This window comes from Echeneis naucrates, chromosome 24 (genome assembly GCF_900963305.1).
Source record: "Echeneis naucrates chromosome 24, fEcheNa1.1, whole genome shotgun sequence".
NCBI classification, from domain to species: domain Eukaryota; kingdom Metazoa; phylum Chordata; class Actinopteri; order Carangiformes; family Echeneidae; genus Echeneis; species Echeneis naucrates.
In genome coordinates this window covers 9,682,639-9,788,682 of record NC_042534.1, presented here as the reverse complement: position 1 = coordinate 9,788,682, position 106,044 = coordinate 9,682,639, and the positions used below count along the sequence as shown (strand labels likewise).

Sequence of the window (106,044 nt, the reverse complement as noted above, 5' to 3'; positions counted from 1 at the left end):
CCCAATGAACGGAGGGACAAATGTCCACGTCTGACTTCCGGTCAGCCGACCTCAAAGTTTTTAAAAGTTTTTCCAGCTCCGCCTTTTTCTTTTCCACCAACCTCCGTGTGATGAAGGCCAAGGAGAGCCATGTAAGTTTCTGGAGAGTCCAGTTTGTCCCCGTTTCCATCACCGAGTGTAGGACAACGTTAGCCTGAAGTTAGCTGCTGTTGCTATTAGCTTCTCAGCTGTGGACCGTCACAGCGATGCTAGCACGAGCTAATGGTTGTTTTTTATTTTGATGAGGTTTTTTTTTTTGTTTGTTTGTTGGAATTGGTGTGAATAAGTGCCATTCACTGTTATATTAAGACTATTCGAAATAATGTATTCATAACTCCACAGAAGAAATAATTTTTGCAGCAAAAACCCGCAAATCAATAATGAAATGTTAAGAGCTGTGTAGCTAACTGCTTTTAAAGGGAGCGCTTTTGCTTCTTTGTATTACACTGTGAACTCTGTATGTTTTTAATTTTCCAGATAACAATCACACCACAATTACTTTTTAACCTGACTTTAATTGTAGCTAAGCTTCTTGTCAAGCTTTTAATGCAACAATTCTACTGCATTAATTAGCCATGTGTTGTCTTTTGCTGTGTTTTTTTTTTTCAATAGATTAAGTGAAATGTTTGCTTTGCTTTTAGTAATTTGAACATTTGTCATTCATTCAGGAGACCAAATCTTCTGGTCAACAGGCAGCTCGACAAACTAAGACGACAGCAAAGGAAGAAGTTTTCACGAGCATCACCAGGTAGGTGACACACATCTCACCTCCTGTAAACCCATAGGAAAAATGTGTTGCTCATCTGTAGCACAGTCTCATCTCTTGAGATCAGTTTGATCTTCTCATACTCGTATCGTTCTTTGATCATTTGTTTCTGAGTTACTTCTCCTAAAGGTCCCTTAGGAGCAAGAGATAAGCTAAAAAGAGACAAGACATCATTGAGACAAAGGAGCTTGAGTTGAGAAAACCATTTGAGCAATATTTGAGAAATGGGATAAACAGATGAGATCTCATGATTGTATGTGCATGATCTCAATTATGTCTTGGTTATTTTGAAGAAGAATTAAAGAGATCAGCATGAGACAAATCTGAGAAGTATGAGCCTAAAAAAAGATCTTACCATGGTGTGTCCAATGTCTGTTCCATGTCTTGATTATTTCTCTTAAATGTCTGACTGAAGCTATATATAAAAATTATATCTGAACCATGTTTGAATTATAGTTATAGTTAGAGTTATAGTTGGCATCATAAACACAGTCAGTGTAGTTCAAGGGCTCTCAAAGTTCTTGAAACTCAATGAAGGGAATTTGCAGGTGCAGGGCAAAAAACACACACCCACAGCAATATTTATCACTGTTGCATAGTTTTAAAAAACAATTTATAAAATAATTATACTGTTAATTTAAATTATGTTAAATTATTATTTTTTTTTATGCCAGAAGAGGTTGTAGTTTATTGCAACCTGTAATTTATTGCAGATTACATTTATTTGATTATAAAAAGTTGCAGTTTGTATTAATTACGGTGTGTAAAATGAACTGCAATAGATTTTGAAAACAAAACATTTGTCTGCATATTGGGGGGTGGGGTGCTAAAGTTTTCTCATCAACCAAAGGGGGACCAAGCAGAAAAAGTTTGGGAACCACTGGTATAGTTAATGATGGCAGGCTTTTCATTTAGCCAGTTGACACCTTTGATTCATTCTACATTCACTCTGTAGTGGATATATATTCCAAACTTATAGCTGACTGGTTCACTATCACAGCTGTTGACTGTGTCCATCCTCCTGCACTGTAAAAAAAAAATAGTAAAAAGTATGGCAGCATAATTCTAACAATCATTATTTTATATAAACATTATTTGATCATAATTAAAAGTGACTAACCAATATATATAAATACCTTTACCAAGGGTCTATTTTACACAAAGATTATTTGACAGTAATGCAATTATCCAATCTCAAATCTAATATATTACTTTTCCCATTAATGAATGAGGCTTACAACATATAAACTTTACTTGACAGTTATTGCAACTGTCTACAGTTATTCCCGATTAAATCTACAGACATGTTGCATTAATGTATGGTGTTGTGAATGTGCAAAAACCAGAAAGTTTATATAAATTACCTTGATGTCAACTTCTTTTATATTCATTAAATCTACACATTTTCTGCTGACATTTTACAGTATTGTCTAATCCATTCAATACAGATCCCCATATGAGATGTGTAAGATTTCTGAACGTAAATAACCATGATGTATCATAAAATTACCTTTTACCGCTTGCTTTACAAAGTAATTCACTATTTGTACAGTGTTATCTTTAAAGTTTCAGAATTTATAAACCAATAAACTGCCATATCCAATTATAATGTGGATATGAAGCTGATTAACCCAATAAGAGCTCAAACAATACTTTGCTAGAATGTCATTTCTTATTTCTTGTTGACAGAACAGATATCAAATGGAAGCAAAAATTGTTTTGTACATTGTATTAGTACAATGTCTTGAATGTTGCATTATTGTAAAAGGGGAACTACAGCTATTCATACATGTTAGTCCAATGGTCTAAGATGGTTCAAGTTGTAAGTGAACATGAACAAATCTCTCCCAAATCCATAAATAATTTTTCTAAAATTCAAATTTGAGATGTCATCTGATAATTTCTGTATCTTTTCCAAAACAATGAATTGAGAAAGATGTGATAGATGAGACTGAGAGTGTATGGGTACATTTTCTGTTTCAGAAATGAAAGGCTACTAGGGCTGTAGCCAACCAAAGAAAATCTCTGTCGAGTGAAATCGTACATAATCTTTAACTAATCAATTCGTCACAGTGTCACAGTGTCAGAGGCAAATTGGTTGCCGTTTTAAACACATTTCAGCGATCGTTTGCTGCTGTCAATGAACAGTCTCCAATCTTTGGGTTCATACTGTGGCACTCCAAGCTTGTGCAGAAGTTGAGCAATATCTGTACAATACACCAAGTCCTTCGACTGGGAGCTGCGAGCACTGTCAGAGATTAGGTTCTATTCCTTCAATCTGGATGCCAATAGCTCGGCAGAGGACTTTGACAAGCTGAGATCATGAACTAGATCTTTTAGCTCCTCTTGGGAAAAAGGATGTGCTGATTCAAGATAAGATACTTGAGGCTGCTTCGGTTCTTTCTGTTGATCCCAGTCACATCCATAGCGCAGAAGTAGCAGTCAGTGACATGGTTTGCTGGCTACCTCCAAACCATGGGAATTCCAAACTTCAGACAACTCTTCTTCCCTTTGCTCCACTGACGCAGATACTCGATGCATGACTTGCATATGTGTGGTACCCAACCTTTATCCTGGTCACCAAGTTTAATACCAAAATAAGCATGGTAAGGACGCTTTATGAAACTTGTGACTAGATTCCTGTTAGGAACAATGGTGTATTCACCGCAGATGTAGCAGAGTACATCAGGCTTATTTTTTCAAGATCTTCTAGTCGAAGCCATTTCATTCACTTGTAATATAAAAAAAAACATGTCCAGTCATAAGTTGGCACACAGAAAATCTTCAGAATTTGTTTATTGCAAAAAACATGGTACATGTAAACAAAAATGTTAAAAAATAAAGATGTTCAGAAAGTTGACCTGACTGAGTAAAACCAGTGTGATTTTTGGATTCAGCACATCTGGAACAAATACACACACACCTGCAGAGACAGAGTAGGATTACCTTACTCACATGCACTGTAGTTACAGTGTCACAGAGGATGGCATATATTAAACAGCAAGTAAACATGTTATCCTGATAACTGGTTAGGTTAAGTACAAGCTGACAACAAAGACAGTGTTTTTGCAGTTAATAAACAGAGAAATGTGTCTTGTGAAGTGTCAGGTTTAAGCCACCTAGAACATTATAAAACACACAGGGAAGAAAGACAAAGGACAACAGCGCTCATTTTACTTGCAAGGAGAACAGACAGAGATGTGCTCAGTGACACTCTCTACCCGCTCTGGAGTATCTCTTCTGTTCTCCCCCTTTTTATTTCCTTAGGGTGGTCCCTAGTTACAAAATCTTGCAGCTCTAAAGGTGAGAATACACAGCTGCAAGTAGTGAATGATTTATATTCAAGTTATAAGTCACAAGAAACTCAAACACATTGAGGGTTAGTTTATGAACGAAGTAATCTCGCTTCGACATCCTCCCTTTCTTCATAAATCTTCTTCGAAGGTCGTTGCTTCTTCTTCGGAGGTATGACCTCTGCTCCTGCTAATAAAACACAGGTTTCTGCATTCTTGCAGGGTCAGTAAAAGTTGAGCAGCACTGTGATAATCACTTTATATACATTTATTCTAACATTTCCCTCCTGTTTATCACATTCTTGCTCAACTTTTCATATCACTCTGCTCAGTCACTTCATTAAGATTTTCAACTGCGAGATAATTTTTATGAGCACAAGTAAGTTTACACTTGGAGGTAATGTCTTTAACATTTATAATCTTTTTAAACTGAGAACAAATCCAGTACATTTTTAATAGGGTCTTCTTCTCCACTACTCTCCTCGTCAGTTTGAGAATTACTATCCAGCAAGGGATACATTTGAGCCACTTTATCTTCCATGGGTGAAATTGCTGTAGTAATTAGACGGTTAATAAGAGAATGCAAGCAGGGTACACAACAACATCCACACAAAGTTAAAATTGCAGCAAACACTGCTATAGAGACCAAAACAGAGGACACTAGAGCTTTATATTTTCCAAAGACATCCATCCAGGAATCCCACATTGAGGTGTCAACCCCAGAGTGTTCTTTCATCTTGCCATTGAGAGCTCGGAGTCCCTCTATGGCCTTAGTAAGGCTGCCATCAGCAGCTGTGTTGTTGGGGATGAACGTGCAACACTGCTCTCTGAACATAGCACACACCTCCTTTCTCAGCCAACAACATGTCCAGAGCTATCCTGTTCTGGAATGCCATTAGAGAAGTTGCAGACAACTGTCCATGTAACGCCTCGAAACCGCTCTGTGTCCAATTACCTAACTTTTGAACATTGTAGTGGATGTAGTTGATCCTGTCTGCATTTTTATTAATTGTACACCACCAACATAAAACTGACTCAAATCCTGCTGCTACTTGATCTACTAATTTGTCTTCATCTGAAACACCTCGAGGTACACCGATTGAAATGTCCAGTCATAGTTCCTCCTGTTATAAATATACAAGTAAAGTTTCCAAATGCAACTCTTTTGGAAAATGTAGCTTTCTCTTTTCTCAATTTTATCCTGTTGTGAGTCTAGGTAAAATATATATCCTTTCCACTGATCTGCTGCATATCCCCCCAGTTTAAATGAATTCAGGGGTATGTATACAGTGCTAACAAACTTACTTGCATTGTAACAGACATAAAGTTCAGTTGTGGTTCTTTCTCCATTATGGGGCCGGTTACACGGACTGTATGGCAGATTAGGCCATCGTCGTTGAACTGATCTTAAACTACGTCTGTTTCCTTCTTTCATCTGATTTAGCGTTTGTACTGTATCTGTTCCATCCCCTTGGGGTGGCTTCCACAGGTGCCATGTTAGTAGAAAGGTTATTATAAAAAATATAGTCATCAACCATCCTCCGATGGCCCGTGATGACCACTTAGGAGTCATTTTAGTCGAAAATCAGTCTCCTCTACTTGGTTTGGTGTCTTGTAAAAACTTCACTGACTTTCAGGTCTATCCAGCCTCTAAACGTCTGGATCTACCCTATTATCAGTCTTTGGCTCACCTCCCCTATCGGAGCTTTCAACTGAAATGACCTTTTTACAGTGCGTTAAATGAATCTATGTCGATCTTTCTGTTTCTTCAATACATTTCTTTAATCATTTTTTTTTTTTTTTTTTTGTCTGATTTACAAAATGTGTGCCGTTATCACTATATATTTTCTCAGGAATTCCTAATCTTGGTATTATGTCTTTACACAGTGCCTTAGCTACTGTTATTGTATCTGGATGTTTCCTTGGAAAAAGCTCTGTCCATTTTGAAAAAGTGTCTATTATTACTAAACAGTATTTCTTTCCTTCACTTTGATTTAGTTCTATAAAGTCCATATGGATACTTTGGAATGGATATTGAGGTGTAGGGAATCGCCCTCTACGTGGCCTTAAATTCCCTTGAGGATTGTGTCTTGGACATGTTAAACATGATCTACAAAAATTTTTTGAATAAGAGTTAAATCCATAAGTGGTATAATGCTGATGTATCTGTCCTACCATCCCTCCTGTTGAGACATGTGTCACACCATGGCTCAATATTGCCGCCCACTTGTATACATTTTTTGGTAGGATAGGTTTGCCGTCTGGTCATACATACATGTCGTTTTGTAACTTCTTTCACACTCACATTCACTCTCCTACTCGGACATTAAGGGTGCACACCAGGACTCCGGCATCCTCTACTGAGACTCCCTTGGTCTCTTTCTGGGACTCCCTTGGTCCCCTGAGACTCCCTTGGTCTCCTCTTATTTTTTACCTGCCAGTGTCTAGAATATTCAGGGCTTGTTCATGCGCAATGACCCCAGGTCATTCGCTGTGGCCACTCACTCTTTTTAAGTCAAGACTCAACTCACCTCCGTTGTCTTTCCCCTCTCGGACCTTTGGATCCCAGCTGGCGGGCCGATACCCAGTCCCGGAAAGGGTTATTTCCAGACTCACTGTTTTAGGAGTCCGCCGTGGCCACGGTTTTCCTGGAATCCACCCGCCCGCTGGAATCCTCCGGTCTGTTGGTATCCGGCTCGAAGGACCAAATTAATGTCAGGTTTAAGCCACCTAGAACATTATAAAACACACAGGGAAGAAAGACAAAGGACAACAGCGCTCATTTTACTTGCAAGGAGAACAGACAGAGATGTGCTCAGTGACACTCTCTACCCGCTCTGGAGTATCTCTTCTGTTCTCCCCCTTTTTATTTCCTTAGGGTGGTGCCTAGTTACAAAATCTTGCAGCTCTAAAGGTGAGAATACACAGCTGCAAGTAGTGAATGATTTATATTCAAGTTATAAGTCACAAGAAACTCAAACACATTGAGGGTTAGTTTATGAACGAAGTAATCTCGCTTCGACATCCTCCCTTTCTTCATAAATCTTCTTCGAAGGTCGTTGCTTCTTCTTCGGAGGTATGACCTCTGCTCCTGCTAATAAAACACAGGTTTCTGCATTCTTGCAGGGTCAGTAAAAGTTGAGCAGCACTGTGATAATCACTTTATATACATTTATTCTAACATGAAGATGCATAAACGAAGTGTTAATAAATGTGGCTCTACAGATGTTTTACCTGATGTGTGTAGTTTCTGGTGGATCACACTCCATATCACTGTCTTCACTTTGACTCTGATGACTGGTAGTGAGAAACAAGCAAACATTAAATAAAATTAACATATTTACACAGGAATAGACAGACCTACAAATTATTTGTAAAACATTCAGAAGACCATAACACTGCTTTTTGCAACATTACATTTTGGGGAAGCCTAAAACCTATAAAGGGCACAAAGTCCATCAGCCCACTTTGAGAAACAAAGATCTTGATAAATGCTCCATTGCCAACAAAGACAGAGTGTTTTGCAGCCACTAAACAGAGACCTTCTGGTTTTTAGGGGCAATAAACTAAACATCAATAAATGGATTTGGAGAGTCCTTTTACCTGGTTTGTATAATTACTGGTGGATCGCACTCCATATCACTGTCTTCACTTTGAATATGCTGACTGGCACTGAAAAACAAGCAAAATAGTAAATAAAACTGGTTAGATTAAGTACAAAGTTGCAACAAAGACAAAGAGTGTTTTACCTACAGATGTTTTACCTGGTATATGTAGTTTCTGGTGGATCACACTCCATATCACTGTCTTCACTTTGACTCTGATGACTGGCACTGAGAAACAAGCAAACATGTTAAATATAATTAACATATTTACATGGAAATACATTTTCACAGAAAGAACAGGAAATTCTTTACATTACATGTGCCATAGCACTCATGATGTCTTCATTCTGAATCAGAAGATGCAATTTACAGGATGAGTATGAACAGAGAAACAAGCTAATATTTTAAGCGGAATTAACATATTAACACGGAAATATTCGTCCATGAATAGAGTACTACAAAGTCTTTGTTAACAGCATTAAAGATAGCCAAACAGAGCTTTTTCTTTTCTTTTTCCTCCTTTTCGATAATAAATATAATGATATAGATCTATTAACCAAATTAAAGCCTACTTTTCCTTTTATTTTGCCATTTGAATCCCTGATCATTTCTGGAGGACCCACTTTGCATTGTAATGTCCTTACCAAATAGTCGCAGAAACAAAACAATCACAGTTAAACTTAGTGCCAAAAGTAAGAAAATGTTGTTTACATATTGCAAATACAAAACGTAGTTCACCTGTTAGTAAAATCCATGAGCGTCTGACGGCCTGGTCCATCACTGTGGGCTCTCACCTGTGTGGGATCCTGATCAAAGAATGAGAAAATCACGCTTACAAAAACCTATCAAACCTGATTGTAACCTCTTTTTAAAATGGAAGTCATCCAACATTATATTACTTTGCCAAACTGTTTGACTTGAGTTGATGCTGACACTGCTTTACCGAACAAAGTAGCACACGTGCTAACGTGCTCAAATAATCAACGACCGAATACAAAAAGGAACGTTGGACAACAAAAGCCTGCCTTCATACAAACATATTTCAGCAAACACAAGTATACATACAGAGGTAGAGGCATGATTATGCTAGCCTAAAATGTTTTTCTCACTTTGTTGCTGTTCCTGTGCCCGTCTTCCATCTTGTAAAATAGTAAAATGGTAAAATGGAGTTTTGGCTATGCTAGTTTTGTGCATTGTCATGATCACGTCATCACGCTGCGCTTCCATAAGATCACGCCACGTCTATGTAATCCCTACATGATCACGTATGTGATTTTAAATATTTATATTCTTATTTTTGTAATAATGTTATATTACATATTTTTATCCAAATCAAATTTTTTTTTTAAATTTTGTTACACTATTCATTTCTAATTTAAGGAACATCAAAAGTGGTGAACTACTGCTAGCCAAGTAGTGAGAGCGTTTAGCATATAATCGTAGCATCCTGTGTTTGAATCCTGCCAGGGGCCTTGGGTTCTGGTCATTTCCCTCTCTCACTTCCTCTTTTCTTTTGGCCTCTCTATCAGTTACTGATTAAAATAAAGGCACAAATCTCAAAGTACCATTTGAAAAGCATTGAAATGATCGAGAAGAAAAACAAATTTCAAATTTCAAGTTTCCTTAAAGATGGCTATGTCTACGACAGAGTTAACACCAGAAACACGGGGAAAAGGTGTAGCCAACAAATTAGAAAAATGTAGCTCAGAATTACTTTTAAATGAAAATGTAAAAACAGAGGAACGAATGCTTACAGTGTGATAGGCCAGAGAAGATCCAAAACTACAGACTGTAGTCCAAATATGAAAATAAATCCAGAAAAGCACAGGCAGGAATCCATAATCCAAAAAAGGAATCCAACAATCAACAGGTGAAAATGTAGACTGGCAAAAAGAAGGAAATAAGTTTACAAGACTAACGAGACTAACAGGTATTTGGATAGGCAGTCACTGGGCAGATGATCATCAAAAATCAAAAGCAACAAATCAAATGTCAGAGATTGTCTATGCAGGCATGTCTATGCATGTTTTTCCTCTGTTTTATTGGTCTGATTCATCACTGATCATCATATACGTGTGTAGATAGAAAAGAAGTATTCAGAATTAGGGCTGCAAATTTTTGGTTCTTTACCAAAGTCGATTATTTATTTATTTATTTATTTTTGATTAGTCGATCAGTCATTATTATTTTTAAACTCTGGCCAGGTCTGAATTATCTGGAGCAGTGGCTCGCAAACTTTTTATACTGTGCAGTAATCCAAACTCCAAATAAAGCTTTAAGCAACAGAGATAGGAAGCATAACAAACCTCACAACTGTAATTTGCAAATTCATTACAATAATGAACATTCACATTAACCCATAAAGGAAAGGAAAATTATGGGGAATGCACCAAAGAGCAAATGGACCACATACAAGACATTTCTGCTGTATGTTTGCTTTTTATACAACCAGTTAATGGTACATTCATGGAACATTTAAGTTGTATTTGAAAATGAGTCAACATGACAATTGATACTGCTTCATAACACAAATGTAAATTTTTATTTGCATTTCAACAACATATATCAACACTGTGTCTTAATGGTGAAGTTTTGCAACAAATTCTTTTTCAGAATTGCTTAATGTCACCATTTTTAATGTCACATTTTTTTGAGAATAAATAAATAAATAAATAACACTGCCTTATCATGGGGCCTCAATATAAACACTATTCTGTGTACTTCAGCATTTAGAAAACATACACAGTGCAAAAAACAAAACAAAATGTTGGTATTAATAGCTTTGACAGTTTAGAAAATTGATAGATGGAACACTGTTGTAGTCATTTAAGAACCCATCAGACTCCAGGATGAGTGTTTTCGTACTCCTTCTGAACTACCTCCATGGTGCCTTCAGTGGAGGGGTGAGGTGCTGACAAATTGCTGCAGGAAGAACATAAATTCCTTTGATAAGGTGATATGATCATGAGCACACAACACACAGCTACTCAGGATGGCACAAGAAAAGAAAAAAAAAAAAAAACATGAACTAAATAAAACTAAATTTGCAAACAGCCATTAATAAATTTGGTACTGAAATGTGTTGCTGCTACAGTAAGCACAAATCCTAAAATGCTGCAACTCAAATAGAACGAGAAAAAGTAACAAAAACCTGCTGTCCTGGTTAGAAGTTAATTCTTGAAGATATAAAGAGCTCATTTAATAGTAAAAAGTGCTTAAAATGTCTCATGTTTAGGGTTATTATTAAACTTTAATGTGATGAATAGAGGAGTAAATTCAATCAATGTTTTGTGTTTGAATTAGACTTTATCTTTACCTGGCATTTAAATCCCCATTAGACTCTGGATTGTCATCACCAACTCTATAACGAGGCCACTGGAACACTCTCACAGAACTACAATTGAATAATTACAGTCAAACTACAACAAAAGTCTCTTTGTATATAGCTAAGTGTAGTGAAGCTAACAATTGGATACATTCACCTGCGACGGACTAGTCCATTACGGTAAACAGTCCCTTGCGAGAAATCCTGGCCAAGTAATGAGCAAAAAACAATAAAAAAATATATTCATTGCATAAAACCCCGATTTGTAGTTCGACTCTGCATTTAGAAATATGGTTAGACTTTACCTGATGAGATGAAAGACAATAGGTTTCTCCGTCGAAGACAACAACACCAGGCTGTCCAGCTTGGTTGTCAATACATTCGACTGAAATCTACAATATAATGAAAAATGCACAGTTGAAATTAATTGTTTCATTTAAAGGCTCTGTTGCATGCCACCCTATAAAACTGTATAGTTTTACTTGTTTCCTAACATTGCTAACGTAACAATGCTAACAGTGCTAACATGGGGGAAAAAAATAGACCCACATATATCCACTTATTAGCAAGTCAGTCGGTTCACTCGATGAATCTAGATTCAAATAAAGCTAGAGCAACACTGCCATTCCCCTACATGTACAGGTATATTCATTTCAGCCAAAGACTTACAGTCGTATTTTCATTAGCCATCGCCATTGTCGTTAATATTACGTGAGACAAAAGGACGTACAGTACGTGACACTGCTGACGTTCAGATCACGTAGCGCCGAAATTTGTCTTACGAAATGTTCAGTATTAAGCATGTCAAAGTGATATAAGAACGATCCAAAATCCTGTGCTTGACCTAACTTTTTATAATAATCTATTTTATACGTGTGACATTTCTGAAAATATATTTATATATGTGGACATTTTTTTTTTTTTTTAAATGAACGATTACTTAATGATTTTATCTTTATACATTGATTGTTAAACTCCAACAACATTGTTCGTTCCTGTAAATATTTTTATACTCTCTGTGTTGTGCATCTAACAATGTGCCGCTGTAATGTAAAGTTTCCCAGATTGGAATCAATAAAATAAATGAATCTCTTTGTTGATCAATCTGTTTATAAATCAATCATTAAATAAAAATCATACCTCGCATGATGGGTAGATTGGCAGACAGGATGTGCTCCCCTGTTCAGTTCATATTACTCATAGATACGAAGAGAAAGAGAAACTCCAACAACATTGGTCTTATTCAAGGACGATGTGTGAATGGATGGTTACGAAGTTACGCACAAGCTTCCATGGACACAGAAAAGCTATACATTGTCTCTTTTGGAAATGTACATTTTCAAATAAAAAAACATGTAAATCATACCTCACTATTTGAGAATTGTACAGATTTTGGATGACTCGTGGTGTTTTCTTCTCATCATGGTGGTAGACATGACTCAACTGAGAAAAAGAAAGCAGCTAAAAAACATGATGATGGATTTATCTAGATGTTCTTACTGTGTCTGTCTTCTCAAAAATGTCAGGATCTGCATGTAGGTTTCTGTTTTACATGCAATGGAAACTCCGCCTTCTCTGCGACCGATGCTGTGCTATGAATTACCTGCTATGCTTGCAGAAGATCATACTGACGGGATGTGGCCAAAATGAATCTGCAGAACGCAAAGACTAGTTTCAGGAAATCGTAGCACATACTCCACAAGTAACTTTGAAACAGGAGTACATTATGTTTTTTATTGGGACTGGAATTTGCATGGAACACCCATGAAAAACCTGAGCACTGCTCAGTAGTCTTGTGGCAGCATGATGTCAAATGACACAACTGATTTTCCTGTTACTGAGGCATCAGATTCAGTATGGGGTGGACTGTGTTTTACTGACAAATGTTGGAATATCTGATTTTATACTTCTTACATGTTTTTATACTCTTTGATGATTGTATTGTTTGAACTTTTTGAACTGTTTATGATCAAGTTAAGAGTGAGGATAGAATGCACATGAGACATGAGTGAAAAACATTTTTTATAAAATATCCATATATGATATTGTGACAAAGTGGGTGAGAATACACCATTTGTCCCTACTTTTACCATCAATGCCACGTAGCTTACTGATTTAACCATGTTTGTTAATTGTTTGTTCAGCATTAAACATTTTGCAGACACTTCCTATCCTGGGTTTGTTTGTAGTTTGCATTATATTTGGTTAAAGTTCACAGGTGCTGGATAGGAGGGTCCGGCCTCGCACCTCAGATTGAAGAGGAACAATGTGGATTCCATCCTGGTCGTGGAACAACGGACCAGATCTTTGCTCTTGCACGTATCCTGGAGGGGGCCTGGGAGTATACCCATCCAGCATACATGTGTTTTATATACCTGGAGAAGGCGTACAACCGAGTTCCTCAGAATATATTGTGGGAGGTGCTGCTGGAGTATATGGTGAGGGGGTTTCTTCTGAGGGCCATCCAATCCCTGTATTCCCAAAGCGAGAGCTGTGTCCGAGTTCTCGGCAATAAGTCGGACTTGTTTCCGGTGGGGGTTGGCCTCTGCCAGGGCTGTGCTTTGTCACCAATCCTGTTTGTTATTTTCATGGACAGGATATCGAGACGTAGTCGTGGGGGAGGAGGGCTGCAGTTCAGGGAGCTGAGGGCTACATCCTTGCTTTTTGCGGATGATGTGGTCCTATTGGCGCCATTGGTCTTTGACCTCCAGTGCTCACTGGACAAGTTCGCAGCTGAGTGTGAAGTGGCTGGGATGATGCTCAGAACATCTAAATCTGAGGCCATGGTTCTTAGCAGGAAACCGGTGGACTCCGTACTCCGGGTAAGAAATAAGTCCTTACCCCCCTTGTTAATTTGAGTTTTGATCAGTTAACTATTTGTGGTTTTTTTTCTGTGCTTTTTGTATATGTTGACATATGTAGCATGGTGACACTTTTTGAAAAGACACCACCTTGTGATACCTGAACAAGGTTTCCTGTGTCTGCCTCCTACCAGGAGGCTGAATGCAGAAGATACACCGGGGTTGTGGTTTGTGTCTGTTCTTTCTTTACACAAAAGGGGGACTACCAAGGGCCGCCAGCGGCAGATCACGGGAGTGGAGCCAGATATAGAGAGGAAGAAGACTGCACCCACATACCCCACTTCCTTTGAGTAACAGTAACATAAGCAGGGCCAGGGAGACATAGTCTGGTTCAGGATAAAGAACTCAGCACAATGCAAAACCTGTAGGCCTACAACTCAAAGTTACTTGCTACCAACGTGACCATTAAGTCTGCAATAAGAGCAGCCATGTGTTTATATTCTTACCAGTCTGAGCGGACTGACAGCACATGGGAACAAACTGAATGGATGCCCCGCCCCCCTCCGTGACGCCCCTGTCGGCCCCTCCCCTCTGCGGCTCATTGACAGGCGGAGGAAAAAGCGGCAGCTTCTCTTAAAGAACCACGTAAGGTCAGACACAAGTGCGAGAGGAGGATGAAATAGATTTATTTATTTTTATTTAAAGGAAAGAAAGACAAGCGGCTGTCAGCCGGGACAACACGGCCACCTTTCGTCCTATTTGGACATGAAAACTCTGGGCTGGCTTCAGGCTCCGTCGGATTCAGCAGCCACGATGGTTAAATGTCCTGTCTAACGATCCAGGTAGGCACACAGGCCTGGTGAGACCAAACTAAAAACAAAACCCTGACACTGTTATGACCTGTAAAATGTCCTCAGTGGGGTGTTACAGTCAGTGGACTGTGTGATTACAGCTGGCACATTGCTTTGAGGGGGGGGGGGGGGGGGGGGGGGGGGGGGGTCATGGTAAACAAACAGCATGATGGATCTGCTTTGTTCAAGCGTCTTCAGTGAGCTGCAGTGTTTTGCTGTGTTATTATAAGGTTTCAGTCAGCGTGTAGACAGCAGACAGCCTGCAGCCAGGACACTGCAGATCGCATGTAAGGAGGGTAGATGTGCAGCAGATGGAGCTATAACTCGGTGTTTGTGTCTGGTCACATGTGACAGTATAAATGTGAAACGAACAGAACAGCTCTCTTAGTCATGAATAAATACAGACAACGAAAATGTTGTTTCGTAGTGAAGAGCTGTGCTGAGTGGTTGTCCTCGATCAGCTTATTTGAACGTGAAAGTACTTTTCCAGAAATGTCAAAGTTGGCAGAACTTTTAGCAGTAGAGCTGATAATTCAACTTGGAAATAGTTTGACAAAGACAACTTTGTCTTCAATCTGCTCCTTCTCTCAACACATGGTGTTTGGTTGTCGTGGCATTGGTTGTGTAATATGCTTGGTTTGTATACCTTTATCTGCATCAGTCTTCTTTTCTGCCCTTATTGTTTATTCATTATTGGAACAAGATTCATTGGAAAAGTTGTTTGACCACTTCTTTGGTAATTTAGTTTTTTATCTCTTATTTTTAAAATTCTTATGTCCAAGCCTTATTTCAATTCCTACATTATGTAGAACAGACATACCACTGTAACATTCCCCCATCTTTGCAAATCATACAGGAAATAGTGAACAGACTATTTTAAAAGTTTGGCAGCAGGGTGCCATTAATAACCAAATACTGAGACTTAACTGGAGAGCTTTTCAGAGGAAGAGAAAAATGATGTGAGTACACAGTAATGGATCATGGGGGAAAAAAATGATGAGAGTGTACTGTAAACATGCGATAACCACGTGGGCAGGATGAGTGAACAGTCTTTGCCTCTGGTTTGTCTCCATCCGCCTGTTTCCTGCCCGCCAGTAAACAGCAGTGAGCCAATTTAGATGTAAATCCTCCCACTCATGGTACCTGTTTATGACTATTTTCCTCCAGAGATGTTATTCTGAGCACTGTGGAGAAACAGATAACAGCTGGTAAGTTATGTGTTCAGCAGGTCAGCCGGGGTACCTGGTTTTTATCTATGTGTGTTTCTCTTTTCTGTCATATTTCTCTAAACCAACACCGCTGGATGCACTCAGTCAACTCTTGTCTGCTATGCACACAGATGTCCAGCCATTAAAACTATTATGGCTATTACTTGCTCTTATAAATACATGACCTCAACTGGGAAATGGACTGAACTGAGTCTTCTGTAATTAGGATCAGGGTACAGTGGCAGATTACAACACAGTTAATGTACTCTATCCATTTTTGTTTATCAGATGGCGATGGGAAAGGTATTGTTGAGGCAAGAGTGGATGGTGGAAAATATTTGTTTGTCAAGACTCGTATTACTTTGCAGGGGGTTGGAGTGAGGTGACAGAAGTCTTCACAGAAGATTCACATATACTGTACAGGCACAGGATTTATGAGAGTTCAAACAATTACTAAGTTCAATCAAATTCAAACCAATCAAATTTTATTTGTATGGAACTTTTCATACATGAAAGCAACACAAAGTACCTCATAGAGGCTTAAAAACAAGAGAAAAAAAAATCCCCAACCCTCCCGCCCCTACAAATACACACAGACACATACAGACACTCATACACACACAGTCAGACTCACAAGTTTACACCCACACACACTAGCTGTCATTAGAGAAACATGGACAGGCGCCAAGACCTGAGGTGAGAAGAAAGCCACCTTTGGGGGCCAACCACCCTGAGAGGGCTCCTGGCCCACGACTAGGGAGCACTGCCACAGAGACGACCCCGACCCAGGCAGACAAGAGGCCCTATAACAAGGCGCAGAGCCACATTGCCACGTGGGGCGGAGCCACCCACAGGACAGCAACCCCATCAGTAGACCAAAAGCAACTCCCAGTGTGGCAGGCCCCCATGAGGAAACACTGGGGATAAAAATGAATGGACTAAAACATGTAGCTAAAATCATATAAAATAAAAATTTAATATGATAAGAAGCCTCATTAAAAGGAATAAAGAAATAACAGAAAGCCTGATTGAAAAGGTGGGTTTTGAGCCTCTTTTTAAAAACATAGACAGTCTCTGCGGCCCTGAGGTTCTCCGGCAGGCTGTTCCACAGTCGGGGGCCATAATAACTGAATGGCGCCTCCCCATGTGTTTTGGATCTGGCTTTTGGAATGGTTAAAAGGCCGATGCCGGAGGACCTCAGGGTCCGCGAGGGTTGATATGGTAAAAGTAGGTCAGATAAATAAAAGGGCCCAAGACCGTGAAGACATAGAAAAACTTGTAAAAGAACCTTAAAATCTTTTATCTGATCCTCAGGAAAATTAAGCAATATCCACTTTTTTACTTAGACTTTGTTGAGCAAAGCAAAAAAGAAATAAATAAATTGAGACGTTACCTTGGCCTAAGATGTTTTTAGTAGCATATCTGATTGTTTTGGGAATATCTCAGAAACAAAATGATGGTGAAAATATTTAAGTCTGGTAGTTTTTAGTTATTTGAAATGATAATGGCGAATGTCCAGCTTTTAATTGGGTCAGTTTATGTGAGTATACTCTTTGAATTGTATTCATTGAAACCTGTTCCAACAACAAAAACATGTGACATTTGATAGAAAATATCTAAAATAAGATGACTTAATGCTCTGAGGACCAGCCATGTGGAGGCATGTGATTAATGTATAAACAGTTGCCAGTTAGTGCCCCTTTTCCTTCCTGACCCACTTTTCAGTGTTGTGCAGCCCACAGACATGTTGCTGCCAGAAAAGCAGATGCCAGTATAAATACACCTACTCTGTCTTGCTCACTACAATGATGAATTATGTCCAATCAGGTGTCTGTAATCCAGTCACAAATTCTTGATTCAAATTTTTTGAAACTCCATTTACATCAACATTGGATCAGAATCAATATCCCATATTTGGAAATGTAGCCAGATATAGTCTGCGATATGTTTTGTGGACAAAGGTTCTCTAATGAAGGGCAGCAATTTGGTGCAAAAGACGTCCGTTAGTGTGTGAAGCCTCTCGAGCAAAGACACCATGACTTTTGGCACAGTTTCTATTTATTAGTCAGCTTCATTGATGCTGTTAGATAGCGGTGTGTATTTTTGGATGCCGTAATATTAATCTCTTTCCCTCTCTCTTTCTCTCTGCCTCTCCCTCAGAGGTGTGGAGCTGTCACATGTAAAAGGTCGGAGCAGAATGCCATACAAGTTCGCATGCTGGGTAAGAACACTAACTGACCACAATAACCGTTTGCTAAAGGTCTGCAATGTGTGTATTAATCTTGAAATGTCTGGTGTTTCAAAGTATTTGGTTATTCTGCTTCAGGCTTTCATTGGCCTTTGGCCTGGTTTAGCCTCCATGGCCTTTGTATGGTTCTGCTATCTCTATCTATACACTCCGCACTGTCCAGTCCACTTTCTTGAGAAGCCTTTAAATGTTACCGGTAGAATTTTTCCCAGTCATGTTTTTTGAAACAATGTCTGGACTGGAGTAAAGTAAAAAGTAGCTGTGTATTATAACGGCAGTCTGAGACCTTGATGACTTAGACCTTGAATTGTAGCCAAAGCTGGTTGTTTAATGATGTCAAGCTTGTTTAAAAGTTCAGTGGAAGTGTGAAGCAACTTCAAATATATAGCAGGAAGGCAGAATTAAAATTATTGTCATCTTAAGGGAAACTAATCCAAACAAATCAAAGCATCAACAATAAGAATCTATTACTCTTGTGTGTGTGTGTGTGTGTGTGTGTGTCTGTGAGACTGAGAGGGATGAGCGAGGGCTCATGGGGGGCTCATTTCACTGTTACTTGTTGAATATCCCCACTGACCTCATCAACTCATATATGTCATTCTGTGCCATCATCACTTGTGTTTTCTTCTATTCAGTCTAAATCACACGTGATCACTGCCAGTTTTCTGAAATGTGTTTCAACAGCACAGATAACTGTCCATCTTTTTATAGCGGCATTACAAGTTCTTTTTAAACCTTTCAGCATTGTCAGGATTTTGCCTTTTGATCATGACTGAACTTACCAAGATGAGGCTTTTATAGCCCGAGATACAAATCATACATTATACATAGACAGATTTTAATCAGTTTTTCCTCTGATCCTGTCAATCTGTTCAAATGCATCTGACCTTTGTTACCGGAAAAGAAGCAGAACAGAGAGACTTAACAGGAGAAATGGTAACCAACAGCAAGCATCAAATCAGGTGAATCTGTGCGTCTGACGTGGGAATTACGTGATAATCCATCTCATCAGGTTTCAACGCAGCCCACTCATAGTTCACCTTGTTCTTCCAGTTTGCTCACTACCAGCTCTCGGAAGACTTTACAGTGGCTTTATCTGCCATCTCCATTTTTTCCCTTTTATTTTCAGAGTGCAGTATAATAGAATAGAAACACTTTTTGGTGGTACACAAAAAAAGAAGAACTGGTTGATGTATGCTGGAGAAAGAAGTCCAAACCCATAGCGGAGAAACTGGGGGAAAATGTTAGTTTACTTTGAAGTACAAAATAATAGACATGCTTTGTTTCTCTTGATGTCACTGAAGCTTGCATGAAAATATACAGGTTTACACTCAAAAGCAGCGGCTGATCACAGTGACAGCTGTACATCAAGTGCATAGCCACATTGCATTATCAATCATCTGCGTTATCGCACTGCCTGCTTCTCACACATTCCCACAGTCAGTATCTTTTATCTATAGCTTTTTGCCTCGTGATTTCTTGCAATCAACTTCTGGCGTCTGATATGTCACGTTCAAGGTTATTTGCCCGGCTGAGTCTTTTGCACGCATATGTGTGTGTCTGTTTGTTTCAATGCTATTTTCAGAATGTGACTGTTGCTCAAAGAAACATTTCAAACACTTCAGTGGTAAATAGAGTGGTTGGGTCCTACATGATTAAACAAAGACTCGCTTTTATTCACTTAAATTCAGTGTTATAATGAATGTGTGGTTTTAGGCAGCCACGGAGAAGCCTTTAGGTATTTGTACTACTTGTACAGATAGAGGTTACTGTCAGTCCCACAGTTCTCCACAGCTCATCTGAGTTAAAACCAATTTGGGTCACTACATTAAATTAGTTTTATGTCCTCCATAACACATGACAACTGTAAGGAAGTTTTTTGATGTTTGAGTTCATAAAGGCATGCACTTTATTAATTTAGGATAGTCTTGGATACAATTGATGATCACCTCCAATTTTCAACTTCGACATTTGTTTGTGTGTCTTCCAAAATTGTAATGTTTTTAACGGATCGTGTTCCTCTGCTTCTATCCTCTGAAATCCTGGTTGTCCTTAAAACCAACAACTGTGTGAGAATTTCTAACAAATAAATCAGATCAAATCCACTCAAGTGTAACTGGTGTGCAGTGACTCACAGCATGTTGCGTACCTTGTCTACCTTGTTTTGCCTTTAGCACAATGAATTCATGATGTTTTTGTTTCAGAGTGTGAGCTTGTATTTTCAAAGGTCAATGAACTATACACACATTTAGTACTGAAACATTTAGGCCATAAAATGGACAGGAATGGATGAATTCCACTTTCTTAAATGTTCAGATTTGAAAGGATTTCACCCCGGCCTCACATAAAAATAATAATAAAAAAAGATTGGCAGCTTTCTGTGCTTTCATTATTTCTTAAATAACACACAGTAAATACTTGAACTATTACAAGTGTCATTGTATGCAATCAGATTTTACATGTTCATATTTCTTAAAGATGTTTATCTATTTTTTTTTATACAGCGCTGTTCCCACTGACCTCACTGTGAGACAGAGGATGCATCTGTGAAAACCAAAGCCTCATGAACATTCAGACAAATCCTATTGGTCTGTGTCTGGGGTAGCAGAATAGAGCAGAGCAGTGCGATAGTGAGCTCAGAGTGGGGAGAGGAGGGGCTTTGAGACTCCACAACAAGGCTGACGTGAGTGAAGCTATAGAGGGGAGAGAGATTGCGGCAGAAAGAGGCAGCAGAGTGTCAGTGGCCAAATCTGAGAGACAGGGATATGGGCGGATTCTCTTCTATCTCTTGCTTTTCCAAGCTTTGAATTTTTTTATCTAATCTTTCATTTTTATCCTCATCCGATCTAATTTCTATCTTTTCTTTCCTTCCTTCTGCTCCTAGTTCTGTCTCTCCCTGCAGTGTTTATTCTTCTGCCCTACATCCAGACTTGCTGTTATCTCAGTCGGTTGTCTTCTTTCTCACCCATGGGTACCTGACAGTGAGCCTCTCCCTCCGCCGTCTCTCTTCCTTCTTCTCTCTCTTTGTCCCACCATTCATCTCTCTTTTCCACTCATTAATTTCTTTCCCATCTTCACCTTAATCTCCTTTCACTTGTCCATCATCCCTGTATCTTTGTGTGGTGTGAGGATGCCAGTATTAGAGGGGCTGTGGGGCCCAGATCTCAGAATGCGGGACTCCGGTCTTGGTGTCGGGGTTGACGTTGGTGTCTGTCAAGATGAGGCGTCCCACTCCCCAGTGTGGGGTCCTCTCAGGACTCCTCCAGTTACCTGTGGAGGCCTGTCGCTGGCCCTGGAACTTCCAGCTCTCATACGGCAGCTCAGGGCAGCCTGGAGGGCGCGCAGGGGAGGCCCTCGGGAGTCCGAGAGGAGTGAAGCGAGCAGATGGGTGGAGGCAGAGAAGGAGGAGGTAGAGGAGGGGAAGCAGGACATAGAGGACAGGAGCACACATCTTGAAGGTAACTTCCACATAACACGTTACAAGTAAAGTAAAGCCAGGAGTTATTTCTCTGAAATCATCAGGAAATACAAAATAAGAGTCATGCTTTTTTTCTCATGTCACTGCAACCTACAGGAAAATGTAAATAAAAATATAAAATATATGTAGAATATGAATAAATGTAAATATAAGTTGTATTTGTTTTGATTTGGTTTGACCCAGCATCCCTGTAAGCTACAAGAAAACAGCAGAAAGCATGTGGTGTGTGACCTAAAATGGTGTTTCTATTAGATTTATTTGTTCCCTTTACAACATGTCGTTATTTGGGAAAACTTTGCTGCTTGGTTGCCTGATTAAAGGAGTCTGCAACTCCTTCAATGACCCAAGCATAATGACTTGTTTTTGTGTTGTGCATCCATTTTGTCAGATAAATATGCAACATTTCATTTTTTGACAACTGCACCGCTGTTGATGTGACAGATTATCTTTGACAGGCACGGCTCTGGCTGCATGTTTACGTATGGGCGTGTTTGTAAGTGACGTGGGGCGAGACGTGGCTCAGAGCAGTTCAGACAGTCGGCCAGAGTAAATGGTGAAAAGAGGGATTTGGGCTGTAAAGCCAGAGTGTCCATTAAATAAAGCTGTGTAACCATCTGCTGGGCTGCAGCTGTACTGATGACACCGATGTGACGCCATCAACAGAGCCCGTGTCCATCTGTTTGGAGCATTGGCACTGATGATGCAGAGTAGCATTGATAGTTGTCATACATGATGACTTCAAAGCTACAATTATGCTCAATAATAAAGATAGGAAGATATATAATAACGCTTAGGTTTCACATAAGGTGGTGGTGATGAATCGTTGACTATTGCAACACGAAGGCTGACTTTATTTAGAGGATTTTTTCACATTTACTGGTAATGTTTTGTTTTCAGTGGTGTGACCATTCTGCATTAAAACCTTAACTCTGGTATTCACACAGCTCGCCGATCCGGAAATAGAACATTGTACATTTCAGTCTTTGTTCATTTTTGCTCTTGAAAAGTTGAGATGAGGGGATGAAACATACTGCAGGGAATTACCTTTGCGCAGGTTCTGACTCAGAAGGTGGAAAATGGACAAATGAATGTAGCTGACTTTGTGATGATCTCATTCATCGGATGACTTCTTACGGACGATGAAAGTCAGCCTGCTCTGCGTTTGATTTCACCACATAGAACAATTCTCAAGAGACTGCAAGATGTTTTGTCTGTGGTGATAGTGAGTCATTTTGGCATTTACCGTAGCAAAGGCTGAAAATGCCTTCAAAGATCATAATTACCATTTTGTTTACTAAAGTAAAGAAGAGGTATCTAGATATCAGTGGAAAAAGTGCAACTATCGTTTTTAAAGTTCAATAGTTTAGTGCAAAAAAATATTTTTTTTTTCTTTTCTTTTTTTGACATTTAGCCCTGGAGTATGGGAACTCTCAATTAAAAATGTATTTAAAACACAGTGTGTGATTTCCACAGTGCAGATAAAGACTTTTCTCTTTGTTTTGTTGTATTGATTTATTGAAGCCCTTTTGAAGCAAAAAATACCAAAAAGTCACAGGGTCTCATTCAAAAGGACCCTAACTTCCATGATATAAAACAAGTGATTGGATAAAACATTTTTTTGACCATGTCAGCATAGGACAGATTTATTAATTGATATTTTCTTGTTTTTACTGAACAGATAATTAATCACTACATTGATAAAATAACTGGCTAAATGATAGATAAACCAAGAATGGAGTTACTTGCTGAATTAGTTCATGTTAATAATGAAAGATATTAAGATATGTTTCTCATTCTTAAACATGTTGGCTTGTACTGCTGTTTTTATGCATCTGGCTGCTGCTTCTGGCAGATCACAATGAATATAAATAATTTTTGTGCAAACACAGAGAGAAAAATGTTGGCTCCGACTGTGAGTTCACTGTATGTGGACATTAAAGCCAGCCAGCGTGGGTGTGTTGTATAAATCTATGCATGCCCCGAAAACATCTGCAGGAATCATCATCTACTGTGTTCAAAACACATCTGTATTCAAGTGTTGTTGCAGCACATGCCGTCAGTGTGTCTGATTATCTTTCTGAGAAGGAAAACGGACCCAAAACACAATTTGTGCTATAAACATCCAGAGATTTAGTGAAGCCAAGTGAACATAGTCTGTGTGTTTGTGTGTGTGTGAGAGAGAGTGTGTGTGCGCAAGCTGTGTGCCAAGTGTGTGATCTTGTTTATGTATTTGTAATCATGGAATTGGCCTTGTGTGTGTGTGCATGTGCATGTGTGTGTGAGTGTGCATGCATACACTGGTCAAGAAAAGGCGTATGTGTGCGTTGCTGCATCCTTAAACATCCTTTGCAACTGGTTCACGTTTTCATCCCAAATGACCCAGTTCTGCTGCGCATGGAGACAATGACCTATTTACCGCACAAAGAGTTAAAAGAAGAGAGCGAAAGAGGAGGGGGGGGGTGGGCAAAAGATGGTTCAGATGGTGGAGGGGCTGTTGTTGAATATGAAGGATGGGCTGGCGGTGATGGAGACAGAAAGAGAGAGTGATAAAGAGGAGGATGTAGAGACAGGATCCAGAAGTAAGGGAGGAATGAAGGATGGCATGACACATAAAATAGACGTATGGAGTGAACTAAAGTGTGTGTGTGTGTGTGTGTGTGTGTGTGTGTGTGTGTGTTGGGGGTGATCTAAGTGTTACTTTGTTTCTGCGGTGCTTTTTCCAGATGATGTATTTCCTTCTCCTTCCCTGCCAGGATGCAGGATAAAAAAGCAAAGAGGCTTTCCCCCTTCTCTTGCTCAAACTAGGCCAGCAGGACTCGTCTGCCTCACTTCATCCGGCTTCAACAGTCACTTCCCCCGAGGGGTTTATATTTATTTGGACTACAACATACATAAATAGGGAATGATCTCAATTTCCCAGCGTGTCCTTTATGTACAGCCGAATTGCCTACATAGCACTCACACACAGACATTTACCAAAACCACAACACCTGCTCCAACACTCAGCTGGAAACTCGTGCTTACAAGGCAAGATCTGGCAACCTAAAGGGGTTACCACAGTGACTCCAACCCCATTAACAGATCATTTAGCTGCTCTTGTTAGTGGCAAACACAGAGGTGATGTGAATCGGCAACCTCCAGGAAATAATACGCTCTAGTTCCTCACATCTGATCGGTAAATTATTCAGCATTCCCATAGTTTTTAGTTCATTCAAGTGGAAATTTGTGTGTGCTGTGACTTAGAGCCTAGTTTTGTTGTGCCTTGTTGTCACTGGCCTCAGGGCGTGGGGATTGTGTACTTCAAACAGAATTTGTATTTGATGTTCAAGGACACACTGCACTGTTGTGCTCCCTCTCCCTCTGATAGGTGCTTACACAGCACGGATGAACCCTAAAAACTTACCTTTGGGACGAGACATTTCCTGAGGAAAGAATTCATACAGTAGACAAGAGACACTGTACTGTTAGCATGTCACAAATACAAAGGCACTTCAAACATATGAAAGTAAACATTCCCTTTTTTAAAATCAGATTGTTTGAAAAGAAAACCAGAAACATTTTCTGTCCGTCGGTCTGGAGCATGCAGGTTAAGAATTCCCATTGTTTGAAAGTTAATCGCGACAAACAGCCAGCATTGCTACAGTCAAAACAGGAATGATGACTGCAGGAGCAGTATGTAAGCAGTCTGATGATTAACAAGTGTTCAAACATGCACCATAACAGCTGCACCGTGGCGTGAAATCCACTCTCCTCAGGCAAACTTGGACCAGATGTGTGATGTCCTGGTGATTCAGCCGAGTCAAAGATCCTCTCTTTATTAGCAGCTGATTTAAAGGCAACTGTAAATCTGCTTTCATGAGGCTGACCGTCATGAAAATCTCTTCACTCTGTTATCCTCCCATCACCCTGCTGGCTGCCCAGCTTATCTCTCACCTCCTTTTCTGATATTTAAATTCATGGATTATGGGGGAGGTGTTTAGTTTATCTGTAATGGCAGCAAATATTTACATTTCTCTCTCTTCTCTTTCACTCTTCTTCCGCCCTCTTAGCTGATGGAAGACTGAACGCTGGTCATGCTGGTGTGTTGCTGGCCGAGAGACGAGGTTCATACCCACTGATTGACCTGCACATACTGAAAAGTAAGTTGTTGAACACTGCACAGATTACAATTATAGGCCATGACAGAGGACAATCTATTAATGTCACTCTCCTTTGTTAATTTACTTAGAAATGAAGTTGTTGTTTTTAGTTAAAATAATATTTGCTTCCAAAGTTTTAAATGGATATAGAAATTGATCCATCTGGTTATACAGTAATACACAAATCCTGCATAAAAGAAATTCAGATGTATGAAGAATATACACCGCACAAAACTTGTACATGTCCTTCTTTGCATGATTTATTTTTCAAAAGAACCAAGGCTTTGTCCCAGTACCTACGCATTCAGTATTCGCACTGAGTCAGATGTGATGAGTTTCTGAGAAATGACATCAAATAGCCATTAAGACTGCAAATGTGTGGAGGATTTTCAGACAATAAAGGTTAACACGTGGTTAATGACGTTATCCATCAATCACGCAAATAGATGGATATGTGTCCTTCTGGGTGCTTTTTCATTTATTTTCACTGGCATGGGGAACGCTTAAATGAATGGACACAAGCTCCAATTCCATGTAATGCTATTTATAGCACATTTTCTCATTCATACAAGTTAAAATGAAATTCAACGTGTCATGAATGTGACATTTCTGTATATTTGTTAATTATTGCTTCAGGTAGAGTGAGTTATTGGTTATGCTCTGAGAAGCTCAGGGACAGAATCGGAGTAATGGCGTGTTAAATGTAGCTCAAGTGTGCTGCCTGTTTTTCAAAATTTGTACATGCAGTTGTCTGCTTAGCTGATGGAGAAGAACTTTCGCTTAGTAAGGGCCAAACATTTAGGTATTTTGGCAGAGCTGTATAAATTCTCAAACTGCTTTCATTATATGTGCTTCCAGCAGCCCTTGTAGATAACGTTTGTCAGTTCCTGTCAGTGCAGTTGAAGTCAACTTTGTCTTCATAATTTCAGCCAGTGCCCAGCAGGGGGAGGTAGAGTCTGGCACCAGGAGAAAAGTTAAGCGTCTGCTGAGCTTCCAGAGATATTGCCATGCCTCCAGGCTGCTGAGGGGTTTAGTGCCCCACACCCCCGGGTCCCTACACCTGCTGGATGATGACTATTTAGGACAGGCTGGGGTGAGGACACACACTAGCATAACATGTAAAGTTGCAGAGATGTGAGTGCCCCAAGCTCACCGACATGTGAATCACAGATGAACTCAAGAACTTTGTCTTGTTGTTCCAGCACATGCTGTCAAAAGTCGGCACATGGAACTTTGACATTTTCCTTTTTGATCGTCTTACAAATGGTAAGATGACTTATCAACGTTATTCACTTTTATTTATATTGTGTTTGACACATAAAATACTATTCTTACTGTATGTGTCCGTGTGTTGTAGGTAACAGCCTGGTGACGCTTATGTGTCATCTCTTCAACGTCTATGGTCTCATTCATCACTTCCAGCTGGACATGGTCAAACTGCACAGGTTTTTGGGTAAGCTGCTGCTAGAAAGGTGGCAGGAAGTGTTCTCATCCACCAATGTCAATGTGAGGGGGACACATGTTTTACGTCCCCCGCAGTAACAACACATTTAAATAAATTAAAAATTGTACTAAGTGACAGCTAGTCCAATATTCACATGCTGCATGGTGCTATCAGATAGAACACAACTCTGCTTTGTTAACGCAATTGTTGCAAGTTTTTGTCAACACAGCCAGCGTGAATAATTAGAAAAATTCTGCTTTAAATCTGACAATAAAAATTATGAAGTGCTTTGTGGCTGTCTTAACACCTGCTAAATTGCTTTAATATCAGAATAAAATATGGAAGGACATGTCCTCATCTGTCTTCCCAGGTATGGTGCAGGAGGACTATCACTCCCAGAATCCTTACCACAATGCTGTTCACGCCGCAGATGTCACTCAGGCCATGTACTGCTACCTGAAGGAGCCCAAGGTAGGAATTATACTGTATTTACAGACAAACACACCTTCTCTGTTTCAGGCTCCCTCTCATGCACACACACTGCAGCAATCCACTTGGCCTGTTTTCTCCTTGACATATTCTATTAACTTCGCTCCTTGTGGGATAATTCCTACTCACTCAGGCTCAGTATGGCATCTACCCAAAGCCTAGAGAAATCCCTGAAACCCTCTGACCAGATTAAGTCCCTCTGCATCTTATCCTTCATACAGTAATTGTTTTATGTCATTGTTGCTCTGTAAAGCACTTAGTAATGCACACATTTTGTGAAATGCGTTCATGTGCTGGTGTGCTTCAGATCACTCCGACTCACTCATGAGATGTCAAGGCTGCTGCTTCTCTGATCAATGTACTATTTTGTTCTTTACTCGCCATCATGCATTTATCAGCATACTCTGACACACATCTAGATAAATGAACAAAGTAAAACTGAATTGAAACCTAATCCGTTGTGCAGTATGAGGGTTTGTTTAGTCTCATTGCTCCACAGTATTGGGCAACTTTAATTATAGGTTTAAATTAGTTTAGGCGAGTTTAAATGAAAATTTGGAGTGTGGAACCAAAACAATGAAAAGCATGTGGACCATCCTTGTGTTGTAGCTGGCAGAGCAGCTGAGCCCTCTGGACGTGTTCCTGGGTCTGATGGCCGCGGCCTCCCACGATGTGGACCATCCAGGCGTCAACCAGCCCTTCCTTATCAAGACCAGACACCACCTGGCATCCCTCTACCAGGTACGCTACCTGGATGGTGCCGGTTACTGGTGTATTCTCAGCTAGTGATGAGTCAGTGTCAAAGCTGCGACTATATCTGTTTGGAAAATGGATGAAATCTCTCTCATCAGAACACATCTGTGCTGGAGCGTCACCACTGGAGGTCCACTGTGGGCATGCTGCGGGAGTCAGGGCTGCTGTCCCACCTGCCTGCTGACATGTGGTAGGAATATGCACAGGCACAGAACACAGATACAGCACGACAGATATTTGATTGGGATACGGCTCAGCATTTATCCCATCACTCTAAAGAGCAGTGGAAGAGTATATACCCTATTATAACTTACCGTGGAACATACAGTATATTTTCGCTCACTCCTCCCAGGCAGGACATGGAACAGCAGCTGGGCTCTCTCATCCTGGCTACAGACATCAGCCGACAGAATGAGTTCCTTTTGACCTTCAGGGAACATCTGGACAATCAGGACCTGGACCTCCAACTGGCCTCACACAGGCATTTCATGCTGCAGGTGAGCAGCAAGTTCATCCCACAATACAGTATATCAAAATCAATCTCAGGATCTGTATTTTATCAAATATTAGTAAGGTATGTGGGAGTGCTTTGTCTCTTTGCCCTCAGATTGCACTAAAGTGTGCCGACATCTGTAACCCTTGCCGTGCTTGGGAGCTGAGCAGGCAGTGGAGTGAGAGAGTGTGTGAGGAGTTCTACAGGCAGGGTGAGGAAACTGTCTTCACTCAGTTCAAGAGAAAAATCTAAAAAAAACTAGATTTTAAGATACACACCAATCAAACTGACTTCAACATAATGTAACTTTTTCTACATCTCTGTTATTCTTTTACAGTTTGATTAATTATCTATTCCCGATATTAACAGGTGACCTGGAGAGAAAATTTGACCTGGAGATCAGTCCTATGTGTAATCAGCAGGCTGACTCTGTCCCTGCCAACCAGATAGGTCAGTGCAAAAGACGCACACATACATGTGCATTGTGTTATCATGTGTCCTTCATAAGAAATGTGCCTTGACTTATTGAGCTGGCTCAGGTCAACCTCAATTTGTCAGTCCTCATACCCCAGCTTTTGTCACGTGTCCTAGGTTTTATCTCCTACATTGTGGAGCCTCTGTTTGAAGAATGGTACCGTTTCACCGAGCCCAGCCTGCTCAGCCAGACCATGATGGGTCACCTGCACAAGAATAAGGCCTGCTGGAGCCGCCTTCGATACGCACAGACAAGTTTAGAAACACAAACGCATCCCCAGATTGACAAGCTGGAGCCTGAAGGAGAAGGCGAAGAGGGAGAAAGCGTCCCTTAATCTTCGTTTTGTTTCTTGGGTTGTTTCATCTTCCTATGTAAATGGAGGAGGAGTGTTTGTGATGCTCCTTGTTTGACCTCCAACATATTTTCTCCCACTGGTGTGCACGGGCTCTGAAAGTGGGAGCGCAGGATGGGTGTCTGCGAGAGCGTCCCTCAGCACTGCAGGAAAAAAGACAATAGAGGAGAGGGATTGAGAATCTTGGTAAATTTGACAGTCATGCCTCGCTCTTTAATCCGGTGATACCTGCTCCAAACGCAGTGAGGGGCAGGTGTAGAGTGGAAGGGTTATGGCTGAAGGCAGGAAGAGGGATCAGCAATGATACATATTGTTGTGTCTGCACAATGCTGATAGAACAATGAAGAAAAGCCAAAATTATTATTATACGAATTGAATAAGTCAGCTGGACTGTGCTGGAAAAAAATACTACAAAATATAAGAAAGTATGAGAGAGATATATTAATATATTAACTATACTATGCTTTTTACATTTTTAGACAGTATCTCTAAGCTCTTTTCACATTTTCTCTTTTTTGTACAGCTTGCACTTCTATTGGATGCTCTTGCATACAAGTGTCTCACATGTCTACTTTTCACTGAAGTGCGTTTTTAACTTGAGCACGAAGTTCTTCTGTCGAGGTATAAACTGCAACCGCTAACCTGGGAGACCAACCAATACATCTTGACTGGCACCAGGTGACTTCAGCTGGTGTGACTCTGGATTTTTTTCTGTTGAGTTGACTCACCGATGGATGGACACAAACATGAGTGATCGTCTTTTTGTGAACTGTTCTAACGTTATCTCACTGTGATGTGCGACCTCAGCACCTCACATGCTGGAATCACAGCAGTCTGTCAGAGGTTTTACTGCATGTGGATGCTGGGAATCATACAATCCTTACACTGGTGTTACCTTTTTACCAACTTAATAGGTGCATTTATTTATCTAACAGCTTCACTTTACAAGCTCATACACAACGAAGCCTTAACAGCAACCTGGTCTGTCTGTGAAACACATTTTGGAATGGTGTTCCATTTTCTGGACAAGCTTTCTTACAAGATCAAACTGTCGTTGCCTGTTATTCTTCAGCCATACCAGCATACTGAAACACACACAGAGTACTGTAGCCATTTGCTTCCTGCTAGCTCTCCCATCCAGTGTTGTTGTCAGATGGGGTGGTACCCTCACTGAGCATTGCCAAGGTGCCAATGTGCCAATCCATTGACTCACTGCTCTGTTACCTCTTCTATATTACTACACACTTGTACTGTGTGCACTGTATTGTATGAACACAGGCCAATTAGTAGCTACAAATATTTAAAATTCTAATTTATCATAATCAAATTAATCATATGCAGGAAGAATGGAATCAGTTAAATTCGAAATAGCCTATAATGTCATTCCTTATTAAGAATGTGTACAGTCCTCTACTGTGTAAACGTTGCCACCTCAGTGGTTGAAGTGATCCATATATAGCTGGTGTAAACAAGGCAAGTATTTGTAAATACTAGTTGGCCCAACAATAAAATTATTGTTATTATTTTTTTTACCAGTTTGCTCTAAATATGTATAGATAAGGTTGTCAAACTTGAGATTCACATATGTCAAGGATGAGGCTGTAACGGTGCAGACAGAGGCCAAGCCCTACGTCTTTCCAAACAGAATAATAACTCTGGTGTTATGATTCTAACAACCCAGCCAAAACACAATGTATGCACTGCTCAAATACTGAGAAGTGAGGAAGTAAACCAATGATATAGCAAAGAATTTCTCTGACTTTTTTAAAGAGAGGTTACGCTTACTGTGATATGAACTTTTTCTATCAGGTGCAATACAAAAAGGTGAAGTTGTTGGCCAAGTTGCAAGAAAGTGGCCATAATTCTATCTATCAGTAGCTCTGGTTCTTTGTAAATTACTTCTTTTTTCACAGCTTTGCTGAATCTTTCACTATACATAAGCCCCACAGTTGTCGCTATTTTTCATGCTTAGACTTTAATGAAGAGTCATAGACCCCTTTGATTGCTACTAGTTACTCAGAAAGCTCAGTCACTAATTGAGTTCTTTACTTGGACTTCATCTGACTAACAGCTCTCAGTGGCAAGGGCAAAGCTGTTTTTAACTATAAGCACAGAAAAAGTGAACACCTCGTCATGCTACCTAAAACTGCAGTATTTAATCATTTCTATCTGACAGTGGTACTGCCATCACATAGATCTTGTAAAGATAGCAGGCCTCTGAGCAGCCTTGCATTTGAATACCTCTCAGAATCGGCACTGACAGCAGGTCACTGAGCCATACTGGTTTCACTACCAAATGCGAATATCTAAGTTTTTATACCAGAGTAATTACTATTCACTATATGAATCATCTCCAAATCACAAGCCTTTTGGCTGTGAAGGGCAAAAGAAAGACCCAGATGGTATTCTATGTGTAGTATATTAGTTTCCATTACAAGATTGGGCACAAAGTGCTAAAATAGCTTCAATTTTCATCTGTAAATGTTGAGCTTTTTTATGTATATGCACTGAGGTTTGGGTGTGTTTTCCGTTTTATTCATCTAAAGAGAGATTTCTCTTACTTGGATTGATAAACTGCAATGTAAAGTAATCCTGTAATGCGGTCCCATCCCCAAATATAACTGATCTAATAATCAGTCACCTGACAGTTTGAAAGATTGTCATCTGTATGTGCAATGCTCTGGAAAGCACCCATATTTGGCCTAAGAGAGTTACTTGATCTGTTAACACAGTAAATGAGTAGAAATGAAATGTTGTTTTTTCTGTTGCTTAGTAATTTTTGTGTGTTCAACCTGCTACAAAACGATAATAATTAAAATATATATAAAAAAAAAGAATAACACTGAGAAGGATCTAACAGATGTCATTAAACTGTTCAAATGTCTATTTTCTCTCAATTCACTTCAGCAGTAAAAATAAATAAAAGAAAATAATAGACGTATATATTCATAATGTCCATTTAGTCGCTAGCCAACTGAAGGACTTAATATTCTGGAACCAGTTATCACCAGCTTAGTAAGTAATGTCAAATTTTTTAATGAACCCTTTGAAACCAAACTAATCATGTGACGTCTTGACTGTATGTTTCCAATCTCTGAGCACTGTGAACAATGGAAAATAAATGTTTTACACCTGATCAGCTGCGGTGTATTTGGGTGAGTTTTTGCCACAGGAAAAGGTTAGTGAGTCTGGTTGAGCACTAGGAGGCAATAGGAGCATGTCAGTGGCTCTGTGAGCTTCAGAAAACCTACAGGGGGCAACATTCTCCTCCTTTCAGTGTTCGGGTTAGGGTCAGCTGCTGCTGTGAATACAGTATAAATTCAGCAGACAGCCCATAAAAGAACATAACCATTTCTCTGACACGCAGCTGCAGGCCTCATATGTAAGCAAGAAAAAAAAAAGGAAGACAGGCTGCTTAAAGTTTCCTTTCATTGTAGTTTGCAAGACGACCAATAGACTTGCAGGATCTAACGGTGTGACCCATTGAAGCTGGTGTTAGCATCTTCTTATCTAGTAAAAACCTTTTACACAACCGCATGTGTGTCAAATAGAATTGGATGTAGAGTAGAGTTCAGGGAAGAGAAATTATTATAAGGATTGTGTATTCAAAAGAGAGGATAACGAAGTGTGGAACTACTGTAAATTCTAAGCTGATAGCCTCTGTTGATAGCTCTCAGCATAGTATTTGGACTGCTGAAATGGGACAGACCCAGTGTTTCCCTCATTTGCATCTCTCTGATTTGCATGGTAAATGAAACTTGCAGATTGTGGCAGAGGTAGAGACCATTTGAGACTGGTCACCTGTTAAATCACATGATGCTACGCTGGTTGACTTTTCTAAACTTTATCTTGTGGAAAGGCTTCTTTAAAGTGCTAAACCCGGCCCGCTCTGGCCGATAGGTAGATCCGGTCGATCAACAAGACAGAAGTTATTCAGTAGTAGTTTAAAACTTGAATCTGTTCATCAGACCAAGTCATCTGATGTCCATTCATACTGATAATGGTCTTTTTTGATTCTGATCTTTCTCCCACTCAAATACACACACACACACACACACACACGCACTTCATCCCAGTCAGTCAGTGTTCATCCAGCATGTGTCAGCGTAAATATTGACACTGCAAACAAAGCCCCCTCTCTTGCCCCTTAAATGACAGCCATCCAATGCAACCACTCCCTCTGTGAAAACACTCACTCCATCGGCCCATTGTGTCGATTACCATCTACCTCCACCACGCAAACCCGTGAAAGGTGCTTTTTGGCATTTTTCATCAGTAGTTGTATGAAAGTATTACATGGAGCTTTTTACAGAATTTGAGCTGAAACTGTGACACCCTCTCTGCCTCACTTCTGTTTGAGGAGGAGTATGTGTATAGAAAGTGAAAAATGAAACTCGTATTCAGATACTGCGTCTGTCTCAGTTTGTCTGTCTACACCGAAAGGGTTAATCTCTTGTTGTTAGTCACCTGCTATATCCGCCATGTATCTCTTTGCCTTATCGTTCTTTCTTTGAAAAACAATCATGGATTTCAGTTTGCCCAACTGTTCAAACTTTCTGAAGCTCATTGGTTGTTTTTGTGCACCGGTGAAATCCATCTGTCTCCATTCCCCAATCATGCTGCTTTAAAAATAATGCTGCACACACAAGCAAAAGCTCAAGTAGATAGTTTTTGAGTTGAGACATTTAGATGGTTCTTAAGATGCTGCATTGCCCTATCAAACTTCAGCAGGTAAGGCTGGGTGTCAAATGCTGTACACATGTGCTATACTATATAACAATTTGTCTCTGCATCACAGGACTGGATGGCAGAATAATCCCTAATCTTCTCAGTGCTCCTTACACAACGATTTAACCTTAAATGTTTACTTTGTAATATAGATGGCAGGACCTATTTAGATTTTATTCACCATGAACTACAAGTTCTGCAAAGCTCAACTATTTAATTCCTTTAAAAAAATTTACTCTTTCATTGAGCAGAAATAAACAAATCTCAAATTAGTTGCTGAACTTGGTTTACGTTGTTTTTGTTTGTTGTCTGGTTGTTTTAAAAAATAGATTAGGTTATCTGATTCACTAAAGTGACATAATGTTGAGTCACCTGAGCAGCAGCATTACTGAGTCAGCCCAACACCTGCTATACACTTTGGTATATTTCAAATAAAAACAAAAAACAAACAAACAAACAAAAAAAAAAAAAACTGATTAAAAGCCTTTCTCTTCATTTAACTAAGTGGGTCCTGAAAAACCTGTACCACCTCTGAAACATCATTTATGAATTTGGTAGAATGTCATATAATCTGTACGTCAGTATGATAAGGACTCTACATTTAAATCATGCAGAGTAACTGAAATCTAATGTGAACTACAGGTTAGCAGGTTACACTCCATTACATCCCTGCATTTGAGTGTCTGTGCAGCAGGTGGTTTCCAAGCAGCACTCTATGTTGTGGAATGACTAAAGCGTACAGTTAGGGGAACTAAAGGGTTAATTTGTCATGCAGTATGTGACATGCAACTCTCGCATATCCACAAATACTCTTCAAAAAAATATGCACATGATCATTGCCCAGGAGCAGAACCTCTTTGCTGGACTAAGTGTGAGTGCGTGTGGCCGCACGTCTCCCTTTGTGGGCGTTTGTGTGTGTGTGTGTGTGTGTGTTAAGATGTCTTATCTGACTTATTTTACTTTCTAAACCCCTATCTCTCTGCTGTAACTCTGACCTAAAGATACACAACCCTCAGCTTCTGAAGACGCACACCTGCCACATTTCACCTGCTGCATGTATGTGAGCTTGGAAAAAGAACTGGTTTCTATGTCGGTGCTTAAGGTCAGGGCCGAGGCCAAGGGTGTGTGTGTGTGTGTGTGTGTGTGTGTGTGTGTGTGTGTGTGTGTGTGTGATTTCTGTATATCTAAGTACAGTCATTTGTATCTACATTTCTGTGGTTATTTATACATATACATCTACGATACATGAGCTCATGTACAGATTTGCTGGCTACTTTTGACTGATTTGCATACTGCAAATGTGGGTAAGAATGTGGGGATGGATGAGTTTGTCCCATCTGAACACAGTTTGATAAATATCGAAGTTTCTCACCATTTCACCCAAATCTTGGCAGCAGATTAAGAAGATTATATGTTTCAAACACACTACAAAGTGATAATTTTTTCCCCAAAAAAATTGTGTTTTACCAATACAATGTGCCCTTATGATGACCTTTGACCTTTACAGTACAAATTTGTAGTCAAATCCTGAAACGTTTCAATGGTGTGAATTGTTTATTGTTACTTGCACAATTTAAAAAAACTAAACTAAACTAAACTAAAAAAAAAAACTGAATAGTGAATTTGATTCCTGACTGAAGACATGAGGGTTAGGGTTAGGGTTTCTGATTAATAAATAAAATTGGTCTGTATTTTCCTAATTTATTGGTTTAAATTTCAAGGCACTTTACAGGAAATCATTTTGGTCTGTCAATCTCCATCATCAAACAACTTTTTTTTTTTTTTATTGATCACGCTAAAATAGTTTGGGTCAAAATCCCTTTAACCCGGAGCTTTTGTGTTGTAGTACAAGTTCTGAAGCCAAACCATTTCCTCTTCAGGTCCATTGAAGGAATACTGCACTGGCTTCCTGTAAGTCCCATCTCCTCCTGTTATTACAAGTACAGTCCGACCTGTTTGGCCTGTTCCTCCAGCTCTGCATCATTCGTCAAATCATATCGTCGTAAAGTCATAATTATACAGGCTCAGTGATGTTGTTGCTGCTGTAAACATGGCGTATAGCTGTGGATTTATTCATGCGTGCCAATGTTTGTTTTGGCGTCTTTTGGAGGATTTGTAAGGTTTGTGTGTGGTAGTCCATGGCCAAGTGCAAAGACAGATTGTGCTGTCCTGAAAAACACAATCTTATTTCTAAAAAGGCCTCCTCCAAGATCAACATTTGCTTTGTTTTTGATTCACTTTCAAAAATTCTTTCTTTTTACAGAGAACTGTGTGTTTGTTTGCATCACGGAGAGAAATACCCTAAATTACAGCAGAGGCTGTGGGAGATGAGTCATGTACTGTTTTAAAAGAAAAGGCATGGTCTATGAAATGAAGGCAGAAGGGTCCACCAGGCCGAGGCCAAAATACAGTAAAATTAGCCTCAGTGGTAATTTAACTTAAGGACCAAAGCCACAGGGCAGACCCACATTTGAATAGTCAAAATGGCCCATTGGAGGGGGGCAGCTCTGCAGGACTTAGTTTAACTCCTGTAGATTTTACAGTGATTAAACATATTTCTTTCTGATTTGAGTTGTGATAAAAGGCCTATTGTGAAAATTCTTAATTCATACTTTATACATTTAGTAGTTCGGTTATTTTACTTTATTCTGACTTGTGCATTTGGGGTCATCCTTTATGTACAGCTGCCTTAGTGGTTTGGTGTGGGCCTACTTGCATCCTGGTGGTGCTGCAGCTGTTAGGTATTTCTGTGGAAAGAAGGCAGATGAATTGGGTGGATGTATTCAAAACATTGACCTTCCCTCAACATCATCCTGGTGGTCGACTGGCTGTGAAGTCAAAGCCTTGAAGGGCAAGGTCTTGACCCCCTCAAGCATCAGTTAGCAGGAAACAAAGACAACATTTCTATCTCTATCAACGGCCCATCTACAAGCTAAACACAGGGCAGCGACGATACGCTTAATGTGGGCTGGCCTTGGGCTGCTTTGGTTGAGGTACACTGAGAACATCAATTCAGCATCTTTATATTGCGAAATGTTTTTGAATACAGATGTGTGCGTGTCACTTCCTGCATAATGTCTCTGTGTCTTTGTAGCTTGTTTCAGAGTTCTGACTGCATGTGTGCAGGTGCAGTGTGTTTATGGAAATCCATTTAAGCCAGTCCCACAAGTCAGTATTTTGATATCATTCAAACAACAAGATACCCTTTTCTTGGAAGCGATTTGGGAGTCTCCTGGATGAGGGGAATTCTGGGGTAGTTTTCGCTCAAAAGCTGCACTCCTACTTTCCCATGCATCTCATTTGACTTGCAAATCTCCAATGCAAAACTGCTGCGCCAGAGAGGTGGATGCTGGAAAAGATGGGTTCCTTCCTTGCATGCTCCATCTTGCCCCCTCAGATCCCTCGTTGTCCCTTAGCTCACAAGAGTTTTTCTTTGTAATGAAAATGTAGCTAGGGCAACCATTAGAATTTGCATACAGGTCTGGATGAGGGATAACGTGTGTGTGTGTGTGTGTGTGTGTGTTCATTGAGTTGTCCACATTGCATCACAAAAGACTGAACACGTTCCTCTTTCTTGTTGCAAAACAGCTCTCTTCTCCTTCTCTCTCCCTCTGCGTGTGTGTGTGTGTGTACGTGTGTGTGCACCATTCATATGGAGCCCGTAGTAGTAAGTAGTACTGTGAGTGAAAACTGTGGGGAAGTTGTCACAAACAGGGGAAGTGTGTAGTAAAAATATGTCAAGATATGTCAAGTATTGTTCACCTCATTGAGAGAGAATTTCCTCTTTTCCATGTGCTGCACAGTGGGTGTGTCTGTGTGTATTGCTATTACATGTGTCGGCATATTGCAATAGGAGGGATACACCCAGTGCTCTATCACTAATGTGACACAGATTCAGCGAGTGGATATTACTTTTGTTGTTCCTTGTTTGTCAAACTTCCTCCAGTATAAAGTTCTCTATGAGGTGATTATACAGTTAGATAAAGATAGTTCCCTGGTAATCAAACTGCTTCTCAATGGAACTTTGCTTTTGTTTAGTTTTTTACTTCCAAACAGCAGAGGCGCGCAAATCCTCAGTGTAGCCTTTTGCCATGACCTTTTCCTCTAATGAAGGAACCACAGTTTCCATCATGTGCCAAAGGAAGTTTTCAAGAAATTTCATTTTATCGTGCAAAATTGTTGCATATTGGCGTTAGAAGTTGTTGCGTTATGTCACCGTGGAGTCACTTGCATCACCATCCGTGCCCTTAAATGCGCATGTATACACACACGTGTGTTTGTCTGAGTGACCCAGGAAGTGTCACTGTGTCGCAGTCATACCCTTTCCCCCGGCCGATGGTGCTCACTTCCTGCTCTCTCCTCTTGTCCATCCTGTCACTCAGACCCAGGTCCGGGGACTAATTTTCATTTTTTCCAGTTGTTTTTACTTCTCCACGCGACGAAGCAAGAAGACGTTGGCTGCTGTGTCATCGGGGTGTGAGTTTGTGACTGTGTCTTGTTCGCTTAACTTGTTCTTCACCTGCTCCTTTCGGCTTCCTTTCCTGATTATGAGCATCCTACGGTACTACAGCGCAGGAGCGGAGACATGAGGCCACTTAACTTATTCGCCTGCCCACCTGTGTGTGTGTGTTGCTCTCTCATTGGCTGTCTCTCTCCATGTTATCACCGCCGACTTTGAAGGAAAGGAAAACTTAAAGCTGTGTCGTGTTTGAATGACACGATTCTAAACATGCGATGGGGATGTGGAACTGCTCTGCTTCTTTAGAAATAAATAACACGTGTCCTTTCAAATGTGTTTCATTTAGTATTGGCACTCTCGTGTACTGAGCAATATTGACAAAAACATCCTAGCAGGGCTGATAGTTAGACTAATCACAAATACAGGGATCTGTATTTCAAAACAAAATTTTGCTCCCAGGCAAATGCTGTTTTATTTTCAGTATCTGGGAAATGGGGAGAGGAGGAGAGGAATGAGGAAGTAAATATGAGAGACTGCATCTCCCGTTTTGCATATTTTTCACGATGATCTCAAGTTATGTTTTAGATACTAAGAACTTTCCAAAGATGAAAATGCTTCTGAGGTTGACAGAAATATCAGCTAATCTGATACTTTACCCCCAAATTAATAACCATCTCACAGGGCTGTGCAGAATTATCTAATGCTTCTTTTAAAAGTTGTTAGGCAGATGATTGGATCAACATCTGCCTCCCATATTGATGTAGTAAGGCAACGTCAGAGAGGATATAAACAACGCAACAACAGCATGTAACAGTCTGAGGAGCTTTAAGGTCATTTAAGGTATTTAGTTTGTTGGTAGACGGTGATTTTTTTTCCTGTGATGAAGGAAATTTTGTGCATAAACGACACAAATACCAGAACGGCCACATCTGACAGCGGTCAGTATGGCCTGACTTCAAATATGGCCATTCTGAACGCCACCTGACATTTCTTCTTCAGTTTTGCTCCGATGGAAAGCGAACCGGAGCTTAGGTCGCAGGAAGAGGTTTGAAGGAAAGAAAAGCTTTCATGTGGCATCTTAATTTTTCCCTTCCACCTTTCCACCTTTCCATCATAGATTAATCACTGCATCAATCACTAGCTGTCGGCCATTGTGAGCATTTATAATGTTAACATTTTTGAATGAATATTTTAGAAAGATCTTTATCAAAATGCACACCAGGAATGAATACTTTCCTTTTCACCATTGTTTTTCCTCCTTGGTGGTGACTGGAAGTCATATGACTTGTGGAAAATTTGACTTGACTGGGGAGTTTGGTAAGAAGGCCTGACTGCAGGGCACAGATAGATGCTGCTTTTTTTAATCAGCAGCTAAATCTGCACAATTAAACACTCAATATTTCTTGATATGTTTTCGTTTTATACCTTACCTTGTGAATACCTAAGTGATTTTATGGAAAATGGAGGAAAGAATGATGAATCATAATGGTGATTAAAGGAAAAAAAAGTGACGTAGTGAAATAGTGCATAGATCATGTGCAACTAAAACCCCAAGATCCGGATGAACAGGAACAGAAAGAAGGTTTCTTAACAGCTCTGCGAGTCCTGACATGATGACCAAGCTTGGGATGGGATCATAGAACAGGGAGTGAGACTAAACCCAGAAAAACGGGATTCCACTCTCACTCATGTTACTCATGGAGCAACATACCTCTCTAAGAGTTTCCCACGAGAAAAACCTCCGGCGTTTTTCGGTCTAGGAGAGCCAAAATAAGAAAAAAGGAGTTACAGACAGGGGTACATGGAGATGGATATATAGATACATGCTGTGTGCAGGAGCTCCTTTCCCTGCAGTAAAGGTGGCTGAGGTGGGGGTGTGACAGCCTGACATTTAGAGACACTCACCCAGACGGGTAGTCGGAGGGATTAAGTGTGAGATGCATGAGAAAAACCGCTAGATAGGCATCAGCTGGCCATCTCTGCACCACAAAGTTTTCATAACTGTCTGCTGAGCTGCTGAGCTGTGTTCAGCCCGGAGACAGTAACTTTAAACTGAGGAAACACCTGAGTCCATGCAAGTGATTAAATGCCCCGCTGTTTGCCATACAGACGCATAATGATAATTTCATATGAATCGCCAGGGTGTGGTTGACTTGGCAAATCTCATCCGACCTATTCATGTTCCGGGAAGCCCTGGTGACGTGGCTTTAATTCAGCTCTTCCCATCGTCCTCCCCCTGCTTCCATCCATCCCTTGTAGGCTTTGTTGGGAGATTAAAGTCATAGCTGTCTAACCTGTTCTTTGTCTTCTTTTATCAAGTGGATCTTGAGGGATATCTTCCCTTCTCCACATCTCCCTGCTCTTTTGAGGAACATGCAGTGGAATTAGTGTGAGCTCAGTAAGGACTTAAGTACTTTATTAAATCTGTAATCCTTGTAAGTAGGATCTATACCACATTATTTATGCACACTGTAGGGGATGAGCCCGAGCAGGTGTTGACAAGCACCTGCTCACCTGAGATACCTTCCAGCAAGTTTCCTAACTGTGGCTGACCCTAACCTTTGACCTGCCTGTCGACAGAGCAACTGAAACATGAAGCGCACGCACTGAGAGACTGTGAGAGCAACAAAAGCACAACTTACTGTTATGTTTGTCATTTTTTGCTGTATATAAAGGAACTCATGTGAATGAAAATCAATCTATTTCAGTAAAAGTGTATAACACAAGTCTGACTTATGTTAAAACTAATACTTCTATTGACAGGGGCCTTGTGTTGTAGTTGTCTGAATTTCAAGGAGTAGCGTGTAAACAGAAGGCATCCAAGTAAACAACATGTGCATTGTAACTGTGCCAAAAGGCCAGTATTTAGGGAAATATACTGCCATTCATCCTTGGATTCGGGATTATCATTGTCAAAACCTCAACAGTCACAGTTTGGGCACTGTGGTGACAAGGCATCTCCAAGAGCCAAGAAGAAATTTTCCACCATGGCACAGACCCGCTATTTGCATCTGATTTGCATAGTTTTGCATTCAAACTTTATTGCCTGCCAAGTTATCCTTTCACCTTTGTATTTGTTAAACCTTGATCTCTGCTGGAAGGGCCACATTACAATAAAATAAATTCCAAACTGAGATTTTGATCTGTGGGTGCTGACTCCCTCCATCAGGCTGACAGATTGACAGGTTGTGGTAAAGTCCCTAGCATAGGTACATGCCAGGACCTGGCACTTACTGTAAAGGATTTGTTTTCATCGCTTGTGCAAACAAAAGTAAAATAAGCTTTTAGGCGTTTGCACAGCGACATCCTGTTCCAGAGAATCCCCCCACACACACATCTACCCAAACCACAGCATGTACTGTAAGATCCTCTTAATAATGACAAATTTACACTCACACAGTGTTTCCCTTAAGTCACAGAGGGGTCAGATAAACATGATCTCTAGCTCCTGCAGGAGACCTCTTAACTGCACTGTATGATTTACTAAACAAAAGCCACTATTAGGTGAATAACTGTACTTTATAAATGTGGTGACCAGATGTGAGGGAGCAGGCTGTGCTCATTATGACTGGAGATGGAAAAAAAAAAAACCCAAAATATTACAAATCTATGAACAAATTTATTGCTCAGCAACTGCTACGACTTTAACCTCCTCTGTTTCACTACGTTTGATCTTAAACAGGCCTTGAAAGCTCCACCTGACAAAATACTGCTCAAAATATATAATCCTATCCTCATATGACAGAAAGTATATCAGTAGGTTGTTCCACAAGGAAACTTTTAGTGCAGCTGCTTCACAGTTAGACAGAAACAAAGACAGCTTGTTTTAAAGACACAATTTACATATGTAGGTAGAAATAAATCAAAATGAGACCAACTGTCAAAGTGATTCTACTCGAAGCAGATTATTAATTTTTCCTTCACCAGGCAACAAAAGAAACTCCAACGAAATCACTTACTACAATATCAAACAGACCAGCTCTCACTCTTCACATTTCTGTCGTATTCTGTGTTGTGAAGTCATAATAAACATTTATAAGCCCTATGTCTAAATGACAGTTGGCCATTACTTTAACAACAATGAATCTCAGGTCTGAGAAAGCAGCTGAATGAGTTACCAGGTGATCCGTCCTTGGACACTCTTTTTGAACGCACCTTTTTTTTTTTCTTACATGTAGGCTGCCATGAAGACCGGCAGATCAGAAACAATCCAGGCTACATTAACAGTGAGAAGGCCAACCAGAAATAGAAATGTTACAGGTGTAATATGAGGAAGGCTTTAACCACACAGATGTGAGGAAGGTCGATATAATGATTTTCATTTCATGCTTTTCAGGCATTTCAGGCATATAAACAGTGGAAGCTACCTGGATTACACCCCGGGATGCCAGCTCTTTTGTCACAATCAATACAACTACAACAATAACTGCCTCATGACACAACCTGATCATGTTTCTGATGAAGAGCGCCTGCCTGACCGGTTCAGCATCTGTGTCTGCTGTATTTGTGTATGTGTTTCAGTCATCATGGGCTGATGTGCATGTTCAGACTTGTTCAGCATGCACAAAAAAGTGTCTATGTGTGTGCATGTGTGTGTTTCTGCCAATTACACAACAAAGACAGATGAAGAAGAGGGCACATCCATCTTAATGAACGCTTACTCATGTTAGCGCTCCTGTCTTTCTTTTGAGATGTTTTGCCTCTGTGGTGCTTTTTCCCCTCGTTTGGTAACTGTTTGTCCTGCAGGACACCAGTTACACACACATACACACACACACATACTGTACCTGGAGTGTATGGAGAAGAGCATCAGGACAGACCCTACTACTACTACTACTACTACTACACACACACACACTCTTTTGCACTCTATTTCCAAATGTGCCCTATGCAACACCCCCACACATGTTTTATATGTGCAAGTATGCTGTGTGTGCGCTTGTGTGTGTGTGTGTGAGCTATCAAGGCCCTGTGTTTCCTGTTTTGCAATCCTCACCATGCCCTCCCAGAAAACGTCTGCCTCTGGCTACATCAGGAACAGCTCATTATCTGCCTGACTGCCCCCACTGAAGGCATTCAACATACAGACAAACGTACACAGTCTCTTAAAGATGCTTCGTAGCATTTTCTATTTGTTTGCAACAGGAACCGTGTGACAGTCAGATCATCACAGCATGCTTACATTCACCCCAAAGGACAATTTAGAGTCACCAATGGAGCACCCAAAGAAACACAGAGAGGACGTGAAAAGATCACAGATCACAGGTGCCCCCCGCCTGGGTCGACCCCTGCACCACCATGCTGCCTCGTATGACGTGAAGTTTACAATGAAAACAGTGGCTGATTCAAACTTCCTTCTGACCCTTGAAACTAAGGATCCTTGATGTCAAAAAGACGTAGAAAAAAAGGCTCCCCGTGTCAGGAGAAATCACTGTCACACACACAGACACACACGCACACTGTACATCCCCAAAGTCTCTGTTACGAGATAGCTTTTATTTATTGGATATACAGTCAATCCATTGGCCAATTTTGTGTGACTAACCAGGAGCATTAGCTCTCTATTCTGTCTGACAAAAAAAAGGTAAAAGGTAAAAGTGACTCACCATCCAATTGGCAACATGGGCATTAGGAGGGGTTATCTTTATGTTGTAGGAAAAAAAAGCGATGATGAAATTGCATGACACTGGGTTATCTACCTGGAGGCCCCCTGTGGATGTGTGTGAGCGTGCATGCATGTGTGTTTGCATATGAAAAGCTTGCCCTCGGCCTGCAGTTATCTGTCCAGAAGGCTGCGCACCTGTACTTTACAACTCACCTGACTAACGCTCCAGACAATAGCACCAATGACAACTGAGTCATACCAAATACCTCCATGCTGGGCCACTGTTACATGCAAGGGTGGGGGTTTCCTGTCCAAATTTATTGCTGCCATTTTGTTTTTATAATGAATAATCAATTTACTTAAGACCATACCCATTGAGGTGATTTCCCTTTTCGACAGGTGTGCACCTGTTCAAATGTGAGAGGGACTCCAGGAGTGCTCCAGGAGTTCCCCTAATGTGAGCAATTCACAAGTTTTCCTTATCAATTTCCCACACCGATGAATAAATACAAGTTTATTTTGGACATGTTGTTCATTCAGAGATCCAGCAACTGAGGGATCCACATTATAACTACAAACACAAGCCACAATGAGGGAAATAAATGTTACAAAATTTGCATTGCCTCTTACATAATAGCAGGGCAGGAGCAGCTCGTGCCCTTTAGGTGTGGCCATGGTTTATGTTAGGGATAGGTTTGATTGTAGTCAACTGTGGTCACGAGTGGTACCTACTGCAGTCAGATACAGTGTGTGCCTCTGTGCGTGGATGTGTGTGTGTGTGTGTGTGTGTGTGTGCCTGTGTGTGGTTTGTGCTCAGGGTGGGTGGAGTTGGGCAGGGCTTTTCGCTCCTATCATACCCACAAAAAGCTGGGGCCTCTTTACTGAGAAATCAAAGTGATAAAGGTCAAGGCAGCAACTTGATGTCACAAAAAGTGCATTAATTATGGAAGAGAGAGTGGAGGAGGAAGGCCAACAGCGATTCCAGGGCAGAGCTGACAAACAGCCTGCAGTCAGGCCTATGGTGTCTGACTGAGTTTGTCAGTCCATCCATTCATCCATTCAAAACACACAGAACAATTTCTGATTGAAATTCAGAAATTTGTACGAGCCTGGCATCATGCATGTGTGAAAGCAACAAGTGTCCACATCACTGTTTTCAGCTTGTGTTCAAAACATTTCTGACTGCTACAAAATACATTTCAACATGTTCCTGTTGACATGCATTTACATTTCCAAAATACAAGACCATGACAAACTGGCCACGAGGAGTATCAGGTGTTTCCTTGGTCGGCAGTTGGATAATTGTGCAAATGAATATTGAAGTGTAGCAAAAATAACTACAGCTGAAGAGCAATCAGCATTTGGCCTGATTCACAAGACGATAATGTTTTGTGCTAACTGGACTAGGTGGCAGTGCGTTTTACAATTAGAGAAAAAGGAGAGAAAGTGGATGATGTGCAACTAAAAGCCACAGGTCAGACTGAAAGCTGGGCCCCGAGATCAGATCCATCATCACCTTGCCAGCCCAGACAAAGCGCCAGTGACCAGGTGAGGCTGATTTGGCTGGCAAACACAACTCAGGTGTTTTTTCTGGATTCAACGTAATTGATTCACCTTTGTTATCCACAGAGGACTGACCTACTCAGGACACCGTACTTGAGAGAAAGGGAATATTCCCCTTTTTGCAGATGTAGCCCACTCATATGCTTTTGTTTGGCTTTTCAGAATATAAACATAAAAGAACATAAAAGAGCTAAAATGTTTAACCTCTGAACCTGCTGAAATGTGATGTGAATAATCCATCAGTCTGTGTGCCGCCAGCTGCGCTGTGTGCTGTTTGTTGTGTTTGTTGTTATGCTGCAGAGGTGATCCCTCGTGTCTCTCTCAATAAGCAGCTGTCACTCCCTACCCCTCTGCTGTTGTTGTTGTCTTCATGAGGTACTTTCCCTCCCTCACACTTCCTCCCGCAAGACCCTTTGTTTATGACAAGGTGTGTATGTGTGTGTATGTGAGCGCATGCGTGTGTGTACGTGTGCGTGTATCTGTGTGCTTGTGGTGTGTTTAATTCATTTGGCACATGTATCTGATGTGGCCCCACAGATTCTCAGAATATGATTTGAACCGAATGTACCTTCACTGGTTGTGATATCTGCCTGTACACACACAAGCACGTGCACACCATTTTTTTTTTTTTTCATCCACCTTTACAGTCATCTTCTCCACTAACCCAATCAATCTCTCACAATCAAGGAGCGGTCTTACTGAAGAACCAGTAGCTAGTTTGTCCTTTGTTTTTTTACTGGACCAGATAATGACAAACTGATTGTGTGACGAATGTCGCACGAATGTTTTTGCATAACTTCTGCTCTCTTTTCCTTGCACACGCTCTCATCTTGCTTCCTCTGGTTCCCAGTGCCCCGACATCCACCGTGCATGCACATGGATGTTCTTTTCTACTGGAAGACAGGAAATGTCAGGTACTCTTTATGTGTGGTGTATGTGTGAGCGTGTCTTTGTTTGATGAGGGGTGCGAGAAACTGTGTGATCATAGACAGGGAGCTGATTCAAACAGCAGATTTGCTGCTGGTCTGTTTGGTGAGATGTGAATTCCAGCTTGAAGTAGATATGTGAGAAAGTATTGTGACACTTTGCACTGCATTGTTTCACACTTTTTTGTGTTATATAGCAACGCTGTAAATGTACATGAAAAGCAGGTGTGAGACTGAGCTGCCTTCTCTCATGAGTGCGTACAGGTATGCCGGTACGCTTCTCTTGTGTGATCTTCCAAACACAAATGTGGCCATGTATTTGTAGCCGCTGTGTCAAACACGCATGCGCTACCTGTCCTATAGTCTTCACAGCTTATTTGGATATTAGTGTCATGTGAAGCTGCATTCGGATTCTTGTTCTCCTCTCTAACACTGTCTTCACCAGGGAATATATATCCAACAGCAACTTTGTGCCTACATGCTTGTTTCTGTGTTGACCGGACTTCTCATCCTCACATCGCAGGAATAAGGAATTGGGAAGCCCCTGCTAACGACTTCTTTGATAAAAGAAAGGTAGAGTGCTCCACCCAGCAGATGGTACATGGTGACTGGATAAGTGCTGGAAACAACAGATGTACATTACTAACTCATGTTCTGTGGAATAAAAGAGGCTTTGAGCATTTATTGGCGCAGCAGGAATCCTTGGTTTGAGTGGGATATAGTCAAATATATTATGTAAATCAAACTGCTTTTTCATAGTGTCATGAATCTCTTTATTTATCTCTTTATTTTCACCAGTGTTTAAAACCAGTATAAAATGACACCCTCATGTTTATGCAACAAAAATCGTTTCTGAGCTTCATGTTGACTATAAACACATATTTTTTTCTGTTTATGAAAGCCACAGCTCAACCATTAAAGGCTCTTAAGTGGGACTGCATTCAGCAAAAGCAGTTTGTAAAGAGGAGAGAAAGGAAAATAGTCAACATTTTAAGGAACTCCCACTCAAAATGCGACCCCTGGACTTGATCATAGCAGCAATGAAGTTGAGTAGTTGTGGTACACACAGACACACACACACACACACACACTCTCACACACATGCACAGTTTCTATATCCATCTGTTGTTTCTGCTTTTTTTTCCCCCTCCCTCTCGACTCTACAATCCCACAACTTCTTATCTCTCTGCACGGCTGTGTTCCTACCACCCAGAATCCTGCCTCCCCATCCCCAGACACACACACACACACACACACACACACACACCTAAAACCTCTCTCACTCTGCTGATGAGCCAAGGCGCCTCTGCTTGGTCACATTAACCCAATGTTGCATCCAGATAACTACACACTGTGAAGTCTGTGGTTTTCTGTGTGTGTGTGTGCGTGTGTGTGTTGGTGTGAACCAATTTTTAAGCTGTGTATAATAGTTCTATTCAAATTCTAAGATATGGTTAGTTTAAGATGTGAATAAACGGATAGAAATGTTATACAGTTTTTGTGCTTTCTTTCACACATGAACATGTTTACAAGGGAATGCTTTCACCATCCATACACAAACATACATGCACGCACATGAAACTATATCTTGAGGTAAAATAAATGCGTAATGGTTTTGTTTTGTTTTGTTTTAATTTATTTGTTTCCTTTTTTTTTTTGTTTTTTGCATCATTATGACTAAATTCTATATTGTTGTGCATGAAAAACTCAGAAGGTCAGCAGTATCTGGTGAAATATTCCAAGTTAGATAAATAGATAGATAGTTAGATGTCCCACAATGAGTAATCAGTACATACACATGCGTTGGTGCTCTGCCACACAACTCTCCTGATAAAGTTAAAGTTAAGATCACCTTTCCCCTTCTCTGGTATCTGATGGTCTTATCTTAAGGGTGGCAGGTGTCTGGGTTAGGGTTGCTGTCTGCATCGATTGGTATATTTATCACGCACACCCACACACACTCACTCACTCACAGACTTATTTGCTTAGACTTTCCTGCCACTGATAACATCATATCTCTGTAACCACTGGAGACGTATGGATAATCCACTGAGGGAATGATGGCTAAAATGGTCAAACTGATATTTATCTATCGTTGCAGCGTACATCACTGTTGCTTTGTTCAATCATTTAAACTTGACAGTCGCAGCCCAAAACACAGATTCACATTCAGTGTGTGTCTGTTGATCAAGGATATGAAATTCTAAGGTGCTTGTTTTGTTTCTCTGGAAACTCTTCCTCTTTTACAACTTCTGCAGAAAGAAGAGCATCATTAGCTCCGACCATCTGTAACCACTGAACATGCACACTCATGCTTTGTATGCATTCGGGTTGACTTATACTTTGTCAGCATTAACTCCTCTTCCTGTCCATTTCTTTGGAAGACCTGAAAAGAAAGAAACTAAATTACAACTGCATTCATGAAATTAGTCAAGAGATGCCTCTGAGTGTGACTGTGAGTGTTTGTGAGAAGGGCTTTCATTTTCACACTATGAATCAGGATGAAGCCCATTAGACTTGGCCCTTAAAACATGTCTCTTTCTTATGAGATGGAAACATACAGACCTTCCAAATAAGGCAATTGTGCATTTGTGAACTAGACCAAACACACTAACATGTCTACAGAAAAAAGTGATAGTATTATGGTTTAAAAAAAAAAAAAAGAAGTTTTAGTATCCCGAGCAGCATTGAGTATGTTTCCCACTAAAAGTTTCTCAACACCTTAGAGACTTCATCAACTACACTGAGCAGACCTTGGTGACATTGATACTGAAAAACTGTTGCATTCTTCAACTAAGAGTTAACATTCTTGGTACTACCAACAACTCCCACCAGCACTGAGACAGTCCATCTGATGAATTGTCAGTGTTACTTGGGCCCCTGGTTTACTTAGAGTCAATCAAACAATACACCTCTGTGACACTGTTAATACTTAGCAGTGAAAACAATCCCCAACAAATGCACAATTTACTTTTTAGTTTATTTAGTTTATTTATTTTGCACAAGTTACAATCTACAAAGAAATTTGGTTTTGGATAATGACAAAAAATATAAAGTGCATTGAGAGGAAGAAAAGCCCCTCCTCCTCTTAAAATATAAAGTCAGTTGTATCATAGGAACTCTCGATGCAGCCTCAGGTCTTTGTGGTATTCAGGGCCAAAAGGTATTTCTGTTAAAATTTTGATCTGGTGAGTGAGGAGGTTACTGAAATCCTCAGCCCTGCTTGTTATAGCAGTGCTGCCTTCAGTGGCATCAGCAACTGTGATGATGCTACCAGAAGAACTGCCTTTCTCCCCTTACTGATAAAAACCTTGCACCTCATTCAGGGCAGGTGATGCATCTGCACTCAGGGCAATGATAGTGAAGTTTGCAAATGATCTGGCAGTAATCGCTCTCGTCACTCAGACTGGAAAGTGAAAATACTGGCCTGTAAAGATAAAAAAAAAAAAAACCCACCCAAACTCCCCATTTATTTAAAGAAAACAATGGGCATGCTTGTAATGAAGACCCACTGACACCTTTGCTTCTTACAGTGGCTGGAGCGTGCTGGCCTTGGCACCTCAGCGCTTATTTTCTTCTCCAGGTGTGGTGGAGAGCAACCTCACTTCCTGCATCAGCGCACTGTGGTGCATCAACTGCAGACAGACAGACAACACAGAGGATCAATGGCAACAGCGAAGCCACCATCAGTCACATTCACATCAGCAGGTGCAAGAATAAGGCCTTCTGTTTCACAGGGGGACTGTACCACCCCACCAACGGACTGTTTGTCCCCCCCGCCCCACCACCTTCACATAGGAGGCCACGCAACATCAAAGCTGCGACAACGTGACTCAGGAAGAGCTTCTTCACAGACACTAAGAGACCGATACATACTGCAAATACACTGACCTAATAAAGGCCACTGGTGCAAACTGGCTACTTCATATTTTGGGACAATTGCAGTTTTGGCCTTTAGCCTTACAGTTTTATTCCTGAATCTGATGCTGTGCTCACTGTATACTTAGGTATGGCATTTCTTCCACTGTGGAATGACAACAAACCATGCCAAATAATTTGAGGTGACATTTATGACATAATGAGTCAATGACTGTGGTCATTTCAACTTGCGGAGAAGTCTGTTTATCTTTGTATTTATCATACTGGCTCTCCACAGTCACCGTTATTATAAGTATTTCCTTTAGTTTATAATGATTATTGCATATTTCATAACATAAATAAAATACATTTGTGTGTTGTGTGCTCCTTTCCCAGAACACTGGAATATTGTTCTATAAAGCCCCATAATGTGTTCACTGCCAGCTGTACTGTTTTTCTTTTTTGTTTGTTTCCCTCATCACGCTTTCTCCTCCCATATGTCCTCTTCTACAGAGGAAAGGGGAGCACAGTGGAACATTTGCTCCCCTCAGCTGTCTAACTTGGAACAAGGATGATGTCAGAACGTGACAGTCATAGCTCAATTCACCCATTTATTTCATAACAGGTGTCATACATACAAAGAGCATGTGTGTGCACCATGCATTTATGTATGTGTGTGTTGCTTTTTCAGCTTGCCTGCGTTTTTGACTGCAGACCACAAACAAGCCTGAGGTCTGAGTATTGTTATCTCATTGGAGCAATTATGCCCACTCACATATGCACACATGCACGCAACTTTCACTCCATTACGTCCAACCACACCCACCCTCCAAATGAGTTCAAGGACAGTAGGGGGTGTCTCTGAACAGGCGGCTGTGTGAGTGAGTGTGTTTTGGAAGGGTGAAGGGCAGATATATTGACGGCTGGGGGACCCTGGTGACAAGTGCCCTAAATCGGGGAGGTCAGGCGTGATCAGGCCATGTGAATCAACTTGTCAGGGTCACTTAGACACAACAATGAAGCGGGCAAATGAGAGGGGAGGAAACAAGAAAAGGAAAAGGGAGTTTTAGGAGACTAATAAGTATGTGTGTTACTGGATGCTGGATTGAGGAAGAATTGAAATATAAGTAGGGTTAGTGCATGCAGTCATGATGTTGGTGTTATGTGGCAGTGGCAGGAGGGGTGGGGTCATGGGGAGTGTGTGTGTGTGTGTGTGTGTGTGTGGTAGGCTTCACTGAAAGGACCTTCCTTCTGCTCTATTTACCCAGGTGAATAGGGAAGCTGGACCAAGCCTGAGCGGGAAAACATGTCATTTTCTACTGTGTGTGTTTGTGCGTGTGTCTGCATGTGTGAGTTTGTAGAGGTTGTTGGGGGGTGAGGGCTCTTGTGACTGTATGTAAGCACAAGTTCTCAAGACAAAAAGTTAACCACATGACCGTATCCCCCAGCCCCGCCCTCAACCTGAATCCCAATACACAAAAACACTGGCACGCACACTGACACACATAAATGAAACATACAAAAACACACCAGAAATTCCCAGACATGCTTGGGATTCACTGCAGCATAAAACTGATTTTAAATTTCTGTCAGACAAATATCTTTCTTCTCTCCTTTCTCCCTCTCTCCGTCTTTTAGTTTTCATCCATGTAAAGATGAAACACCAAACAGAACCAGAGTGAGATTAAACAAAATGAGGGCTGTGTTGAAGTGTCTGCTGTGTGTTGTGTGTTTGGGGGTGCTGCTGGGAGAAGGCCCTTGCCCCTTGTCAGGAAACAAACCTGACCGCAAACTCAGCACCAGGAGGCTGTGGGGGGATGTCTGCGTGTGTGTGTTTGTGGTTATTTATAAAGACCCCATTTTACTCACTATACTCACTACACCTGCTTCAATTAGTTCAATTTATTTTCAGCCTTGATGAATTTGAAAAAAAGGAAAGCCTCTTGTTTTCTATTCATGCTACAAGAAAAAGTGTTCATAGGCCTCAGTGTCACACTGCCCTATGCAGGGGAGGAAAACATTCAGAGACAGCCCTTTGTGTATTTATTTTTAAAGTTGTCAGAAACTGCTTTCATGGGTTTATATTTAACACACGAGCACAATCTTCTCCAATCTGCAACACAACAGTTTGGTCAATATTATGTTAACGTTTTACTACTTTATCAAAGTAGGACTTAGAAAAATCAAACAGGATGATGTCAGAATGAATGAATGAATAACGTGCGTGTAATAAATTTGCGTGTAATTTGCACACTTGAGATGCATTGTAGAATAAACATCCCAGATATAAATGAGAGCCCATAATAAAGCATCATATTACTTAATTTTCAAATCAGCATCTTAACTAACATTTTATAACAGTATGTATTTATTTATAGATCATCTATAGAATACTTTCTGCTTTTTTTCTTTAGCACACATTCAAATCTGCATTTGGAAGTTTTTGCTAGGTGATTAGTAGAACTATTCTCATAATCAATTAATAAACAAATCAATCTGATTTCGAGGATGTCCCCTTGTGATGGGCATTTTTCATCCTCCCAGCTTTCAGCAACACAATCCATAATATAATTAATAATTCCTGACACCTTTATTTTGAAGCTGCATGCTGCTATATCCTGTGTGGTTCAGAAATCATAAAAGTGGATGCTTTGCATTTGCTTTGATTTCCACAAGATGTATGCACTTTAGAAGACCTGGATTACAACAGACTTACAACAGACAAAAACCTAATAGAAAAGGTTAATGTGGAAATTTGGCATGTGTCATAACCTCAGACGTTGGTTAAGTATGTGTATTTACAAAGAACAAAATAATTTCTCTTGCTCCCTTCTCTGCAGATCTCCTCCCTAACTTTTGTTGTTGTTGTTTATCCCCCTTTGTCAGTTATTTATCAAATGGCCAAACCTTTGCTCGCACACCGTTGACATCACTTTAGCAGTACTGACCCACTTCTTGAAATGTTTACAGTTATTGTTTTAGGCTATCTGCTGCAGGCACATTGGTCTATACATTTTTGCTCCAGAAAAACAACAAAACAACGGCCAATCGAATGGCAGCCAAATCTGTGGAGACAGTAACTGTTAGCGAGCAGTCTAATCACTTCAGCAGCAGCTCCAACAGTCCCCATCTCGCACTGTAGCTCTGTACAGTTCTCTCTCTCTCTCTTTCAATGTGTACACCTCGCTCACCCGCTTATCTCTCCACCCTCAGTCTTTCTTTCTGCATAGCAGGAGCCTATCTGCTCAATCTGTGTGTTTTGGTTGTGTGTGAGTATATACATGTATGTCCATTTAGTGATTGTGAGGCAATGAGTCCACGTGGGTCAAATTGTGTCCCGACCATGTGTTATGATCCTCACGTGTCTATAGAATAACTTGGACGTTTTGGGCAGGGGTCCTGCACCTTTACCTTTATCTGAAAGCAGACAACTGAAACCAGGATAACTGTTAAATTCTTCTTGCTCAGTTATGAACAATACACAGTCGTCTACATATTTACAGTACCAGTCAAACGTTTGGACACACTTTCCTATTGACTTGAATTGGAAGATGTGTCCAAATCTTTGACTGGTATCGTACATTCAACTAAACAGCATTCATCAGTACATATAAAAACAATATAAGCTTCTCTTTGAGGTGTTTGGTGACATAAAGGTTGCAGGTTTGTCTCACATGATTCGTTAGTAACACAATCTATGCCCCCAAATTGTATTTATTAAAATCCTCTAAATGACAACACTAATTGTCATTCATGCTCCTGAACTTTTAGCCCTCTTCCACCAGGTTGCTGATTGCAGAATCATTTCTTAATTCTAAAAGTTTTAATACTCTTAATTTCCTCTTCGTATCGCTACAAGAGAAAATATGAGAACATGCAGCTTCAGGAAGCATTTTCACCAAAGTGTTGTTAGTAATGCAGCCTGTAGGTCACATTAGGCCCATTTTGTCACATGAGTTATTGCTGAGTCAATCAATCATCAGTCCTCAATAGTATTAATAATCTGCTGTAAAGAGTCAAGTATTTTAGTTGTTGGGATAATGCTGACTTGGGGGGGGGGGGGTCCTAAACAACTCATTAATTTCATCTCTACACAAAAACAGCTGTAGAAATAATTGACGATAGCAGAAGTTTTATGGAGTCCACCTGTCTGTTGCTCCGCAAGCAACACACTTATCTGACAAATACTTGACAAGACATTTTGTATTTCCTCTGGCTCAGTATATATCTGCTTCTTCACGTATTTTCTAATTTCCAGATGCCACATCCAAATCTGGACCAGTTCTTGCTTGCATACAGAATACTTTCCTAGCAGTCAGTACAACGTTGTCATCAGCCCAGAAAGATCCAGGTTTGTGATGGGCCAGTCAGTAATCTTCAAGTGTACGTCTGCCCACCTAAAGCTCCAGCTTCATGCTTGATACACAGATACAAATCAATTTCAAATCAAATCATTTTCATCTAACTCTCTGCAAAAAAAAAAAAAAAGAAAAAGAAAAGAAAAGAATAGTTGTTTTTCCCAATGTGTCCTAATATGTTAAATATAAACCATTTTATTTTCTGTGGTAGCTTGAATATTTTTGCTTGTTGGCCAATAGCTTCTATTTTATATCACAGCAGGAAAACAAAAAGAAACCAAACAGCTATGGGTGTTCTAAGAGCTCTCTGTTAGTCTTTCCCTGTCTTCATCACTTGTCTTTTTCTGCCCCCAGCTCCTGTCCTTATGGATGGGTAGGGGTAGTTATCAGGCCCGGACAGCCAAGCCCAGCCCTCCTACCTGACCGCTGCCAGCAGGGAGCGGCCGCTCTTGCCTGAGTATCTCCGACCACAACAGCGCCCAGGGAATGAGGAAATCAGGCTAGAGTAATCTATGAAGGCCCAGGGCACGGCGGCCAGCCTGAGTGCACAGAATGTGTGTGTTTTGTGAGTATGCATGTGTGTGTCAGCAGCCCGCCACTTCTGCAACATCCGGCTATAAATCTATTGTGACATGTCAAACTGAATTTATGAGCCAATCTGCTTGCGACAGACATGTTTGATTTGAAAAGGGAAAGGAGGATGGAATAAAAAATGCAATAGTGAGAGTGACTTCGAGTGTATGACTATTTCGCAAATAACCTGTTAGTATTATCTAAAGACAATCAGAAGAAATCTCTTTTTGCTCTGTTTACGCCTCAAAACTTTTGCAGCTTATGTCACAGTATAAGTGTCCAATAAAGTTTTCATTCAAAAAGTTGTTTACCAGTTACATCCATGTCATATCTGTCTTGACCTCTCTTTCCAAAGTCTTGCCATTGCACCCTGAACCAACACTGTCTCATGAAATTGACCAAATTTTGACGTCCATAGATAATATTTTTATCCCATTTTCCCACTTTCGTGCGTTATGTGTGCGCATTTTCTCCCAGTTGGTGACAACAACTTTCTTGTGAGTTGAAATGAGCAATGCCAATGTTTTGATGATATTGTGCAGTATCATACTCTCCTGATGCTGCGCTGCACTGTTAATGATAACATAATCATATTCCTCGTTTACTGTTCAATTTGTCACTTGATAAAAGCAGCAAACACTGAAGTCTGGAGCGTTTGATGGTCGGCAGCGTCAGTGTCTGTGATGACCAGCCTTTTTCTTCCATTTGGTCTTTTACAATACTTAGCCCTTACAATATTAACCTGTCTACTATAGTTTTTTGTCAATAACCGACCACACAGCCACATATGAGCATGCACACGCACACAGCCAGCTGCGTTTTCATTCAGTGGAAGCAGGTGTTTGTGACTCTCATGGGGCTTGGGGTTTTGGGTCTTTCTTTTGGGTGATGGTGAAATTCCCAATGTGAGAGTCTGCTTCTCTCTCTGGCCCATTTCCACAAGACAACCACACACACACACACACACACACAGAGAAAACCACACACAACAGTTGCTGAGAAGGAATTTGATGCCTGAACTTGTCATCTCTTTGCAGTTTGTTGACATTGTTAATATTACAGTCGCTAAAATAACAGTATGTTATTTTGATATGAATGTGATTATAAACTGTATGTGCTGACACAAACAAATACACACGCACCTCTGAGGAAACCATTTCTGTTTGTCAAGCTTCAGATATTACAGTTCCTGATAGCTGTGTCGCTGTGCCATAATGACTATCATTTCTGTTTGTGTCCCTCTGAGACCACTACTTGAGATGGGAATCTATATTTGAGGGCACTGTGGTGCATCCATGTTGGGGGGGGGCTAGGTTACAGGGGGGGGTGGGGGCAGTAAATATAGCTCCTGGTCTGAGTCTGGGCCCCTTTGCTCTCATCGCCTCACAGGAAAAAAAGTCTCCTCAAGAGACTCAATATGGGGCTCATACATGTGTGCATTTTTTTTTTTTTAGAGAACACTGAGAAGTGAGTACTTGAAACAGTAACTGTGCAAAACTCACTTTCACAACTTACTCAAAGTTGTGTCTGAATTAAATCCCAAACTGTGTGTGCAGGAGCTGAACACAATTTCCTTTACTGGACTATTTGTGGAACATGTGGTCCTTATCCACAGAAAAAAAGGAACGGTTGGGAACATTTGCTTATTACCTTCACTGGCTGATAAAATATACACACTTAGTAATTGGCAGATGGAGGGAAAGTTTTATGATATGCCAAGTACAACACACTCAAACCTTTGTATCTGAAGGCTTGTGTGTGGAGGGGTGGGTATTGGGGTGGAGGGGGGGGGATACTTTGAATACTAAATTCATCAGCAAAATTTGAATACTACAGATAGATTACACTTCTTTCAACACCAGAGAACAAGCAGAATTGCAAACGTGAAGGTTGAGAATTATTAACACTTGTAACCATGACAGTCTTTTTGTGCATATAGTTGGGAGTAATAAAAATATGTTTACAATTTAAGCATATGGAAATATTTGTCTTGAAAGTACCAAAATACCACTTGGCATATTGTTAAAATAATATTCACAAAATGACACTGAATACAAGGCTTTAATAAAAACACACTTTATTTTCTAAGCAGTATAGAAAAGTATAAAAAACTTGGCATGTATAAATGATTTTTATAAAAGCATTTAAAAGCTACTTTATAAACAAGGTTTGAAACATCAGGATTGACGTAGAAGATTATTGGCTAAGTGAGACAAAATGAAAACAGAATGCTGAGAGACGATGTATCATACAACAATAAAAAAAAACTATTCAAAGAAATGTTGAGAAATAGTAACCATACAAGTGTTTCACCGGGGCTTATGTTAGCAAATATCAGTGTTTAGTACTCTTTTTTTAAATGGAGAATGTAAAATTGAAGTGCAGGGTGATCTCACTCTTACTGGGTGAGGGCTCATGGTTTCAAACATACATGTTCATTCAAGATTTTCAAACATAAAATTATATTGAATAATATAGTTTTGCTAGGCATTTATATATATATATATATATATATATATATACTAAAATTTTCAGAAATGTCATTATTTGTTCATTTAATGTTTTCACATACATGACACATTGAAGGGCCAGATATGATTTGAAAGACGAAAGGATTGTATTTCTTCTTTCTTTTTTTTCCCTCTCTCTCTCTCTCTTTTTTTTTTTTTTTTTTTTTTTTTAATTCAGGTAAATTTTCCATGAATAAAAAGGTGCCATGTGGTAGTCAGGTAATACTCAGGTAAGGTAAAAGGGCTAGCCCTATTTGCTTTGACAGCAAGATAAATCGTAGTTGAATAATGATGTAAAAACAGACACTGTTGTTCTTTTTCAGTAGTTAGTAGTAGTTAAGTGTTCATAAGTGGCATAAACCAAACACTTGAAATTCTCAGTAGACCCAATATATCCTGTTGAACAAAAACAAACCAAAACAGAAAAGAAAAAACTGAAAAAAAAAAAAAAAAAAAAACATTTCAGAGGTCAGTTTTGCTAGGCATTTAGATATATGATAATGCTAAAAGGGCTTAAATACTTAACTTACAACACTGTTCCATTGGCCAATTAAAAAAAAAAAAAAAAAACATTAACAAAGTCATAATAAAAACAAAAGAAATAAATTAATCAACTTGTTCTTTATATTAATATCAAAATCCGTAATTATCAATACAGCCCCACACAAATTATGTAGCCACCATAACCCATTTATAATACAACACTGATAATCAAACAAGACCAGACTTAACAGAACGAATATTTATAAAAACCCAAGACAAATTCTATGGAGAAGATACAAATAACAAGAACATGATTGTCTTTGGTTGGTTGAAATCCAACAAGTGTGAGTGTAAAAACACTGGTGGCATAAAGCCCCTCCCAACTGTTGTACCACAACAAATATGAAACACGCCGCGCTGCGTCCAGTGCAGGGAATGTCATTGTTTCCAGATCGATATATGTGTCTCTGTCTACATGACCAGTGTCCTTGTAGGGTAAGTGTTGATGTACTTGTGACTCTGCTCTGAGGCCAAAACATGCTCCTCCGTTTTTCCACAGGTTGCCTGTTCCCAGGGACTGAACTATAGTTTTTGACAGACAAAAGAGCGACAATAAGCTTTTATGGTTACATGCAATGCCTGAAATTTTAGAAACACATATATCAACATATACACATATACAAAGATATACACACCTGTAGTGGGCAGCCCATGCCTCTGCGAGGAAGGTGGTAAACTTTGTGTCCGTCTTCACTCAATATTGAGCTTGTAAGTAGATCCTGAATAAAGGTGTAAAAAAAAAACCAAACAAAAAAAAAAAAAACGACCCAAGTCAAACTGATGTACACAAACAAAAATTTCATCAGTCCTCAGAAAATAATAGCAGAGGAAAGGAGGCATGTATTGTATATACAGTAATCAAAGCTGGTTTCACATTGCTCAATGTATATGCTGTGATATAGTATTAAAGGTAAAGTGTATACGTACGGGTACTTCCTGTGCAGGGCCATTGGGGGAGAAGAGTTGTGTGTGAAGTTCTTTTTGCTCCCACTGCATGCATGGGCTTCTCTCACATGGGGACTCCACCTAAGACCCAAAGCACGTCACAGTTACGTAACATATGTATAATTAACATGAGTCATGCAAAATTGACTTTGTTCACTACAGTAATTTGCAGTTATTCCTAAAGTAGATCAGCAAAGTGTTGATCTAAAGTGTGGAACTGAGAAAATCAAAATTATTTACCTAGTTCTTATCAAAACTGCAAATAAAAAGCGCTTTCTCCACCCATAAAAACTAAAACTTCTAATTTTAGTAATTTGCCTGCATGTTTTTTGCATGCATGTGTGAATAAGTGGAAAGTACCTCTTGTTTTATTTTCTTTAGAGGAGGCTGCTCAATGGCACACTCTATTGGCTCCTGCTTGATGGAGCTGACCATTTGCGGCTCCGAAGGGGTATTCTGAAAAAGACAGATTTCCCAGTAAGTCTCAAGCATACTTATTTCAGGAACAATCATGGTCAACAAAACTATTTTGATGGTCTCACTTACCAGTAGTTTGAGGAGCCCGTATTTGCCTTCCTGATGGCAAATACCTGACCTGAAAGGCGTTGGTGTGCGAGGTGTTGACTCCAGTAAGGAACGACAAATAGTTGGCGTTCTAAACCTGAGGGAAGAGAGACACTGTTGTTTGTAAAGGCTCACTAGTAGCAAATCAGTAAGATGCAATCTATTAGAAACAGAGTCACTCACATTTCATCCTCCTTCTGAGGTCTGATAGAGTGGTCAATCAGAGGCTTGGAGTCCACAGGTGAGTTCATTGGTAAATTTTCACTGTCGGAGTGCTCTGGGCTCATTGACTGGTTGAGTAACTGTGAAACAAAAGGAGGAAGCCAATCAATTAAAGAGGTTTACCAAGTTGAGGTTTTAGGCTCTAACAATCAAGCAGAACACACAAGCACACTCAGCTGGAACTACTGAAATGTTGAAGAAAAGAGAACTGGTCCTTCAAAAGATGGAGTGAATGTAGTAAAAACAAACAAACAAACAAACAAAAAAGAGGGATCAAACAACAACAAAACATTAATTCTGAGTGATTTGGTTTTTGATGCCATCAGATAGAGTTTAGTGATTGGATGGATTCTGATCACATGCAGCTGCTTGAACTACCTGGGACGGTGAAAAAGGCAGATTTCTGACTGGTGATTTCTTGGGAGTTGAGCAGATGAAACCAGCCCATGCTCCAGGAGCAGTTCTTGAACCCTGACTGAACAAGACCTTGCCTGTTTTGAGAATGTTCTTATCCGAAAACCCAGTGGAAGTGACCTCACCCACTGAGGAGAGGCTCTGGGAAAAGGGTGGGAAAATAGGGGTCAAGGCCCACTACTAAAAACGATCTAAGTCGCTGATTGCTAAGCTAATTTCATCTCGACGCAGTCCTCACGGACACTTCTCACAAAAACAATGAAAAACAATTAAAATAAGTCGCACTGCAGACACTTACTGAATCAATGACAGAATCCATGAACTCTGGGATAGCATTTGAGAACGTTGGGCTACTGTGATGACTGTTGCTGTTGTTGTTGTTGTGGGCATGTGTGACAGAGGCGCTCTCCTCTGGTAGGCAGCTCTGGTCGAGAGGCAGGGCAGGGGCAGCTGCCTGGTGGTGAGGTAACGACATAGCCACACCCTCTGAGCTGTTAGACAAAGAGCTCTGGGTAGCCCAGCTCGCAAAGGGCAGACTCATCTGGAGAAAAAGAACATAAAGATTAAGGTATTTGAAGTAACTGCCAAGCAATTATTATCTGAGAATATGAGCAAAACTGAGTAAGTGTCAAACAAGCCCAAGAGAGACAATATGTGCCTGATAATGAAGACAGAGGTGTAAAAATAAAACAATGAGAAAAACAGAAGGAGAAAGGGAACTTTAATGTACAGAGCGACCGATGTGTGAAGTGGAGGGTTGCACAAGGGGTCACACACACAATAATGGTTATAAGGTCCTATTTCATCACTTTTGCAGAAACAGACCCCCAGATGTTTCCTCCACACGCACACACATCCAACCAACTAATATCCTTAAAGCCAAGGTCAAATGAACATGCACATAAATCGGGCTGTCACACTTTCAAATTTCAGTGCTCACCCACACATACACACACAAACTCACTGGTAGTGATGGTTGGCCTCTCAGCTCATTTTCAGTTGACATGAGAAGTAGTTCGATCTCTTTCACCCTCTGCTCCTTCTCAGGGTCCTCTTCACTATAGTGTCTCTATAGGAACAAGGCAAATTTTTGTGACAATTCATCTTCTCACCTCACAATCACAATCAGTCCCTTGTCACCTCAATATAATGGTAAATCACACTGTATGTTCTTGATCTTCTCTTACCTGTATAGCAGCAGTTCCATGCTGGGGAGTGTTCACATACAAGGCAATGGGGAAGGGAACCTGTAAGTTCAATCACAAACATGTCCACATGAAATAAAGAAATCTGCCTAAGCTACACAATGAGTGCAATCAAGTTGCTCTGGCCAGCATCCAAAATGTATAGTTTAAAGTCAACTCACTCTGTGTGTGTTAGAGATGTAGGCGTAGTTTGGTGAGAGGGGAGCCAGCTGTGCTTGATTGGGCGAGTGGTTGGAGAAACCCATGAGATGACTTGGGGGCTTGACATAGCCATGGCTGACAGAGTGGGATGAGTTGCTGTTCTTTAATGTGTTCTGAAGGTAGCCCTCCTGTTCCACCTTTCTCCTCATGGTGGAGTTCCAGTGGTTCTTTATAGCATTGTCAGTCCTGTATGTCATAAATGATAGTTTTATCTTAAAGGTTGTGCATTATGAAACACATTTTACACCTTCAACTATGCAAAGAGTGAAGACCTCTGGTGAACCGCTTGTGGTACTTTGTAGCATTATCAGTACAGAAGCACACACAGGCACAGATAGAGAAAGTCTCAGTCAGAAAATTAAAATAAAAAGTACTAAAATAAAATAAATTTAAGATTTAAACTTTTTTTCCATCCCACTCGTTCTGTTATCCTCTCCAGTCCAGGGGAATGCTTTGTGCATTCACACATCCATTTTCTTTCAAATTATTGGTGCTTTTCTCATTTGCTTCTCTTTTCATTCCTCCTTTGTTGTTCTCCCCTCCATCTTATCATCTCAACCACAACATTGCGCAGCCAACCAACAAGATTTCAGTGATTCATTCAACTTCTCCTTTTTTCCATCTTTCTCTTTTCTTCAACCTCATTCTCACCTGCCAGGGAGCAGCTTTGCGATTTCAGCCCAGCGGTTGCCCAGCTTCTCATGTGCCTGGTAGATGATTCGGTCCTCCTCTTCAGTCCATGAGGTCTTCTTCACCTCTGGGTTCAAATGGTTATGCCAGCGCTCACGACACTGCTTGCCAATTCGCCCTTTCAGATGCTTGGCAATCACTGACCAGCGCTTAGCTCCATACTTCTGAACCAGCTCAATCACCTGGGGTGGACATGTTTGTGTGTGGGGGAGAAAAAGAGGAAAGGCAAGAGAGGAGGAGGAAGAGCGTTGAAAGGGAAGAGAAGTGCATGATAGTGGAGTGGGGCATGGGGAAAGAGGAAGGAAAGAGCAATAACAGGGAGGAGAGGGAGAAGTTGAGGGGTACAGAAAAAGAAAAAAATATGGTAAAAAATCTTGTTAGTTATCCATATAAATCTCAAACATGTATACTTCATATCACTTAGCACTTCCCCTCTTCTTTCTTTTCCTCCTTCTTTCCTTCTTTATTTGTCATTTAACTTTGTGGGGGTGATTGAGCACACCTGCTGATGAGCACTGAGGGAGTTTCCAGTGGAACGTTAGCTGCTCTGCTAATCATTACAGTGGCATCTAGGTGGAAATACAACTCCTTTGGACTGGTTCAATAAACACTTCACAGGTTGAAAGAGTCTAAATGTGATTCTTGTTGAGCAATGTTAACTTTTTGGGAAACTAATGTGCAACAGCAGCCAAGCAGTTGCTACAGAATAGTTGCTTAAACCTAACTTCACCCTGACTTCATGCATGAACAAAATGATAAAATAAAATCTTTCATCTCTGTGTAGTTGTTGAGACTTAGTGACATTATAAAGTTAAGAAATATTCAATCAAAACTTCTGCGATAGCACTGAACAAAACATACTCCTTAATGTGTTAAGCTGCACGGAAGTGTGCAGGTATTTGCTTACCCTCTGGTCCTCCTCTTTAGTCCAGGGTCCTTTGATGAGTTCTGGGTTTAAGACTTTCTGCCATCTGTGCTGACACTGTACATCTGTACGATTCTGGAAGGTTACAAAATAAGGGCATTAATTATCATCTCCATACTATGGGAGATTGCATGCAAATAAATCAGCAGATATAACTGAAACAAATCTTTGTTGACAGAAATAAAACAGAAATCTCTTGGGTTTTCATCAATTTGTCATAAAAATTTACTTTTGAATATTGCTTATATTTACTTTCCTGTCACTGTGTGCATATGTATCATTGTGTATACAGTATGTGCATGCATGTGCAAATCCACAGACCTACTACTTACAGTTAATAAACTTGCAATGAGTTTCCAGTCTTCTGATCCATGAACCTCAACAAGTTTCTTCAGCTTCTCATCCTGAAAAAAAGATAACACATACAGTATGCCAGATATTTAATGTGTGTTTTTGTAATTTTAAAATCAGCATATTAGACTGTGGATGTGGTTAAAGCAGACAGTAAAAATGTTCAGGGTTTCCTGGGAAATTATCTCTCCAGAAGATATATCTACTCAATGTGTGACATATTTTGTATTGAAAAGCAGATTTTTTTGCATTGTTTAGTTAGGTGCATGTGTCTCTACCTCTTCTCGCGTCCAGCGTGTTTTGCCAAGGTGGCGTTTCCCTGACTTGGCCAGAGATCCATCATAATCATGTTCATACATCTCAGTCTCCTCCTCATCCTCCTCACTACTGTAAACACTGGAGGGAGAGAGAATGAGAGTATTAAAAAAAGAGGTGGTGGCTGTGAAAAAGAATAGTCTAAGCTAATGGAAAGGTAAATAATAGTACAATAAGTACTTAATAAGTCTGTTTCAAAACTACTCCCTAATCATCTCCTAACAGAGTGCATAAAGAACTCAGCCCACTCTTTAACTCATCAGGTGTCAACACAGACAGAACCAGTCATTCTTGAAGGTTTGGGTACAGGCTTTTAGCCAAGACACCCACAAGGGGAGAGCGAGCCAGAGAGAGAGAGAAAAAGAGAGAGGAAGGGAGGGGGTATGGATGAACAGGTTCCAATGTTTTTAGTTTCCACAGATACTGGGATTGGCACATGTGATCATAATTTCATGACTCTGGCGTGTTCAGACCTGCAGTGCTATTGTACAATAGAACCATGCATATACACAAAGAGATGACCTGTTTTTTAAACTAATGAGAATATTCACCATGGGCAACATGGAAGCTAGGCAGGGTAGTTTGATGTGATACAGTGCAACAGGTGAATAGGAGCCTGTGTACACTGAAATGCGTATATGTGCTGTTGCACAAGAAACTTTTTACTGTACATTATTTTTATAATAAAATGTGTGCCAGTCTGATTAATGCACAATGCCTTCATATATTACACACATTTTAGATTTAAAGTAAAGAAGCTTCATATAATATTTTGGCTAAATGTTCACATTTTTTAACAAGCAAACTACCCTTGTCTATATCAACGTGATAAATCAAGATAAAAGCATTTCGAAATAAGGAATATTTTGTGCATAAACCAACAAAAGATGAAAGAGTGCACCAACTCATTTTAACAATGATGAATCATTTGAAAAATGCACCTTGGAGCAGTTTACAGATGACCACTGCCCTCGTTTCAATCGGAAGGCTGGTTCTGTTTTTAATGTCAACTTTTGACATATTTGTCTTAGGTTATCGGAGTCCGATCATGAGAATAAACCAATAACCCGCACTTGACACGCATGCTTGATATAAGTCGCCAAACCAGATGTTTTTCAGGATAAGTGTCTTTCAGGAAAGTGTGCACGTTGTGGGGTAACTAGTTGAGGGTCAAAACAAGGGGAAAACAAAAGAAAGAAAAATTTTCCAAAATATCAGCTAGCGTCCTACGCTGTTTGAGATGCTGAGGCAACAGTCGGGCTGTATGAAAGTTTCATCAAGGGGGTTTTCAAATGACCTTTACGCCGGCCAGATCGTTGCATGGGCGCCAACGTGCACGTAAAAAAACACACACAAACAAAAAACAAACTAACAAACAACAACAACAAAAAGCAAACAAACAAACAAACAAAAAAAAAACATCCGTCTGTGTGGCTGACTGGATTAATGGTCTCAAGGAAACAAAAGCCTTATTGGCAAATATATATTTTACAAAACCGCAATAAACTGAATTAAGGATCCGAAATCGCTTGTTGCAAAAACACACCAAAGGCAGATTACCACCAACGCCATGGTGTACTGTGTTTATTATAGGCTCCTACTGGAAACCGATGTCCAAGCAATATGTATTGCACAGCGTGGCACGCGCCTGTCCACCCGCCTAATGTTACCAATGCGCGCGTGTGCGATCTGATCGTGTATGTGTGTGTGTGTGTCTGTGAGAGAGAGAGAGGGGGGGGGAGAGACACTAACACAGAGAGAAAGAGGTTCTTTTCACTCCCTCACTGACAGCAGCTCGAGGAGCGCACATGCCAGATGACCACCACCTGTCATGAGCGCGCGAGCGAGACAGCCCACTCCGGCACTGAGCATTAACGGCCCGCAGACTGCGCCGCTCGCAGACACACAACGGGCCAACAAACGCGCTCTAAACACAAAACACACACGTAGGATACAAAATACCAAGTCTGTCAGTAGGATGCACCCTCGCTTCGTTTTCAGTCGTAAGCAGAAGAAACACAAGAAACAAGAAGAAAAAGAGCGCTAGCGTATTAAACACTCATGGAGGAAATAATAGAGTTTTAACATTAAAGAGCTGCTAAAGGCTCACCTGTTTCGGGGCCGTCGGACCATGCTGAAAGTGTGTGGAGCGGCTCACAGGTCTCGCTGAGCACTTACTTTCGCTATCTGCACTGACTTAGTTGTCCCGGCGAGGAGGAAGGTTGACATTCATTTAAACTGCTGCTCACTGCTCCTCCCTCCTCTCTCATCCCGGTAAATTTGGCGCTCCTAAGCGCGTGCCGCCTTCTGCGCATGTCCGACTCACAGTAGGCCCCTTCACGATCATCTGACGTTTTAAGCTTTGAGCGAACACGGGAAGAGTAATAATTTAAGATCAAACAATTTAAACCGTAAAACTAAATGTAGTCATTGTATTACGTAAAATGTGTCAAGTGGGGAAATTCTGCTGTGGAAGGTATTGTTAGATTGAAATATAACTTGGGTATTTGTCTTCAAAGTAAAATAAAACTGTGAAAATGTGGCTGGATGATACGATAAAAATCAAGCGATGGTAAATTCAGAGTTGATTGGATCATCTTAGTTGTTTTCAGTGGTAACGCTGTTGAGTGCGTGTGTATGCAATCGATGTATCTTGTAATTACGTGCCGTCCCTGAATGCACCCAGTTCCTGCCGCTTTGACCTGCCAAGGCGCGTTTTGCCTGTTTGTCCGCGCTGAAGTCTTTTTTTTTTTTTTGTCAACAATTGTCGCGAGTTACTTCTCTTTTAGTGAAAGGAGAAGGAAACCAACACATCTGGACGAAGTAAACAATTGCGGGACGGGTTGTAGGCACTGAAAGGAAAGCGAAGTTAAAATGCTTTCTATGCTGGGCTACCTGTTTTGTCTGCTGGTGTTAAACAGCCTACAGATGTTTCTCTGCGATAAAAACGCGCAACACTTTGTCTTATCGTTCGGCGATAAAATTGGCTTTTGTGCCCGTCGAGACAAAGACTGTTCATTGCAGAAATGTAGTGGCACTTCTACTTTTTCTGTTGATTTATTGCACACAACTCAAAGGGCATCTTCAGTTATATGTGCAATAAATTTGAGTTCCTCAACTTTCATTTTGACTTTCTTGCATGGCTGCTCACTTGTTGATGACGTTTTGAATAATACATACACATATCAGGAACAAGTTGAGCCTGCTTTTCAGCAGCCCTCTTTCACAGATGAATAATATCCTCCTGTTTTGTTGTATTGCATAACTTCTTCTTTATTCTATATTAAGGCATCTGACCATCGTATTTTATGTTTATTTTGTTTGGTTGAGTTCTAGCTTCCCTGCAACTAGACTGCAGTCACTGAACCTTTCATTGGCGGGAGGAGTGGGGTTAATACTTTATTTGTATAAATGTGTCTTCTCATTGTATTAGTTCCTCCATACGGGACCGTATTGTCCTGGTCACTTGTAATTATCATCTCCCCAGACCAGCCTATTGTCCCAGTGCAGTCATCATAATACTGGCCTGATAAAGGGACACAGACAAAACCAGACATAGCAATGGAGTGCATATTTCACTATTTGGAGAGACTGCTCACTGAAGTGAAGCACTTGGAGAGAATAATGGAAACTTTAAGGATGGGGCATGGGTTACATGAAATGCAACTTGAAATATATTTTCATATTTTATATTCAAATTGAGGCTTCACATCCGTAACATGAAAAATGTTGTTTACTTCTAAGTGCATTACATCTGACTACAGGTATCCAATGTAACGTGTAGCATGGTTGCCTGTTTGCCATCACCTGTTTGAGTCAAATCCTATACACACACCTGTGTACACACACATTGTTCTGGTCACCTTTTACTCCATGGGGATGGTAGCCTGCTTCTAATTTTTTCAAATCTAACTAAAATTATCTGGCAGCTATTGGGCAAGATTGCAAAATAAAAGGACTCACTTGGAAAGGTGTGTCAGTAAAAAGATTTTTTCCACAAGAAATCACTAAAACATGAGTTGTAATTAGTATCAACAGCAGGATTGATAGCATATGGTAATAAAAAGACAAATAAATAAATCTATTTCTGAAGGGGTGTTTAGCTATTTTCTACACAAGTCCTACATGTGTCTTTTCCCTCGAGGGTAATTTTAAAAACTACATCTTGTTATCTGAAACCAAATTGAAGGAAGGGAGTCAGGGTATGCAAATATCCTTGTACTAGGTTGAGCAGGAAGCCTGAGACCCATTGACTCTTAGCTGAGGATATTTGCATGGGCGCGATTGGACAGGTTAAGGGTAGGTATTGTGATGACTGCCCCCTTTGCAAAGCTTTGTGTGGACAGGTTGGTTCATTTGAATGATTTTTAATGATGGCCTCTGGGCCTGAGATATCATCCCACCAGGCTTTCAAACCCATTGCTGGTGAGGTAAGTTGTCTGTCTGTATGTCTTTGCCAATATGTTTGTAAAGGACAGCATTTGGAGAACATGTATTGGATGTCTACATTTGTATCATTCTACAGTATCCTGCTTTACAAAAAACAGCAATTATTTTCCTGAATATTTTTAATTCAGATAATAAATTAACAAGTTAACATGGAGATTGACTGTAAAATGCTAAAACTCACTGAACCAATCGCAATTGTCTTTAATTTGGTTTGAAAAACTTTAAAATTAAGAACACGCCATTATGAAGACTCCATATTTGTTTCTTTATTGAATGTAGTTGTTTGGACCACCAGTCAAAGACTGCCAAGAGTTTAAGTTTTGCATTTTCCCCAGGGATGAGTTCCTCTTCCCATGATGCCTATGCCTTTGGCAAATTATGTAAAGCATTACCTAATACCCATTGCCAACTTTTAGGATGGACTTCACCCCTCACCCACTTGTACAAAGGCTTTGTCCTCTAGAATTATGTGTGGATTAATCTGTTTTTGGATGAACATGCTCTTGTTAGCTTTCACTTAGATACCATTACCATCGGATTCCTACCAGGTATTTTGGGTTATCTTGCTGAACTGAAAATTTAAAGAAAATATAATGGATATTAGGCATGAAGTTTATTCATCATTCAGTGATATAATTTATACACAATTTAAACAAAGCAACAATGCACTGATCCACCCATTCTTCGAGCAATCTGTCCATCCATCTGTTGAATTTATCTAATCAGTCCAGCTTTAATTCTCTTAAAAACCTTTCTCGCCTGCAGCTGATTCACTAATCAGACTTACCATGAACTCAGTGGCCACACTGGTCACAAAGATTTGACCAGACAATTCTTAAAAGACATTCAAAGGAAAGCAATGTTCAGCTCCTGCGTAGAAGTGAGAAAAATCACACTTCACCACCCTCGCTATGCACAACACGTATTTATTCATCTCAAAATTTGATTGCACAAAGAAGACAGAGAGACTTAATAAACACTAAGAACAAACTATTGTTATGTACGTTACGTTATATAAGGCAATTGTTGAGACTGAGACTGTCTGTACTTGTCACTTAAGCAATATGTTCCATTTCCATTTCAGATCAGGTGCTGTTTGCTACCTTTGGTTTTAAAATGTCCTAGAAACATTTGTGTGATGGAAAGGAAGAGTTCCCCCTGTGTCACCTGCGTGACCCTGTAAAGTGAGCATGTTTGTGTGTTTTTATTTGTATGCATGTGTTCCATGTGTGCATGCGCAATTGTTTGTTTTGAAATGTAGATATGCTAGTAAGACTTCAAAATGCAGGAAGTGGAATTTTAGAGGGGAAACCTCCACCCACATACAGACACACGCGCACATGCACACATACAACACAGCCTCAAAAAAACTAGAACTTTGAGCACAATACATAATAATCTTGACTAATGTCCCCTTTAGATATGAATGATTGCCCTTCTGTTCTTACCAATCTCTGTCAATCTGCTCTTCATCAGAATGCCATTTGCAATATGAGCCACTCATTCTGAAAAGGTCTTAACAATTACCTAAGCAGACGTGTTTCTTTATGCTCATCTATTTTTAGGCTGTGGAGACACGCCAAACCTCATATTTAATTTCACCATGCAGATGTGCAAGTGTACGTCACCTGCATCACTGATATCAGATTGTCTGACATTTTCATCTTCTTCTCTTTCACTGACACATGGGCTACTATAGATGAAATTAGGACAACACCATGTATTCAAAAACCACACATGCATACACCTGCACACACATTGGTGTGTATAAAGTGCATGTATAGGTAATAACAAATAAGTGCACATACTTGCAAACACAAACACATGCATGTAATTTATTCCCTTTTGTGGTAGGAAGGCTATAGGTTTCTTGATTTACGAGACAGTAGGAAAAAATTATGTCACTCATCTTGAGTGCGTTGAGTGTGGCTTTGTCTCTAACCAAGGGGCATAACCTTTGACAAAAATATTGTTCACACCCTGAGACCACATTTAGGATTGAAAGCTGGTATGCGTTCATTTTATGCATGAGGCTGATGCACCGCTCATGACCTCTGAAACATGAATAATTTTCTCAAATGTATGCAGAGATTAAGAAGGCTCACTCAATACTTAGCCTCTGATATTGTGCAATCTCTTCCATGAGCAACACGTGGCCACTAGTGCAAATTATACATAAAACTAAAGCATGTGTGTAAGCAGGTCCTTTGGACCCCTAACAACCTTCATAAACATCAGCATGAGGCTCAATGTTTTTTTCAAGAACAGAACTGACGGATTCCCCATTCCTTCAGCTCAGATAACTTGCACTTCTTCCTGCTATGCCCAGATGATTAGTGATTAAATCACCCCCCTCCCGAGTCTCCCCTACATGTATCCGTTTGCGTTGATAATGATCAGTCCATATCAGCACCAACCCAACTCACTTTCAGCCAGACAACGTGCTGATGCCGCTGGTTTGGGTCTCAGCCCAAATCGCGTTGGCGTGAAACTGCGGCAGGAAGTTACGTCGCCCCCCTCCACAAAAAAAAAAAAAAAGGAAAATAAAACTTGTCTTAAAGTTTTTTTTTTTTATCCTTTTGACGAGTCGATTATTGAACTTAAAGTGAAATAAAAAAAAACTGCACAATACCAAAAGCTTGAAAAATATCTCTTATTGGATGCATCGACCCAGCAGAATCCAATATTCCTGTCTGCCGCTAACGTCACACAGCAGCAGCAGCAGCAATGGCAGCCGGACAGTGAGACACATGTCACGTCAGTCCGTGAGCCGAATAACATTTTCTCTGGGGCCGAGCGACGACACATAAGCAAAATGTCTCGGCACAGAAATGTTCGCGGTTACAACTACGATGAAGGTAGATAACATATACTAGGTGCAGGTCACGGTTTAAACGCCGTATCAAGGCCTCAACCCGCTAAACTCGTTAGCCGCTAAGCTACATATCACTGTTACTGATCGATGCTCTAGCAGCTAACACATGCTAATTAAGCTTGCGCTGTGTCACTTAATACCGTGCACGTGATACAAGTGGCAATATCTATAGGCAGTAATATAAGCCCTTATGCTAACCTTATAAGGGTTTAAATTGGTGTAATATGGCCACAGAAGATTTATATCGCCGCTAATATCTTTGTTTACCTAAGTTCCACTCAGCTAGTTAGCCAGCTTGCTAACTTTACAGTTTTAGCAGGTATATTGATGGTGTCTGCTCCAAGGGTAGAGACACTTCCTGTTCCTAATAACCTATTAAGCCTCCCGTGTTTTCAAACGTATAGTTAAAGGACAATTAATATATAATAACCTGGCCCCAAAATTACTGTTACTCATTCTGTAAAGCTGCTGACACAGCACAGTGACAGCTGTCATAAAGGGCAGACTGCTTCTCCTGACTGTAGCAGGAGTTTCTTCTGGAGGACAGGAAAGGACATGTTTGATGCTCAGGTGTGTTTCTTTTTTCCTAGACTTCGAAGATGATGACATGTATGGGCAGTCTGTGGATGATGACTACTGTATTTCACCAGCAACAGGTTGGTATCTGTGAATGCAGTATTCATTGTGAACCAAGGCCATGCTAAACTACAGAGTGTGTAAGAAAGAAGTATCATCATCACTGATAAGGAACCCCTAACAAAAATTTTGCAGAATTTACATTTTTCTCCTAGTCAAAGTAAAGAAATGTTGGCAGTGATTCAGAGTAAAATAAAATGAAAGCATTTGTATAGATTTTAATTGTAAAGATGGTTTGATGAGATTAAATGTGCAAGTACAAGCAAAGATATTTTTTTTCTTTATTTAGCAAATCAATTCATCTACTCACGGCAAGAGAGGCAAACACCAAAAGAGGAACCTTTAGAGGAGGAAGAATATGAGGATGAAGATGTTCCAATGTCCCCTACCATCAGCCACAACCTTGACCCCCTTGATCAAGGTAACATTCTCAAATTCAACTAAATGCTATAAAAGTGACAAATCGAAGATATGGTTTGACCTTTACGTTTGCTTTTTCTCTGTTCAAAAATATTCTAATGTTAGGTTTTTTTTGTATCACAAATACAGTGTCTGTGTCAGTGACACATTGCTTTGTTTACTTTTTAGCCAAGCTGTATTCTTGTCTGGATCATATGCGGGCAGTGCTGGGAGATGCAGTGCCAGACTCAGTCCTGAGCCAGGCAGCCATAAGAAATGGATTTGACCCACAGAAGGCACTGGATGCAGTCCTCTCTGAAGACAGTAGAACGGCCCCAGTTAAAAGAAGTACCAATGAAGAGACAGCTGCGGTAGCAAGAGTTAGCCAGGAGAATGCTCCACTTCCACAAAGAGCAAAACGAGAGGTGGCAACTGACAAAGGTACGCCTGGAGACGATTTGAATTTGTTCAGTTATTTGGGCAGATGTTATCTTTAGAGGGTCTACATGAGTTATGTTTTTGTTTTTTTTTTTTTATGTAACTTTTCATGCATTATTTTTTTGAAAATCACAGCATTAGAACACATTTTCTCAACACTTAAAATTAATGCACTACTTCTCATTATGTGGCTGCAAATAGATCTTGTTTTTAAGGAATAATACCATAACTGATTTTATGAGCAAACAACAGTACTTCACAATGCAAAAATAAGATCCAATCTTTTTGTGTCATCTATTCAACGATCTAAAGCATTTTATTATAGAGATATGTTAGACAAAACTACTGATGTATAATTAATAAAGTATAGATACATGCAATACGATCATAAATATTATGACTGTAGACAAAGAGATAAACAGTTGTGACTACAGTAGAATGTGATGAAGATCTGGAAGATTTCCAGATAAGAAAACTATAACAAGGAAACTATCATTACTGTGCGGAATGAAAACTAGTAATCATTGTCCGCAGAGCAGGAGTTGTGGGTTTGGATGAGGCAACTGTACTATTTGTAATAAAGTGAAGGCTGAGAACACAAGAAATAATAACCACATCATAATTTTCACTGGATATATTTTTCAAAAAATATTTGAGCCAAAGTTTTCAATAAATAATAATTAGTTTTGTGTATATTAAAGCATACCAGCAACTGTTCATTTGCACCAAGGTATGGGATGGCACATTTAAGTCAATCAAATGTTTAACAAAGTGCCTTTTTTCTGTTTTTTTTCCCCCCTTCATTTGTGTTATGATTCATCTGGCCTCTTGTCTCTCCTCGACATCTGCAATTGGCTTTTGTAAGGTAAGGAGCCTTTTTGGCTGCTTCTAACACAGACATTATTTCCAAGACATCTAAACCCTACTGTGATGGGCGGAAACATTTACAACCTCATGTGCCAACATGTACATCAAACTTTGTTGACCACTTATCTCAACATAAAACTGACCTAGTGGTTACCGGGCCTGAAAATCAAAATGTTGTTTCAGGTATTAGCAGTCTAGCACAGCTTATGTCTGAACACGAGCAAAAGAGTAAGGGGATGGCATTGGTTGACACAGGGAAAGGTTTGAGTGTTCCCTCACTAAATGCTCTCACTGTAGGACCTAATTCTTTTCAGTCCACTATGTCTAATCCAAATAGTCTTTCACTGGGAACATTGGCATCTTTGAATATGTCCTCAGCATCTCACAGCTCACCTTCCTCCTTGCTGTCAGCGTCACTCAGTAGTCTGTCACTAAACAGCAATAAAGTAACAACTCCAGGTTCTGGTTCTGGCTCTGGCTCTGGCTCTGGCTCTGGCCCTCCAACTGCTCCTCCTGGTTTAGGGAGTCTCAGTTCTGTCCTTCAGAGCAATCAGCTCTTAGGAGGAGTTGGAGCTGAAGGCAAAACCCCAATGGCAGTTTCTAAGGAAGGCCCATCATTGTCTGATTTAATTCAAGAATACTCAAATCACAGTCCAACTATTGGTAACTCTTTCCCCAATCCATATAATATTGGCGTTTCAGTGAAGTTTCAGGGTGTGGCTGCACCAGCACAAACTTTCTCACTGTCTGAGCTAGCTTCACAGCACCAAAGCAGAAGCGCAGACATTCAGTCTCATTTACAGAGCTCCAAACTAGCAGCAGACACACAAACCTTTTCTAAGCCAACCCACATTACCCCTTCATGCCTGGGTGGGACTGTATCATTGTCACACTTAGCCTTGCAGCATCAAACCAAGAGCTCCCAACTCTTCAAAACGGAATCTCCTGCAAATGCTCTGAAACAGCCACATGGGCTCTCTGAGCTGTTGTCTTTGTCACGTTTGGCTTATGAACACAAAGATGAAACCTCAACCACCTCATGTCAGTCTCGGTGCTCCCTCACCTCGCTCCTTTTACCAGCAAAACCAGAGAAGGTGGGTGTGTTGGCAGAGAGTACTTCAGATGTTGGCATCAAGTGTAAGCCTGACCACAAACTGCGCCACCAAAACTCCGGGCAACTTAATCCAAGCCAGACTATTGACTTGAGTGTTCTCATGGCCCAGTCACACGTAGTGAGCCCTCATCCCTTTGACAATGACGTTCCCTCTCAACTCTGTCCAGCTCCAGTTGCCTTAAAGACGGATTCTTCAGTTTTTGCGACACCCTCAATATTTGCCATTACTTTGTCCAATCAGAGCCACAAACAACAGAGGAGGACAAGAAATACATTAAGGGGAAAAATAAGAAGTCAGAAGGGAGGAATTGGCTACCTCTGTAAATCGCAGGACAAATTGAAAGAACAGCTTACTTACCCACTTACACCAATTGTAGCATTCCGCTTTGACACGCCGTCACCTGATGACATCGTCCGAGCTAATCAACGAAAGGCTTTCACCAGGTAGACAAGAGAAAATACAAAAAAACGAAAAGAAGACATTCAGTTGCAAACTTTAGATCATTGTGGTGGCCTCAGTTACGCCAGTTGAAGTAAAAGAAAAAAAAGGTACAGTTCTCAGGGTCATAAGTCCTCATGATGAGTCTTTTTGACTGCTGTGTCCCACAATCAATCATGAAGAAACCTTTGGGACCAACATATAGACACGATGAAAAACTTGCTGCTGATTACTGCTAAAAGAAACAAATCAAAAATTGTTCAATTAGTATTATCACAGCATTTATGCATTTTTTGTTACTGGAGAAGAGACAACTCTTCTGTTTTTAGTACACGTACAATATGAAATTATTCTACTCAGAAACACTTTGGCAGCTGAAAATTCATTGCAGCTGATGTATCAAAGGATTTTAACAACTTTTTTAGAAAGATTTGTCCTCAACCTACTGAAGTTAAACGTTATGTTTATATTTTAAATTTTGAATTTATTTTTTTATATGCATCAATGGCCATTGGCTTTTTAATTTTTGTATGACACTTAAGTAGTTTGATCTTAGCCAAGGGAAAATTAAGGCATCTTCTGGCTTGGCCTCTTTTTTTCCCTAGCTCTGAGCTGTATAAACCTTCAAAGGCGAAAAAGAGGTTCATTTTGTTTGCAGGTGCTGCAGCTATTGGAATATGGATCAGTTAACCATTGTACTGGTTTAGTGCTGCCTGTGTTTGAAATCATGGGGTTGACTTTTTGGTTTTGGGGACACCTGGAGATTTTCCCACGAGAGAGTGAGAACATGCACACAAACACGTGCATACAAACATATGCACAGGCAAAAGTAAACCTTTTATTGTCGGATATTGATAAAATGAAATTGACATGAATGCAAGCACTGTGAATAAAGAGTTTACTGAATGAGACAAATGGCTACTTTTGCACCGGAGGTAAATGTTTTTCTTTCCTTTTATGCGCTTTTAACATAATAATGTACAGATGGGTTTGATTTACATTGGGTGTGTCATCACAGGCGAGAGATTGAGAAGTTGTTAATTTTGAAATAAAGATGACTGAATTTATGTATGCTGATTGCGCCTGTGCCTGGGCGTATCCTTCTGGCTGTGTCGCTTCGACAGCTATACCTTACTTGTTCAAGCTTAATTCCCCTAAACATGTATAGCACCTGATTACTCGGAATCAAAACTTATTGATGATTTAGACATCAAATGTAAAATCATTCAGAGTTTGAATAGAGGATATGACTGTTTAAAGAGTGAAATATTCAAGAAAGAAAAGTACATCATATATCTAGTGCACTGTATGCACTTTTTTAGGCTAGGCCACAGTTTCTAATCTCACATACAGAATTTAGTGTGAGTCACTGGTATTGGTTTGAATAGAGAATCTCACCTCTAATGAGGTGATTATTAATTTAGGACTGAGCAAAGACTACTTCAAAGATTGGCAGATAACATCTTGCAAAAGCCAGAATACCTTAGATGTCCTGTTGTACATGTTTATTCCATCAAAAACTGATGATTTTCCTACTCCATATACACTTATAGTGGCTTTGCCATATGCACATATATGGTAGAGCCTCCAGCTGCTGAGAACACTCTTTGAGTTAAAATGGAGTGTTTGTGTTGGATGTGTGCAAACTTTGTACAGGTGCAGAAAAGAGCATGAACTGGATCTTAAGGGTACTGAACATAGATTGGAAAGCCTGAGGGAAATCATTGACAATAAAGGGCAGATAGTGGAAATAATGACAAGTCAAACATCACAAGTCAAACAGGTTTCTCACTTTAATCCTGGGAGCTTAATGAAGTTTGTAAACAATTAGGGATGCTGCGGTCTGTTTAGAGGAAAAGGATCTAATCTGCAGAATTTGCAGTGAGAAAATATAGAAATGCATGTACCCAATTAACAAGTGGATTTGTCCATAAACAGTTTTGTCCTTTTCTTTTAAGATGTGTGTGGGCAGGAAGTTGCACTCTTGGAGAAAATGTCACCCGAAGCACACTTCGACTCAACACAGCAGCCGATCATCTTACTCTCTGCATCTCTTTTTCACCACCTACGTAGGAAAATCTGATCATGTCTCTCAGCTTTCACAGCTTTGTCAAAGGCGTTGACAGATCACATCATTTTGTCTCTTTAGAGGCTCCACATTTGTGCAACATGTACTTGTTGCACAAACACTGTTTTGTTGAGATGAGGTGCCAAAACTGGAAAAGACCATTTTACTCAGCAATTGGTCAAAAGTCAGCGGGTGCATGTGCTTTGTTGTGGTGTAGTATGTTCACAGGAAGAAAGGTTCAGAGAAATATACAGCTCTTATATCTGAATGGAAAAAGCTTCATATTTTAAGACATGTAGCGCATGCAAGCACATTCGCTCCTGAAATCATTCAGCTTCATTTATAATTCTTTTTGTGACAGCAAAAATTGCTGCGAATTTATGAACAAAAACATAAGTGTCATGTTTTACTTTGGAACTCTGGGTGTCTGTTCTAAATCATTCTCTAGCTCACTTGTTTACTTTCCCAAAGTAGTCTAATATGTAGTTGTAATTTATTTGTGGAGTTCAGGTTATGGTCACATTCTGAATCATTATCACCCTGTTTTCTGTTGCAGGTAATATAATGGTTTTCTAACAAAGCAATAAATCTTAGGATCTGGGGAGGCCAGAGCACAACATTTCCATCTAGCCCTTTGTTGCACCTAATGTGTTTTGATTCATTGTCACACATTGTCAAAAATCAAGAAGCTGTTGTTGGGCGGCACAAACCAGTATGAAATAATAGATTGTAGTTTTTTTTTTTTTTCCCCTCCCAAAATCTGTAGGAAACTTTTTTTTAATACAGTTATTTATTGTAGTATGGAGTAGCAAGAAAATTGTATCTAGCCATCTCATTATTTTCTTGAATAAATGCTTTGGCTATTTTATTAACCCCACTAAAGGACCGAAATGTTTCTGAAACCCAAAACAAAATTGGTCAGCTATCCTGTAAACATTTTTTCTTAATGACGGCCTTCCAAACTGCATGAATTTAATATTTATCATAAATTGTTATCCAATGTTCTCTAAACTGCAAAGCTCACCCAGGCAGCAGAGATTTTCTGATATTTTCTTTCAGTTGAGTCTTTGTCATGTAGATATTAAATTAAATAGACCTGTGACTCAAAATTGACATTTTAACATGACTAAGCTTGCAGCCATACTAATCATTTAAATTGCAGGTATTTGATTATTTTCATAGTTTACTCTCTTTTAACAACTACAGCCTCCCAGAATGAACACAGTGCCTTATGGGGAATGTAGTCAATTGATGGTTGATTAAACTCCTTTGAGTCTCCACTACACAGATGGCTTTGCTAAATAGCTTGATAATAAATGTTTATGAATGTTTGTCGCAGAACCTTTTGTGTTAATGCTCTGCTACTTGCTTCTTTGTAAAGTCTGGACAAGTCATATCTGTCACTAACGGGGTATCATTGCAACCAAAGTTAAGCAGGAGAGCTAAGGGAAAATTGGCACCACACAGTATGACTTAAAATTGACTGGCATGTTGGTTATGTTCTTTTGGTGAAACAAACCCTAACATGACTGGTCATTGTGCTGTAGATGGGACATTAAAGTCATTATGCTGTTTTGAAATGCATTTGTGTTTACAGATACAACCTGGAAGTGTGAGTTCTCAAGTGGTTTGTATGAGTAGGTAGTTTTAGAGGATGAGAAGCTTTATTTTGAGAAATGCCGATTGGTAGCACTAACACTTGTGTGTATGTGTGTGTCTGTCTGAGTGCAACTCATCCTGAAAGTGGTCAGATAGGTCTACTCAGCTTTTCCCTCAACCAACACTCTCATTTCCTTTATAGTTGTTATTCATTCATATTGTCACCAAGTTTTCGAGTGTGAATGAAGTCTAACCTCTGTTTTGGTTCCCTGGTGTATATATACATTAACAGACAGTAAATCTCTTGCACTGTGGCACCTATTTTTCAGACTTTCCTATATTGGACCTGAATATTATTTGTAGCAGCTGGAGAATGACGTCTAAGAGAGAGGAATTTCAAGTATTGTATCTGCAATACATCTTCATCAACTGAAATGTCTTCCCCTCTTTTCCCCCTAACAAATTGAATTCAGCCAAATAATAGATTATCCTTTACAACATTTGGCGGCCTCAAGTGGTGGGGTGCCTCAAAATCCACATTTTCTCACCAGAATATTTTGTCTTGAACATCACTGGTTCAGAGTTTCATAGAAATTGTTTCGTAGCCATTGATTTTAAAAATGGTCATACTTTCCTTAATATACAGAGCATGTGTACTTGATGCTGTTAGGCAAGCATAGGAGCATTAGAAGATACTTACGTGTATTTGGACAAGGGGGAAGAGGGTTGATATTTGCATATCCTGGGCGGACTCCACTTATCTTGTGCTCAGTTGGGCCCTGAGGCCAAGGTGTATGAGTCATTCACTCCTAGTCACTGCAAGGGTCCCCTGTCAAATGAAATCCTGGATGGAGTGGGGCCAACTGTTTACCTGCCAGTCTAAACAGTGTTAAGAGATACTGCTCTAAGCCTCAGAACTTGACTGAGCTGTATAGTTATTCCCACACTGGTCCACAGTTAGTTCTGCCCCCAGGCTAACCCCTAAAAAAAAAAAAAAAAAAAAAAAAAAAGATCTGGCAAGTCAGTTGTTTGCAAAGGTATTACAGTGGTTTAACAGAGCAACACATTCAGTATTTAAAAGGGGGTTGTTTGTTGCTTAAGCGCTTCAGGGTAGAAGGACACACCTGTTAGTTACACCAATTGTTAACATGTGTACTTATTATGCATTATTTTATCTAAAGAGGTCGATCTCTCAATTAATGTCACACATGAGTGAACTTCAAGGTGGTGGTTGTTGTCCTGCTTGATACACATGGCACAGTAGAATCCTACCATGTCACTATAGTTGGGACAAGAACAGCTTCTATCTGTGCGAAGGACCAATTTATTTCCCTCATGTTGGTTTCTACTGTCTGACAGTGACCGGGACCGATGATGATGATGATGATGGGGTTAGGGAGCTGTAACAATACAGTAGTATAGCTTCCCTTTGAGCTTGTGTTGACCTGTTACAAGACCATGTAGTTTCCTGTGCAGAAATATATTTCTTCATCAAGATTTCTTAGGTGCAGCTAGCAGTTACAATCAAAGCTTTAACCTATTTTAATAAGTATATATTTGATGCAGGTCTATACTGGTTGTCCCCTTTTTAACTTTAGAACAGATGTTGATCAGTGTGCAAATGCATTTACTTTGTGGAGAAAAAAGCCTTTTCATAGTGCAGTGAACTGTCTAGTTCATGTATCTGTGTTTCACAACCAGGGACTTTTTCTGTAGTGCAGAGACAGTCATTCAGAGAATGCTTGGTTAGAGAAAGTCCATTAATAATGCTGTTGAACAAAACCTCTTTTCCCCTAATTTTCCCCAAGGGTATTTTTTAATGATGAATAAACTGGTATAAAGCTCACAGAAGCACATATTAAGGATTGATATAATGCACAAAGTTAATGTGAAAATTAAAACACCATGAAATATATATGTGGATGTTAATGGGGACATTTTTTTTCTTTTTTCTTCTTGTTTATGAAGCATAAATATAAAAGCAAAACTACTGGGGATTACATAATCGTGTGTATTTCTTTTAATCAGTTGTGTGTGAACTAACACATTCACCTCCATCCCTGCACTTTGCTGAGGTGACACCATTTCAAAAGATTCATTCTGTAAAATGCTGTGTCATGTTGCTCTATTTATGTGGAGACGGCAGGCAACGGCCACTTCTGAAATTAACCCTTTCTGAACCGGGATGACGCTGCCACACACATGCACGCAGACGCATATGGTGTGCAGTAGGGTTAGCCATGCAGCCTAGTCAAAATGAATCAGAATGATATGACTGGGCCTGGTGGCCATTTGGGACTGGGATGACAAAGCAATGATACGTCTCACTTCTGCAGAATATGGCAACTGATTGCAATACATGCTCACATTTTTGTATACATTCTATGCTAGTAAGAAAGTGAGACCAGGAAAGCAGTGATAGGTGTTACATTTATAGTAATTACCTCTGGATGTCTTAACAGTGCATTGGTGAATAAGCTGCCTCTGTGGTTCATCGTGTTTCTCTGTATTCTGCAATTACTGTTAACTCTAAAATTACTATCGAGAATATGAACTTGTACATTACACAATCTTTACACAGTAAAGGTCATCTTACAGTTAGGAGAAACATGAAAACTCACTTTGTGAGTTTACAGAGTGATCTCTCAGTCTTATTATGGCAATGAAATAAAATACGGACAACAATTATAGTGTGTTGAATTTAACTATAATGGCTTTTTTAACAATGAGAAAATGCCATATGCTCTTCTTGTCAGAGGCCATGGTGATTCATGACTACCATAGTTTGTAAATGAGTCTACGTTTTGTTCCTCTGTCCTTAGCTAAAAGCAGAGATGCCTCTCACAATAAGCTGGACTCTGAAGTTGTGCCCAAAGTCGCTCGCATGACTGTCTCTGGAAAGAAGCAGACCATGGGCTTTGATGTTCCCAGGTATCTAAAACACGTCTACTATTGATTTTGGAAGCCAAATGCTGGTGTACTAATTAATGAGACAAGAAATTCCTTTCATGGTGGTTAAAACTCACATTCTGTCCTCAGCACACCAGAGAATGGCGGCATTACTTCTTCATTTCGCCGTGGCGGCAGTCCTGAAAATCCAAGTGTGACACCTGCCACTGAAGCCCCAGCCAAACGTCCTGAGACCCCATCTAAAGGTTCAAATGGAGACGAGGCCTCAGCAGCTCCCACCCCAGGCCGCAAATCCCGCCAAGCTATTAATATTAAGGCTGAGCTGGAGAAGAGACAGGGGGGCAAACCGTTGTTAAATTTGGTGGTTATAGGTAGGAAGAACAACTACGCACACACATACTAAGCAATCAACACATTGCAAAAGTCAAGTTAATTCTCCAAAAAACAAACAAAAAAAAAAAAGAAAAAACTTTTTTTTTTTTTTACATTGAATTCATTGGCATATGGTTAAATATAGATGAAGTATGACTCATGGGTGGAACTGGAGCCAAACCCAGCTCGCGTTGGGGCGAGGGGTGGGGTACACCCTAGACAGGTCACCAGTCCATCATAGTGCCAAGATACTGAGACAGACAGACAAACAACCACTCACTCACACTCAGACCTATGGACAATTTTGAGTCCCCAGGGTAATTAATTTGTTAATTAATTTTTAGATGAAGTAGGGCTTCTAGCATGATTGTGATAGATATCTTTGGGGTTTTTTTCTGTTGGAAGTTTTCATCAACAATATCGTAAATTTTCTAGCAATGCATGCAAGACTACACACTGAACATAGCTGGTGTTAAGTGATGAAAAAAAAGGAAATCATGGTTTTTCCCTCTTATCCTACTTTCACTGTATGATCTTTACACAAGTTAAGCCACTTATTGATTGATATGTAATGTAATTTTTCGTCTCCTTTTTGGTTACCTTATTTGGTATTGGCAATTCTATCTTAATTGTAGAAGAGGATTTGAATTGCAGACTAGCACAGTTGCTTGATCGTATTTTCGCTCATTCTCGGTTCAAAAAAGTGACTCGGTAGTTTCAGTAGAGCAGATGATTCTAGTTTCCCACAGCCTGTGAAACCTTTCATTTTACCATGGCCCTTCCCCCTCTCACCCTCAATCTTCCTTCCTATTTCTGTCTATCTTCCTCCACTTGTACAATTGCCTCTTTCCTTCTCCCATCGGTGGCATCCCTTGGCCATGTCTCATGCTCTCTCCTTCACTACCTGTCTTATCACTTTTGTTACACTCTTCCTGTCTGTGCCATTCTGTCCTCATCTCTGCTTAGTGTCATCCCTACCCCCAAGTCCCTTTTGTATATCACTTCCTTTCCTTTTACATCCTTAAGCCCTTTGCAATTTTTACATTATTCCCCCCATCTCTGCAGGCCATGTGGATGCAGGCAAAAGCACGTTGATGGGCCACTTGCTTTACCTGCTGGGAAACGTCAACAAACGTACTATGCACAAGTACGAGCAGGAGTCAAAGAAAGCAGGCAAGGCCTCCTTCGCCTATGCTTGGGTTCTGGATGAAACTGGCGAGGAGAGAGACAGGTACATTTTCAGTAAGGCTGCAAAAATATTGATGTACTGGAAATTCTCTATTGACCCCCTCCACATTAAAAGTGCAGGTCAGGTCAAAAAATTAAGTCATCATCGGAACGACCAATCTCTCCAACACTAACTGGAGTGTGTTTCGCTCCGTGACATAGAAATTATGTTATTGTTGAAGATACTGTATGTCTGTGTTTGCCCCCTTCTGTTGTTGTTACCAGAGTGAAACGGAAGCGAAATATACCAGAAACAGAAAGTGATTCGGGTGGGAATCCATCAGTAACTTCTGAAGCAAATGCGTAATATAGTGACAGACCGAGAGCCTCGCCCAGTAGAAGACGTTGCTCTTGAACTGAAATTCAAGGCTTTCTTTAAAATCCTCATCTTTGCACAGAGCAGTTTATTTTCACCACACACATTATTATTATTATTATTTTTTTCAATTGCACCATAAAAATGTTTAAATATCTATTTTCTACAGAGGTGTGACAATGGACGTAGGCCTGACCAAATTTGAGACAAACTCAAAGGTGGTGACGCTAATGGATGCGCCTGGGCACAAAGACTTCATCCCCAACATGATTACAGGAGCTGCACAGGTAGACCTTGTGAATTAGTCTTCAAGCAGCGTGCGCTACTCAGAGTTGTCAGGCTATGATACAAAGGAGCCATTACATACACTAATGATACTTGCCTTTTGTTAAGTCACAACTGATTTTTGAACATTCACTCAGTTGTTTTTTAATTCATAAGAAACTTTTTATGATTGCAAATATTGTAGCAATCAGAACACATCGAAATTAGAAAGTTAAATGTAATGAAATAAAATGGCTTCTACGGTATTTTATGTAACAGGTTATTTAATTTAATAGATTTCAGTATCTCTTACTATATCATTTAGTAATATCTGTGGCTTAACCACCTATGATCTTAACTGCTCCTTGACAGGATACTAAGCATTTCTCTTTTTGCAAGTCTGTCAGATTAAAATCACTTTTGTCCTTCACTGAACCCTCTGCCTGCCACACCTGTCGACATAATTTCAAATAACTTTCGTGGTTTTGGGTGTTAGTGTCACAGGGTGTTCATGTCTGTATGGGTGTGCTTGGCTGTCTCTTTTTCAGGGCTCTAATGTAATTTCTCTTTTTACCATATGACTGTCTTCACGTTCAGGTTCTTAGTGTCATGACTAAGGGGTTTCTGTTATCAGATTAAGGCGCCAGTGTCAGACACATATTTTGAAAGTCAAGACGGTATTAGATTTTCCAGCCGAGAATTTCTGATTAATTTTAAAAGATTTCAAGTTTAATATTGCTATTTTACTGCATGAATCATAAATTTGACAGTGTTTTTATTTCAACTACATAAAGAAAATTCAACTTGGATTGTTTCAAAATATTTCTGAGTGCTTTTGGAATATTTTGTCTTGTGTTCATTTTGCCTTTTATGTTATTTGCTTTCGAACATTACAGACCCTAAGTTCAAGGTCATACAGTCAGCCTTATTCAATATGTCGGTGTCTGAACTCAAAATGCAGCCATGATGTTAACGACTGAGCAGCAGTTTAAGTGTGATTATGATGCTCATGGTAGCGTCATCACAAATGGATGAATGCGTTTCTTATCTTTCCCTTGGGCTCCGTCTCCAGGCTGACGTGGCTGTGCTAGTAGTGGATGCCAGCAGAGGGGAGTTTGAGGCAGGTTTTGAGGCTGGGGGTCAGACCAGAGAGCATGCCCTGCTGGTGCGTTCGCTGGGTGTCACTCAGTTGGCAGTGGCTGTCAACAAGATGGACCAGGTGCGATCTGTCACACATTTCTGAGCACAGAGAAAGGATGACTGTGTTCTTAGCACTGTTGATTGTGGTAGCAGCAGAGACAGCATTATTATTCTCACTAATGGAAGACGGGTCTCATTTGCACCAACAGCAAATTCTATGGAATACCATGGACAAGTACTATTACTTGCAGTACAATTTATTTGAGAATAGCTTATTAACAGAGCTAACAAATTAAGAACATGGAACATCACAATGATTTGTAGACAAGGCTATATAACTTGTATTATTTTTAGGATTGTCTAAAAGTCCATGACTTCATATTACTGTGAGAACCAAAGGTGATCTTAAGGAACTGTTTATCATTGTATTTATTGAAGTGTTTCCCATAATCATGTATCTATATATTGTTCCTTTATGTATGTGTATAATTCAGGTAAACTGGCAACAAGAGCGTTTTCAAGAAATCATCTCAAAACTTGGACATTTTCTTAAGCAGGCAGGTTTCAAGGTGAGTTGGCACTAAGTCTCATCTTGCCAATGCATTATTATACTCTTTACCAGTGATAGCATGTTAACTGTCATTTAATACTGGGAAGAGTCCAAAAGTCTTGACTTTTTGCTTTTGCATTAAAGCATGCATTTTTTAGTTTAGGAGTGAAAGTGTTACTTTGTTTCTACAGGAGTCTGACGTTTTCTACATTCCCACCAGCGGCCTGTCAGGGGAAAACCTCGCCACCAGGAGCTCAGTTACAGAGCTCACCTCCTGGTACTCTGGCCCCAGCCTGTTGGAGCAGATTGGTAACGCACACTGGCATACATCAAGTTGCCCAGAGCATTTACTCCCTTTGACAATTAGATTTGGCTTTCTTCGGGAAAAAGAAGCAAATATACAAAGCAAAAGCTGAATTTCTGTAGTGTTTTTTTTTTTTTTTTTTTTCTTCCCATCACAGGTCCTTTGTAAATGTGTGAAAAGACATAACTCACCCTGAGGGGTATTGTGCATGTGAATCTGTAATCATCTCGACTTGTGGTAACTATTAAGAGGTTATTTGGTTAGGAAAATAAAATAATCTAATAGCATGAGATCATCTTTGGTTCAAAAAAAAAAAAAAAAAACAGCCAATAATTCTTTCAACTAATGCAGGTCTGTTGAGTACAAATTATTTAACTTTTCCAAATCTATTTGATGTTGAAAACGTTATTGTGAGTGAAATATTTATTCAAAATGACTCACAGCAGCACAAAATGACTGGCAAATGATGAAGTGATTTACAGCTTCTTTATAGTTCTGCTAACACAAATTGCTGATTTTCTAGGCTCACATCCAGTAAGATCTGTTGAGTGTTTTTCATCCAGTATCAATGAAAATGTTTCACCCCGGCACCCATTTTTCTTAAAAGACCTTGTGTTATCTTACAGTTTCTATCATTGTTTTTTCCTCTGTTTTGCCTTCTTCTCATTTATAGATGGGTTCAAATCTCCTCAAAGGTCTGTTGACAAACGTTTCAGACTGTGCGTCTCAGACGTGTTCAAAGGTAAATACCCTGATCTGTACTTGTGTAAGGTCTTAAGATTTTCTTCATGCATTTTTTCATTTCTCTTTCTGAAATGGAATTTGGATATTGCTGAATTTGTGTCCTCTCCTCTTAGACCAGGGCTCAGGCTTCTGTGTTACAGGGAAGATTGAGGCAGGTTATATCCAGACAGGGGACAAAATACTGGCTATGCCTCCTAATGAAACTTGCACCGTCAAAGGTTTGTACGGATGCGTCTTTGCTGCCATTGTGATATTGTGGCTGATTTTGGTACTTCGTAAATGCTCACTTACTGTCTGCAGCTGCAAAACAAGAAGCCTGTGCTGTTGAGTGTTACATACATAGAGACACAAGAGTTATGCAAGAGATGCTTAAAGCCACTATACTTTTTTGGTTTAGCATTTACACAGTACATTTACTATAGAACATAAACAGAATTATTGTAATAGCACTAATAATTAAGAGAACTAAAATGCCTTAAAGATGACAAGTTTAAACAAAAACACACACTCACTAAACAAAAGCAAGCATTTATAATTAAACATGATTCTAACTTGTTGCTGTACCACAATAAGTCTTTTTGTGATAGATATGCACCAAGCAGACCTGCATCTGACTAAGGAGTGAATGGTGAATACTGCCATCCAGTGTTTAGTGGGTTACTTACACTCACCTGTCTGTGCTCCAGGAATTACTCTACATGATGAGGCTCTAGACTGGGCTGCTGCAGGAGACCATGTCAGTCTCACAGTCACCGGCATGGACATCATAAAGATCAAGTAAACAAGTGATATATGACAACCGTGCATCAAAAGAAAAAAAGTATTTCTGTTTATGTGACAACATGATAATTCCATTTGCTATGTTGTGTTTGGCAGTGTGATTGGTCATGGAAAGTTGTTGCAGAAGTTTATACGGAGTGGGATTTTATTAGAGTGCAACAGTTCAACAACTTCCCAGCTGTCATTATAAATTAAGTTATACATTTACCAAACATCATTAAAAGCCATGAAGTCCTGGTCTGCCATCATAAGTGTATTGGGGATGTAATGTGGCCTTTTCATAATGGCTCAATTTGATTTATTACATTTCCTCATACCTGCTTCGTTCTAGTGTGGGCTGTGTGTTCTGTGACCCCAAAGAACCCATTCGAGTCTGTACTCGATTCAGAGCCCGGATCCTTTTGTTCAACATTGAGCTCCCCATCACACAAGGCTTCCCAGTAAGTACAGGCAAACGCACTCTAAATGCATCACCAAGACTTTTCCATGATAATTGTACGGCTCTCTGTTTTGTTTTTTTTTCCCCATGTATGTCTTATAATTGTGGAACTGTTTGTTTGTGTGTGTGGTGTAGGTGTTGTTGCATTACCAGACAGTCAGTGAGCCAGCCACTATCCGGAAACTGATCAGCGTTCTACACAAAAGCAGTGGTGAAGTTCTCAAGAAGAAACCAAAGTAAGTTCCTTGTCTTTTTTTCCACTTCCTTTTTATTTTCCCTTTTGGTAAAAAAGACATAAAAAACACATCAGGTATACGACAATATGGAATGACACATCACACAAAAACCCAATACAAAGCTTTTATTGTATATAACTCACTTTAGAGTCTGAATTGCTGTTCCTCCTCAGGTGTTTGAGTAAGGGTATGAATGCCATCGTGGAGATCCAGACCCAGAGGCCGGTGTCATTAGAGCTGTACAAGGACTACAAGGAGCTGGGCCGCTTCATGCTGCGATATGTAGGTTCCACCATTGCTGCCGGGGTTGTCACTGAGGTAAGGTTTTAATCTTAAAGTAGTAAAAGAAACAAAAACATGTTGAGTATTACGGCATGAAAATTGATGACACTGAATGGCACAAACTATAGGATTTTCACCTTTCTTAGAAAAGTTTTGGTAATAAGTTTTTGTTTTTTCTTTTCACCACAGATCAAAGAATGAAGACCCATTTACATCAACATAGAGCTTGTCAGGCCTTGCTCTGAAGACTGCATGCAGCCAGAGACAAAGTGCAGTTCCTCAAAGAAATGCCACTCATGGACTCCAAGCATCACAGTCATCCATCCGTCACTCCATCTGATGCAGTAGATGCTTCACTTGACTGCTACTGGAAACCTAACTGAACAGCCATATGGCAAGCTGCCTGATATCCTGACACAGTGAAGCTGAGCACCCAGCTCCCACTCCCCACTCCGCATTTCTTCCCATGTGACGCTTTTGTCTGTCAGTAAAACCTTGTTGCTCTAAAATCTCCTGTTGAAGCAAAAATAATAATATAATCCAATCTGGACGATGATGCTACATGAAGATTTCCACAATGATTATTTCAGTCGCGTCTCCTTGAAGGAGCTATCATTGGTTATAAATTCTGACTTAAAGATTATGAAGCCTGGTATAGATCAAACAGGGTATTAGGATGATATTTGCTTTCTACTGTATTAAGGAGTGAAAGAACAAGTCTGAATTTGTTTTTTACTAAATGTAAAAGCACTACATCTAGTTAACATAAGTTTTTTTTTATCCACAAAGATTTCCCAATCAAGCCTGCTGACCTGAAGTAAATCATTTAAAATTTAGACAGAAAAGAGCGAATGTGATGTGTGTTTTTTCATTAATCAATTAATTCATTAATTTATCTGCATCTCAGATTGCAGAGCTAAGTTCTGCATTGGCATTGACTGTTTAAGTAAGGTAGTGTGTGGACAAAAAAAGGGAAGCTAATTTCCACTTTTGAGGATAGAGACAGACTTTTCATTTATACATATATAATACTTAAAATGCTTCTTCAAAGGAGATTTTCAGTAAAGCAACTAAATGCTTTTTAAAGGGCTTTTTTTTTATTTCTGAAAAAGAAAGACTCAGCTGAATGGAAGTTTGACGTCAATGGAGCTGTTTCTTTTCCTTTTTTTTCCCATTGTTAAAAGACAGTGTGAAACGAACATGAAATCAGTAATCTGTGGTTTGAGTTTTAATTTCAGCAGTTTGTGTAGCTTTTGTGTCTGCACTTTGAAAATCCTGTGATAGGATGACGGGGATTGAACCAGTCAAAGTACGTATGTAAAAGTGAGAGGGAGGTAAAAATCTTGAGGCGATCATCCTCTTATCAAGTTTGACAGTGTCACAGCTGGCGATGCTGCCACTTGAGTGGAAAGTACCACAGAAGGCAAGGAAATGTTCTCAGTTCACAATGTGAAAAAGATGGGATAAACCAGAAAGAGGTTGCAGTTGTGTTGAAAGGTGTTTGAAGTTGCTCTCAGATGAAATCTCATCAACACATTTAGTTCATGTTTGCAAATAGAACAGTGTGTGTGAATGAAAGTTGACCAAAGCCTTTTTATGCAGGGGGTGGACAGAAAAACAGAAACAGTACAGAGCACAATCCAGTAGTCATTTTGAGTTATCTCAGTTTTTTTTTTTTTTTTGACTGTTACACTGTGTGGCTTTGCACATAAGGTGCCTGCATCACAGGATTTGGTAACATTTAGGACTCCAAGCTTTGGCTGCTTTGGTCAGCTATCAGATTCAATTCTGCTGATGATTGTATGTCCACTATGACTCAGTCATCCTGCTTGAGGCACTGTCACTCACAAACTCTGTCAAACCACTCAGTGTTGGAGAAGTGAAGGTTTCAAGTTAGTGATGACGTATTTCATTTCTTATGATAAAGACTTTCCAGATAGGTGATGTGTAGATCACTTAGCTGCCACAGGACGGCGGTGTTCAGTATAATGAAGGATCAGCACACACTCAGTCCACACAGAAATGTACAACCCCGAGTCCATGTCAGTCACCTTATGGACCGTTTGAAATGCGTAGATAGAAACAGACCTGTGATACACTTTAAAAACATCTAAATGACAATAAGAATGGTTGATACTGTAAGTCTGGAGGCTTGTACCATGACTATGAATCACTTTCTCTGGAAATAGATGAGTAATAATGTGCTTCAAAGTCAGAAGCTGCACTCTCAGAATCAGTAATTTCTAAAACTCACACGGTTGTTGCTCTTGTGTACACAAACATAAAAGAAAAAAAAAACTTTTCAGTATGTCTCATGGAGAATTTTACTGTTATCTCATAGTGAATCCTTGCCACATCGGACTTTGGTTTCTTTGCACAAACAGGAATAAATAACATATACCCCACTTTCAGAAATGAACTGGGCTAATCTTATGTTTAAACAAGTAAGCCTTTAAGAAAACACTCCTTGGTTGACCCATGCAGATTAGCTATAAAACACGACTGTTATTGAAATCCCAGCCCAAAGTCAGTTTAGAGTCTGCTTTGGAGTTAATGCATAATCTTCATCAGGCAAGCAGCATAGCCCAGTTACAAAGATGTGCACATCTGTTTCCGTGGAGTGTGCTTACATTTTCATTAACATCTTCATTGGAACTTTTTTTTTTATATATAATTCAGTCTCCACAAAGCATAACAATACAAGTTTCATATGTTCACATGATAATGGCATTATCTAAGTATCTGTAGCACAAAAGCTAAGAGACTTTTCAGAATCCTGTTATGTATATTTGCTTTGTCAAAATAATAATAAGAACTAGTTTCAGAAACCAAAGTGATAGTGTGTGTGTGTGTGTGTGTGTGTGTATATGTGTATGTGTAATGTTTAATCATTACCTGTAAAATTGGGTTTGTGGGATCATTGTCAAGAAATTATATGAAGCTTAGTTTTCTAACATGAACATTGCACCTCCCAGTTCCCAGTCTGAGAGTCCAGTGGTGATAATTATTGACCAAATGCTGCTCTGGGTCAGTGTTTTATTGTGAAATGTGCAGTAGGAGGATCGGTGCAAGGCCAGATTCGCCTCTCTTTGCAGTTGGTTTCGTGTGGTTTGAGAAGCTTCCTGCACCAGCTTGCTGTTTTTTTTCCCTTTTGGGTGGTTGTTTTAACAGTTTTAGCTGACGGTCATGAAGGCCTCTGGGCAGCAGCGCCAGTATCTGGTTCTGGAGAACTACATTGGAGGGAAGTTTGTCCACTGTGAGAATCACATTGACTCCTATGACCCATCCACTGGAGAGGTCTACTGCAGAGTACCTGACAGCGGCCAGGAGGAGGTGGGAAATCTTCAGACAGATGTTATTAGCTTCTTTTATTTCCATTGCACTTTCCTTTCCAATGCATTTGCAACTCCTCACCAATGCACAAACCTCACAGGCTAGATTGTTTTCCACTCATAGCTGTTGTGCAATGATACACAATCCTTCCAACTATTTCCCTTACGGTTGGAAGATTTTCTAAAAAATTTAAAATCTAGTGTAACTCACTAATGTCTTCTAGTGTTTCTGGTTCTTTTCAACTCATTAAGATTTATAATCATATTGTGCAAGCTGTCATTTAAATCAGGACCTAGGTGAAGTAATGCTTGCAATGGTCAAAAAGACAGCATTGTTGTGTCATATACACAATACCTTTGCTCTTTGCAGTCAACAGCCTAGTAATGATTAAACATCAAACACAGGTCCATAAACCTTAATATACTGTATAGTGTTGACAGGGTTAAAAGTATAGAATCAACATGTAATTCTATTGTAATGCTTTATGAAGTGTCCACTTGATGTTTTTTTTTTTTTTTCTCATGTCATTAAGTATGAACATGATGAAAGCATCCAGTTGCCTTTACCTATATAACAAGAAAGCAAGACTTTTTTTTTCTCTTTCATTTAATCTGTTGATTTATTTTGAAAGGCTTTGGGTGGGGTGAAATTAATCAGTGCCCTCCATCCTTATGCAACTCAGAGCAGTGTGCTAATTTCCCATTGCGTTACTTCCTGTAGGTGGATGCGGCGGTGGCCGCAGCCAAAGAAGCCTTCCCTGAATGGTCTGCCTGCAGCCCACAGCAGCGAGCGCAGGTCCTCAACAAGCTGGCTGATCTGATCGAAGCCCACTTGGAGGAGTTTGCCCAAGCTGAGTCCAGAGACCAAGGTGTCTGATAATACAAATGACAATACAATGCCTCAAAATGCCTCAAAACAAGAATCGGTTAATTAAGGTGGTTTTCCAAATCCAAATTCCAGAGACTTCCATGCTAATGCCTGGCCACCATACACTTCACGAGAGTTCAATTTCATTGTTTGTTCCCTTACTTGGGATTTGTATCAGAGCGAATGGGTTGATTAATATCAAATAACCAAAAAAATTGTAGTGATCTGTGTGTCAGATAATAGGTTAATCTGACCTCTGACCTGAGGATTTTGCTCAAGGAAATCTTAAATGTCATCCAAAATATGAAGGAAATGTGACTACTCCAGTAATTTGATGGTATTTTTTGGAGTTCCTGTTCGTGCCCCTTTGGTGACACAAGATGGCGTTGTACACTTGGAGCTTCTGATAGTGCTTCAACACACAACTTTGGTGTTGATGTGTGTTTGATGTGTTGCTGTATTGCCCTCTGTTGGTCATCACATGGTGGATGTTACAGGGAAAACGGTGGCATTTGCGCGGACTGTGGACATTCCCCGATCTGCACACAACTTCCGCTTCTTTGCATCATCGGTGCTCCACCACACCACCGACTGCAGCCAGATGGACCACATGGGCTGCCTGAACTACACCATCCGCTGCCCTGTGGGAGTAGGTGAGAGCTGTCTGTGTTTTACGTGCTGAAAAGTGCAAATGTTATATCTGTATTTTATTTATTTATTTATTCATTTGTTATTGTGTTGTGGTGTGTGCAGCTGGTCTCATCAGCCCCTGGAATCTCCCTCTGTACCTGCTGACCTGGAAGATTGCGCCTGCGATTGCAACAGGAAACACTGTGGTGGCCAAACCCAGTGAGATGACATCTGTGACCGCCTGGATGATGTGCAAGTTGATGCAACAGGCCGGTAGGACTACAGTAACCACAATGCAATAGAAATCAATTCATATCGGGATTCTTTCATACTATTTCACATTTCTATGCATTTGCCTCTGTTGAAGTAAGAAGAGTTGAATGTTGGATATGTATCTGTCGGCCTCTGCAGGTATTCCTCCCGGAGTAGTCAACATTGTATTCGGCACTGGTCCCAAAGCAGGTGATGCCCTTGTTGGCCATCCCAACGTCCCACTGATCTCCTTCACTGGTTCAACAGCAACTGCCCAGCGAATCACTGAAAGGAGTGCCCCCTACTGTAAGAAGCTCTCCCTGGAGCTCGGCGGTAAAAACCCAGCTATTATTTTTGCTGACGCTGACCTGGACCAGTGCATCGAGACCACAATTCGCTCCAGCTTCTCCAATCAGGTGACGCTTCAGCTTAGACTTGCCTTTATTAAAGCTATCATTTTAGAAGCTGCTTGTGGATAATGTTTTAAAATGCTTTTTGACAATAGGCACATTGTTTATCATTGTTATTATTATTATCATGGTCTTCAGATTAAACTTTGCTCATTTATAGTTATCGTTGTAGTTAGATTTATCCCAATCAGCTGTTAAATAATGTTGAGGATTTTTTTTTTTTCTTTGTGAAAATATAGGGTGGGCAAATATTCTTTTTCTTGAAATGTATTCTCTTTGAATAAAAAGACTTGTACTACTCTCATATCTGTACAGTTGCCTGGTAAATGGTTTCAATATTTAATATTTTCTCATCTTGGGGTCATTTATCAAGCAATTTGTACCCTTTAGTTGTTTTTTTGGTTTTTTTTAAGTATTACATAAGTAAATATTTTTTTTATTGATTATTACTAGTTGCAGTAAAATGAAAATAGGCATCCTTGTGAACTCCTGTGTCTGTATGTGATGAGGCTGCAGTGTCATGAAGTGTCCATAGGGAGGAGACCACAGCTCGTATCATTATGAGATAGATGCATGGAAACAGTGTTGTGATGTTCTTCGCTTGCAGGGAGAAATCTGTTTGTGTACCAGTAGGATTTATGTTGAGAGGAGTATCTACTCCGAGTTCCTGGAAAGATTTGTGGCTGCCACCAGGAAGTGGAAGACCGGTGCTCCTTCTGACCCGAGCAGCAACAACGGAGCTCTCATCAGCAAAGAGCACCTGGAAAAGGTGGTTACATAACATGTGATTCTATGAAAGTAGTTTTCCATTCAAAATGACATCAAAAGTTGAACCCCCCCCTCTCTGTCCTGGTTCCCAGGTTCGAAGCTTTGTAGCACTTGCAAAATCTGAAGGTGGCATCATCCACTGTGGTGAAGGGGTCGACCAGCTGGACCTGCCTCAACAAAACAACTCTGGCTACTTCATGCCAGCCACTGTCATCTCAGGCGTATCCGACAGTTCCCGTGTCATGCAGGAGGAGATCTTTGGCCCTGTGACCTGTGTTAGCCCCTTTGACACAGAAGAGGAAGCTGTATCCAAGGGCAATGGGGTACGTTATGGTCTTGCCTGCACCGTCTGGTCCCGAGACGTGGGGAAGATTCACCGGATGGCCAGGAGGTTACACACAGGTTTGGTTTGGACCAACTGCTGGCTGGTGAGGGATCTGAACTTGCCCTTTGGAGGGATGAAACACTCTGGGGTGGGGAGGGAGGGAGGGAAGGATTCCTACCACTTCTTCACCGAGGTAAAGACTGTCGCAATCAAACACTAAGGAAAGAGAGAAGGCCGGCAGCAGAGCAAGACTTGATTGGAGAAAACATCTGTTATAGGCAGATACAGGGATGTGGGGAACACAACAATGACCAACTTATACCAGCAACTTTGAGGTATTTCTGCAGCAGAATTCTTCTCACCAGCCTGCAGTTGAGTCACATTTGTCGAATACAAGTCAGATAAAGTCACAATGTAACAATACAGATGAGAGCCGAAAGAAATATTCAGTGAAAAGGAAATATATGACAATGACAAACATTTGGATAATGTTAATCAATTATGTGTTCTTTCCAAAATATTTTATACCAAAATCCTCTATTTCTAATCTGGACCAATGGATAGAGTCATTTTTGGTTAGAAAATGCACACCAGATGTATGGAAGATCTATTTCTAGATACAGTAGGTCAAGAGAAGAAGTAAAGTACAAAATCTGAATTTGAAATATAAGCACTTAATCCAATGACCTATAAAAAACATTAATGGCTTTGTTTGTGTCCTGCATTGGTTACTTATAAAGCAGGCAATCACAGAGTGTTACAATGTGTGCCTCACCATAACCTGACACAAGAACAAAACAACTGTAGGAATTCATTCAATGGTTTTGTAACACTTTGTATCCCTAAATTAAAAAACCTTATCAGTCACACATGTCTTCGTTTTCTGTGGAAGACAGGGTTATGTCGCTTTTTGTGGAAAGATTTTTGTTGTTTTATTGACACAAAGCAATCAGATAAATAGATAAATTGATAGATTTCAGATTCTGTTATGAACAAACAAGTCTACAAACAGATTAGCATTCGTGTTAGGGTTGTTAGGGTTTCATTTTTATCAATGCACTTTGTACTTTTCATGTCTTGTAGTTCTGCACTGTTGTACATGGTCAAAGTCTCTGACTTTAAGTCACACAAACATTTTAAGTAGCAGCTATTGGAAACTTTCTCAATTTTTTTTTTCTTCTTCGAAAGGTGTCTAAATGTTAGACTGTCCCATATGCTGCTTGGAAAACACGCCTGAACAGAGAATAGGAAAGAGTTGTAGTGCTTACTAAGTCCGGCCTGTAGTTCGTCGCACGTCATCCAATAATTGTTGATATTCCAAAGACAATGAAAGTGGTGGACAGACAAACTGACATTTCAGAATTCCCCAGTTGTTTTGCAAATATATATATATAAAAAAAAAAAAAAACCTTTTTGGATTTTAACTCCACCACTTGACAAACCCTGAAATATTTTTACATTTTTCCACCGTCAGTCACGTTACAGCCCATCATCTTAATGCAGTGTGAGATGAGACGGATGTGGGAAGTGGAATGCCGATTAATATCACTCTTGAAAATGAGGGGGAAGTGCCCTCTCCCTTAAGTGAGTGTGTAAAATCACGTCCTCTTTGTGAGCTGTACTATTTGCAGCATTTACCACAGAACCAGTGTGGATGTCCCACCCTCTGCGTTTTGGCTAAGGAATGGGCATTGTGCTGTGTCAAGCTGCGTGGTTGCACATACACACACACACACACACACACGCTCTTTTGTGCCTTCATCCAGCATAGCGTGTGATGAAATGGATACCACCCAAAAGTCAGGTTAGGAGGTCCAAAGAGACGTGTTTTGTTGCACCAACGTGCACCCACCCACCAGCTCGTAATCTTAGAAACAGAGAGAAAGCAAAGTAAGTCAGCAATTATTTCATTTTCCTCCGTTTCCTCCCTTTTTCTTGACTTATCTTTCATCTCTCCCTCTTTTGGATGTTTCATTGAGAAGGAAAAAGCCCATTGAAACAGTTCTCACCCCACTGTACGTGACTGAGAGGACACTACCAGCGGCTTGAGCCAAACCAAGCATTTAACTTCACCCTGCTTATCGCGCACAGAGGGGAATTAAAACAGAGCATCCTTCATTAGGAAACATGGGGATATAAAGATCTGTTTTCATGCTGGCTGTGGGGATGTGATAGGAGTTATCATCGATATCTATTTGGAGAGAACAGTCCTAGCCAATGGCCATTTCCTTTCTTCTGCTGTCCGAAACCAAGTAAAATGTATCATTATATTTGTTTTAATTATAAACATACACACAAGAACATTTGCTTGTGTGTTTTTAAAAGGCCTAGGTGAATATGTTAATATGAGGGCAATATAGAGACACATAAGAAGGAGAAAGAAAAACAGAGCATGAGTAAGGACCAATTGTGATTTGACATGGGATCATTGTTTCCTTTTGTTTTTTTAAAGCTCTGCTTACATTCTTTGCTCGACAATTATTTCTTGACTTGCTAAGATATCTGATATCTCAGTTCAGCTCATATGCTGTGGATTCAATAAAGGACAAAATCCTATCCTGCCGTTGGCATTTATATTTTTTTTAGCCTGTACTTTAGCCCTCTCTTATCCCCCCCGTCTCCCTTTGAGGGCCATGTGTCACACACGGTAAGCTTGCTCTCCCTTGCTTCTAACTTGTCCCCCTCTCACTTCACTTTTTCTCCTGTCTCTCAAAACCTTTACTCACATTTAGATCCAGGGAATTTTCCACAACATGCGGCCTGGCTTTTGCTGTAGATAAGCCCCAAGATGAACCTGAGAAAATATCGCAGTTCAGGCAACTTAAGCAAACTTTGCTTTTGAGGGGCCAAATGTTTGTAAATCACACTGCTAAATGCAACACATTTAGCTTTTTGCAAAAGTCAAGTGGAAGTTAAAGCTGGAGTTTTACTGGCCCCATCAAAATAAAAAAATAAAAACAACATTGGTGAAGAGATGAGTAATAATTAGGCCACAACTGTTTTCTTTAAATTCCATTTGTATAGGAAAAAACATTCACTGTACTTCCATTGGATCAGAGCAGTCGCTTCAGTTGCTATCACTGCGCTCTGTGTGGAATTTTGCCAGGAAAAACACTGACTGCTCTCATGACTAAGGAAATGTACTGCACTCATTAATAGCATTGGCTTCAAACATTTTATTGCTTTCGATGCTGACCAGTTTTGGCTATGAGCCATCGCCAGCCGAAACCCACCAAGAGTATCTGTAAATTCAGCAGTCAGTACATTACTCAGGTGCACTGTGCTTCCTCCATAAGCCAACACAACCTTTTTCCTTGTTATACAATAACAGGGGATTGTTAAGATTTAACCAACTGAATGTGCTTCAGATTATCATTTTGTATCTGTCATATCAAATTTACACAATGACAATGCAACCTTCAAAAGACTGAGTAGATCTCAAAGTAATGTTCAGAAGCCCATTTGGATTATAAGAATTTCACGCACGAAAGTTCAATGAATATTATCACTTCATAGAAGAGCCATATCTGGTGAAACATTCACTGGGTGTTGTGTTTCAGGTCTCCTGGTGGTTTAGTCCAGTATTCTTTCCTTTGGTCTTTACCTTTTCAGGTAACAGGTAAACACTTCGTTCTTTAGCCACTGGTCAAAACAATAGACATAATGGCAAGGGCCTGAAATTCCCTTTTTGACTCAATAGCCAAGATGGCTGCAAAATGAAAAATTCCACTGGCCCAGCATATTTTTATGGGCCAAAATAATAAATTGTCAATACAAGCACAAGCCATCATAAAGTGGAACTCAACAGTATTGGACCGACTAACTTGAAATACACACTATTTTGTGTGATGTCTTCAATTCCAGGAGTTTATTTGATGAAGCTACACACCTAATTTGTCTTTTTTCTTTGCTTTGAAATCATCTGTTCATTTTGTTAGTGATATGTTTTGTTGTGCTAATATAACATTTTGACTTACTGACCGAATCATTACCGAACAACATACCCACATTGTGCTAGCCAGGACATGCTGTCCCAGATCTATTCTTCCTAACTAACTGAGTGAGTGAAGTGTTCATCTTGATTTTCTATCAATTAGAGCATGATGCCTCATGCCATCTGGACTGTATATTTGTTCACCAGTAATGTAAAATGAAAACCAAACTCCCCGTTCCTTCTCAGCAGACCTAAAATCTGTACTTAACCACATTTTTAAAGTAAATAATGAGATTTCTTGGATTTGCTCACTTCACCTAATGAAATTAGATCACTTTGTTATTTTTAGCATAGATCCTACCAGGATTACTTTGCAGCATTCAATAACTACACTGGCAAGTCTGACAGGGCATTTATGCCAAAGACTCATGGGAGCGCCCTTGAACAGCACAGAAGTAGGACAGGACTTTGGCTCTTTTATTTATTTATTTATTTATTTATTACATCTACACAACAAGTAATTACAGAGACACAGAGAATCCTGCATATGCTTTGCCAAATTTGTGCACATCAAAAAGCAAACATTAACATGCTGATATCATTTGGTGTAAATATAGCACTTTGCACAAACTGTGCACAGTTTGCATTACTTAGAAAGGTGTTCCTCCCACATCACGTTTAGGTTAACTGGTGACTCTAAATTGTCTGTAGGTCTGAGTGTGAGTGGTTGTTAGTCTCTGTCGGTCTCTGTGTGTTCGCCCTGCAATGGACAGGCAACCTGACCTGCCCAGGGTGACCCCACCCTCGCCTAGTGTGAGCTGGGATTGGCTCCAGCACCCTCCGTGGCCTAGAAACAGATATTTGGTTGAAGATGAATGAATGAATGACAAATGAAAAATAAAGCTGAAGGATATGCAGGATTGTACCTGAAAATCTGAAAAAAGTACAGAGAAAATATAAGAAATTAGCAGAATTAATGTTATGTTATTCCATCTTTTACAGCGATTCTTATGATTTATAGATTATTTTTTTTTAATCTCTGTCTGATCTCTATGTGTTGCCTATTGTATAGCCATAGATTACGAGCACATTTTTAGGAATTGCATTGGAAGTCCTCAGGCAGCAATGATTCATACTTGAACAAATAGTTCTTCCATCTTGAAGTGGTTCCCCGCTCATTATCTTTTTTGTATTTTGCCTTTGGGAATCTCTCCACACCCATTTAGGAAGAGCTAGTTAGTACCTCTTTCTCTCCGTTCCGTAATACAGGAACAAGTGCAGGAAGCGCTGAAGAGATTAAACTGAGCTGTGCTGCAGGTGGGACAAGCTATCATTTCCAACTTTGCCATCAAAACCATATGAGCTACTAATGACGCAGACAAAATCTCCACATTAAGCTGTTTCCATAGGAGATGTTTACCTGGCATCATATGTCTGATGAAGACACAAGAGGAAACAAACTGTTGGGTCAGCGACAGCAGAGTCAACAATAAAGAAAAACCAGGTCAGTGTGGTGATGTTTTCACTAGGGTGTTTGTTGATCCAGTGTTGAGGCTGAAATACGAGACATTAAAATCCTTCACTTGCATTGTATGTGTGAGGAAGATTATGGTGATGTTTATATTTGTAATAATAAAAGAAATGTGTGGCATGTGAATGTCTTGAGCGACATCCTTCGAATCAGAGTCTCTGCTGGAGGGCCCTGTTAAAAAAAAAAAAAAAAAAAAAAAAGTGATCCTTCACACACCCTGCAGATGGTAAAAGTAGGCGGCAGACTGAGAGGTCATGAGTGTTGTAGGCCACCGTTCCTCTTTGGTTACCTAACAGCTCTCATTGACACCAGGGAGCAACGCACCCAACTGTTGTCACTTAGATGTAGGCTGTCATGCAGGTAATCACTCATCTGGAATGGAAATATGTGAGTGTTGATCTGCCCTAGATTACTGATGTGAGATATTTGACGTAATAATGAATCCCAGACCTTGGTCTTCTTACTCCCTGTGTTTTAAATGGTGAGTAAGTTGGCTTTACATCTTTAAAACTGTGGATGAATGACTGACTTGCATGGTAGTGATAGAAGACAGCAAATGCCAAAAACCATTTAAAAACTCTACACTCAAGCATTCATGGACAGTCTTCAAACATGTCAGCCTAAAATATCAGGAACATGCACTCAAAAAAAAAAATTGTCCTAAGAAGGTATACTTTAAGTGATTAAATCACATGAAAATTTTCCATGCAATTTTATTAGGCAAATTTATTGTGAAGGTCCCATTTAATTCAATGTGTTTCTAACATGTGAAAGGGCATATTGCAGGTTAGAGAACCCATTGAATCAATGTTTAGAAAAATAATACCGCAGTTATTTTTGTCTTCAAAATATATTGGTAAATACATTAATTAGGCTTCTGGAGTCGTTTTGGCAGAAAGTTTTACTTCTGCATCAGAAAAAGCTAAAGCGGAAGTGACGTAGGCAGAGGGAGAAACGTTAAATCTGTACCATTACAGATATGACGGACCGCAGCCCGATAACTACGAGCCTGTTGTGCATGAGCTGCAGGGAGGTAGCTGCCTGCTGGGCCTGAGTGGGGAATGCCACCCCGGGGCTCCAAGTGCAGGGCTTCACACAGCAACCGGAATCCCTCCGTGCTTCAGACAGCCTGCATGGACCTCTGCAGGCCAGCAGACACATCATTATGTTTAGGGCAGAAATAATTCATTCTTCTATTTAGTTATTTTACTCTCTTCATTACTTTATTGTGCGCCGGCGGCTCAGCCGGAGCCTGCTTCGGACAGCTGAGCTGAGGAGGCTGTGTGCACCGAAGGGGCCTCACCTGGATCATGTTGAACTCCCTCAGATCGCTGGATTGATAATCCTCCGGTCTGAAGGGTCGTTTAGACTGATGCAGCTGTGAAAAGGCACCCAGGCAGGTTTTTTTTCTCTGTGAGGAAACCTGTGGACGCAATAATTTGCCATGATAACGATAAATGAATGCAATACACTACAGAAAACACGGTGGCACTCTGACTGCTAACACACTGAGTGATGGCAGATCCCAGCGTATCGCTCCCTCTGCCTACGTCATGTGATGTGGTGTTGAAAAAAAGAGCTCAAAAGACTAAAATTGTGCTCTTGTCTTGAAAAAAAAAATTGAAAACTCCATTAACTTTTCAAATGGTATTTTTTTAGACAAGATTATATATACATTTCGGAAAAAATATTTACCTGCAATATGCCCTTGTAGTCAGTGTGACTTAATTAACTCTGTTTATTCACTTAAAGATTAGGTGAACTTCCACATTAACTCTGTTTATTCGCTCTGCATGGCAGCTTGGCCTACATTTACTGAGTCCTGAGACTGAATGGAAGCAGACGGCTGACCTTTCAGGTGAGTATATTAGTAGGTCTTTTCACTGGGAGTCCCTTAATATTCAAAGGTTAGCAGCTGACAAGATACAAGAGATGGTGGTTAATAAAGACAATGAGACAATGAAGACAATGATTTCAAAAGGAGAGACAAGTTTTAGATCTTGATTTTTTTTTATTTATTTTTTTTTTTTAAAATACTTCGTCATACTACAAAAAACAAGTTGGGCTCACTAATTATGCAAAACTGATTGTCAGGTCTAAAATGTTGCATAGCTGTGACCCAACAGAAGGCCTATTCCATCCCTTCTGTTTAATGATGAAGTAGATTAAATGTAACAGAGACCAACATACATCAGATTACAAAAATGTATGATAACATGATAAATGCGTGACCAAATAAAATCAGTTAGGTTTGCTAAGCACTGTATTTTATAGCTAGTGGTGCTAGCTCACACTATTGCACTGTCCAACTTGTAGTTAATACCTTTTGATTGGGTGGCACTAACCGCAGATTTATTTGGCATTGAACATTTTAGATTATTGAGGAAACATTAGGTTCAAATGAATTCGCACCAACTGATGCACGTTCAATCAAACAGACATTTTCCATTTTAGCGAGCAATAAAAAGGTCAGCAGCACGGCTAAAACATTTTTTTGTGAGGAAAAGGCACTCAGCTGCACATGATCTTCTCTGCTACTTCAGTGCGCTGAATTCTGTACATTTTTTAAAATTATACCTTGTGGCCTTGGTGTCTCGTTGGAAAAAGACTCACAAAGCTTAATTTCATTTTCCACACGCAGGAGGAAGGATGACACCAAGTCCTCCCCTGAATGGAAAAATAACGGAGCTAACATGTCACGGTGGAACATTGTGTCGGCTTTTCGCCTCCAGCATGGCTGCCTCACAAAGGCCATCAGAGCTCCGCTGAGACTGCACAGAGCCGAGGCCTGTCTGTCAGTACGTGGGTGGATGAGTGTGTGCATAAAAGGGGAAGAAGAGAGAGACGGAGAGCTGGGGAGACGTGAAGACTTAATGCTGACTGGTCACTTCCAGGCTGTAGGACCAGATGGCCCGGTTTGGCCTCTGAGTCCTCAGGCCATTGTCCAGGTGAGCATTTGTCTGCACACATGCACAAAACTGTGCTTAGGTATATGACAATATATATATGTGTGTGTGTATGAGAATATCGAACGATGTCTCCCTCTCTTCATTTTTCTGTGTCATCCTGAACAAGGGCACACTGTGTGTCTGCCGTGTGTCTGTTTCACGTCCTAGGTGTCTCTTTTTCCTACCATTGCCCGTTCATACATTTCTTCATCATTTGTTTTTAGGGCTTGTAACTTTTTCTGCCGTTTTATTGGTTCGCTGGTGACACACCGCCTCTGGGAAGAAAGCCACGAAAGAACAAACACACACCTAACTACACAGAGTGACTGACCCTCCCTGGCACATGCCAAAAAAACGCCGCATGTGACCTCGCTGTCTGTTTACATTTGCTTCCTGTCAATGACCGACAATAGAACCAGGACCCCGTCTGAAGACACTGATACTTTTGGGCTGTAGATTATAAACTATAGAAAACTATAGAAAATCCTACTTAAGTCAAGTTTTTAACTCATCCAGTAGTATATTCTTCCAATTATGTAACAACAAATACTTTTCCATTGATCTAAAATGTAGGCCACATCATTTATTAACACACCTAATATTTACTAATCAGATTGGTGCAAGGCCATTGGAGCCAGTGGAGCCAGTGGAGCTCTCCTCTTGAATGCAGTTCAATAGTATATTTCATAAGTCCATTGACCTTATACTGTACACACACGCACAAGTACACAAACACACCCCTTGCAAGCTTTTCACAACAATAGCTTCTTGTCTCAGTGCATTTCCTGACTGAGAGTGGAGAGAAAGGGACACTTTCCGGGGATTCTTCAGCAGCCTTGAAACCACACAGGCAAAAGAACACAAAATTTTGCTCATTTGAAGACCCAACACCCCCATGGGGCAATAAAAATATTTGATTTATTTCCATTAATTAGTCAGGAATCGTCCCAAAGGTGACTGCTTTGGAAGTGGACAATGAGCCTTCCTGTGACCGGCGGTTGCTTTTGTTACTCTGAATTCTGATTCATCAAAGCAGATTCTCCTTTCGCTGACATGTGCCATAAGGGAGAAAAGAAACATTGTTCACAAGGACAATACTTTTCTTATTCTGTAAATACCAAACTCTGTCCCTACTTCCCAACAATCAAACTGTATTTTATGAATTTCTGTTTTGGAATCTATATCTGAGATTAATTTAGCAGGATCAACTATTGAAAGACGATCGGTGGGTGGATCTAACTTTTGAAATGTCCAAATTCTGCTATAAATACTCCAAATTCTATCACTTTATATGCACATTGACACAAAGTGAGCTACAGCAGTAGAATGTACTGAAACAAGCAAGTTTACACTGGAGCGTTGTTTAAACCTCCCTAAAATAAATATTGGCTCGTCGGTTGGTGTCAGAAAATCCATTTCTCCAAGATGTTGCTGTCATCAGATTGAGAGAGAATCAATGTCTGACCATTTCTCTAATATTCCAGAATCAAAGATCTGACATTCTCACCCTCTTCACACAATCATTGGCCAGCAGCGCAGATCTGAGAGTATTTCAGTATGAACAACACAGTGCAACAGAAGCAATGCCTGCCCAGAGAGATTGTCTGTAAATATGATGTTATCCCTGTTCTTGACAAATATTTGTTCTCCTCCCAATCAGCTTTCTACTTTGACAGCAGCTAACTTTTTTTTTTTTCTGATGTGGCACAACCAAGAAACTACTTTTAAATGAAAAAAACTGCTCTGGACAATGACAGTCAACAGTCTTATTCTATAGATTTCTTCCTCCTATTTTCCATTTCTCCAGCTCTTATGGCTTCAGCACACCAAATACAGTGCTGACTAAAATATTCATATGCCAGTCGATGATGCAAGGGCATGATT

At 40.1% G+C, this 106,044-nt stretch overlaps 4 protein-coding genes and 1 long non-coding RNA gene across 16 annotated transcripts; 3 read left to right on the top strand and 2 right to left on the bottom strand.

Moving 5' to 3' along the window:
* Positions 1-3,585: 3,585 nt before the first annotated feature.
* Positions 3,586-12,557, bottom strand: LOC115038307 (uncharacterized). Of its 5 annotated transcripts, none has more exons than XR_003840500.1 (9): positions 11,334-12,556; positions 11,186-11,232; positions 11,020-11,097; positions 9,458-10,625; positions 8,442-8,509; positions 7,863-7,931; positions 7,702-7,770; positions 7,333-7,395; positions 3,586-3,728 (listed from the first exon to the last, which is right to left on the bottom strand). It is a non-coding gene; the product is annotated as an uncharacterized LOC115038307 (long non-coding RNA). The 5 variants fall into 5 exon arrangements; XR_003840502.1 differs by lacking the exon at positions 3,586-3,728 and adding an exon at positions 7,154-7,210 and having other exon boundaries at positions 11,334-12,557; XR_003840499.1 differs by lacking the exon at positions 3,586-3,728 and having other exon boundaries at positions 7,157-7,395; positions 11,334-11,420; positions 12,169-12,557.
* A 1,922-nt stretch (positions 12,558-14,479) lies between these two features.
* Positions 14,480-32,895, top strand: LOC115037805 (cAMP-specific 3',5'-cyclic phosphodiesterase 7B). 2 transcript variants are annotated; one of them, XM_029496547.1, is made up of 14 exons: positions 14,480-14,671; positions 18,049-18,109; positions 20,641-21,594; positions 25,664-25,753; positions 26,683-26,846; positions 26,956-27,019; positions 27,111-27,206; positions 27,568-27,668; positions 28,296-28,427; positions 28,538-28,629; positions 28,792-28,936; positions 29,047-29,143; positions 29,302-29,382; positions 29,524-32,895. In XM_029496547.1, exons 3-14 carry the CDS (start codon positions 21,267-21,269, stop codon positions 29,739-29,741), a joined length of 1,608 nt encoding a protein of 535 aa, XP_029352407.1. In that variant the 5' UTR covers positions 14,480-14,671; positions 18,049-18,109; positions 20,641-21,266; the 3' UTR covers positions 29,742-32,895. The 2 variants fall into 2 exon arrangements, with proteins under 2 accessions (XP_029352407.1, XP_029352408.1); XM_029496548.1 differs by lacking the exon at positions 20,641-21,594.
* A 25,558-nt stretch (positions 32,896-58,453) lies between these two features.
* On the bottom strand, positions 58,454-66,970 carry myb (v-myb avian myeloblastosis viral oncogene homolog). 4 transcript variants are annotated; one of them, XM_029496127.1, is made up of 16 exons: positions 66,825-66,970; positions 64,678-64,795; positions 64,381-64,452; positions 64,031-64,123; positions 63,085-63,305; positions 62,394-62,619; positions 62,215-62,274; positions 61,984-62,096; positions 61,320-61,563; positions 60,992-61,147; positions 60,575-60,693; positions 60,374-60,488; positions 60,188-60,283; positions 59,810-59,908; positions 59,518-59,601; positions 58,454-59,404 (listed from the first exon to the last, which is right to left on the bottom strand). In XM_029496127.1, exons 1-16 carry the CDS (start codon positions 66,845-66,847, stop codon positions 59,294-59,296), a joined length of 1,950 nt encoding a protein of 649 aa, XP_029351987.1. In that variant the 5' UTR covers positions 66,848-66,970; the 3' UTR covers positions 58,454-59,293. The 4 variants fall into 4 exon arrangements, with proteins under 4 accessions (XP_029351987.1, XP_029351986.1, XP_029351989.1 ...); XM_029496126.1 differs by having other exon boundaries at positions 60,992-61,168; positions 61,326-61,568; positions 61,992-62,096; XM_029496129.1 differs by lacking the exon at positions 60,992-61,147 and having other exon boundaries at positions 61,326-61,563.
* Positions 66,971-71,876: 4,906 nt separating this feature from the next.
* On the top strand, positions 71,877-90,381 carry hbs1l (HBS1-like translational GTPase). 2 transcript variants are annotated; one of them, XM_029495809.1, is made up of 18 exons: positions 71,877-72,021; positions 72,629-72,694; positions 72,964-73,095; positions 73,263-73,514; positions 82,421-82,529; positions 82,638-82,879; positions 83,946-84,111; positions 84,593-84,710; positions 85,760-85,906; positions 86,322-86,396; positions 86,569-86,686; positions 87,355-87,423; positions 87,539-87,643; positions 88,112-88,202; positions 88,537-88,645; positions 88,780-88,880; positions 89,054-89,198; positions 89,352-90,381. In XM_029495809.1, exons 1-18 carry the CDS (start codon positions 71,979-71,981, stop codon positions 89,361-89,363), a joined length of 2,100 nt encoding a protein of 699 aa, XP_029351669.1. In that variant the 5' UTR covers positions 71,877-71,978; the 3' UTR covers positions 89,364-90,381. The 2 variants fall into 2 exon arrangements, with proteins under 2 accessions (XP_029351669.1, XP_029351668.1); XM_029495808.1 differs by lacking the exons at positions 82,421-82,529; positions 82,638-82,879; positions 83,946-84,111; ... (9 more) ...; positions 89,054-89,198; positions 89,352-90,381 and adding an exon at positions 74,382-76,025 and having other exon boundaries at positions 71,881-72,021.
* Positions 90,382-90,531: 150 nt separating this feature from the next.
* Positions 90,532-96,508, top strand: aldh8a1 (aldehyde dehydrogenase 8 family, member A1). Of its 3 annotated transcripts, XM_029495810.1 has the most exons (7): positions 90,532-92,495; positions 93,216-93,363; positions 93,860-94,015; positions 94,116-94,265; positions 94,404-94,660; positions 95,262-95,423; positions 95,515-96,508. In XM_029495810.1, exons 1-7 carry the CDS (start codon positions 92,349-92,351, stop codon positions 95,965-95,967), a joined length of 1,473 nt encoding a protein of 490 aa, XP_029351670.1. In that variant the 5' UTR covers positions 90,532-92,348; the 3' UTR covers positions 95,968-96,508. The 3 variants fall into 3 exon arrangements, with proteins under 3 accessions (XP_029351670.1, XP_029351671.1, XP_029351672.1); XM_029495811.1 differs by lacking the exon at positions 94,116-94,265; XM_029495812.1 differs by lacking the exon at positions 95,262-95,423.
* Positions 96,509-106,044: the final 9,536 nt, after the last annotated feature.

What these genes read in the sequence shown, in the direction of transcription:
- LOC115037805 (XM_029496547.1), top strand. Translation starts at nt 21,267, where the DNA reads ATGCCAGTATTAGAGGGGCTGTGGGGCCCAGATCTCAGAATGCGGGAC. An exon ending in CAGGAGCACACATCTTGAAG is followed by an intron (nt 21,595 to 25,663) that starts GTAACTTCCACA and finishes CCGCCCTCTTAG; the next exon opens with CTGATGGAAGACTGAACGCT. An exon ending in ACAGGCATTTCATGCTGCAG is followed by an intron (nt 28,937 to 29,046) that starts GTGAGCAGCAAG and finishes CTTTGCCCTCAG; the next exon opens with ATTGCACTAAAGTGTGCCGA.
- myb (XM_029496126.1), bottom strand. Translation starts at nt 66,847, where the DNA reads ATGGTCCGACGGCCCCGAAACAG. An exon ending in GTCCGACGGCCCCGAAACAG is followed by an intron (nt 64,796 to 66,824) that starts GTGAGCCTTTAG and finishes CTCTCCCTCCAG; the next exon opens with TGTTTACAGTAGTGAGGAGG. An exon ending in GCATGGGCTGCCCACTACAG is followed by an intron (nt 59,405 to 59,517) that starts GTGTGTATATCT and finishes CAAAAACTATAG; the next exon opens with TTCAGTCCCTGGGAACAGGC.
- hbs1l (XM_029495809.1), top strand. Translation starts at nt 71,979, where the DNA reads ATGTCTCGGCACAGAAATGTTCGCGGTTACAACTACGATGAAG. An exon ending in AGAGGTGGCAACTGACAAAG is followed by an intron (nt 73,515 to 82,420) that starts GTACGCCTGGAG and finishes CTCTGTCCTTAG; the next exon opens with CTAAAAGCAGAGATGCCTCT. An exon ending in TTAAGCAGGCAGGTTTCAAG is followed by an intron (nt 86,397 to 86,568) that starts GTGAGTTGGCAC and finishes TTGTTTCTACAG; the next exon opens with GAGTCTGACGTTTTCTACAT.
- aldh8a1 (XM_029495810.1), top strand. Translation starts at nt 92,349, where the DNA reads ATGAAGGCCTCTGGGCAGCAGCGCCAGTATCTGGTTCTGGAGAACTAC. An exon ending in CTGACAGCGGCCAGGAGGAG is followed by an intron (nt 92,496 to 93,215) that starts GTGGGAAATCTT and finishes TACTTCCTGTAG; the next exon opens with GTGGATGCGGCGGTGGCCGC. An exon ending in CCGCTGCCCTGTGGGAGTAG is followed by an intron (nt 94,016 to 94,115) that starts GTGAGAGCTGTC and finishes TGGTGTGTGCAG; the next exon opens with CTGGTCTCATCAGCCCCTGG.